Here is a 113,943-nt window from a genome sequence, read left to right as displayed (position 1 = left end):
TCTCATTTCCACCTGTTTGGCTCCCACCGAGGATCACCGGGAACAATGATGGCAAAACCGGGACCTGGCATTTTACCGTAGGCTGCAGCTACCCAGCAGCTTAGCCCAGAGAGCTGTCCTCGGCTAAGGGCTGGGTGGATCACTGGTTTGCCTGCAGGCCTGTTACTGGCACCAGTAGGTTCCACCATCACCATTAGCCCAAGTCAGGGCCCCGAGGGGGTGCAGATGGGGAGGGAGGCTTCATGATGGGAGTCTAGGCTCAGAAGCCCCCTGCTTGTGAACCGTATCCCCCGCCCCACCCCGCGGCTTGCCGAACTCAGAGCATCACCCTCAGGGCCTCTGGCTGGGTGACCCCAGGCCCTGTGTTCGGGCACTTCTGCCCCTGACCCCACCCCCCATCACAGGCTCTGAGTGCAGAAGTGGAAACGTAGGGGGGGTCACCCCAGAGAGTGGCCATGGGGCGTCCTGCCCGGGCCGAGCTACGCTCCCCTGACAGTGGAAAGTTTTCACCGGGAGGAATGTGTGCAGAGTGTGGTGGGGAAGGCACATTCCTAGGGAGACCATGCGCTCACACACATTAGCCTTTCAGATGGGAATGTGCTCATGCAAGACCTAGCTGGCACAGAACGGCCTCTGGGGGACGCGGTGTCCTGGGGCACAGAGTCAAGGTCCCAGCACACACCCCCGGCTCCCTCCTGCTCCCAGAGAAGCTGACCCCCCTTCATCAGAAGGGCAGAGGAGCACCAGCTGGCTCCCACCCTTGAGGACGGTGGGGGCCTGCCCACATGCACCTGTCCACCTCCGCCTGACCCTCCTCTGGGCTTTGAGGCAAGAGGGACTGGCTCTTGCTCTTCCGCTCAGCTCAGCGCAGGAGCCCTGCACCCCCTGCACATGTGACCTGTGACCTGACGTCGTCTTGGCTGGCCCACAGGCGGGCTGGCTCAGCAGGGGGACTCCCACAGCGGGGAGGTGGCCTCCAGCCCCAGGTGCACCTCTGTCCCACCTGATCAGTGCCACTGCTACTCACTGGGACGCCCAGGCCCTGAGACCCTTTAGAGCCTGCGGCCCCTGGCAGACCTGAGACGGCTGTGGGAGGGAGGGCATTGTCTGGAGGCTGCAGGGATGAGCGTTTCAGCCCATCCCAGGGGCGGTGGGGGGACTCAGTCCTGCTGACACATGCTGCACAGTCACCAAGGAGGCCACCCCGTCTGCTCCAGGCTTGCCCGGGGTGTACCTGCTCTTTCAGACACTCGTGAGACACGCCTCCAAAACAAATAAGCACCCTCCAGGAGCCCATCCCCACCGGGAGAAGATGGCCCTGAAGACACAGGCATTTTACCGTAGGCTGCAGGCCCAGGAGAGCTTGGGGAGCAGGCACTGGCCGACTGGCCTCCTCGGGGAGGGTCAGAGGTCAGGGCAGAGCAGGGGCAAGGTGGGGCAGTCCTTAGTTGTCCAAGTGCTCACCTTCAAGCCCCTAGACACCCCCAGCATCGCACTCTTGGGATATGTGCTGGATTCTGGAGGATGTGGGTGGGAGGGAGATGGGCCCCTGTGGGCGGCTCCGAGTTGAGGTCGCTGGGAGCACAGTGGCACAGATGGGCCTGCATCCAGAGGGCAGCAGCCCTGGGCTTGTCCCCAGAGGCAGCACGAGTGTGTATACACCATTTGCAGGGCCCTCCTCAGAGTTCTGGAAGCACAGTTGCTCTGTCCCTGGCACCGAGGACTGCTGGGATCCCACTGCACCAAGCTCACCCCAGCATAGCTTTCGGGGGGTCATGGACAGTGCTCAGGCAGGGGCTGTTCCCCGCCTTACCTTTCCTGTCTGTGAGATGCAGGAGAGGGCGGGACAGAGGGAAGCTGAAACCAGGACCGCAGAAGCGGGAACAGAGGCACAGGGAGACATTAGGTGTTGCCCCAGCTTGGTGGCTGGTGGCCACATAGACCCTCGCTGTCCTTCCTCGCCCTGCCCTGTGGGGGGGTGGAGGGGGCTGTGACGTCCCGGGTTCTAGGAGCCAACACCAACTGGGACGGGACTCTCACACGCAAGGCCAACTGGGAGAGGCAGGGAGAGGCATGTGGAGTCCATCCCCCTGAGGGCCGCTGGGTACTGGGCTGTGGGGCCGTGGCCACCACCAGTTTCAGGAAGGAGGCTCAGACTGGACCCCAGGGGCCCCTCCTGGACTCTATTCCCCCTCTCAGCCTCCATTCCCCCCACTGCTAGAGACAACTTCTGACATCCTGGATTCGCCCCCGGAGCCCCAGGTTACAGGCTTTTCCTGAGGCCTTGTAGGGCAGAACCCACAGCCTGGCCTCAAGTACTCACCCAGCACCCGGCAGCAAGGGCACCTGTGGCTACGGGCTGTCCTGGGCCGAGGTCACTTACACTGTAAAGGAGACATAGAGCCACACTGGCCATAAACCAGGACTTCTTCCCAGACACAGGAGCTGCCAGGTTTATGGGGTGTAATCCTAAGGAAGAATGGGGAATGCAGCACCAGCTGAGTTACGCTTTAGTGGCCCTGGAGAGGGCGTGGAAGGTGTGCGAGCCACGGGAGCCCCTGCCCTGCCTCTGCCCCTGCCCCTGGCAGCCCTCTGGGGCAGGCCAGGACCAGCATAAAGACCACCCAGCTGGCTTTTGAGATTTGGGGTAGAGGACAATATGTAAATTCAGGTTTTTCCTCCCGGTTCAAATGTGCTTCCTTGACTGGCTTCGGCCAAACCCCAGGGTGGACGCCGGTGTCCTGACTCTAAGCTGCCAGCAAACGCCAGCTGCAAGTTTAGGTTTCAGAAATAATATTTTCAAAAATCAATCTGTGCCACTCTTGCCGTGTCTGCCTGTTAAAACAAAGGTGTTTTCCTTGGGTATGTGCACAGACACTCCTGAAGAGGGCCGGGTCATCGGCACCGTGGGCTTGCTTGGCAGAGGCTCGCCTGGCCACAGCTGCACATGTAATGAGCCCATAAAATGAGAGGAGAGGAGGCTTGCTTATCACTTCCCTGGCATAAAAATGCCTGTGAGTTTTATTTCAGTAATTCTGGGTTCTGATGCCAAATCAAATGCATAATACCCTGCTCATGGCCGCCACCAGCTCCCCTGCCCTAACTATCCCCGCGGGGGTGTTAGAGCCTCTACGGAGGTGTCCGCTCGGGTCTGGACCTTTATTAACTCAGCCTTTGCATGAATGCAAACCTGTATACAGTACGCTCCACTCTCACATGTGCGTGATTCCACGGTGGGCCACCCCGGGCATGGGCACAGACACGGCGCTTCCTATTTCCAGGCAGCGCAGGGGGTCATTGGGCTCCAGACTTAGGACTTGGCCAGCTCTGTCTGCAAGTGAATATGCCCATTGTTCTCCTCCTCACTTCCCTATTTGGAGATCGGGTATTAAATACACAGAAAAATAACAATAGGTCTACCTGCTGCCCACCCCCTGCCTACTCCCCACCCTGCTTTCATCTGATACCCATGGGAACCCCATGTGGCAGGTTGGCCTCACATCCACTGCCTACACCTCCTAATTCCATTTCAAAGCAAGGAAGCTGAAGGCTTCCGTGATTCCCCACCGATCACACACTCACACACTCGCAGAGCCAGGCAGGCCCCCTCCGAGGCAGCTCCTGTGGATAGAGCCCGGGGGAGTCCTGCCCCGACCCCTGGCCGGCTGCATTGCCTTCAGGGAGTTACTGAACCTCTCTGTGCCCCATCCGTCAGAGTGATGGCAATGGCACTCAGCCTGCCGGCATCACGTTGATTGTCCAGATTCCAGGATTGGTGAGGGCAGAGGCGGGCGACTGGCCGCCCACACAGAAGGGGGACTGTCTGCCTGTACAGGAGGCCCCTGTGATGGTCTCTATGAAGCCACTGCCCAGGTGTGAGGGGAGAACAGAGCTTGGCCAGAATGAATATCCCCATCACCTAGAGCTAGGCCAGTGGGCAGCCAAGGAGCTGCTTTGTTTCAAGGAGCGTCTTGGAGCTAACAGCACACTGGCCTGCTCGTTTGTCCAGACGGCCCCGGGTAGCAGGCAGCAGGCCACCAGCCTCAACTGTCACCCCTCCCCGGGCACCCACGCCAGCAGGCCAGCAAAGGCCTCAGAGGGCTTGGGGCAGCAGCAGACGGGGGCCGGTAACCTGGAAGAGTCCTTGACCAGCTGCTAGAGCCTAATGCTTGGCAGGTTTCCGGAGACAGAATGAGCGCTGGGATGTTGCTCAGCCTCACCCACACCTCTGCGTCTGTGGATGCAGTTTCCTCCAGATGCCCTGGACTCCCATGGGACTGAGTGCCCCAAGCCCCTCCTACCTAGAAGTGTGTGCGCAGGAGAGTGGCTTCCCCGGGGAGAGGGCTTCCTGGCTTGGTACCAGCAGGGGGGCTGGCCATGGGATTATTCACAAATCTGTTGGAGTCAACTGTTGCTGTTCTGTGAGTGCCACAGTGCCCCTGAGACCAAGCTGATGTGTGACAGCTCTGCTTGGCTGGAAAATGTGCACACCTGCAGGTTTTCTCCTGGGGTATTTTTGCAGGGTTTGCCTCCTGCCCAGCCCCCACTGCACACACACTGCCCTCACGGCGGACCCCAAATACGCCTCCAGAGTTAACATGATCCACCTGCCAGAGCTCCGAACACAGGGCAGGCAGGGTCGGGGCTCACCAAGCACATTTGTCTGGAAAGCTGTCCTCGCAACTGTGACTGGATATTGGGAACAAAGCTGGTGCGTGTGTGCTCCAAAACCAGGAACGACAAACTCTGTGTATCTGCATCTTGGAGCGCAGCCCTTGGCTGATTCACCTGTGGACTAGTCTACTCGAACTGTCCTCTTAAGGACATGTGCCTTTATGGGTCTCTTCCCCCTTTCCTTCCTGTACTCGCTCATCTGAGGGGGACTGTGCCTACAGGCTGTGCCCACAGGCTTGGGGGGGGGGGCCCTGCTTTCCTCCTGGAGGGATGAGGGTGGAGCTGTGGCCTTGACATAGAGTCGCTGTCTGGATGGAGTAGCCAGAGGTGGAGGGCGGGGCTGGGGAGAGGGGCCCCTGAATTATTCCTCTTCCACTTACTTGGAAGGCTGGGGCCTCACCCACCATGCCCTACCCCACCCTGGCAGAATTATTCTGGGGAAGAGCAGGAGTCAGCACTGAGTCACCGAGCTGCTCGCTGCTGATGGCCAGGCCCATAAACGGGCAGTGTGCTCCATCCCCCTAACTTGGGACAGGCTGGGAAGCGAGCCCAGTTTACGATAAACCCTATATTCTCCTCAAACTCCAAATGCTTGTGCCACATTAACCCGTTTGCATTTGCTCCCCGACTTTGTCCCCCAAAATTGCTGTCTGCAAGCCACCAGGGAAAAGCATGCGGGGAGGGAACAGACACAGAGGGAGGACTCAGAGGCCAGATGTGAGCTGGAGGGGAGTGGGACCTTTGGGGCAGCACGTATAAACAGGCCCAGACCTCCTCACCAAAACTGCTCCTGCTGCTTTCAGAAGGGAGGCCCAAGAGTTGTGTGGAACAGCTGTGAGTTGAGGTAGGGGCTCAGATGGGCAGGGGAGGGGAGGGCCCGGTCAGCCTGGGGGCCTCGGCTTGTAGCTGCGCTGGCAGGTCCTGCCCTGGGGCCTGAGTCTGGTGAGCCCTGTGGCTACCTTTGCACAGAAGCTGCCACAGTGGCTGTCAAAGGTGGTCCACGATACCCTCTGCCCTAAAGTGCTGCATAAACATTAATTCACACAGGTTAATATATAATTCTGCACCCCATGGGGATCTCACCAGAGCCAGTGCTATTGTTTGATAAGGATTTAATGAGATTCTTCTGGAAACACCCGATAAGGGCCTTCTCTCATTGTGAGCAGCATCAAAGTCAGGGAGGGAGTGGCGGGTGGGCCCATACCTCCACTCTGCCAGCCCCATGAGCCCCCCAGTGCTGCCCAGGCCCTGGGGTTCCGCTCACATTGGCCCCACCTTTGTCGGTGCCTCTGGGGCAATGTCTAAGCACACGGCTTTATTGACAGTTTCAGGGGTGATCTTATTCTTGCTCTTTTGTATTTGCGTCTCACACAGACTACAGCAATGATGAGGGGCTTGTTTGCACAGGACCCCCCCCCCCCCCAGGACCCAGGGCTTCCCTTCCCACGTGCTTTTTCCTGGTGGCTCACAGTGATCTTCGGAGACAAGGTCAGGGAGCGAATGCAAATGAGTTAATGTGGCACAAGCATTTGGGGTTTGAGAAGAATATAGGGTTTATCAAAAACTGGGCTCTCTTCCCAGCCTGTTCCAAGTTAGGGGGACAGAGCACACGGACTCCTACATTGACCTGCTGCCCTTGAACCAGCTCTCCCAGAGGCACATCCCCCTCCCTGCTTGCCCCATTATTCTGAAGCCACCCCAGACGCACGATCATTTCATGCACAATAATAACAGGGTAGCAACAACAGTAACCAGAAGGGTGGTGAGCAGTGGGCCGAGGCGTCCCAAGAGCTTCTCCTCCTGGGAAGAGTTGACCCTCGGCCCCTGCAGGGGTGCAGCCTAGCCATGGGGGGTTCTGGTCGGGAGCGCTGTGTTCCTGGTCAAGAGCACCCCCAGCTCTGGAGGAGCCCCAGCACTGGCTCTGCCAGGAGCCTGGGAGAGGCCAAGGAGGAAGGGACACTCTGAGGAAGAAAAGCAGGGCAAAGGCACCCAGTGGTGACCCAAAGCCTGGCTGACCTCTTGTGTCAGCAGAAACACCATGTGGTGGGGCCTGTGGGGTCAGGTAGGAGGCTCACTGGGCGGAGGGTCCTGCAGGGAGGGGCGGGTGGGGTGGCCCAGGCAGGGATGGCCGGGCTATAGGGGTGGGACTGGGCCAAATGGGGACCTGGAGGCTGGGAGTAGGCCTAGTTGGGGGGTGCCCCTTAGATGGGAGAAAGAGCTTGCTGTGGCACCTGGAGCACCCCATCACTACTAGGTGTCCAGGGGACTTCGGGGTCGGCGCAGGACGGGTACACACCCTCCAACCATGCCAGGCACAGGCATTGGCTGGCATGCCCCATCCAGTGTCTGACCCTAGCAGGACGCTTCACTGCCTCATGGCCATTTGTCCTGCATCTTCTGTAGCCTCTCCGGGTCTCAGGGTCTCAGCTCCCTCTCCCCCTGGGACTGCTCCTCTGCTTTAGAGCCTACAGGGGGCAGGGCCTGGGGGCGGGCCCTGGGGCCCTGAGGGCGGGGTGGTGTGGTTTTGGGGTAGGGGTCTGGGCTGAGGACCTGGTGTCTCCCTCAGGGCGCCCTTGGGGTAAATCGCACTCAGTCATGATGTACATGCACTGGTGGAGTCCGTGCAGCCACGTTTTCTTTGGGGTTCATAGTGAAGGGGATGGCAGGGCTTCGAGTGCGGGTCTGGGACACTAGCCTTGCTGTCCCTCGGGGAGCAGGAGGGGCGGCTGGCTGAGACCTACCCCAAGATCCCAGGAGGAGGCGGGTGCCAGCACACATCACCCTTGGGGAGCCCTAAATCTGTCCTTAGCTCCCCAGGCTGGATGCCCCAAGCCAGGTCCCAGCAGGTGCAGTGCAGCCCAGGTAGATGGTGTCCTTGAAATGTCCCATATAAGCCTCACCTTGGACAGGCCTCTTGGGACCCCCACCCCAATGCTCACCTCCCACCAGCAGGCCTGCACACCTGCCTCAGCCCAGGTTCTCCTGGGAGGGGGGCCAGGCAGTGTGGCTCCAGCCAGGGTTCTGCTGAGGTTTGCTGTGGCTGGTGGACCCAAAACCTGGGGACAGTAACTGGCTTTCAGTGGGGAGGTTGGCCACCTGGCCGAGTCAGAGGCTCCAGAGCCCCCAGGGCACTTGCAGCTCCTCAGGACGCTGGGGCTGGGGTAGGCCAAGAGGAGGCTTTTGTAGTGTAGGCTGGCCTTCCTCCAGCCACAGGCCCCACTCTGCCACAGAGCCGTCCTCCTCCACAGTCATGTTCATGCCCTCACCCCACTCGGGGCAAGAGGATTCACGTCACGTTTGGCTTCAAAGTAAAGTTTATATTCATTCCTGGAGAAATGCCTGCTAGTCACTGGTTTGTCCAAGAGAATGTTCAGATGCATTCAATTTCCTGAGTCCATGCTGTGAAGGGGAGAGGGGAGTGGCAAGAGTGCCACAGCCCCAGGCTGGGGAGGTGGCAACCGGGGAAGAGGGTCACGTAGGTATTAACAGCCAAGTCTGCAATCTATTGCAATCTATTGATGGATTGGGACAAACTAAGTCTAATGCTTTCATGGAGACACAGGAGGCCCAGGACGGCTGGCCCAGCATCGGTGAGAACAACAAAGTGCAGGACCGACACCCCGGCTTCCAGATCCTACAGAAGCATGGGGACAGGGCAGCCCGGTGCTCCTGAAGGCACAGACCTACAGACAGACCCACGGACACACAGTCCCTGACCTTCAACATGGGGCAGAGGCAGCACAGCCGAGCCAAGACCACGTCTTCAACGAGGGGCGTCCACGTGCAGAGAAGTGAATCTGGACGCAGGCCCTACAGCCTCACGGTAACGACTCACAACGGGCCACACACCTCGCCATGAAATGCAAACCCATCGGTCTCCTGGAGGGTAGTATAAGAGGACACCTAGAAGACTCTGGGGTCGGGGAGGACTTTTAGATGCGCCACCATGGGCGGGTCCCTGAAGGAAGGAACTGGGAAGCTGGACCTCCCTGAACGTAAACACCTCTGCTCTCGGAACGACAGTGACAGCTCCCAAGCCACAGATGGGGAGGAAATATCTGCTAAAGGACTATTACCAAAATGTGTAAAGAAGTCTTAAGACTCAACAGTAAAAAGGCAAACAACACTATGAAGAAATGGGCCGAACACCTTCACAGGCACTTCAGCAAGAACACGTGCAGGTGGCCGACCAGCGCGTGAGAAAACACAGGAGCCATGTCCCTCGTACCCACGGAGTCCACACAGAAACTCACACGCAGACTTCTCAGCAGCTTTATTTACAGTTATGCAAACTTGGAAGCAACCAAGAGGCCCTTTGATTGGTGAAAGTTCAAGAAAACTGGGGTCCATCCGGACGATGCACTAAAGTGAAGCGAGCCATCACCCTGTGAAGACATGCAGGACTTAGAGGCACATGACCGACAGAAGCCCGTCGGAAAAGGCTTCCCACAGACGGTTCCAACCCTACGACATTCTGGAAACAGCAAAACTACAGATGACCAGTGGTGGCCAGGTTATGGCAGGTTTGGGGCAGATGAACAGGAACAGCACGATGGCTTTTAGGGCAGTGAGAGTCCTGATATTCTAAGGCACACACATCAGTGTATGTTCATGCAAACAGGACGCTCATCAGCGGGAGAGAGCCCACGGGGAGCCACGGACTGTGGTGATTCTGACATGTTCGTGCACCTTCATCAAGGACGACATGGCACCACTCTGGCAGGGGATGCTCATAATGGAGATGGCTGTGCATTTTAGGGGGATGGGAGGCACGTGGGAAATCCTTGTACCCTCCTTGCAATTTTTTGATGAACCAGAAACTGCACTAGGAAAATAAAATCTTGAAAAAAAAATAGGAAAAGACAACAAAAAGCATGTCTGGATGGGATAATGGAGTTTAGTTAATCCCCAAGGAGGAGCAGAACTTGGCTATGAGTGGTAGGTTGTCGAGAGCACGGCCATGAGAGGAAGGCAGGCAGGACACTCCGTTGCCACCTCCCTGGTCTGGTCCAGGCTCCTGTTGCTGCCCCCTGGGGACCTGCCCCTGCACCAGCCACCTCTTCTCTGCCCACAGTCTGCCCTCTGAGGGAGCCACCCTCCCTCACAGTTTGTGCCCGCTGCTTCCCCCCGCCCCCCATGGCGCCTGCCACACCCACCCCACAGGACATGGCATCTGTCTCCCCGCCCACTCTGGGGGCTGTGTCTGATTCGGAGCTGATCCCCTGGCACCACAGGACAAACCAGCAATAAGGAAAGAATGGTGCAGGGGGTCCCCGGCAGACCTGGGTCAGCGTGCCAGGAAGGCCCAGCTCCAGGCCACACACCACTAACATGTCTGCACTGGGAAAGCTCCTCTGTGTGGTTCTCATCTACCGTGAGGTCACAGAAGTAATCTTTAGGGATGCTTCACTTTTGTTTATTAGGAAGACACAGCACTAGCTGCTCAGATCACCCCAGCTGGATGAGGTGTTTGTGGTTTCTGGAGGCTCGGCCTCGACAGGGTGCTAGAGGCAGGCTGAGGCAGGGGCCCTGGGTCCGGCGGAGAAGCCAGGCGGGCACCTCAGCGGGAACAGAGACTGCAGAACACCCTCTGAGGCCGCCCGGGCTGCATACGGAGGTCATTAGCTGCCAACCCAGATCCTCCACCCCTGTTCCGGGGGCCCCACAAGCCCCACACATATGGCCCTGCTCAGGTCCTCAGGTCCTCACCACCCCTCGGGCCAGTGACCATGTTCGCCTGATGTCTGGTGGTGGCAAGGACCCAGTACACGGCCACAGGGAAGGGAGCTAGGCCCCGGGCAGCAAAGCCTCCCACCCAGGCCCCAGGGCTGGTCCAGTAGCTGGCTTCCTGCGGCTTACCCCGTCTTCTCAGCAAAGGAATGATCACCTGTCGAAAACAACTAGATGTTGTGATGTTTGAACAAAGAGAGAAAACAGGTCCGTGGCAGGACCTCATGGGAGAGCAGGACTGTCTCACTGTCGGAGCTCCTGTCTCGGACCCGAGGACCCCAACATCACTTTCTGGCTCCTGAGGAGGTGAAGGGCTGGCTGGAGTGGGGGCGTCCACACCAGCACCCCTCAGGGCCTGTCCCCTGCGACTCCTGCTTCCCCTCCTGTGCACTGTTTGTGTGGCCTGCAGGCGTGTGAGTAGCACAAGTGGGCAGGTGGGGCAGCCATCAGATGCTGGGGTTCCAGCACATGGAGCCTGGCATCCCACCCCCTGAGAGTGAGTGCACAGCCACAGGGCACAACTTTTTCCCTGGGGACAGGAGCCGTCGGGTGCAGGGCCTGCTTCCTTGGCCCAGCTGGTGAGGGGCTGGCGTGGGGCCTCTGCCCAGCACCAGCGCCGCTGCTCAGTGAGACTCGAGGAGGCTGTGGCCACCCAAGGGTGCCTCCCGCTGCCGGTGGGGCCTGTCCAGCCTACCGTGAGCCTGGGGAGCATAGCGGGCCTGATCGGGCTGGCTGGGCAGCCCCAGTCATGTCCCTCAGGGGCCTGAGACCAGAGAGTGGAGCAGAGCGCAGATAGCAGTGCCCCTGCTTGCTGCCCTTGGCCCCTGGCCCCTTCTCCCAGCCCTGCTTCCCAGCACAGAGAGTCCCTACACATCTCCTGGATGTGCTCCAAACCCGCTAAAGAGGAGCACCTGGGGCACGTGTGAGAGCAACCCCGAACACTGGTCATGTGTGCCTATTGTTGGTCACAACCGAAGCAGGAAGTTCTGAGGGTGAGCAGGTGATGTGTGGGGGCTAACACTCGGATGTCCCCCCCTCGAACTTCGCTGTTAGAAACTCCTTCCCGCTGGGTGCTGCTGTGCCAACGTGCAGCTGGATGGAGCCCGGAGGTGGGGTCAGATGCTGGGGGCGACCCTGCAGGCTGTGGGCTTCCTCGGGGGGCTGTGGGTCCTGTAGGCCCCAGTGACAGCCTCCCTGGCCCCAGCCCAGGACTCACTGGGTGTGGGTGGCAGGCACCTCGCGGCTGCTGAGGGCCACAGACGCAGCTCTGTGCACTGTGGCCGGGCAGGGGCGGAGGTTAGCTTTCTGCTGACACAGCTCTCCCCGAGGGCCTCGTCCTTGTGTCTCTGAGTGGGGAGGGGCTCCCAGGGACCAGGCATCCGGACCTGGCTCAAGCGGGCCACAGTCCTTACAGAGGGCTCTGGTCTGCTCCCTGGGTTCTCTCTTCCCAGCACGGTTCCTCCTCTACAGGGCTTTGTACAGCCCATCCCTCCCACCCTTCCTCTTATCTTGGTCCTTCTTCCACAGCCCTGCAGTTCATTCCTCTGGTTCCCAACAGGCTCAGCCTCCACCACCTTTGGCGGCTTCGGGAAGGTGCCTGTAAGGAGGTGGAGGGAAGTGACTTTGTGTGTCCTGGCCAAGGCCTAGAGCAGCTGCCAGGGGCTTATCATGAGGAAATTATGCCTCTTAGTTGAGCCCTGACATTGTGTGACCTCAAAACCCTGGCACTGGGGCTTTGTGGGGCCGTGGGAGGCTAGGCGTCTCAGCCCCACAGCCGCAGCCCTGCCCCCAGGGCTGCCCTCCGCCCTCTGCTGCCCTCTCGGCTGAGCTCTGATGACTCCTGCCCTGAGCTGCCTGGTTCTGGGCTGAGACACCACCAATGTGGTGCCAAGACCACTTTTAGAAGAGGGGTGAGCGGATGAGGAGATGGCTCCTCCTGCCAATAAAGTTCACAGAGTTACAGGCTTGGACTTTGTGACATCTGATTATTTCTGCCGCTCAGCCTGCGGGGCTGACTTCCTGCTTCCTGATTGATAACCAAGGCAAAAGAGGTGTCTTCAGAGCTCAGCGCTGGCCTTGGAATCTCCCTGTGGTCAGGACATAGTTCCCACCTACTGCTGCCCTCTGCTCACTCAGATTGACGACTTGTGGGCCCATCCTGGGGGAGCACAGGGCCCCTGAGGGCCTAAGACCCCCAACCCCTGCCTGCCAGGCAGAGGGAGAATTAAAGGTGGGGCCTCACAGGAGCCAGGAGGACACAATCAGGGTGGGGGCCTGGAAGCATGAGCAGCCCCGAGACACAGTGGAGTCAGTGTCCTGGCCCGCTGCTCCCTTTGGTCCATCCCAGGCCCCTAGGACCTGCCAAGCCAGGAAGGAGTTGGAATGTGTCACGGGCCAGACATTAGAACCACCAGACAGGCCCCTCTTTCTCATCAGTACTGTCTGTGGCATGGGGGCTATGGGGTGCTAAGCAGACCACAAGTCCAGCAGCTCACACGGCTCTGGGTCTGGGAAGGGGTCAGCCTCTTACCCTGGGCTCAGTCAGGGGCTCAAGGTCAAGGCTGCTCCAAACTGCCATCACCAGCAAAGGCAGCAAGTGTGGGCTGTGGCTGCTGGACGTCTAGCCGAGTGGTCCTGGGGGTCAGACCTACCTCGAGGCAGCCCACAGGGTCTGAACCCAGAACCACTGGTGGTCGATGGCTAGTAGGAGGGACCTGGCCAGGCAGGAAGGGCAGCCCTGGACTGGCTCTCTCCTGGACCTTCATGGGGCCCAGCAGGGTGCAGGCTATCCCAGGATGGCCCAGGGGTCCCTGTACTGTGAGGGGGGACCAGCAGTATCCCTATCACCCCTCCCACAGGCAGCTTGGCCTAGCAGCTGTTGGAGTGGTCAGAGGGGTCAGCACTTGCCCGGCGGCCTGCCTCTGCCCTGAGCACCACCTGCCTGCACAGTGTTTGTTTTATATGCTCCCTATAGGAAACCCACTTTATTTATTTTTTTATAAATATTTTATTTATTTATTTGACAGAGAGAGGAAGAGTGAGAGCGAGCAAGCGCAAGCACGGGGAGCTGCAGGCAGAGGGTCAGGGAGTAGCCTAACACTGGACTCTGGGATCGGGACCCAAGCCCAAGGCAGGTACTTCACCAACTCGGCCACCAGGCGCCCCAGGAAACCCTCTTTAAATATAAAGACATAAATATGCTGAAACTTAAAGACTGGAAAGGTTCCAGGATGCTGACTGTCACCAAATGAAGCTGGCAGGACTAAATTAATATCAAAGTAGGAAGAGCTCAGATGTGCTGGATGTTAGTGGGTACGGCTCTGTGGTCAGTCCCTGTGGAGCGTACCCAGCTGCACAGAAGCACAGGTGAATCTCAACATAACTACTTGGAATGAAATAACCAGACCAAAAAAAGTAAATACTGTATTATTACATTTCTATAAAAGTTGTAGAAAATGCCTCCAAATCTGTGGTAATAGAAGCAGGTCTGAGGCTGCTGGGAGCCTGTAGGGAGGTGGACAGGGCAGGGCGGGAGGGATGGGTCATGGGGGGCATGAGGAACCTTTGAGGTGACGGAGATGTTCCTTATCTTGTTTGTGGTGGTGGTTTCACGAGTGTAGACACATGTCCAGTGCATCAAGCAGACTTAGGCATCAAGTTGTACCTCAATAAAGCTGCTAAATAAAAAGTGGATGGGTGAGAAATTCTACATTAGTTCTTGTAAAAAATCAGCTCTAAAAGCAGGTGCTATTCAGTACTGGGTGGTCTGCACCTGGTGCCTCAGCACCATCCACGACTGCTCCTGGTCTGGAGTCAAGTGCAGACATCTTCAAGTCTTCATCATGACAAGTGGGATGGGTCCTGGGTGTGAGCAGGGGTGAGGGCCTGCCTGGGTGGGGCGTGGGGAGGGCGCCGGCGCTGGATTCCAGCAGAGAGCAGCGCAGGGGCCCCACCTTCGGAGGCAGAAACGCGTGGAGGGTGTGAGAAATGCTCCCCAGAGGTTCCTGAGAACAGCGGAAGCCCTGTGTGCAGCCCCGTCTTCTCCAACAGGTGTCTTCCTCGTGAGGGGCAGCTGGACGGCCTTCACCGGGCAGTGTTTACAGGCGGAGCTACCGGTACGGGCCACAAATGCCCAAAGGCAACATCAGGAATCAGCTAATGGGGGGCGGGGGGTGCTGCTAGTTCTGTTATTTCTAGCTGTGCCTTCCCTAGTTTGGAGTCTCCCATGCAAGTCACCCGACAGTTCTTTGCAGGAAAGCTCTGAAGGCAGGGAGAGACCGGCGGCAAGGTGCCTCGGTACGCAAAGCTGCTGCTGGCCGAGTTTTCATTCAGCATTATCACGGTGTGTTTACGACGAGGGACATAAACCAGCCGTTACCTTTCACCAAACCACTCCGTTTTATTTATTTAGGTATACACCCCTATCTGCTTCCCAAAGGAATTTCGGGCGGCTTATAAGATTATGCTGAACACGGAAAAAGACTACCATAAATAGAAAACAAACACAGAGCGGCGAGGCTGAGGTTGCCAGGCGCCCAGGACGGCCCTGCAGATAAGCCCGGAGCTGAGCTCAGAGGTTACACAGCTTCCCACCCGTGTGGCCGTGCAGGGGTTGCTGGACTTTGATGAAGTTCACCTGTCTCACCCACAGCTGGGGAGCGCTGCCTTCCACACTTGCGAATAATTTGTGCGAGCAACGAGGGTGGGTTGGTTGGTTCCACATGGAGGGGTGGCTGCCTGTGTGCCCTCCCCGGAGCCTCGGTCCTGCTCCCCAGCTGACCCTTCTCAGATGAGGCCCCTGCCTGGAGGGGGACAGCCGGGGGGGTGGGCAGCAGTGGGAGTCTCTGCTGAGCTACGTGGCAGGGATGTTCGGGGCTCCCTCTCCGGTGGCCTCGCTGGCTCCCAGGAGCCACTCTCTCTAGAGGGTTCCCTGAGCTCTGCTCATAGGATCAGACGGCCTCACCTTCTGATTAAGTGGAACAAAAGATGCCTTGAAATAAACAATGAGTGTATCCATTCCCAAGATCAACAAAAGTGGTCAGGTCAGCAAAGTCCTTTCCATGCTGTGGAGCTGAAAAGGGGCAGAGAAGGAATGAGCAAAGGAGGGGCCTCTGTGCCTGGTGGCCCCGCGAAGAAGCAACTGTCCTGCCACCTGCTGGAGAACCGCTGCTTCCCTGGGCCTCAGCTGGCCCCAGTCAGGGTGGGAGGAGTGCCCAGTGGTCACGTCCTGGCTGAGATGCAAGGGTGTTGAAGCCATGAACCCACAGTGCGGGCAGAGGAAGGGACACTGATGCCTCTATGGTCAGCTTCCCCTCTGCCCCAGACCCCACACTTCCAGCCCATCCATCACCTGTGCAGACCACCCTCACTGCACAGACCACCCTCACTGCACAGACCACCCTCACTGCACAGACCACCCTCACGCACAGACCACCCACACAGCACAGACCACCCTCACTGCACAGACCACCCACACTGCACAGACCACCCTCACTGCACAGACTGCCCACACAGCACAGATGCCCTCACTGCACAGACCACCTACACTATACAGACCGCCCACACTGCACAGACCACCTACACTGCACAGATGCCTTCACTGCACAGACCACCTACACTATACAGACCGCCCACACTGCACAGACCACCCACACTGCACAGATGCCCTCACTGCACAGACCACCTACACTGCACAGACCACCCACACAGCACAGACCTCCCTCACTGCACAGACCACTCACACTGCACAGACTGCCCACACAGCACAGATGCCCTCACTGCACAGACCACCTACACTATACAGACCGTCCACACTGCACAGACCACCTACACTGCACAGATGCCCTCACTGCACAGACCACCCTCACTGCACAGACCAACCACACTGCAGAGACCACATACACTGCACAGATGCCCTCACTGCACAGACCACCCTCACTGCACAGACCACCCACACAGCACAGAACACCCTCACTGCACAGACCACCCACACTGCACAGACCGCCCACAAAGCACAGACCACCCTCACTGCACAGACCACCTACACTATACAGACCGTCCACACTGCACAGACCACCCTCACTGCACAGACCACCCACACAGCACAGAACACCCTCACTGCACAGACCACCCACACTGCACAGACCGCCCACAAAGCACAGACCACCCTCACTGCACAGACCACCCTCACTGCACAGACCACCCACACTGCACAGACCACCCACACAGCACAGACCTCCCTCACTGCACAGACCACTCACACTGCACAGACTGCCCACACAGCACAGATGCCCTCACTGCACAGACCACCTACACTATACAGACCACCCACACTGCACAGACCACCTACACTGCACAGATGCCCTCACTGCACAGACCACCTACACTATAGAGACCGCCCACACTGCACAGACTGCCCACACAGCACAGATACCCTAACTGCACAGACCACCTACACTGCACAGACCGCCCACACAGCACAGACCACCCTCACTGCACAGACCACCCTCACTGCACAGACCACCCACACAGCACAGAACACCCTCACTGCACAGACCACCCACACTGCACAGACCGCCCACAAAGCACAGACCACCCTCACTGCACAGACCACCCTCACTGCACAGACCACCCACACAGCACAGACCTCCCTCACTGCACAGACCACTCACACTGCACAGATTGCCCACACAGCACAGATGCCCTCACTGCACAGACCACCTACACTATACAGACCACCCACACTGCACAGACCACCTACACTGGACAGATGCCCTCACTGCACAGACCACCTACACTATAGAGACCGCCCACACTGCACAGACTGCCCACACAGCACAGATGCCCTAACTGCACAGACCACCTACACTGCACAGACCACCCACACAGCACAGACCACCCTCACTGCACAGACCACCCTCACTGCACAGACTGCCCACACAGCACAGATGCCCTCACTGCACAGACCACCCTCACTGCACAGACCACCCACACAGCACAGAACACCCTCACTGCACAGACCACCCACACTGCACAGACCACCCTCACTGCACAGACCACCCTCACTGCACAGAACACCCTCACTGCACAGACCACCCACACTGCACAGACCACCCACACAGCACAGACCACCCTCACTGCACAGACCACCATCACTGCACAGACCACCCACACTGCACAGACCACCCTCACTGCACAGACCACCCACACTGCACAGACTGCCCACACAGCACAGATGCCCTCACAGCACAGATGCCCTCACTGCACAGAACACCCTCACTGCACAGACCACCCACACTGCACAGACCACCTACACTGCACAGATGCCCTCACTGCACAGACCACCCACACTGCACAGACCACCCACACTGCACAGACCACCCTCACTGCACAGACCGCCCACACAGCACAGTCCGCCTTCACTGTACAGACTGCCCTCACTGCACAGACCACCCTTACTGCACAGATCTCCTCCTGCATGGACCCCCCACATGCTCAGAGTATCTGCACATCTCCTCCTTAGGGAAATAATGACAGCCGACACTGTGGTGGGTATCATGTTCTAGGCATGGTTCCTAACACCGGGCATCAGCTCATCCTCATCCCACCCAATGAGGTAGGTGATACCAACTTACTGTTTTATAAGCAGGGAATCACAGCACTGTGCCACCGAGAGTTTTTCCTAAAGGGGTGGACATGGTGTGATACTGGGAGCGTCTTCTCTGTCCCTGACAATTAAGGAGAGAGAAAGCAGGAAGCTCCTGTGGTGTAGACGCCGCCTAGTCTGGGGCAGAGCTGGACCAGGGACTTCTTAAGTGACAAGATGACCCTTACTCAAGATGAGAGCATGTTTCCCACACTTATGAGGGTTGCACATGAAAGCACTGAGCTAGCATCAGCTGGGCTCAGCCTTGGGGCTCCCAAGGTGCAGGGCTTGTGAAGAAGGCTGATGGCCCCACCAGCAGGGGTCGGGGGGGGGAGTTCCCGATGCCCACATGGGTCCCCGGAGGACCACACATGCTCAGCTTGCACAAGGTGGGGGGCCATGGGGACGCAGGATGCCCTAATGCCTGGAGCACCGGGGCCTGCGGCTCGAGCCCTCTGTTAGTGCAGTGCATGCCACCAGCCTGCCTGCCCCCCAGGCCCACACGCACGCAACAGGTGGCAGCCCCAAAAGGCAGGAAGCCCTCGCAGCAATTCCTGGGGGCTACCTGGCAGTGAGCCCTGTCCGTGGTGTGACAGGCACGTGCCTTCCTCGCCCCCCCTTCGCGGTCTCCCCTCCTCCGCACCTGGACCTCGGGGACCAGCCCTGGCTGTGTACAAGCTCCACCGGTGCCGGCTGCCCGCTCCACGCTCTGCGCCCCTGCTCAGCGGGCCTACCCGCACCAGACCTTTTGCTCCGCAGCTCCTGGACCCTCCCCCCGGCCATCACACAGCCACCCCCTTCCTGGTCTCAGTCTCCCTCAGACCACCCCCCATAGAACTTTGTTGGCTCCTTTCTGAGCTCCTCCCCACAGGGGTCCTGTCCTCCGCCCACCACAGGCTCCTCACTCCCATGCTGACCCAGCCCCAGCCCTGCCCAAGCCCCACTGCCAGCCTCCTCCTCCCTGACCTCCCCGAGCAGGGCCTCCAGGCCTCTGACCGTTGGCCCTTCACGGTCCCCTGATGCCTCATCCCTCTGCACCAGGCATCTTCCCATCTATCTGCACCTTCAGCGTGGTCCCCCTGTGTCTACATAGGAACCCTGTGCCCCATCGCTGCCAACTTCCTCCTTCCTGCCACGGGGCCTGCCCACACAGCATCACCCAACTTGGGCCCCCTGCCACTGCCTGTCCTCCCTCTGTGCCTGATGCTTGCTCTCAGCACACAGACGGGCTGTGCATCCCTAACCCAGGAGGGAGCCTTCCTTTTGGCCAGACCCACCCTCGGGCACGCCCCATAGCACCCTGTAAGTCCCGGCTTCTGGCTCCCCAACAGCATGCAGGGGAGGGTGGTCAGTGCCTTGGATGGCCTTATGTCACCGAGTCAGGGCAGCTCCCCGGGCCTGTCCCCCTCGGCCTCGACCTGTGCAGATGGTCACCGCTGCTGGCGTGGAGTCCACTCCCACCAGCGGCAGGCAGTTTCCACCAGGGCCTCGGGCTGGTGGTAATGCCTCTCTGTCTGGTCCACTCCTGTGTGTAGGTCCATATCGGCGGCCACACATGAACACCTGTCACCCCAGGCTGAACCATGGGCAGTGCTTCCCACCATGGAAGGCCACCGGCTGAGCCCAAGGCAGCCGGGCCGAGAGCCCCAATCCCATGGCGCCCACAGCAGCAGTGGAGAACTTGGTTGTGCAGACTCCCAAGGCCCCTGCCTCTGCTGACCTCCCCCTCCCCTTCAGTTTCTTCAGCCTGAAGCCCCTTTCGTGGGCTTTTCTGGGCTCCTGAGACTTTGCCGGTTCCCACTGCCAGAGGAAGACAAATCTTCCAACCCCAGATATATCCTCAAATGTCAAAACATGAGTTTTGCTACGTTAGGGAGTTGGGAGCGGCCACCCACGGTTTGTACACAGAGCCTCCAGGAGTGCCCCGGGGCTCAGGCACAGCCTCCTCTTCTCTAAAGCTCCATAGCCACAGTGAAGCGGGTTTGCATTTCAGCATTTAAGTCCCTTGACTCCAAGGGGCAGGTCCCTGTGCTGCTCATGTATGTATCTTTCTGAAAGATGCTGAAAAAGCCCATTACCTCAGAGTTCACTGCTTTGGAACATGAAGCCACACGCAGTCCTTGTGTGACACCCTTAGAGCAGGTGGTTGCAGAGTGTACACCTCTGCAGGTGCCCATACTGTCCCCTCTGGTGGCTGATGCCGCAGTGGGCTCTTGACAGCACCCCAAATCAGGCACACTAGTAGATGCTCCCAGTAGGTGAGGAATGAAGACTAGTACAGTGCAGGCCAGACTTTGCACCAAACTTAAGGAAAAACTTTTTCGGCACTGTCTGGATTTCAGAAAGGTCATTACAGGGTTTTGGATGAATTGAGCCCAGGCCCTCGAGCACACGGCTAGGGTTGGACGGGAGGAGAGTTGGGTGCTCTGGGGTGCTCCCCCCACTGTGAGCCTGCGTTCAGCTCGTACATCTAGGCTCCCCTCAGTCCCCAGCCCCACAATTCCTGGTCTTTCCAGGCTCTCACTGAAATCCTAGTGTTCCTTTTGCCGAAGCAGAGGGATGCTGCTCACATGTGTGCTTACATGGGGAGTTTGTTGCCAGGGAACGCGGCTGTACCCCGAGCTGGGTGGGGATGACCTGTTGTCTGCTGACATGCCCCATGTCTCTGGTACAGGCTTCTTTATAGGTGTCTCTGCGATAGCAAAGCCGGCCTGTGTGCTCGGTAGGACACTAGCCAAGAATCAGCCATTTAGGAGGGACACTCAGCTGGCAGCGGCCAGGCAGGCTGGGACCAGGTCCTCACGCACAGCACACACTGTGGCCAGCCAGTCCTAAGTGCACACAGAGGAGCCACCGGAGCTCTCCGGCCAAATCAATACTCTTTATAAAGAGGTCGTTGGAATCAGGCAAACTTGATAACACTCTACATCTTTCTTATCTTAATCTCATCGAGGCTGGATGGTCAGTTTCTAATTTAATATGATACCATATTCCCCAGATTATTTACCCTTAGGGCTGAATTACTTGCTCTGCAGTTTTACCAAGAGGTACATACTTTACAAGGAATAAACACAAATTCAGACTCTGCTTATTTGAAATTTGTGGAAACATGCGGCGTTTGACGTTAATCATACTCAATATAAAACAGGCTAAATGAATGCACCAAGAGGTTGCAGGGGAGGTGCAAGGGACACAACCCTCCTTGTGCACTTGTGCACAGACACAGGGGCCAGGCACGTGGGCCCCTCACCAGGGGCTGCATCAGGTGGACACCTTGGCTAGTGTAGTGGAAATTTTAGTTAACAGCTAAATACTCTAACAACTGTTCTCTGTGCTCACATGGGCCATCTCACCCCAGAGGGGTCTTTGATGGATGGGCTGGAAGTGCGAGGCCTTGGCCTGCCTCCTCTTGCCCCACTGGGTGTCAGAGTCCCAGAGTACATGGAGGGGACACTGAGTGACCAGGGCTCATCGCCTGCTCCCCGGGGGTCTTAGAGGCTGTTTGCCCTTCTGGAAAAACAGTACCCTCCCAAGAATATTTCCAAGGCTCAAGGAATTGTGAAACAAAACCAAAAAAACTCTGTTGATGGAACCAGAGCACACACTGTGGCGACTTGTTTACGAACAAGAGTGGGAACCCTTGACCGACACGACATGCTTACCCAGGAGGGATGAGAGGGCCACCAGGGTCCACAGGGCGACGAGGAAGGGGCCCCACACAGAGGGCCGCGGACGACTGGCCACTGGGGTCCCGGTGCCATTTCGGATGAGTGTAGGCCCAATCCCCTGGCCCTGGCTGATGAGCCTCTGGGAGTGGATGGTGCCCGTGAGCCAGGCCACCAGCACAAAGACACACGGGCCCTGTGCCCACATGCTGTGTGTGGGGTGCCAGGCTCCCAACAGGGTCTGGATATCCACTGTGGGCTTCACCACTTGTGGTGGTGACCTTGTCTGCGCAGCCTCATCCCAAAGCTGAGCCTGCTCTGCCCACAACCTCCACCTGCCTTCCCTCGGCTAACTGTAAGCCCAGCCTTGTCTTGGGCAGCCTGTGAGCCCCCAGGCCACCCCCAGATAAGCTCCTGCTTCCTTCCTTCCTTGACTCTGCAGCGGACTTCCTTGGGGCTGCACCGCAGGAGTTCAAAGTCTTTGCTGGGAAGGGGTTGTCCATGTCCCTCTGCTGGGAAGATAAGGGGCCCGCCCGTCCCTCCACAAGATTAGGTGTTGCCTGTCACATAAAATAAAAGCAGATGAAGGAAAGGGGTTTAATTGCTTCTTTATCAGGTGTTTCAGTCTTTGGAAAACGGCGTGGGATGGGGAAAGCACACCCAGTAATACCTGCAAACCCAGAGTGGCAGCCAAGTTACCCTGTGGGGTCTGCAGCAGGATGTCCCTCCCAGACCCCCTCACCTCCCTGGGTGTCAGAGTGGCCCCTGGGCCTCTGTCTTTGCTGGGTCCCCTTTCTTCCCACTTACCTGTGCCCAGGTGACCTTGCCCCTTGCGGGTAAAGACACTCAGAACTGCAAGGGTGGGGCACCCCCTGGGGTCAGCCCCAAGCACAGCCGGCTGATGGTGGGGAGGGAAGGCCTGGCCTGTGGGGCTGGAAGCCAAGCAGGGTGACCCCACATGGGCGGCCAGAGCCCAAGCAAGATGAAGAGGGGCGAGAGGGAGGGGTGGCGGTAACAGGAGGCCCGTTACCCAAGAGGGGACGGAGCCAATATGTAAGCTGAGTTTCCTAATGTCAAAAAAAGGGAGTTATACATTTGGGAAAAAGAGAAAAGCAAATTCAAGTCAGGATTGGAACTGATAGTATCTGTGTGAATGGATCATTTTCAAAATACACAGGTGGGCTCGGGCACCTGGGGGCTCCGGTCCTGGAATCGAGTCCCCCGTAGGGCTCTCCGCTCAGTGGGGCATCTGCCTCTCCTTCTGCTCGTGCCCTCTCTCTGTCGAGCAAATGAATAAAATCCTTCACAAGTAAACACAAGCAGATACAGACGTAACCGTAGATGTGAGTGAGCGTGCGTGCCCCCACCTCGGCATCGCCCCCTCAGCCACGAGCACATCCAGTGCCGGGCCTGGCTTTCCAAGTCCCACTTTCCCCCAGAAGAAGCCCTGCACCCCTGGGAAGATAAATCAGGAACCCATGTCAGAAAGTGAAGAATTATCTTAACAACGATGAGGCTGTGCGAAGCCAGCACATGCCAGCTGAAGTGGGACAATTCGATCATGGAAACAAATAATAATAGTAATGAATTATAAGCTATCGAATAAAACTGGAGCCCATGAGTCCATTCTTACTCAAGTCCATGTGTGGAAAATTTGAGGAGGAACATGATGTTTTCATTCTCGAAAGCCTGCCCACACAACGCTTATTAATGACATAGTGGAGAAAGTCAGTTCACAGTGAAGATGCCTGAAAACACTACGTCTGTGTAAGGTCAGAGCGAGCACGTGGGCACACGCATCCTGACTCGTGGGTGGGGGTGATCACACGGGAAGCTTATTCTTACACCGTCGCATGAGAGAAAGTTTCTTGGACTGTTCTTGCAGTATTTCTGTCAAGAGTAAACATTTTAAAATAGATGACAGGAAAAAAAATCTACAAATAAAGCAGTTTATATATTAAAAAAACACACACACTTTTGCCTTCTGCTCCATCACAGTGTAGGCAGCCATGAGAGATGGTTTTCACCCGGCGGGTTGGTTGGGGCTGATGTGGCCCAGCACGGCAGGCACGTCAGAGTGCCCGGGGTAGAGGAGAGGAGAATTGTCACATGATTGAAGCTCTTGTACCCAGGAGGGCCCCAGCCCAGGAGACCACAAGGAATGTCTCAGGAGTGAGACTTGAGAAACTGAGGCCCAAGAACCTCCAAAAACCAACAGATGATGTCAATCAAGTGATGTGAAACACAGGGAAACCCCCCCTCCCAATATATTCATGAGGCCCCATGCAGGGAGCTCACCACCAAGCCCCACAACCAATGTCAGGAAGAAGCCAAAAGCAGCCAAAGAAAAACAGATGCGCTATCCTGGGGATTGACATTTGGACTGTTAGCCACCTTTGCAACAGGAGCAGTGCCTTCCACCGAGTGGGCCACACAACCCGGGAAAACAACAAATTCCACAAACCTGGAACTTGATACGTAGCAACAATATCCCTCAAACATGGACGGTGTATAAAATTGGCAACAGGGTGAGCCTAACCCCACCGTGTGGAGACAGGTGGACAGACAGTAAAGCTTAGACACCAAACAAATAACAGGAGCATGAACAGGCCGCCCCGTGGGGAAGCAAGAGCAGCAGGTGGCACCCTGGGCGAGGGATCGGGTCACAGCAATGGCGTCTTTCATGCCACTGGAGAAGGTGTGTGTGTGTCCTGGGGGGAGACAAACATGGAAAGCTCTAGAGCACAGCTACCAACTGGAGCCACTGCTTCCAGAGCAGGCAGGCTGGGGGCTCCTCTTCACACAAACACATTCTGTCCAGTTTGAATTTTCTATATGTGTGTTTTCTGTTAAAAAAAAAAAAATATATATATATATATATGTATATATATATAGCTTCAAAACGTGCTGGGGTGCCAGTTCCCTCTCCCAGGACAGGATGGGGGAAGAGTCGGCCCCAGACTGTGGTGATGCCCCTGGCAGAGGAGCCCAACCCTGGGGTCCCCGTCCCTGGGAGAGGCCACCCTGCCTAGCCTCACCGGTCTCCGTGTCAGATGCTGTCAGGTCAGTGGTCGTCTCTGTCGTGTGGATTTTCCAGAAGAAGTTGTTCTGTGAGGGAAGCTGCCCTTGATCCTGGTGGCGATGGTGGTGGGGGCCCCGCCAGCAGAATGACCATCAGAGCCTCCGAGAATGAGGGCTCTGCTTCCCCCGACCTGCAGTGTCCTCTGCACTGAGCGCGGCCGGCATATGGTTCAGTCCAGGGCTCCGCAAAGTGGAGTAGTGGTCCTTCCTTACACACTTCCTTGCTTTTTTTGTGTTTTGTTTTGTTAAAAACAGCTTCATTGCAATATAATTCCCATACCGTACAATCTGCCTATGAAAGTGTGTCCTTCGACGGCTTTCAGTACCTCCCAGAGCTACGCGTCCCTCAGCACTACCGACTGGCGTCGTGCTCCCTGCACAGAAACCCTTTGGTGCCCCCGGGGCACCTGGGGGCCAATCCACTCTGTCTCCGGGGACCTGCCCACCCTGATGCTTCAAGGAAGGGAAGCCATGTGTGTGAGGTCCCCCATGGCTGGCTGTTCTCGTAGAATCTGTGTGTCCCAGGCTCCTCCACTCTCCGCAGTTCTTACTGCCAAACTGTGCTCTTCTGTGCAGACACTTGCTGTCCTGCATCCATCAGTCTGTCTCTGGTTGTTGGGCTGTTCCTACATTTCAGCTACTAAGATCCTGTTGGGGTGAACATGGACGTACAAGTTCTTGTATGGATATGCACTTCTCAAGGGCATGTACTTGGCCGTGGATGGTACACGTCTGTTGGTTACTTTATTCCTCCAAACCGCATGCATTCTCCTCAACCACTCTTTTTTTTTTTTTTTTTTTTTTTTTTTTTACAATTTCCTCTTGGGCTAAAATGCATAACATAAAATTTTCCACCTTACCCATCTTTAGGCATGTGGTTGGGTGTATGAAGCATGTTCACATGTTGGTGCAGCCACCACCACCATCATCCCCACGCTGAACCTCCATCCCAAGAGACCCCAACCCCATTCCCGCCCCAGCCCCCGGCCCTGCCGTCCGGCTTCACACTTCTGTTATTTGATGAGGGTAATTACCCCACATAAGTGGGATCATGTTTGTCTTTATGTGATGGCTTATTTCACTAATGTTCTCCAGGTGCATTCATGCTGTAGCATGTTCCAGAATTCCTTTCCTTTTTACTATTTAAGATTTTATTTTTTTATTTGACAGAGAGAGAGCACAAGCAGGGGGAGGGGCGGAGGAAGAGGGAGACACAGGTTCCCTGCTCAGCAGGGAGCCTGACATGGGGCTCCATCCTAGGATGCTGGGGTCATGACCTGAGCTGAAGGCAGACACTTAACCTGGGTGAGACACCCAAGCACCCCATCCTTTCATTTTTAAAGCTGAATGACTTTCCACCACATGGGGTTTTGGGTGGTCTCGGCCTATGGCTAGTGGTACTATAGAGTAAAATACCAGAGGCACTCACCTGGGGCCTCCTACCTGTGGTGAGCTGCCACAGACGTTTCCCTGACCAGAGCTGGCACTGCGGCTGGACCTGCCCTGGTGGTTCTTACCGTGACTGCAAGACAGCCATCAAGGAACCATGAAGAAACCAGGCTTATTACCCACGGCACACGTGGGGCCGCACAGTGAGGCTACAGCGGGGCAGAGAGAAAGAGAGTGAGCACAGGCCTGCACTTCTGCCCTTACGGGGGTGCAGGGTGGGCTGCGTGGGGTTTGTGGGTTCACTCTTTGTCGGCGAATTTAAAACATAGGAGTGGGAACTAGGGTGAGGTCACTCAGACCGTCTCTACCTAGGTCCTGGAGAGCTTCCTGGAGCAGCCGGGCTCTTTATCTAGTTGTGAAGCCGGCACTGTTTATTGGAACGGATGTCTTTGAAGTGAACGCTTTGGCAGCCAACAGTTTAATAATGCCAGCCACCTCGGTTATGATGCTTAGAGCACATTTGCTCATCTGTTTTCTGTCCGTGGGCACTTGATCACGGTGTGTGATCCTTTAATAATTCAGTAGCTGAATTACCTTTGCTACTCTTTTGAGGGACTTTGCATTGTGTTCATAAGGGAGATGAGTGTTATGGCTCTGATCTGAAATGCTGGCCTCACAATGAGTTAGGAATATTCCCAGCTTTTCAATTTTGGGGAAAGTTAGAGAGAGATTGGTATTAGTTCTTCTTTAAATGTTTGGTAAAATTCGCCAGAGAAGTATCAGGTTCTGGGCTTTGCTTTGTCAGACTTTTGATCACCGATTCTATCTTCTCACTAATTATGGGTCTATTCAGATTGTCTGCTTTCCATAACTTAGTCTTGGCAGGTTTTGCGTTTTTAGAACTTTGCTACTTCATCTGGGTCATCCAATGTGTTGGTGTACAGTTCTTCATAGTACTCTCATGATCCATTTTATTTCTGTAGAATCAACAGTAATGTCACCACTTTCATTTCTGATTTTTGTATTTGAGTTTTCCCTTTCTCTCTGTTCATTTAGCTAAAATGTTGTCAATTTTGTCGACCCTTTTGAAGAACCAACTTTTTGTTTCATTGGTTCTATTGGTTTTCTTTTCTGTTTTCTGTCTCTCTGCTCTGATCTTTATTTTCTCCTCTCTTCTCCCGACTTTAGGTTTCATTTGTTCTTCTCCCGGTTCCTTAAGTTGTAAAGTTAGCTTGTTGATGTGAGATCTTTCATATTTTTTTAATGTAAACATTTATAGTTATGAATTTTCCCCTTAGCACCGCCTTCCCTGTGTCCCATAAATTTTGGTACACTGTGTTTTTGTTTTCACTTGTCTTCAAGCATTTCCTCCATTGATTTCTTCTTTGATCTATTGGTTGTTTAGACATGTGTTCTTTAATTTCCACAATTTTGAAAATTTTCCATTTCTTTTGTTATCAATTTCTTTTTTTAAAAAAACATTTTATTTATTTATGAGAGAGAGAGAGAGGCAGAGACACAGGCAGAGGGAGAAGCAGTCTCCATGCAGGGTGCCCGACAAGGGCCTTGATCCCGGGACTCCAGGATTATACCCTGGGCTGAAGGCAGTGCTAAACCACCAAACCATCCAGGCTGCCCTTGTTATAAATTTCTAACTTCATCCCAATGTGGTTGGAGAAGATACTTTGGAGAATATCTATCTTTCAAAATATATTGAGATTTAATTTGCAGTCTAACATAAGGTCTGTCCTGGAAAATGTTCTCTTGGGAAGAGCATGTCTGTGGCTGCTGGTTGGAGTGTTCTTTTTTTAGGCTTTATTTATTTTAAAGAGAGAGCATGTGAGAGAGTGGGGGTGGGAGGCAGTGGGAGGGAGAGAATCTCAAGCAGACTCCCCACTGAGTGTGTAGCTTGACACAGGGCTCAATCTCACGACCCTGAGATCATGACCTGAGCAGAAACCAAGAGTCAGATGCTTAACTGTCTGAGCCACCCTGGCGCCCCTGGGTGAAGTACTCTTGATGTGTCTGTTAGGTGTAGGTTGATTGTGTTGCTCAGGTCCTTACGTCCTTACTTTCCTCCTGACTGGTTGTCCTGTCCACTACTGTAAGTGACATCGTCAGGTCTCCCAAATATTATTAGAGAGCTGTCCATATTCCAGTTTTGTGAATTTCTGCTTTGTATATTTTGATGGTCTCTCTATAGGTGTGAAACTGTTTATAATTGTATCTTCTTGCTGCAAAGAGCCCTTGATGAACATATCATGCCTTCTTCCTCTCTTGTAAATGTGTTGATTTCAAGATGACTTTGTCTGGTATTAGAGCCTCCTGCTCTATTTTGGTCACTGTTTGCCTGGAATATCTTCTCCCACCCTTTCATTCAATCTGTTTGGATCACCAGTGAGTCTCTTGTGGATAGCATATGGTCAGATCTTGTGTTTTTATCCATTCTGCCAGTCTCTGTCCTTTGATTAAAGAGTCTAATCTGGGGATCCCTGGGTGGCTCAGCAGTTTAGCACCTGCCTTTGGCCCAGGGCGCCATCCTGGAGTCTCGGGATCAAATTCCGCATTGGGCTCCCGGCATGGAGCCTGCTTCTCTCTCTGTGTCTCTGCCTCTCTCTCTCTCTCTCTCTCTCTCTCTCTATCATGAATGAACGAATAAATAAATAAATAAATAAATAAATAAATAAATAAATAAATATTTTAAAAAAGAGTCTAATCCATTTACATTTAAGGCAATTACTAAAAATGGATGCCTTGATTCTGTCATTTTGCTATTTGATTTTTATATGCCTTCTAGTTTTTTGTCCCTCATTTCCTGCATTCCTGTCTTCTTTTGTGTTTAGGTAATTTTTTGCAGTGAAATGTTTAAATTCCTTTCTCATTTCTTTTTGTGTGTATTCCATAGCTATGAAAGGAAGGAAGGGCCCTGGCCCTTCAAATCTCCTGGAGGTCCCTTCAGCTGCAGAGGAAGGAGCTTGCTACAACGAGATGGGGGTGTGGGGAGGCACAACAACAATCACTCTCACCTCTGTGTCTACAGTGCTGTGCTCAGAACCTGCAATTAGCGATCAAAGCACCTATCTCCAATGTTTGGAGGACGTGCTCCTTTTTGCTCTCTCTGGTTCCCTCAAGGTGTGTGCACGCTGCTTCGGGAATGCGTGGCGGGCTGGGGCTGAGAAGCTCCTGTGTTAAGAGCTGAAAGTGACCAAAAGTCAGCCAGCTTATGGCCAAGCCTTCTCCTGGAAGTGGCCTGCCTTCTGCAGACCACACAGTTCCAGAATAGTTACTGAGGTTCTGCCTGGGGAGACAGGTTCTTGGTGCTCCCTGCTCTGCCATCTTCCTAGGGTCCTTTCACAACCTTAAAAAGAAATGTTCCCTCTTGTCATAACATTTTCTTCATTCTAAAGGGTGGTAGTACTAACTCAGCCTTAACTTTCCTTTGCTTCCCCTTTAAGATGAGCAGTTGTTCCATTTCAGTTGGAAAATGGTGACCAGAAATATTAGACTGTATTTTACATCTGATACTTTTGGCCTTATGAAGAGGTAGGGGATGTCCCTAAGCGACCTGATTCATTTGCTTATGGCACTGGAAAAGGTGACCAAACCCTGACGTCTGCTGGGTTTACATGGCCTAGATTTGAGAGAATCTGCATGACTTAGCTTCATGAGCCCAGAAGGGCACCTCTTTCCTTGGCTATCCAACAGCACCTATCTTTCCAAGGAAAACAAGAAGAAACCAGCTCTTGAGTGTCCCACGTGAAGAAAGAAAGCTATGCCTGGATATCCCAAAGTCCCTAAAGGAAGATAGTGAGAGTGGCCAGGACACTTTTCCTTTCCAGGACTGACACCCAGCTGTTCCCCCAGGGCTTGACTCCAGGCCATGGGAATCTCCTCTGTGCCTATCCACCACCGCCTGGCAGGCCAGCTCACTCAGGACCAGAACTGCTTAGTCCCTTAAGATATTACCCTTGATAGAAGGTAGGAAGATGGCTGGGAGCTCATGAACATTGCTCAGCATTGTCTTGGACAGACTTATAGGGACAATGAGCCTTTGTTGTCTCTCAGTGCCTGACACTTCTATCACATTATACCCAAAGGACTCTAAAATAGATCTAATGGAGGTTGAAATGAGATCCTTAATTGTGCCATGTCCTAAAACACTACAATCTGTTTTTCTTTAATTTTTTGTTATAACTTAGAAAGTATAATCTTCTTCACTGACAGGAGTATATATTTGAGTAATTCTTTCCAGAATGTGTGATATGGATGCATCTCAGATACTTAGGTACCTAAGAATGGCAAAGGCTGAGGTAGTTTGGGTCCGGAAGGCAAGAGGGGCTCAGAGAATCTGTGAAGGTATGTAGGATGTGTCCAAAATACCCATAAAGGGAACGCAATCAAACTGACCACAGACGTCCCATCCACAGCAATAAATGCCAGGAAACAATGGAACAAAAGCTTTATGGTATGAAGGGTAACCAACTATCAACACTAAATTATCCATTAAACTACCACTCCAGAATGGATAAAATAAGGCTCTTTGAGACATTTAAAGACCAAAAGGAGTGTATCTAACTTACAGGCTCTCCCTGGAGTGGCCACTAAGTATACTTTGTCAGGAAGGTAAAAAGGAGTGGGTTGAAAGAGCAAAAGCAAAAACATTGGTAAATCCTATTAGTAAAGGTAAATAGAGTCAATTATTTTAAAATTAAAACGAGAAAAAATTAAGTTAAAACTTGAGGGAGATATAAAAACTATATGAGAGTTTTGCTTTGTAAACAGCGGAGTAGCTTGTGTCAGAGTAACTTTCCCTCAGATAATAATCACATGTTCTATGAAAAATTAAAGACACTGGAGATATTGGAGAGCAACTGAAGATGATACAGACGGGAATACAGACAGAACAGGCCTGCAGCAGGTGGCCCACAGGGAAAGGGCGTTGGCCTAAGGACACAGCTGCCAGAGGTAGAAGTGGCCGATGAAACCCCCAGGAGGGAGCTACCACAAGGCCCATAAATCTGTATAAACTCCATCCAAATCCTTGTCTGACTCCTGAGCTGCAGATGTAGGGAAGATGCCAAAGGCCTCTGAGAAGAAACGCAACAGCTGGAGGCTGAAAGAACCCAGCAGACTCGGCACTGGCTTCCATCAGGGACGACAGACATGTTTGCAGCCAAGGAGGCAACCTGCTAGGACAGAAACAAACCCTCCTCCAATGAAGATAATACAATCCAGAGTTGCTACAACATGCAGAGGACAATGACTGGTGCACAGTAATTTACAATGAAAAGGTACTAGACATGTAAAGACTCAGGAAAATGTGACCTATCAAGAAAAAGCAGTCAGTAGAAACTTACCTCAAGATAGTGAAAGATGGTGAAATTAAAAGATAAGGACTTTAATACATTCAAGGAATTCAAGGAAAATATGGTCAGAAAGGATAAATGGATGGGGACTCTCAGCAGAGAAATAGAAATTATCTTTTTAGAGTACCAAATGGAAAGTCTGGAACCTAAGATTACTACAGATCATATGCTGGGTCATAAAACAAATCTCGTATTTCCAATAATTGAAATCTTGGAAAGTATATTCTCTGATCACAATGGAGTTAAATTAGAAATTAATCATAATTATCCATCTGGGGAAACACAAATATTTACAAATTAAAGAACACACTTTTACATAATCCATAATCAAAAAAATCACAAGAGGAATTAGAAAATATTTCAAACTGAGTGACCATGAATATATAACAAACAAAATCCATAAGATGAGGTGAAGGTGAGCTTAGAGGGAAAACTATAATTAAAAATTATATAAATGTTCACATTAAAATTTCAAAAGATGATCTAAGATCCCACCATAAGAAGTTTGAAAAATGAGCAAAATAAATCCAAATTAAGTAGCAGGAAGTAGAAAAAAATTATAAAGGTGAGAAATTAATAACAATTATTTGACAGAGAAGTTAATTGATGGAGAAGTCAATAAAGGCAAAGGTTGTTTTGTTGTTTTTGGAAAATATTAATGAAATTGATAAAGCCCTAGCAAGACTGATCAAAGGAAAAAATAATCATAAGCTACCAATATCAGAAATATGAGAGGACATCACTACATATTTTAATAGGATACTATTAGAACACTATGAATAATTTTATACTGATAAGTTTGACAGCTTAAATTTGACATTCTTAAAAACACAACTTATCGAAATTGACACAAGGTAAAATAGAAAATTTGGATAGCCCTATTTTTTTAGGTGAGAACTTTAATGGACTGAGCACTATTATTGACAGTCCTATGTCTAGTAAAGAAATTGAATTTGTGATCAAATGCCTCCCTAAAGACAACACCTGAGTTAGGACACTTCAAAGATAAATTCTATCAAATAGCTTGTGAAGATATGATGCCAATATTTCACAAAATATCTCAAAAACTAGGGAGAAGAAAACCCTTCCCAACTTGTTTTGTGAGGCCAGCTTAGTTTTCATGTCAAAACCTGGCAAAGACATAATGAAGTATGAAAAGTTACAGAGGAACATCTTTCATGAAGAGAGATGTAAAAATGTGAACAAAATACTAGCAGGTTGAACCTGGTAACATATAAAAAAGGGAGTCATACACCATGACAACGTAGAGGTCTTCCAGGAATGCAGGGTTAGGTTAGCAAGTGACAGTCAGATCCATGGAATTCACCATATTGTGACAAAAGAAAGGAGGAGCCTACGTGAATATTGCAATGGGAACAGGAAGAGCATTCAGCCGCGTTCAAACTCCACGCGAGAGAAAGGCTCTCAGCAACTAAGATCGACTGGAAAAACCCCACACCGACTCGGGTGGGCAGGACTAACTGAGCGTCTGAGCCAGCACCGTGTCCTCCCACCTTAGCCCTCAGGTGGGCGGGCAGTTTCTTCCTTTCATAGAGTCCTTCCTTTTCATAGAGTTTCATTCATGTTTGGAATGTCAGCCAGTCTCGTTACATGTTTAAAAATTTCTTTACATTCGCTCTGCCTCGTTAGGGCGTTCGTGTGACACCGCACGTATGGCGTTCCCTTCTCTGCTCTTAATTCTTTCGTTTCTGCTGATACTTAATATTTCCAACTCCTGAACCTTCACACGGGTATTATGCTCTTGTTTGCTACAGAATTAAAAAGCAGGAAGAGAAAAAATACCGTGATGTCTTTCATGCAGTCAGCGCTAGTGATGCTGGCCCTGGGCGTTCCGGCTCGGGGAGCTGCCAGCTGGGCAGGTGCAGAAGCTGTGAAACTCTGGGCATTTTGAAAACCCGCTGGAGGAGCCGAGTGGACGGGGCAATGGGTGGGACTTGAGGAAAGTTGAATATGCCTGCCACTTATAATTGCACTTTTTTTTTTTTTAGCAGATTTACCACCCCAAAATCACTGCGCAACTTAGTAACACTGTGTGTCACCTCTTGGAATGATGTGTTTGGTTTTTTTTATTTTTAAAAAATATTTATTTGAGAAGGAGAGAGAGCAAGCTTAGGCGGTGGAGTGGGCAGAAGGACAGGGAGAGGGACTTTCAGGCAGACTCCCCATGAGCACGGCCGGCGCGGGGCTCGATCTCACCACCCGGGATCATGACCTAAGCTGAAACCAAGAGTTGAGGCCTCATCTACCAAGCCGCTCAGGTGCCCTGATGTGTTTGACTTTAAGGTGAATTTTCAAGTTGCTGATACAACCTACTTTGATGCTTTGTTGTGGAAGCCACTTTGGATGTGCGGGGAGAACCAGCGGTGGGATGCATGAGCTTTGCACGTGTGCATCCTGGAGGGCGGGTGACAGGACCTGCCTGCGGGGCTGGGCAGCGCCAGAGAGCTTCACATCACTGCTCCATGGCTCGATCTCATCTAATCACTTTTATTACTTTCCAGAAATATAAATAGGAGTTTCTGGATGGGGAGACCATGGTCTGCTCTTGTTTTCTCCTTGTGCTTCTCTGGATACAAGTAACCAAACCACCATGTCCACAAATGGCAAATGCACTGCACATGGTGATTGGATAGCAGGGGTCACAGCACGTGATATGGTTCTCAGGACAATGGGCAGGTGTGGACATGGACGGACACTGGATGACCTGAGGGATCATATTTATTTGGTTGAGTATGGCTGCATCGCCAGGTCCCATGGGGAACTGTGGTCAGGGGTGACCGTGGCACCGGGTCCCACAGGCAACTGTCTTGATTCTTCAAGAAATGCCTGTTGGAGTGGTGAGGGGTAAAATGCTATGATCTCTGTCACTTGACCAAAATCCTTGGCCAAAACGGTAAATGAAGTAAATATAAAAATATGTGAAGCTGTTAAATGATGGTGTGAAGTGTCTGGGTGTCTGCGATATTCTTCTCTCTGCCTTCATGGATATCAGGCACTTTCTTTTTTTAAGATTTTATTTATTTATTCTTGAAAGACACACACACAGAGAGAGAGAGAGAGAGACAGAGACAGAGACAGAGACAGAGACACAGGCAGAGGGAGAAGCAGGCTCCATGCAGGGAGCCCGACGTGGGACTCGATCCCAGGTCTCCAGGATCACGCCCTGGGCTGAAGGCAGCGCTAAACCGCTGAGCCACCCAGGCTGCCCTGTCAGACACTTTCATAATGAAACTTGTTTATTTTATAAACTGTTCCAGGCACACTACCCCTTCCAGGGGCAGGGAGGTCACTCTCTATTCAGTGGTGGCCAGGCCCTGATGGGATTGTGTGGAACTCTGTACACTTCCTCACTCACCTTGGAAGAGCTTCATTCTGGAGAGTGACATCTGTCTAAACCAGTGGACTCAATCTCACCATTCCCAGTTTCACCTCCTGGGGGTGAAGGAGCGGGGAGACCCCTGGGAAAGAGCCAGTCACTCCCCACTTCCTGACCACCGCCAGCCCCCTACCCCGCAGCCACTTGTCACCCACATACTTATCCCCTGGTTCTTTCTAGCATTTTCCTGTCACCTTCATCTCCTCTTAGATTTCTCTCCCAATCTCACAGTTCTCTGTTGACTGAGGTGCTGGACACACCTTGTTTTCCCGGGTCTGTGCAGTGACCCCGCGGAGCTTCCTCCACTGCTCCATGGGGAGCGTTTGCGGCCCAGTAATGGCAGGGGCTCTGTTTCTGTAGAGACCTGGGCCCGTGGAGGGCATCTGGGCATCACCCAGACGAGGCCATGACAGGTGGGCTCCACCTGCCGTTCTGAGGGGGAGCAGCAGCTCAGAGATGCCGAGGGTCCCACCACCCACCGTCCCCACCTGCCCTAGAATGCACAACCAGGGAAGGGAGGAAGCCTTGTCTTACTACAGCTGACAGGCCAGCGATGACCTCATTACCTGCAGGTCTTCAGAGAGTGGGATTAACCTGAGTGTGGACATGATGTGTTTGGATCACCTGCCCAAGACCAGCATTGGGGTGCAGCCAGGCTCAAGTCCCCGAGTTAGGGCGCCCCCACTGCCTTCTAGAAAATGCCTCCCGTGGACTCACTGTTTGGTCAGTGTCCTGAAAACACTACCTTTCCGTGGGAGCAGTGACTCACACGTGTCTTCAGGCACTGTCATGCAGAGAGCCTGCTAGGGACACTGCACTGCATTATGCAAGGTGTCAATGTGCCCTGTGACAGGGAGCCCTATGCCCCCCAGGTGTAGAGCACATTTCAGCCCCACACGTGCCCGCAGACACAGGGCGCTCACACCTGTCCAGGGCTCCTGAATACAGGTTCTCAGGGGCTCTGGCCACGATAGAAGGTATGGGACATGGGGGACGTGTTTGCTTCAGGAATCAAGGAACTGTTGACAGCACGCTGCGGCTAGCATTGCACGGGTGAGCAGCACCTGCACGGGCATTTTATATCTTACATCTGGGTGTTCCATGTTGAATATCAGACACGTTCTATTTTCAAAGCACAATTGCACAAGCAGACGTAGACATGTGTGTGGGGCGCTCTTGTCCTGGCTACAAGTCTGTTCCCACCTGGGACACACCTGCTCAGATACTTTACCATTTCATTGTTTAACTTGCTTTCTGGAGCTGGTCCCCAGGTGCACTGGAGCTGTTGTTTGGAGTGCGGTGACCACCCGTTGCTTGGGTCAGCTGCACAGTGAAGAGGTGGAGAGGGAAGGTGTGATTTCTGAGGTGACCCGAGGGCACGCAGCTATACACCACCCCCCAGGCATGAATGTGGGACCTGCGCGGCCTCGCCTGCCTCCCCAGCATGAGGCTTTGCTAACCTGTGTCTCAATTCTACTGCATGTGCTTAATTATCATTTTTAGAGGAAAGTTTAAAGAAACATGTGTGACAGCTAACATAGTGCTAGGCACTATTTCAAGGGCCAGACACGCATTAACTCATTCACCCCATACTAAACTCCACAAAGAACAAAAGGTCACAGGAATCAGGCTACTGAGAGGCAGACAGCCCAGCTGTGCTGCGGGGCACCGACGCCATCCTCCCTGCTGGCACCACCAGAGCTGACCAGCAGGCCCCCTGCCCCAAAGCCTTGGAACCTGGGACTCACCCTGGATGGTGCCTGGGAGCTGAACCTTCTGGTTTATGTGGGGTCCCAACAACAAGCCTTGGTATCCTCTGCTCTCCAAGAGCAAAAGTTGAACCAATGCTCTTTGGCTGCCCCAAACCCAGACTCCCTTCTTCCTGTCGGGGAAAAAGATTTTCCCAGCTCTGCTTTTATTTTCTCTCCACCCAGGGAACTACTTCAAGCTCCTTTCTCTACCTTAGTTAATAAACTAGACATCAGGGGGAAATGGGCACATAATCATTTCCATGGCAACCACTCCACATAGTAATTATTCTCAATTGTTCCTTCTCTGGAATTTGTGGTCTTGGGCATTCATGGTGAGAAGCCACACCAGCTATGTGTGTGTTGGGTAGAGTTAAGCAAGTCTGTGCTGTAGAGCTGCTGCCTGGGTATGTGTGGCGCATCTCTCCAGAAGGAGGCTGACTCCGCTGACCGCAGAATCCTCCCCACCTGACTCTTGATGGGCCCCCCACTTGCATCCTTAGCCTTGTACTGCTGTTCTGGGACCTGTTTACTGTCAAAGTGCTGCAAAATGTTTGTAGAGAGTAGATTTTAAAATATTGATGATGTTTTCAGCCGTACCCTGAAGTAAGAGTGAGACACATAGCCATCCCACCCCCGGCCCACAGGAGAACCTGGGCTGGGCTGCCCGTGACTCAGCCTGCAGCCAACACCCACGGGAACAATGGGGACCCACATCCCTCGGGGCCGCGACACCAAGGGAATGCGCCAATCTTGGCACCCACCTCCCCACAGCAGTTAGCGTGCTGGGGGTTATCTTGTGGCTCACCAGTTTGGAAGGTTTCCACCTTCGGGAACAGAGGGTGTGATCCCCTGGCGTCCGGTCCAAGCCGTCGGGAAGCACCTCCAGAAATGTCAGGCTCAGCAGGATGTTCGTCTGTGAGATGCTGGGTGTGCATCTTCATCTTGCTCTCATGCCATTACACTATCATAGAAAACGCCGTGAGGAACACACTGTTTGGGCTCTGCAGTCATCACTCCCACCCGAGAGAGGACAACAGCTAGTGCTCCCAGAACTCGACCCACCGCCCTGGCTCCACCCGCACCACCCTGCCCAGAAGAGTAGTGCTCCTCTGTTGCTGCGTAACTAGCCCGCCTAAATCCCAGTAGCCCGTAAACACCTCGCAGTGCCTGGCTGAGGTTGGTGCCAGTCTGGCTGGGTGGCCCAGATTCTCAGGGCTCCCGTGTGGTGGCCTCATCTCAGTCGGGGGCCAAAGGGTCCACTTCCTAGCTCACTGGCATGAGGTTCACGGGAGACACTAGCTCCTTTCCGGGTGCCACTGGAGTGTCTCCCAGAGCCGGTAGTTGGAGAGAGGGCCCCAGGAGTGGAAACATGGTCCCATCAGCCTCGCTCGGAGGTGACATCCCTTCACAGCTGCCACCTCCTGCTGGCTACACAGTCCGACCCCTGTGATGGGAGCTGCGTGGGCAGGAAGCCAGGAGTGGGACCACGGGGGCTATGGAGAGGTTGCCGTCAGCAGAGCAGGTGCAGGATGTGCATTTATCAGCTGCTTAATGTGCTCCTAATGTAGCAAGAAGTCGTAGGTTTGGCAAGTCATCTATCTAAGCAAGACCCTAATAATTACCCTGTTTTATTTTCATATTTAGCCACACAAGGAACTGCTTTCCAGAGAAGGGCAGATGCTTGCCCAGATAGGAAGATATAATGACAGGTGAAAGGGCTGTGATGAGAATGTGCGTCTCTAATTCACATCTATTTCATTCCATGCAGTTTCCAAGAAAAAAGGCACAACCTTTGCCTTTCAGGAGAAACTGAAAATTTTCTTGGGAAGATGAATGCTGTCTCAATGAATGAACAAAGAATCATGGTCTTAGTATTTTCCATAAACTACAGAGGAGGTTTTGGTTTTATGTGAGGGTAAGAGAAGGGCAGTCGGGATCTCAGCATGTGAGCAAAACGTTTTCCATCATCAGTAAAGGAGACTATTCAGAAGCAGGAGAGATTTCCAAGCGTCTGTTACATGTTTGCCTCACCCTGGAGGGAGCCCCACTTCCCACTGTGTCCAGGAGTGACGGGTGGCAGGAGCACAATAGGTTTGTGGAAGGGATGCCTGGGTGGCTCAGCCATTGAGCATCTACCTTCAGCCCAGCGCATGATCCTGGAGTCTCAGGATTGAGTCCCACATCAGGCTCCCTACATGGAGCCTGCTTCTCTCTCTGCCTGTGTCTCTGCCCCTCTCTCTCCTTCTGTGTGTCTCTCATGAATAAATAAATAATCTTTAAAAAGAAAAGTTTTGTGGAAAACGACTGTTTATTTAAATTAATCAATTTAATTAAATGACACATCCCCATGGGAAAGAATAATTCAAACAGGGTGGATTTCTCATAAGACAGCATGGAGACTGGAAAAACGTGTGGAAGGACATGTTTAAAATATGAAACCAAAAGAGCTACTAAGTGAGAGTTTTACATCCAGCAAGAGCACCCTCCAGAAATTAGGGAAATACACTCTCAGGAAGAGAAACACTCTTAGCACTTCCTACAGCATGCATTTTGAAAGATGTGCCAGGGGTCTCTCAGGCAGAAAGAGACGATACCAGATGGAAACACAAACTTCCAGAAGGAAGGGCAAGAGGAGCAGCAGATCCCGAGTGAATGCAGTTGGTGATCTCTCCTTCTCACTCCTGGCTCTGACATCCATTCCGTCTAACATTAGTAGGGCTGTCTGAGGATGTTCAATGCATGTGGATATGATACCCTTGGTGACCACACATAAAGGGTAAAGTTAGAGGGATCCATATGGTGACGAGACTTCATACCATCTACAAATAGTGACAGTTTTACTTCTTCCTCACCAATTTGGATGTCTTTTATTTCTTTTTGTTGTCTGACTGCCATGGCTAGAATGTGCAGTACTAGGTTGAATAAAAGTGGTGAGAGTGGGCATCCCTATCATGTTCCTGACCTTAGGGGAAAAGCTCTCAATTTGCTACCATTGATGTAAGCTGTGGGGTTTTCATATATGGCCTTTATTATGTTGAAGGATGTTCTCTCTACACCTACTTTGTTGAGGCTTTTTATCATGAATGGATGCTGTACTTTGTCAAATGCTTTTTCTGCATCTACTGAAATGATCATATGATTTTATTGATTGATTCGTGAGCATTGAACCATCCTTGCATTCCACAAATAAATCCCACTTGATCATGGTCAGTTATTTTTTTTTTTTGATATATTGTTGGATTTGGTTTCTTCGTATTTTGTTGAGAATTTTTACATCCATGTTCATCAGGGATATTGGCCTGTAGTTCTCTTTTTTAGTGGTATCTTTATCTGGTTTGGGTATCAGGGTAATGCTGGCCTCACAATGAATTTGGAAGCTTTCCTTCCTCTTCTTGGGAATAGTTTGAGAAAAAATGGGTATTGACTCTTCTTTAAATGTTTGGTAGAATTTGCCTTTGAGGCCATTTGGTCCTGGAATTTTGTTTGTTGGGAGATTCTTGTTACTGATTCAATGTCTTTGCTGGATCAGTGTGTCCAATTTTTCTGTTTCTTCCTATGGTGATGAGGTCTAACATCCCACTTGAGATGGTAAAATATTAATTCTAAGTAGATTGAAAAGTGAAGCGAGAAGTTAATATCTATATTGTAATTTCTAGAGAAACCACTAAAATATTATGTAGAAAAGATAAAGTAAAACAAAAAAATAGGTAAATCAAAACAAAAAAACTAAAAAATATTCTAATAATCCAAAAGAAAACATGAAAGGGAAGAAAAAGGGAAAAACGAAGGATGTAAATATAGAACATATAATGGAACACATAAGTGGTAGATCTAAATTCAAATGTATCAATAATTAAGAAAAGTGTAAATCATCTAAGCATACCAATTAAGACAAAAATTGTTAGACCAGGGATGCCTGGGTGCCTCAGTCATTGAGCATCTGCCTTCAGCTCAGCTCGTGATCCCAGGGTCCTGGGATCAAGTCCCACATCGGGCTCCCCTCAGAGAGCCTGCTTCTTCCTCTGTTTATGTCTCTGCCTCTCCCTGTGTCTCTCATGAATAAATAAATAAAATCTTTTAAAAAAAAAAGTTGTTAGACCAGACGGAAGCAACACGACCTACCTATGTGCATCTATAACCAATATAAGTAGATTGAAAATAAAAAGGTGGGGCAGCCGAGGTGACTCAGTGGTTTAGCACTGTCTTCAGCCCAGGGCGTGATCCTGGAGACCCGGGATCGAGTCCCAGGTCAGGCTCCTCCCATGGAGCCTGCTTCTCCCTCTGCCTGTGTCTCTGCCTCTCTCTCTCTCTCTCTCTCTCTCTCTCTCAGATAAGTAAATAAAATCTTAAAAAAATAAAAAGGTAGAAAAAATATGCAAAGCAAGCAGCATTCTAAAAAACTGAAGTTACAGAGTGAGCTTCAGAGCAGTAAGGATGAATGCCACATAATGATAATGCAGTCAGTTCACCAAGAAGACACAGAGGCCCTCGGCTGGTGTGCCCCTGCTAGCAGGGCAGCAAAATACATGAAGCAAAGGCTGATAGCCTGGAAAGGGGAAGCAGACCAGCCCTGCCCTGTCTTGCCCACTCAGGCAGCTGTACCAGAGCCCCATAGGCCAGGCAGCTCACAGGATGATTTCCCTCTCAAGAGCCTAGAGGCTGGAAGTCTGAGGTCAAGGCAAGAGTGCTGTCCTTGGCTTGTAGTCAACCACCTTCTCACTACATTCTTAAGGGGCCTTTCCTCTGTGCTTGCACGAAGAGACAGGGATGCAGAAAGGTAGCTGGTGTCTATTCCTTCAATTATAAGAACAGTCTGTCAAGTTAGGGCCCTACCTCCTGTTTTAACCTTAATTACCTCCTTACAGCCCCATCTCTCAATACAGCTGCTGGAGCCTCTGATCTCAACATACAAACTGGAGGGTGGGGGTGAGGTGGAGGACATATAATTCAGTCCTTTTTTTTTTTTTTTGGTAATGATTTTATTTATTCATGAGAGATACAGAGAGACAGAGACATAAGCAAAGGAAGAAGCAGGCTCCCTGAGGGGAGCCCAATGTGGGACTCAATCCCAGAACCCTGGGATCACACCCTGAGCTGAAGGCAGATGCTCAACCATTGAGCCACCCAGGCGTCCCTACAATTCAGTCCTAACAAGACTCTCTCAGTAACTGATAGAAAAGTTGACAGAAAATGAGCGAGGGAATGGAAGGACTGGCATTCATAGAATACTCTGCTGAATAACATCAAAGCACACATCCTTCTTGAGTGTTAATGGACATTCCCTGAGACAGACCCAACCTCGGGTCATAAAACACATCTTAACAAATTTGAAACAAAAACAAAAAAATTCACAATGGAATTAAACTAGAAAACAATAATGAAAATACCTGGAAATTTCCTTAATTATGTGGAAATTAAGCAGCACACAGCTAGATAATTCATGCATCCTGGATGATATTTTGGAAAAATTATAAACTAAACAATGAAAATAGAAATACAAAATATCAAAATTTAGTAGTGTTCAGAGGTACATTTATATTAGCATTTAATTAGAAAGAAGAAATAAATGCTTATATCTGAAACAGAAAAGTTAGAAATCCACAATCTAAGCTTCCACCTTAAGAAATTAGAAAAAGAAGAGCATGTAAACTGAGGGCCAGCAGAAGGAAAGAAATAACAAACATAAGAGAAATCAATGGAGTTAAAACTGGAAAGACCATAAAGAAAAAAATCGGTGAAACTAAAAGCCAGTTATTTTAAAAGACCAATAAAATTGATAGACCTTTAACCAGACCAGTGAGAGAGAGAGAGAAGGTTAGGTGACCAGTTCTGGTAATGGAGGATGAGACATCACGACTGTCCCCCGAGACAGTGAGAAGACAGTAGAGGACATTACTCACTGCTTTGTGTGCATACATTCAACAATTTTGATGAAACAGACCAATTATTTGAAAGTCACAAGCTACTAAAATTCATCCAAGAAGAAATAGAGAACCTGAATAATCCTTATTGTCTTAAAGTAATCAGCTTCATGGTGAAAAACCTGAGAATGAGAATTCCAGATAAGACAATTCTCTTAGTGAGTTTGTGAATATTTAAAGAAGAAATACTACCAATTCTACACAATCTTTTTCAGAAAATAGAGGAGGAGAAACACTTCCCAACTGATGTCATGACGTCAGGTTTACCTGACAGCAAAACCAGGTACATGACAAGAAAAAAAAAGCCAGCATACAAATATCCCTCATAAACAGATGGAAAAATACTTAACAATATATTTGCAAATCAAATTAACAATGTATACAAGCAACAATGCATAGTGACAAAGTGGGCTAAACATTTGAAGTTCAGTAGGCACAATTCACCATATTAACATAGGAAAGAGGAAAAACTCAATGATCATTTCAAATAACACACAAAAAATGACAAAATTCAAGATTCATTCATGATTCAAGAGCTCTCAGCAAACTAGAAGAAGGGAACTTCCTTAGTCCGATAAAGGATGTCTATTAAAAGATCTACAGCTAATATACTAAATGGCAAAGAACTGAACTTTCTCCCCAAGATCTGGAATAAGAAAAGGACTCCTGATTTTCCCACTCCTTTCTAACATCCTCACTCGTGGGAAGGGAAGGTAGGACAAAAAGCATACAGATGGGGAAGGAAGGAATAAGAACAGCTCCATTTGCAGGTGTTATAATTGTTTGGGTAGAAAATTCAAGGAATTTACAAACAAAACAAGATACCCAGAGCTAATAAGTGCAGCGAGGTCACAGAATACAAGATCGACACTCAGAAATCACACTTTTTATACACTAACAGTGGGCTTGTGGAGACCAAGATGTGCAACTTAGGGCCACTCACAACTAGTCCACAGAAAGTGAAATACGTATACACTAAACAAAACATGAACAGGATCTTTATGCTGAAAATACAATATGCTGATGAAAGCAACCAACATAGACTCAAATAAATGATTAGAAGACTTAACACACTAAAAAGGTTAGTTAGCCCCCAAAGTGATCTACAGGTATAATGCAATTGCAGTAAAAATCCCAGCAAGGTTTTTTTTCCAGATAAAAAGAAGCATGTCCTAAAATTTGTATGGAAAGACAAAGGACTAGATTAGCTAAATCAATTTTGAAAAAGAAGAGTAAGCTTGAAGGACTCATACTCCCTGATTTTAAGACCTACTGTGAAGGTAATAAAGACAGTGTGGTTCTAGCAAATAGACACATAAATCAACGGGAAGAAGTAGAGGTTCTAGAAATAGACCCACACGAATATGGCCCATTGATTTTTACAGTGGATGCAAAGGGAATTCAATGGAGGAAAGACCATCTTTTCAACAAATAGTGTTGAAACAACTGGACATCCATATGCAAAAAGATAAACATTGATGTACACATCTGCACTGATTTAGAAAAATTAACTCAAAATGGAGCATAAATCTTAATGCAAAATGTAAAATCATCAAAGTTTTAGAACCAAAGGAGAAAACATTTTTTTACTTTGGGTTAGAAATTGAATTCTTAGACATGACACAAAAAATGCATGCCGTCAAAGAGAAAATGGATAGATTGGACTTCCTGAGAATTAAAACTTTGGCTTTGCAAAATATACTGTTAAGAGGGTGAAAAGACAAGGTATGGGCTAAAGAGAAATATCTGTGAGCCATGCATCCAACAAAGGATTTGTATCTAGAATGTATAAAGAACTCCCAAACACCCACTAAACAAAGGCAAAAGATTTGAACAGATACTTCACCAGAGAATTTTGGACAGCAAGTAGGTACATGTGGAGCTATTCCACAGTGTTGGTCAAGGGGAATGCAAATGTGGTGCTGCTCTCTGTCCATCAGAATAGCACAACAGGAAGAAGGAGAGAAAAGGAAGATAAAGAAAACACTTGACCATATCAAGCACCAGTGAGAGTGCAGAGCACTCTTCCATTGTGGTGGGCACGGGAAGATGGTGCAGCTACTCTGGAAAAGTGGCCGTTTCGTTGAAAGTTAAACACACTCTTACTGTATGATTCCTCAATCCCATCCCTAGACATTTACCCTACAGAAATGAGAATTTATCTCACAGAAGAATCTATACACAACCATTTATAACAGCTTTATTTATCATCATTCAAAACTGGAAACTGAATATCTCTCAACGGATGAACAAAGTTGCACATGCACACAATGGGATACTCCTCAGTAACAAAGGAACTAACAGTGCCTACAGGTAAAAACTTGGATGATGTCAAAGACACCCACTGAGCGAAAGGGGTCAGCACAGAAAGGTGCGTTGTATGTGATATTTCACAAAAGGCAGACCTTTAGAGACGGAGAAACAGATGAGAGTTCCCAGGAGTTTGGGGTCGTCGAGGGCTTCGATCCCCGAAGGGCAGCCTAAAGAAAGTTTCTGGAGTGTTGAAACTGTTTTGTGTCCTGATGGTTTCATTTTTGTTAGAACAGAGTAAACCTTATAGTATATATGTAAATTGGCTAAGTGAGTTAAGATGAAAAGGAAAGAGAATAAATTCTACAAGTTCCAGAAATGTTGCCGATACCGGCAGCGAACTGCTCAGCCATTACTTTCAATTCTCATTCTGGATCCTGTTTCTCAGAGGTCAGTTAAGGTTCTGGGTTCAGATTCTGAATTCCAAGTTCTGCATTTAGAATCTTGAATCCAAAACCAGATTCCAAATTCTGAAGTGGATACCTCCCCAGCCATTTGGATTGTCTGAGGCTCGCTCAAGCCCCCGCCTCTCTATGTGTCCCAAAGAACAGTTTTTATGTTTTAAATGGTTAATTAAGGAAGCATCTTTATAATATCTTCAGTGAGCCTCTTGACCCCTAGAGCTTGCTTACCATCCAGCCCGTAAGGCAGCATTGGCTGACACACGCAGGGCCCCGGTGTGTGCCTGTGGTCCTCTGCTAACACCCTCCATCAGTTTAGCAAGATGTAACGTCCCTGGCCTATGTGCTTGTTCCTTAACTATGTCACTCCATTATCTCAGGCAAAAAAAGAGGATACGCGGACTTCCTTTCCTTTAAAAGTGATCTGGTTTTGTTGTCTTATGACCAAATTATTTCTCTTTTTTTTTAAAAGGTTCACCAATTTTGCTGAACGCCTCACTGCTGGTCATTCTGGGTGTGTTTCCAGTGCTCAGTGTCCTCTTTCAGTGCTTGCCCTCACTTGCTGTGCCTCCTTCAGGAGAATTTTCTTCAGTGGCACGTTGTGCTAGGGCTTGCTGGGCAAGCTGCAGAGGCCCCTGGTGACAGGTGAGAGGAGTCCTGCTTGCCAAGTGGACAGCCCCACCACCTCCTCTTCCCGGAAGGCAGTGTCCACTGTGACTTCTAGTTTGCTTCTCTCATGTCAGCTTCTCTAAAGTTGAAGAGTCTTTTAAACTCTTCCCTGAGTCCAGTCATCTCACTTCCCAAATATTCGCTTTCTGCATGCCTTCCCTTCTCAATTGTTCTGATTCTAAATTGTGTTGTTCTTTCGTAGCTCCTACCATTTTGTTTCCTTTTGGCTCCCTTTGAAATCTTAGACTGTGGTTTTCATCTGTTTCTAGCATGCTCTTCTGAGGTGCTAACTGAATTCAATGACACACACCCTTCAGCGTGGGTTAGAAATTATTCCATGAGCCAGCTCCAAAGTTTATTTCAAGAATTAGAAAATGAACAAGTCCAATCCAATCTATATTAACAAAGATAAGAGATCAACTTATGAATGTGCAAACAACTAAATTGAGAGCAACTGAGAACTGAGAGTTACCTGCTTCCACATTTCAATGTTTGTCTATACTGCCTCTTTGGAGTTTAACCCAAGTCTTTACTTACTCTTCCAATACCTACAGTTACTTCCACGCAAGAGTAATAAACTTACCAGTTGGGACGCCTGGGTGGCTCAGCAGTTGAGCGCCTGCCTTTGGCTTAGGGCGTGATCCCAGATTCCCAGGTTTGAGTCCCACAAAGGGGTCCTTGCATGGAGCCTGCCTCTCCCTCTCCCTGGGTCTCTGCCTCTTTCTCTGTCTGTGTCTCTCATGAATAAATAAATAAAATCTTAAAAAAATAAAATAAACTTACCAGTTGACTATTTAAATAAGTGATGTGATATTTATTTAAGAAAACAAAATTAAATATATTTTTGTGTAAAACCCACCATTGGTTTGGTATTCTGTGGGTCCGCACAAAAATGAAGAAAGACCAAATGTAGCAGAACATTAAGTGGGAAGTGGATTTAATGGAGGTCAGCAGGGGATCCCTGGGTGGCTCAGCATTTTGGCACCTGCCTTTGGCCCAGGGAGCGATCCTGGAGTCCTGGGATCGAGTCCCACATCGGGCTCCTGGCATGGAGCCTGCTTCTCCCTCCTCCTGTGTGTCTCTGCCTCTCTCTCTCTCTCTCTATGGCTATCATAAAATAAATAAATAAATCTTTAAAAAAAAATGGAGGTCAGCAGAAGAGTGATTCCAGGTAAGAAGTCAGTGGGAGAAAGGATAAGGACACATTCTCATCTAGCACTTGGATTTCAGGAGGTGCCAATGTGGTCAGAGGGGGCCCGGTCAGTGAGGGAAAGGCTGCATGCACCACCCCACCTCCTCCCCAAGCTGGCCAGGCTGCGCCCCACCTGACCCCAGAGCCCCTGAGTCAAGACCTCACCTGGCTCTTCCCTGTGCTTGGACCCTGTCCTGCGGAGCCTCGGTGTGCACAGCTAAACCTGATGTGGACAGGTCTTTGCAAAAACACCACCTCTGGATCAGGTCTATCCTGGGTGTATTGAAAACCTCAATGTGCCCGGACCCCATGTTCTCGTCCTGTTCCCCTCTTTGTTTCCAGAGCATGTTTCACCTGTGGGCATACCAAAGCATTTCCTGGTGCCCATTTCCCACTCTGCCCACTGGAAACAAAGTCTACTGCATGCCTAGCACCTAGAACAGGACCTGGAATAAGTAGGTCCTCAATAAACATCATCGAGTTCCACAGGAGGAAGTCTTCCTGACTTCCATGGGTACAAGCAGCCATAGAACAGAGAGTGGTGTCAGGAAGCAAGGTGAGTCAGGGCTGGCTGGCTGGGGCAGGCTGGAGTTGCAGGAGGAGTGGCCAGGGCAGCTCCTCATTTCACCTTCTGGGCACTTTCCTTGTGTGTTTGCTTGGCAGGCCAAGAAGAGGGATGTGCTCACAGATTCAAAACCAATTTCCATACCCCCTAGAAATGGGTGAGAACTTCAGTGTGCATTTGTGGGACCAGTCCTACATCCCCCCACAGGCCAGGTGTCACAGACTTGCAGAGACTTCAAAGTTCCAGGGACGAAAGAGGCTCCAGAGCTGCAAAGGGGTGACTCAGCCTCATTGTTCTGTGTGTCTGAAAAATCAATTGGGTTCAAAGTAAAAATATTTATTTAATGAGCAAAAATGTGTGGCTAATTGTTTTTTAAAAGCACATCACTTCCCGCTCCGTGAGATTGAAAAGGGTCCTTTGAAGAAATATTTACAGGGATTGCGTCCTGAACCTGAGTATTAGAAGTTACAGGAGCACACAGCCCATAAGCCACAGGAGGTTGCACGGTCTTTGCCCTGGGGCTGCCCTTAGAGTCCAGAGGGGGCCCAACAAGACCCTGGAGGTCTCTCTGCAGGGGCACACAGGCGTGTTTAGGGGCTGGCAGTGGCCGAGTTTCACAGTTCTTCTGAGACTTGGTTCCCTCTCCTGTAAAATGGGTGTGGGAGACTGGGATCTTCTGTCCGTGGGATCCTCTTGGCTACTGACCAAGACAATGCATGCCACCGCCCACCAGGCCTGCATGGTGGACTCTGCCCCGGCAGGGCCTGCGTGTCTGCAGGACTGCTGTGGCCCTCGGAGATGTGGGAGGACGCGGGCACCCTGTGGACGTGTCCTAGCACTCGCCATACGACAGGCAACCTAGGCCAGGCCCCACCGCACAGCATCCTCAAAGATAAAGACAGCTGGCCATCTTGGGAACGTGGGTCAGACCCTCCGTGTCTGTGAACATCCGTTTTCTGCACGTGAGGGGACCAATTAAGGAGACTTCTGAGATCCTTTTTTGTTTCAACTTGCTACTGAATTTGGAACGTGTGCCTATGGGTTTCCTGTGGCTGCTGTAAGTCTGAGGTCGAGTCACTGGGGGTTGAGCTCTCTCTGGAGGCTCCGCGGGGGTCCTTCCAGCTGCCAGTGCTCCAGACACTGTGTGTGTGTGTGTGTGTGTGTGTGTGTGTGTAGGGGGGGCTCCCAGCCACCGGCCCTGCCACCTCTTCGTGCATGTGTGTCTGTGTGTCTCCTTTTCTGCCTGTCGTGGGATTGCCTTCACAGCCCTCTGGATAATCCAGGATAAATCCCTCTCAAGAGCTTTAAATTAATCTCATCATTTGCCATAGAAGGCATAGAGGTTCCAGGGATTTTACGTGGATTTTGTTGGAGTGGGGAGGGAGAGGGAGGCGGGAGGAGTACTTCTGGTTCTGTGAAAGTTTCCCCAAAATAGCCTTTTCTGGTGCAGACCATGAGGTCAACTGTGAGCTTTCTGAAGGCAAGACCCTGAATTCCTGCTGTATCTTCTGCACGTATCTGTCATGATGGGTGTGGCTGGGCCTTCCACTGTTTATCTTTACTTTCGTAATCACCTCGAGAGAGGCAGGCGTGCAGGTGTCCGGCTGCAGGAATTCTCACTCCCTGTGCAGTAGGGAAACCAGTCCACCGAGTTTCCAGTTTGTTTGTACCCAGCCCTCATCGGCTCCACCATCTGCACAAACCACCTGCACTTGGCCAGGCTGCACCCACACTGGACCTGTGCTCCACCCAAGGGCAGAGGCAGGGATTGCCCACCCCACCAGGCCCTTCCTCTGGTACTGGGCCTTGGGGTCTGGGAGGTCCTCTCACCCCTACTCCTCTGCTGGCAATGCCCACCTGCTCGTCCCCCCACCCCTCCCTAGGCAGAAAGGGAGCCCCTGTGCCCTGCCCACTGTGGCTCAGTCTCACATCACACATGGCCTGTGCACACACGGTGCTCCCTGACACCAGGTGGGAGTGCAGCAGGCAGCAGCAAGTCACCAGTGGCCAAGAGGCTAGAGCCCAGTTCAGGCACCTCTGCAATGCTGATTTTACCCTCACTGTCCCCAAGTTAAGTGCTGCTGACTGCAGGCATCACACCTGTGTTCAAGGGCATGGTGCATACTGCCTACATTGACTCTTTTTTCCAGAAAATCAAAACCTTGCTCCCAAATGCCACTCCTTGTGCTCACTTCTCAGCAGCCAGCAGTGTCGCCCCATAGAGATGCAGAGAGCTTCTGTATTCTCTGTGATGGAAACAGGCAAAATTGAAGAGGCGGGGAGCCACTGGTTCCTTCGAAACCCTGCTGATTATTTTTAGAGATGGGGAAATCGGGGTCCAGAGAGCAGCTTGCCCTGGCCACACAAGCTCACGGGCCTGCCCGAGGCACTGGCTGCTTCACAGGCTGGCTGTCCTGCCGCCATTGTCCCTGCCTCCAGCTGCACTGGTCAACCAGAAGAGCTGCGCCTCACCCGCGTTCCTGCTCTCCATGCTGCCCCGTACAGTGGATGTGAGCCACAAGCCACACAGGGGGCGGCATCTGACCTCTCTCCCAGCGTTCGCCAAGCTCTGCCAGGTGGTGGCTCTGAATCCAGCAAGGAACAGCGTCCTGCTGGGGGCAAGGTGAGGCCACGGTCTGCGGGGATCAGTGTTGGCTGGGGCGGGGGGCACGCTCTCTGGAGTGGTTAGGGTGGATGACCCAGGCTCCTGAGCAGAGGACCAGGATGGGGAGTTCTGTGTGGCCACACTCTGCCTGGTCCAAAGGCCCTGTACTCACTAGAGCCTCAGAGGTGGGGAGCAGGCTGCAGACCCCAGATCTGACAGAGGTAGGCTTACTCTCTCAGCCCTGTAGCTCTTCTTGGCAGCTAAGCAGGTGAGTAGGTCGTGGGAGGGGAGGCAGGGGGGGAGGGTACAGGGGCAGTTCCCACTTGGAAGATGCTAGGTGCACGGTGGTTATGGGGTCCAGTGTGCCAGAGTAGACCTGTGTCCCAGATGGTGGGCAGGGCCCCTGATCTCCAGGTGAGGGTCATGGCTCAGAGGCCCGAGGGGCTCACAGGCCTTCCCTGTAGGGAGACTGTGCCAGTTGTCCGTGTCCCCACTTCCAGAAGGAATTGGAAGTCACCCTCTTCTTGAGAAATCTTGGTTTTCAGCTCTGATGGGTGCAGGGGTGGCTCAGGGACACCAGGCACCCACCCTATGGATGGAGGTTCCTGGGCTAGGGGACACTCCTGGGCTCTGTGGGTGGGGTGTGCAAGCAGGGGTGTCTGGCTGAACAGGGAGGGACAAATCATGCCCAGGCCCTGGGAGCTGCGCTGTCGCCGAGCTTTAGGACAGAGGTTCGGGCACTGGTGGTGAAGCTGACTTGCCCTGCCGCAGCCATCCTGCCTATTTCCTTGAGGCCTAGCATCTTATCTGACACCTGAACCAAACGGAATGTTTACCATCTCTCACAGGCCCTGCCTATGCTCCTGAGGCTGGGCCCACTGGCCCCTTCTATATAGACACTGGCGTCTCGGCCCCAGGGCCTAGAGACACCCACTGTGCCGATAACCCATGAGGGGCTGTCTCCAGGCTGAGTACCACAGGGGCCAGGGCCCCACTCACCCAGGAGAGCTCCCCTGGAGCTGCAGGTTCTGCCAGTAGAGGCCTGGCACCACCCTTCCCAGAGTCACGTGCGGTGGGTGCTTGCTGAAAAAATCATGTGGAGTCCACACAGCTGGACTTGCTCCGGGGCTGGGGCTGTGGCTGCCACAGCGGGTCACACCAGCCTGCCTGCAGAACCCCCACCTTGTCCCCGTTGCTGACTCCCCTGCACTGCACAGATGAGAGACAGCACCACCCCATTGTCTGGGTTAGGGTTAGTCAGGTATGAGGTTAGGATTCTCACATGAGCCCCCAAACCACCCTTGACAGTGTTACCTTAAACCAGTGCAGACAGGGCCCAGGCCCCACCTCAACTCACACTGAGGAGATGGTGGCTGGCTGAGGGACATGCAGACAGTTGGCAGGTAGCAATGCTACTCCTGGGGTTGGAAGCTGCCCAGGGGCTAGGCTCCTGGGTTCACATGTAAGGATGCAGCAGCAGCTACCCTCCCTCAGAGGTTCCTCCAGGAGGAAGAGCTGGTGGGATGGGGAACAGGGTGCTGCCCTGCCCGCCTTCCCCCAATGTGGCCCTAAAGAGGCACCTGTAGCAGGATCAGACTGCAGCCCTACCCCACAGAGTCTCTGAATGAATGTATTTGTGGGGTGTTCACATCATCCCGGGTGGGAGGCGTGTTCCACCACCAGGCTGGGGAGGGCTGTGTGTGGGAGGATTTGTGACTGTGAGCATTACATGTGCACATGTGTGAGGACTTGGGAGAGACCACTGGGGGCTCATCTGTGTCCTATGAGAGCCCCTGCATGCAGGGGGCTTGGTGCAGAGGCACGGGTGCTGAGCTGTGCTCCAGGCTGACTTCAATTTCAGTCTATCTCCTGCCAGGGAAGAACGTGGTGCTGGCTTATATCACAGGATGAGGGGGTGCCTCACGGCAGCTGACAGGACTCCCTAGGAGCATACAGTGGGCACCCCTCAGCCACACTGGCTCCCAGGGCTGGGCCCAGCTCCCCTTTCTTGGGGAGAAGGAGAAACTGCCCCACTTCCCTTGTAAGCACACGGCAGGTCTCCACCCACCTGCACCCCTTCCCTGACAGGGACTGTTATCGTTTAGTAAATGTCCAAAGGTCTCAGGCCACTTGCACCCTAGAGGACCCCTCAAGCTGCTCAGACCCCCGGGCATAGGTCCATCCTCAGGTCACTCCACAGCTCTTCAGAAGGAACTTCAAGATCATACCCCACTAGATTTATCACCACAAACAAACAGAGAGGTGGAATGTCCAGAACAGAAGACGGGTTGTCTAAACCTGGGTTTAATTCATGACCTAATGTGATCACTAAAAATGACATTTAATAGATGATATTGAAGAATATTTAGTGACATAAAGAGTTCATACAGAGTAAAAATATATGTGTGTCCACATATGAGAATGGTCAGCATGGTCTCAATGTCATAAAACATACACAGACTTGGAAAACACACTAGAAAGATCCAGGTGAAAATGTTAACATGGTCATCTCAGTGTGGCCGAGTATTTAGCCTTTGTTTTCTGGCATTTTGCGTCTTTTCCTCAATGAACATATAGTACCTCAGGAAGCAGAGGACAGGATTGTTGAGGTTTGTTGGCACTTCCATTGTGATAGAAACACTGACTCTGTGTGGTGCTGTTCCACTATCTTCACTCCCCCCTAAGTGACTGCTGCTGCAGGAGGGAGGGGTCTGTGCCCTGACTCCCCTGGGGGGCGGGTGTTTCCGAGGCCAGTCTTTGTCCAGTTTCTAACTCTGTCCTGCCTGCACAGAGTTCCACTCAGCTGACCTGCTGTGGTGACCGCTTGCTGGGCCTGGGACATGCCCAGATCCCTGGGAAAGGAAACACAGGCTACCTGGAATGGAGTCTCTGTCAGTTACACGACAACCTCATGGCACCTTGGCCATGTCAACACAATCCCACAGCACCCCAGCCAGGTCAACACAATCTTACAGCACACTTGCCAGTTCAAAAGATGTTGCACCAGTGCAAGGGCTGTGGGAGGCCAGGTCCGAAACTCTGCGTGGCTCAGCAACCCCACCATGCTGTGCACCCCCATACTCCTCCCCAACACGCCCTGCTCAACAGCCCCCTATGCTACTACCCAGGCAGTGAGATGCCAGCTGACTTTGCCAACAGGCTGTTCATATCTTGGGTAGCAGATGGGTCCCTAGACACCAGGACAGGGGGTAGGGAGGGGGTGACCCCATGGACCTGGCTGGTTGGGGCACATTGGGACCTAGAACGGGGTCTTCCCTAAACCCTGATGATCTCAAGTGCTTCTCACGATGCTCCGTAAAGATCCTAGAGGGATGGTCAGCGGAGGAGCCACGGGCTGGGACCCCAGACGTCACTGCCCACGTGCGGGGCCCCCAGGTGGCGCAGGGACCCCACGGGCTGGCGGGCTTTCCCCGGGAGGGCCCCGCGCCCCCTGAGGGCAGGGCTGCCTGCGAGCCTGGTAGGCCCGCGGGCGACGGCTCGCCCCGCCCCCGCCCCCGCCCGGCCCCGCCCCCGCCCCCGCCCGGCCCCGCCCACTCCCGACCCGGCCCCGCCCCTCGCGGATCCCCCGCGGCCCCACTGCGCAGGCGCGGGCGCAGGTGCGTGCCGTTTGAAAGTATGGCGCCTGCGGGCCCGTGGCTGGTTCTGTGTGAGGAGAAGATCCGGGAGAAGAGCGGCCTGGCGCCTCACCACGACCTGGGTGCGCGGCGGGGGCGGCGGCCGGCTGAGGGAGCGAGCTTCCCCCCCCCCGGCGTCCGCCGACGGGGTCGGGCCAGAGGCGCGGCGTCCTGACGCGCTCTTCTTAACCGTCGAAGGAGCCGTGAGGGCCCTAGTGGTGGGGGAGGGCGCGGGGGGAGGGAGGCCCTGTGGTGGGGAGGGCGCGGGGGGAGGGGCCCTGTGGTGGGGGAGGGAGGCGCTGTGGTGGGGGAGGGCGCGGGGGGGAGGGGCCCTGTGGGTGGGGGAGGGAGGCGCTGTGGTGGGGGAGGGCGCGGGGGGGAGGGGCCCTGTGGTGGGGGAGGGAGGCGCTGTGGTGGGGGAGGGCGCGGGGGGAGGGGCCCTGTGGTGGGGAGGGCGCGGGGGGAGGGGCCCTGTGGTGGGGGAGGGAGGCCCTGTGGTGGGGGAGGGCGCGGGGGGAGGGGCCCTGTGGTGGGGGAGGGCGCGGGGGGGGGGAGGGGCCCTGTGGTGGGGGAGGGAGGCCCTGTGGTGGGGGAGGGCGCGGGGGGAGGGAGGCCCTGTGGTGGGGGAGGGCGCGGGGGGGGAGGGGCCCTGTGGTGGGGAGGGCGCAGGGGGAGGGGCCCTGTTGGTGGGGGAGGGAGGCCCTGTGGGGGGGAGGGCGCGGGGGGAGGGGCCCTGTGGTGGGGGAGGAGGCCCTGTGGTGGGGAGGGCGCGGGGGGAGGGGCCCTGTGGTGGGGGAGGGAGGCCCTGTGGTGGGGAGGGTGCGGTGGGAGGGGCCTGTGGTGGGGGAGGGAGGCCCTGTGGTGGGGGAGGGAGGCCCTGTGGTGGGGAGGGCGTGGGGGGAGGGACCCTGTGGTGGGGGAGGGAGGCCCTGTGGTGGGGAGGGTGCGGGGGGAGGGGCCCTGTGGTGGGGAGGGTGCGGGCGGAGGGGCCCTGTGGTGGGGGAGGGAGGCCCTGTGGTGGGGAGGGCGCGGGGGAGGGGCCCTGTGGTGGGGAGGGCGCGCGGGAGGGGCCCTGTGGTGGGGGAGGGAGGCCCTGTGGTGGGGAGAGCGCGGGGGGAGGGAGGCCCTGTGGTGGGGGGAGGGCGCGGGGGGAGGGGCCCTGTGGTGGGGAGGGCGCGGGGGGAGGGGCCCTGTGGTGGGGGAGGGCGCGGGGGGAGGGGCCCTGTGGTGGGGAGGGCGCGGGGGGAGGGGCCCTGTGGTGGGGGAGGGAGGCCCTGTGGTGGGGGAGGGAGGCCCTGTGGTGGAGGAGGGAGGCCCTGTGGTGGGGAGGGAGGCGCTGTGGTGGGGGAGGGCGCGGGGGGAGGGGCCCTGTGGTGGGGGAGGGAGGCGCTGTGGTGGGGGAGGGCGCGGGGGGAGGGACCCTGTAGTGGGGGAGGGAGGCCCTGTGGTGGGGAGGGTGCGGGGGGAGGGGCCCTGTGGTGGGGGAGGGAGGCCCTGTGGTGGGGAGGGCGCGGGGGGAGGGACCCTGTCGTGGGGGAGGGAGGCCCTGTTGTGGGGAGGGTGCGGGGGGAGGGGCCCTGTGGTGGGGGAGGGAGGCCCTGTGGTGGGGAGGGCGCGGGGGTGGGGCAGGGGGAGAGGAGCCGACTCCTCTGAGACTCCTCTGAGCGGTTCGGGGCAGCCCTACTGGGTCCCTGGACCCAGAGGTCGTAACCTGAGCAGAAACGAAGAAGAGCACTGACGACCCTTATGGGTTTGTTTTATTTTTTATTTTTTTACCCCTAAATAAGGCGGTTTGGGTTGGCTTTTAGAACAGCCTTGAACCAGCAGCCTTCGTTCGTTCGTGGAAGAGCTGGCCCTGCGGTTCCTCTCCGCAGGAGCATCCTCTGTCACGGAGGATGCTGGTTGGCAGTTTTCTTTCTGTCCTGTTTTTCTCTGGTTTTGGCAGCAGGGTAAAGCTGAGTGCTTCCTCTTCGGTGTTCTCGGACAGGTCGGGTGGAATTGATGCTCATTCTTCCTTGATGGAGTTTTCCCGTGGAAACTCTGTGGCCTTGGAACGTTCTGTGTTTGAGGCTTTTAAATTACAAATTTAATTTATCTGTTATACAACTCTTCTTACCAGTTTCTTCTTGGGTGAGGGAATTATGGCTGGGATCTGTAAAATTGATTTTTCTCATAGAAGTTGTTGAATTTATTCGTATAGAGTTGTTTGTCATGCTCCTGTGTTAGCCTGTTAAGGTCTTGGGTTCCGTCCTGAAACCCTAAACCCTTCTTCCATACTGCATGTTAGTCATTTCTGTCTTTTTTAGAGTTGGTAGGAGTTTGTGAACTGTGTGTATTAATCTTTTCATTGAGTCACTTTTCAGTGTGTTGAGGTTTTCTCCGTTGTATTCATAGATTCAAATTTCATTGATTCTGTTCTTTATTATTTTCTTCTTCTCACTTCACATTTATTTTTTATTCTTTTGTAGATTTTTTAAGGGGGTAGGGGGAAGAGGAGGAGAGAGAGAGAGAGGCGGTGTGGGGGGCTTGTAGAGAGAGAATCGTAGCAGGCACCAGGACTAGCACAGAGCCTGAGTAGGGGCTCAATCCCACAACCCTGAGATCATGACCTGAGCCAAAGCCAAGAGTTGGGACGTTCAACCAACTGAGCCACCCAGGTGCCCCGCCCCTTCTTTTGTAGATTCTTGAGGTGAGAGTTTAGATTATTGATTTGAGGCCTTTTAATTTTCTAGTATAAATATTTAGTGCTGTAAATTTTTCTCTAAGCACAGCTCTAGCTGCATTCACAAATTTTGTTATATTTTCATTTTCAATATATATTTTTTAAAAAACTATTTATTCATGGGAGACACAGAGCAGCAGAGACACAGGCAGAGGGAAAAGCAGGCTCCCTGTGGGGAGCCGGATGTGGGACTCAGGCCCAGGACCTCAGGATCACTCCCCTAGCCAATGGCGGATGCTCAACTAGTGAGCCACCCAGGTGCCCCAGTTCAGTGTATTTTTAGACTTTTTAGACTTACTCTTTGACCTGTGGATTATCTGGGAGTGTTTTCTCATTGTGTGTTTGGAGATTTTCTTTTTTTCATTCTGTTACTGATTCTAGTGTGATTCCATTATGGTCACAGTACATATGCTGTATGATTTTAATTCTTTTAAATTTGTTGAGGTTTGTTTTTGCTCCAAGATCTGGTCTGAATTGGTGAAATGTTCCAAGTGCACTTGAATAGAATGTACTCTGTTGTTGGGTGGAGTATTATGTAAGTGTAAGTTACATCCTATTGGCTGATGATGATCATTTCTTTATCCTTGTTGATTTTCTGCCGAGCAATTGTGTTAATTACTGGGAGGGGAGTGTTGAAACCCCTAATCCTAATCATGGATTCATCTGTTTCTCTTTTCACCTCATATGTTTGAAGCTGTGCATTAGTATTTAGGATTTGGAGTGACCCTTGTAACTACGCAGTGTACCTGTTTGTCCTTGAGACATCTACTAGTGTAGCCATGCCAGCTTCCTTTGGATTCGTTTTACGGGGCACATCTTTCCCCATTATTTGTAATTTAATCTTTAAACTTAACCTACATCATTACATTTGAAATAAGGTTCTTGTAGATTAGTGTGTAGTTAGTTCATTTTTATTTACTCTGCCAACCTCTGTTTTTTAGAGCGTATTTAGACCGTTTACATTAAATGCAATTGTTAATATGTGAGGGCTGAAGCATGCCACTTTATTATTTTCTTCTTTTGTTTCCCTTTTCCTGCCTTTCTATGGTTTGAGGATTTTTTTTAGTGTTTCATTTGAGTTATCTATTATATTTCTGAGCATATCTCTTTGTATAGTGTTTTTAGCGGTTGCTTTATAAATTGCAGTGGATTTGTATAATTTAATACACTCTACTTGTATGGCCATTTTACCCCTTCATGCAAAATGTCAAAACCTTACACCCATTGTTTTCTTTGGTTTTCTTCTCCTTTATAATTTAGTTGTCTTAAATATTTTCTCTGTATTCCTTGAGAACCACATTAATCTTTTTTTTTTCTTTTATGGTCGTCCACAATTTTAAATTAGAAGGAAACATTTTTAGCTAGATGTTTACCTGTTTCATTATTTTTTTCATTTCTGATGCTCCAGGTTTTCTTCTGTTGTCCTTCCTTTATGTTTGAAGTTTTCTGTAGCAATTGCCTTAGGGCAGGTGTACTGGTGACATATTGTCTTGTTTCTTCATCTGAAAATATCTTTGTTTCACCTCAGTACCTAAGACTCTTTCTTTCAGCACTTGACACTCCAGAAATGTGGTGCTCCTTCCTTCAGGCCACCTCCGTTCTGAAGGGTAATCCCCTCCCTGCCCTGGGAGTTGTTTTATCTCTGTGGGTCACACCGTTTCTCTCTGGTTGCTTTCGAGATTCTTTCACTGTTTTTAGTTTTTAGAAGTTTATTTCTGATGTATCTGGGGGTGGCTTTTTTTTTTTTTTTTGTCTTTATTCTGTTTGGGGTTTTCTCAACTTCTTGAATATGTAGCTTTATGTCTTTTGCCAAATTTGATAAGCTTTCAGCCATTATTTCTTTAATTGCTAGAATTTTTTCTTAGTTGTAATGTCTTTTCTTTCTCTTCTTGGAACTCTAATTGGAACTGCATTGGAACTTTGACAGAAATGTTAGATCTTTTTCCATGGACACTTGAGGCTCTGCTCTTTATTTTTGTCTGTTTTCTCTCTGCTGGAAAAATAGTACAATTTTGATCAATATCTTTGCATTTACTTTGAATTTTTTTCTTCTGTCATCTCCATTCTGTTACGGAGCTGCTTCTGTAGGGTATTTTTTATTTAGTTATTGTATTTTACATTTCTAAAATTTCTTTTTGTTTCTTTATGTCTTCTGTTTTTTGACTAAGGTCCCGTTTTATCATTTGTTTTAGGAGTGTTGATAATTGTTCATTGAACTACTGCTTTAAAACTCTTGTTAAATAATTCTGACTTCTGTCATCTCCATGTTGGTGTCTGTTGATTGTTTTTTCTCATTCAAATTGAGATTTTTTTTTTCCAGCTTTTGGTCATTTTTTTATTATGTCATGGACATTTTGGGTATTAGGAGGCTGTTCCTGATTTAAATCTCATTACACAGTATTGGCACTGAGTGGGCACTGCCTTGTTTCTGAGGTGGTGACAGGCTCCTGTTGCTCACATAGCCTCCATAGATGCTTGTGGGCCACCTCCTGGCAGCCCAGCTGGAGTTGTAGTCAGGGTCCCTTCGCATAGTCCCATCGCTGGCCACTGTGCGTGGCAGGTGTATGGAGCTAGTGTGGGGCTGGTGTCAGGAGCATGTGCTGCAAGCCCCCCATCCTGGTCCTTCTACCCTGGACCACAGGCTTACCCTTACATGTTAGAGTCCATTGATGGTTCTGGGTTGCTAGCTTCTTTGGCACTTGGATTGGGATGTATAGAAGACCAAACAGACAGCCCTGAGACCAATGCAGGGCCCTCACTGCGTGACATTTCTTGAGGTCCCTAGATGTGGACCCGTTCCACACACTTCAGAGTTGTCTGGTGCTTGGTTTATACATTGTTGTCCAGGGAGTTAGTCATAATATGTGAGTAGGAATAGGGTGAAATGGTTTTATTCTGTCTTTTCTGGAAATGGAGGCCCACAGACCAGTTTTAAATTAAATTGAGATGTGTTTTAAAACATTGGTGTGCCCAGACCCAAACTGTCTTTTTGATTACAGAAACTTAACTTTGTAGCAACATTGACTTCATGGTCATTTACTGAGTGTGCCATGCAGAGGCATGTGGTGCATAGAGCATGCACTGTGCCCTCGCCTGTGACTGGCATGAAGCAGTCGGGTTAGCTAACCAGTGGGTTTCAGATTGTGATCTCTAAGTGAAGGCTGCATGGGCAATGGAGTTGAACAGCCAGCTGTCAAAGTACGAGCCCACTTAGGAGGGTGGTGGGAGAGGGTTTGAGGGGAGAAGCAGAGGGGATGGGCAGCAGGGCAAGGGCTCAGAGACATTTTGAAGGTAAACAAGCTAAAACCTTAGCAATTCGTCTTTACCGGTATTCAAACTTTGAACGAGTTACATTATTTTCATGATTTTTTCAGATTCTGAGGTTGCTATAGCTCACTTTTATTACAGTAATTTATTTCCACTAAAAAGTAAGGTTAAAAAAAATAAAAAAAAGTAAGGTTAAAGTCTCATCATTTTCTGTTCTTAGCTGAACTTCGGTCATTATCTATTCCTGGAACTTACCAAGAAAAGATTACTCACCTAGGAAATTCCTTGATGCATTTAACGGGTCTAAAATCATTAGACCTCTCACGCAACTCCTTGGTGAGCCTAGAGGTAAGTTTTAGGTTTGTTTCCTAAAAGAATATTAATTGCTATCAGCAGTGGAAAGTACATTTATGGTAAAAAAAAAAAAAAAATGCAGTCTGTTTTATACCTGTGCTTACGTGTAGGCCGTATGCTTAACCACAGTTATAGGCGTTGGGTTTTTCTCATGCATCTCATTACGTCTTTAAATGACTTTAACAACCAGAAGTCCTGTCTCTGATGAAAATAGTTGTATCTTTAAAGGAACTGAAATAAGGCCTGAAGGACTAGTGTGTGTGTCAGTCATTACCATCCCTGTCTCAGCTGTGCTTTTCTTCATCCACATTCTGCACTTCACATCTGTTCATAGTCTGACTCTTGGTGGCCTCAGACCCTTGCGTGGCGGTGCCATGAGTGAGAGGCTTCCTGCAGTGTTGCTGATGTGGGTGCTTGGTCCTCGTAAGCAAGGAAGAAATCACCCAGGTGATGGCAAGTGGGAAAGTTGTGCAAACTTTCTGCTCATGACTTCCTGCCCCCTTCACAGAGTGTGCCCCTGACATGGGGTGGGGGCCCTGCTCAGAGTCACCTGTGAGTCTCAGCCCAGTTTCCCCCTGTGCTGGGTCATCTCTCAGTCTGTGCAGCTGGTTTCTCATCTGTATGGTGGGAACAGTAATAGCTCTTACTCTGTGGTGTGAGGTTGTGTGTCACACCTGGATTGTGTGCAGACTGAATGAAATAGTGAGAACTCAGTAGATACAGGCCATCCTCAGTGCCATTAGGACTGTTGTGAACGTGACATGTCATGCCGAATGGCCATTTCCAGTGTGAGACACGGAGCCTCCTACCTAGAACACTTCTGTCTTTGTGCTCTTCCTGGTAGTGGCATATGGCCATTGCAGGTGCATTTGTTAAGTTGGTGTTGATTCATATTGATGGTCCGTTTCAATGTTTGTAGAAGTGTGAACTGATTCTGCATTTTGTCCTGTTGACAGGGCATTCAGTACCTGACTGCGTTGGAAAGTCTCAATCTCTACTACAACAGTATCTCCTCATTAGCAGAAGTGCTTTGGCTCCACTCCTTGACGGAACTCACAGATGTGGACTTCCGGCTGAACCCCGTCGTAAAGAATGAATCTGATTACCGCCTTTTTGTTGTGTACATGCTCCCGAAGCTCCGGCAGCTAGGTAGGTGACATGGCTATGCTCACATCTTTGCTCACAGGAGCACTAATAGGTGTTCTCTATGCTAGAAGTTGATTTTCTACTCCTCTGGTTGAGTCCCTGTGTCTCAGGTTGAGTCTTGTTGGAATGATGCCTGGCAGGAGGGCAGGGAGCTCTGGCCACACAGACCTGCTGAGGAAGGCCATGAGCACAGGTAGGGGCCAGGCTGCACGATCATTTCTGGCCCTCCACTTTCTAGCTGATTGGCTTGGATATATTCTCTGAACGTCTGGTGCCCTTTCCTTGCCTGGCTCCCTGGGCTTCATCTCAGGCTCACTAGGCAGTTGGATTCTACCTGGTTTCACATCCACCTGGAAGGTTAGATACAGGAAGAGAAGTGTATGTGCCATACCCTCTCCCAGAGGATAGGTATAGGAGAGTATGAGGTTCTTTTGGCAGGTGTAGACACCTACTGGCTTAGTAACCCATGTCCCTGAAGAAACAGATCTTTGTGTCAGGCTCACAGGCCAAGTTTCTGGAGTGCCCACCAGCCATGCCCAGTTGGGAGGGTCTGCTTGGGGAAAACCATAGTGGCACCTTCCCACCCACCTCCCCGGCTACCAAGAGTTGTTTTATCCATGAGCATGTGGCTGGTGGCCCTGCCAGTGCCTACCCTGTGTCACACGTCCAGTGCTAGAGCATGGAGGAGAGGGCCTGGAGCCTCATGCCCACAGTCCCATGTGAAGAGGGTGTAAGTGCTGAGTAGTGGCGGTGTGAGCATGTCTGCTGGAAGGGCAGTGTTCTGTGTTCTCAGTGATCAGTGTGTCCTCAGTCCTGAGGGCCAGTTCACTGCTTGGTGAGGTTGGGGGGCATTCAGGTTCACTGCTTGGTGAGGTTGGGGGGCATCTTCTGGGTGCTGACCTAATGAAACCAAAGTAAAACCCAAATCACAGCAGCACTTGTCAGGGAAGATACTCCACTGTTCTTGTGTGTGGTAGGTACTGAACTGTGGGCATACTGTGGCTCCTGTCCTGGCAGTGTCCATCCAGTGTCCTGGAGACTCCATGTTTTACATCTCTTGGCTGTGAGTAGATAGATTCTCTCATGAACACCTTGCTGTACGAGTCTGTGCTGGCTTCTCTCCCAGGGCCTCTCCCCCACTCTGCACTGGTGAACTGTAGGCTCTAGGGAGCCTGGCCACTCTGCTAGGCCACACCTGCCTGGGCCTGGGCATAGGGATGGGCTGTGGGTATCAGTGACCAACTTCCCTATTGGCACACTGGTTATTTTCAAGCCTACTTAGAATTTCAGTGTTTAGTTTTAATTTTTAGGCATTTAGGAGGAGTAAAGGCTGATGTTCTTAACTTCTTTGACTGTTTAAGTTATGAATAGTTGAATCTGGTTCTTTTTCAGAAGCATTATTAGTCCATATTATGGGAAAATCTTGCCATTTCCAATCCTAAATCATTATTTTACCTTTGTTTTAAAAGTTTTAGATTCAGAATCTTACAGTGTTTGTGTGGAGAAGGGACATAAGAAGGATACCTTTAGGTGTGCAAAAGGAACACAATTGAAGGTCAGAGTCCTGTGGGAGTCCCAGAACCCTTAGAAGGCTCACTCTACCCAACAGGGTACCCAGTGCTCCTTTTGGAAGCATATACACTAACAGGGTCCCCAGTAAGATCAGAGCCATCACGGGTTCCAGGTGAGAAGTTGAGAGCCCCTGGAGGAGTGTGGACAGAAGAACAGCGAGGGGAGCATATGGGGACTCAGTGCTGGGGGCTGTGGGGTCTGGGAGAGGAGAGTATTGCAAAGTCAGAAGGGGGTATAGATTTGGGGAGAAATGCGTTTGCATTGGTTTTAACTGTGTTGAGTCTGAGTGTATAGTGGGACAGTCCAGAGAAGTGTACTTAGAGTAGGGGATTTGGAACTCACTCAGAAGTGAAGCAAAGGCTAAGTGAGTAGAGCTGTGTGTTAGCCATCAGGCAAGTGTCCAAGCCATGAGAGATTGCATCTCTCAGGCAGTTGTGTCTTGAGGAGGGGAGCTCCTGGGGTGTCCCACGTGCAGCAGGGCATAGCCCCCAGAGGCACTTGTGTATGATTTGCACAACTCCTTTGTTTTCCACTTTGACAGTGGTTATTGATTTGTTATTCATTTGCTTTTTGTAATGGTATACTTTTTGGAGTGTGCCATAGATTAAATGCTCTTTGGGAAGCAGGTTTGGAATTTAACCATTGTAATATTAATTCTGTGGTGGGATGTGTTAATGGTCCAAAGCATTGACTTTCTTTTTTTTTTTTTTTCTTTAAGATTTTATTTATTTGAGAGACAGAAAGCGAGCACAAGTAGGGCAGGGGGGCGGCAAGGATCAGAGGCAGAGGGAAAAGCAGACTCTCCACTCAGCGAGGATCCCGTTGTGGGGCTTGATCCCAGGACCCCAGGATCATGACCTGAGGTGATGGCAGACACTTCACCAACTGAGCCGTCCAGGTGTCCCCAAAGCATTGACTTTTGATGTTGGGAACCATCTTAAACCTCAGATATTCTAAGGGAAGACCGAGGAGTAAGAACTAAGTAGAGGCCTTCTGGGGCACACATGTGGGAACAGTTGAAACGTTGGAACTGAGGATGTAAACCCTAGGCCCAAACACGTGGCCACGACATCCTCTCTTTAACATGTTCGGGACTCTTATCTACAGAGACAACTCACATGTGCTCAGTGTGGTTCAAGAACCTCATTGGGTACCCAGAATGTGTATTAAAAGAAGGTGAACGTGCTGCCAAGGAAGTGCCTGTTTGTGAATTGCATGTGGATTTCTTTTCCTATGGGCTGCAGGCTGCCTCCAAAGTGTAGTGTCTGAGGAGTAGCTTTATGTGAGTAGGCCAGCCCTCTCGGAATCAGTCCTCGGCATCTCTGGGAAACCAAGTGTAGCCACACAGCCCAGCATTCCTTCACTGGGTCGACCCAGTGCCTATGGGGATACTTCTGGCAGGGCCGGCCGGCCCCAGGGGATGGAAGGTCTGTGAGCAAGTGGTGGCAGTCCCAGCCAGGTGCAGTGTGCTGCAGGGTGTGCGATAGAAGCATCCTTATTCCCAAGGGGAAGGTCAGGTGCTTCAAGGGTTCTGGGAGGGACTCTTGTGGGGCTTGGGTCATTGGAGCCTGTCACCTGCTTCATGGTGGTGGCTGCTGATTTCTCTGGCATTTTATCCCTAGATGACCGTCCTGTGAGAGACAGTGAGCGGAAAGCATCCCGGCTACAGTTTGCATCAGAGGAGTCACTCAACTCGAAGCAGAGCTTCCCAGCCGTTTTCACAGCCGGAAGGTATGAACAGAAGTGGTTATTTGAACATTGAGAGGAGCTGTTCAGACTCTCCTGTTAGTAGACTGTTTACCTAAAAGATATAGACTTCTGTGTGCTGATTGCCACTTCAAGGGGAGCTGTCCAAAAGAGGAAAGGGAGCACTCAGATGCCAGTGGGGCTCAAGGAGATGGTGGGACAGTGTCTCTCGCCCTCTCTTGTCCGTGTTTTCCATAGTTCTTTTTTAATATTGAAAAGTTTATTAAAGTAATACATGTAAAATCAAATAGTGTGAGAGGCGTGTGATGAGAAATGACAGCCCCTTACCGCTGCCTCAGCCCCGTCCTCAGAGACAATCATTGGTTGCTTCTGCAGTTGTTTCTGCTTGCAGGTTTTGTTTGAGTTACTCGCTCATCTCCAAACATGCAAACACATCACCTTTTATGGGTGTGAGCACCTTAAGCAGTCACTGACCCCTGCCACAGGCCCTTCCTCTCTGACCCCAGCGGTACAGTCCATGGAATATGATCCTTTTTGTGTTCTCTGCTCAGTGTCTTGTGGCCGTGCTGGCTCTGCCAGATGTAGTTGAGCTGTGGGAGTGGGATCTTTTGTCTGCCTATGCCCACTTCCGTGCCCCCTCCCAGCTCCTGTCAGCTCCATTGTTAGGTTTAACTGTACACTGTGAAGGTTAATAGTATTTAAATGTGTTCTGAAATCATAAAGTGTCTTTGTGGTTTGCAGGTTGATTTTTTTTTTTTTTTTTTAAAGTTTTTTTTTTTTTTTTTTTTTTTAATTTATTTATGATAGTCACACAGAGAGAGAGAGGCGGAGACACAGGCAGAGGGAGAAGCAGGCTCCATGCACCGGGAGCCCGATGTGGGATTCGATCCCGGGTCTCCAGGATCGCGCCCTGGGCCAAAGGCAGGCGCCAAACCGCTGCGCCACCCAGGGATCCCTGCAGGTTGATTTTTAAGGCAGTATTTATATTGCTTGTAATGTGCTACGATTATATGCGCTTATACACCATTTTGTTTGTCTGGAGCTTTTAATGGTTTTCTTCTTGCATTAAGTGCTTTAGCTCATCCTTAAATTCCTCTGATGGTGTGGTTGACCAATTCTTTTTTGAAAAGGACTGGAGAGTGAATGATTTTGGTTTTGTGGACCACATGATCTCGTTCTCAACATTTGAATTCTACCTTTGTAGCATGAAAGCAGCCATAGGTAATACTTGAACAAATGACTGTGTTCCAATTAAACTTTATTACAGAAATAGGTAGTGGGCAGGATTGGACCTGTGGCTATACATTGCCAGTTTCTGTTCCAATGTCTCAGGATCAATTTTAAATCCTTGGGGTCTCCTGTTCCTCAGATCCCCTTTAGCCCCCACTCTCCTTACGTCCCCATTCCAAACTAGGTTAATTACTGTGTAGACAGCTATTCCTGTTACCCTGTGTGATGGTCTGGATGTTCGTGGCCCCTTAAATTCATATATTGAAATTCTAACCCTCCTAGGTGATGGTGTTAGGAGGTGGGCGTCTGGGAGGTGATTAAGTCATAAAGGTGGAGCCTCATGAATGGGCTTGGTGGCTCCTAGAGAGACAAACCCTACAAAGTTTCCTAGCCTCTTTGATTATGAGTCAGGTAGTATCAGACCTCTGACTGTTGTTCAGTATTTTGGTGGCTGTTCTGAGTCTTTTGCCTCCCTATATAAATTATCAGTTTGTCAATATCCATGAAATAACCTTGCTGGGATTTTGACAGGGATTGCAATAATTCTTACGGATCAAGTTGGGAAGAACTGACACCTTGACAATATTGAGTCTTCGTCTCTGTGAGCATAGAATATCTGTCCGTTTATTTATTTCTTCTTTGATTCATGTGTCAGAGGTTTGTAGTTCTCAAACAGATCTTGTATGTGTTTTGTTAAATGATACATAAGCTGTTATTTTTTGGGTGCTAATGTAAATAATAACTACCCTATTTCATTTGAAATGCCATTTGTTCATTACTGGTATGTTGGAAGAGGTTGACTTCTGCATATTAACCCTGTGTATTAGTTTTCCTATTGATGTGACAAAGTTCCACAGACTGGGTGACTTAAAGTAACAGAAATTTGCTGTCTCACAGTTGTTAAGGGTAGAAGTCTGAAATCCGGGTGTTGGAGGAATTGATTCTGTGTGAGAGAATCTACTTCATGACTCTCCTGGTAGTCTGCTGGAAATCTTTGGTGTTCCTTGGCTTGCAGATACATCTCTCCAGTCCTCTGTTTTCACATGGCTGTCTTTTTTCTCCTCCTGTCTTTTCACAGAATCTCTCCTTTTGCATGTTTGCTTCTGTATCCCAGTTTCCCCAAAAGATACCAGTCAGGTTGGGTTAGGGGCCCAGCCTAACCTCCTATTAACTTGATTACCTCTGTAAAGACCCCATTTCCAAATAAGGTCACATTCTGAGGTACAGGGTTTTGAGACTTCATATCTTGGTTGTGGAGGACACAATGCGACTCATAACTCTTTGTATTTGATAGCCTTGCTATCATTGCTTATTAGTTCCAGGAGATTTTTTTTTCCTTGTTTTTGGTTGATTCTTGGGGGTTTTCTACATAGGCAATCATGTATCTGTGACAAAGTCAGTTTTATTTCTTCCTTCCCAATCTGTATACCTTTTATTTCCTTTTCTTGTCTTACTGCATTAGCTGGGACTTCTGGTATGATGTTTAAAAGAAGGAATGAGAGGGGCCACCCTTCACCTGGGTGGCTCAGATGGTTAAGTGTCTGCCTTCGGCTCAGGTCATGATCTCTGGGTCCTGGGATCGAGCCCCGTGTTGGGCTCCCTGCTCAGCACAGAGCCTGCTTCTCCCTCTGCCTGACTGTCTGCCTGCTTGTGCTCTCACTCTCTTGTTCTCTGTCAAATAAATAAAATCTTTTTAAAAAGGGGGGGAGGCCATCCTTGCCTTGTCCTGGTCTTAGCAAGGAAGCAGCTAGTTTCTCACCACTGAGTGTCATGTCATGTTAGCTGCAGGTTTTCTTAGATGTTCTTTATCCAGTTGAGGAGTTCCCCTCTATTCCTAGTTTGCTGATCACTGTTATCATGAATGGATGTTGGATTTTGTTAAATGTTTTTTCTGTATCCGTTGATATGAGCATATGAGTTTTCTTCTTTATAATCCGTTGATGTGATGATTACATTGATTTCAAAATGTTGAACCAGGGAAGCTTCAGTGGCCCAGCAGTTTAGTGCCACCTTCAGCCTGGGGTAGTGATCCTGGAGACCCGGGATCGAGTCCCTGCATGGAGTCTGCTTCTCCCTCTGCCTGTGTCTCTGCCTCTCTCTCTGTGTGTCTGTCATGAGTCTTAAAAAAAAAAAAAAAAAAAAGTTGAACCAGCCTTACATTCCTTGAATAAATACCACTTGGTTGTGGCATATAATTCTTTTGTACGTGGTTGGATACAATATACTAATACTTTGTTGAGGATTTTTGCATCTGTATTCATGAAAGCTATTGGCCTGTAGTTTTCTACATGTTAAAATAAGGATGGCCAAATTGAAGGACTTAGGAAGTATTCTCTCTGTTTCTATCTTCTGGAGAGGTTATAGAGAATTCATTTAATTTAATTTTTTTAATTTTTTTCTTTCAGGGACGCCTGGGTGGCTCAGTGGTTGAGCATCTGCCTTGGCTCAGGACATGATCCTAGTTTGGGGGCGTCTGCCTTTGGCTCAGGACATGATCCTAGTTTGGGGATCAAGTCCCACATCAGGCTCCCTGTGGAGCCTGCTTCTCCACTGCCTGTGTCTCTGCCTCTCTCTTTCTCCCTGTCTCTCATGAATAAATAAAGTCTTAAAAAAAAAAAAAGAACTTTTAAAAGACTAAGTTTAAAAAAAAAATTTTTTTTCTTTCAGTGTTTGTTGGAATTTACCGATGAACCCATCTAGACCTTGTGTTTTAAAGGGTTATTAATTATTGATTCAATGTCTTTGATATATACACATCTATTCAGATTATCCATTTCTCCTTTTGTGAATTTTGATAGAATGTGTGTTTCCAGAAACTGGTCCGTTTCATTAGATTATCAGATTTGTAGGCATAGAGTTGTTCACGGTATTTCTTCATTATCCTTTTAATGTTCATGGTATCTGTCATCACAATCCCCCTTTCACTTCTGATATTAGTAATTTGTATCTTTTTTTTTTTTTTCTTATAACCTGGCATACAGATTTTTCAATTTTATTTGTAAAGAACGAGCTTCTGGTTTTGTTGATTTTTCTTTGTAGATTTCCTGTTTTCAATTTCATTGATTGCTGCTCTAATCTTTATTATTTCTTTTCTTCTGCTTACTTTGGATTTGATTTGCTCTGTTTTTCTAATTTCCTAAGGTGGAAGCTTGGATTATTGATTGTAGATTTTATTATTTTCCTTACATATGCATTCAGTGCTATGAATTATATTCCAAGTAGTGTTTTCACTGCATCCTACAAATCTTGATATATTTGTTTTAATTTAATTCAAGATATTTTTAAATTTCTCTAGAAATTTCTTGACTCATGCCATATGTTGTTATCTAGCCATTTGCTTTTTAATTTCCCAAATATATGGGATTTTCTAGTTCTTTTTCTGTTACTGATTACTAGTTTAATTCCATTGTGGTCTCAGAGCAGATATTCTATGAATTCTTCTAAGTTTGTTAAGATGTGTTTTATGGCTCCCAGTGTGACTTATCTAGCTGAATGTTCCATGTAAGCTTGAGAAAAATGTGTAGTCTATTGTTAGATGAAGTGGCCGGTGGATGTTGGTATGTCTAGTTGATTGGTGGTGCTCTTGAATTCAACTGTGTCCTTTACTGATTTTCTGCCGGCCAGGTCTGCCCATTTCTGGTATAGAGGTGCTGAAGTCTCCAGTCTCCAGTGGACTCGTCTGTTTCTCCTTGTAGTTCTGTTAGTTTTTGCCACGTATATTTTGGTGCTCTGTTGTTAGGTGCATACAGGTTAAGGATGTTAATGTCTTCTTGGAGAATTGATCTTCTCTTTTTGTAATGCCCCTCTTATTCCTGATAATTTTCCTTTCTTTGAAGTCTATTCCATTTGAAATTAATGTAGTTATTTTCTGCTTTCTTTTGAATACTGTCAGCATGATATACTTGTTTTTAACCATTTACTTTTTATCCGTATATGTCTTTATATTTGAAATGGGTTTCTTGGGCAGCCCGGGTGGCTCAGTGGTTTAGCGCCACCTTCAGCCTAGGGCTGGATCCTGGAGACCCGGAATTGAGTCCCACGTCGGGCTCCCTGAATGGAGCCTGCTTCTCCCTCTGCCTGTGTCTCTGCCTCTGTGTCTCTCATGAATATAATAAATAAAATCTTAAAATAATAAATAAATAAATAAATAAATAAATAAATAAATAAATAAATAAATAAATAAATGGGTTTCTTGTAGGCAACGTGTAGTTGGTTCTTGAATCTCTTAATTGGAATGTTTAGACTATTGATGTTTAAAGTGGTATTGATAGAGTTGGATTTATATCTATCTACTATGTTCATTCTTGTTTTCTTTGTTCCTTTTCTTGTCTTCTCTGTTTCTTCCTTTTGTGGTTGTAAATGAGTGTATTATACCATTCCATTTTCTCTCCTTGGTTAGCACATCAGATATACTTACATTTTTACTTTTTTTAGTGGTTGCCCTAGAGTATGAAGGAGACCTTCACAACTACTACATGCCCACTTTCAAATACTATTGCAGTACTTCACAAGTAGTGGTAATACCTCCTACTAACAAAACGTTCCAAATTCTACTCTCTTGTCCCTTGTATTACAGATGCTGTCATTCATTTCACGATGCATAAGCTATAATCATGCATCTAATATGTGGGCACCCATAATCAAATATATTGTTGTTGTTATCTGTTAGATCAATTAAGAATAAGATAAAATAAAAATTTTTATTTTATTCCGGCTCTAATGCTCTTCCTTTCCATATAGGTTTGAATTTCTGACCTGTATCATTCTTCCCTCTAAAGACTTAACATTTCTTTTTTTTTTTTTTTAATTTTTATTTATTTATGATAGTCACAGAGAGAGAGGCAGAGACACAGGCAGAGGGAGAAGCAGGCTCCATGCACCTGGAGCCCGATGTGGGATTCGATCCTGGGTCTCCAGGATTCTGCCCTGGGCCAAAGGCAGGCGCCAAACCGCTGCGCCACCCAGGGATCCCAGACTTAACATTTCTTATAAGGCATGTCTGTTGGCAACATATTCCAATTTCTGTTATTCTGAGAAATCCTTTATTTCTCCTTTACTTTTAAAGGATAATCTTGCAGGATACCAAATTCTAGGGTGGTAGTTTTTTCTTTCAGTAATCTAAATACTTCACTCTTGTGTTGCTTACATGGTTTCTGAGGGGGAGTCAGATGTAATTCTTGTATTTATTCCTCTACACAGAAAATGTTTTTTTCCCTTTGGCTTATTTTAGCATTTTTTTTCTTTTCCTTTGATTTTCTACAGTTTGAAAATGATATTCCTTGATGTAAATTTTGGGTGTTTATTTTGCCAGTATTCTCTGAGCTTCCTGGATCTGTGGTTTGGTGTCAGACATTAATTTGAGGAAATTTTCAGACTTTAAATATTTTTTATGTTCCTTTTTCTCTTTTCTTTCTGATGTTCTTCTTAAGCATGTGTTACATCTTATGGTTGTCCCTCAATTCTTGGGTATTTTACTGTGGGGTTTTTCAGTCTTTTTCTTTCTTTGTTTTTCAGCTTTGGAGGATTGTATTGAGCTATCCTCAGGCTCAGAGATTGTGCCCTTGGCTGTGTCCAGGCTACTGATGAGCCCATCAGAGACTTTCTTCATTTCCCTTACAGTATTTGATCCCTAGCATTTCTTTTTGATTTTTTCTTAGAATTTCCAATTGTCTGCTTAAATTTCCCATGTGTTCTTGTATGTTGTCTGCTTTTTCTATTAGACCTCTTAGCATTATTACTTAGAGTTGTTTTAAATCCTAGTCTAATAATGCCAGCATTACTGCCATATCTGAGCTCTAATGCTTCCTCTTCTTTTTCAAGATTGTTTGGCCATTTGGAGTCCCTTGAGATTCCAGATGCATTTTAAGATGTGTTTTTCTGTCTCTGCAAAAGATGTCATTCAGATTTTAATAGGTATTGTACTGATTCTTGTAGGTTGCTTTGGGGCGTATTGACATTTTAACAATGTTAAGTCTTCCAGTCCATGAAGATGGGATGTGTTTCTATTTATTCATGTCTTCTTTAATTTCTTCCAACAATATTTTGTGGTTTACTTGTCCTTGACAATCTCAAGGCTGAACTATCACGGAGTTTAGAGCTCAGAGTGCCTAATAGATGACAGGGTGCAGCCTCATGATCTAGAGGTGACATGGAGACCCACAAGATAGAAATGTGTCATGTGTCAGGTTTCTGTGGGCAGACCTAGAAAGAGAACCCAAGTCCCTTCCCTCTGCAGTGGGCAAGAAAACTCTTAGGAGTAGAAAATAGTGTTGATTTCTGAAAGTATAATCAGATATCGTAAAACCAACATTCATAGTATATGATTGAATGTTATCTTGAAGAGATTTTGTAAGCTGCCTGTGTTGGAAGTGAACTCCCTTTGTGTGTGTTCGCATTCATTTGGAGGGTCACCATTGGTAGGGATGTTGTATTATAGAACACTTTATATTCAGTCAGTGTGGAGAGATTTCACTTAATATAAAGATAGAAATTTGGAACACCAAATTTAAAGGAACACCATAGCCTTTAAGTTTCTTGATCACGTGTGTCTTAAAGGAACACCATATCCTTTAAGTTTCTTGATCACATGTGTCAAGTTGCAGATATGCTAGGAAGAGAACACACTAGGGGATATCAGAATAGGAGCTTTCTGGAACTTTCATTCTTGAGCAGACCCTACTGGGGTTCCATACCATGTTCAGATGGCATGGCGACATTACAGGGCCTTCTTTTCATCAGTGCCTGTCCTGGGGAAGTCCTGCATTGACTTCTTTAGTAGAGGCACCCAGAGCTATTTTCTGCTGTGCACCAGCTCCTCCTCCCTGGAGACCTTGTGGCCGTGCTGGCAGGGCACTTGTCTTCCTTTACAGGGTCCATGTGCACTGGTGCGGGATGCAGGCTTGAGCGACAGCACTGAGTTTGCTTTTCCTTGCAGACTGTGTCACTCTAGGGCCATGTGTGCTGACCCCTCGGCCAAGAAATGCTTGGTCATGGATGCAGATGACGAGGCAGTCCTGAATCTCATCGCTGAGTGTGAGTGGGACTTGAGCAACCCTCCTGGGAGCACAAGTTCCAGCCTGAGGGAGCAAGAGACTGACCTCCATAGTTCCCAAGGTAGGCTTCTACTCCACCACAAGGGCCCAGGGGGCCCAGCTTGTGCTGGGGGGCTGGTGATCTCTGGCTCCCCAGCACAAAGCTGTGCTTCCAGAAAACTCACCTTTATGTACAGAATCCTTGTGAAGTCTCTGAACTTGTAACTACCGGTAGTTTGGATTAGAGAATTGTGATACCTGTCAGTATATTAAGTATATTGTTCTGTGTGGTTGTTCAAACTGTCCTTTCTCAGATTGACTACAGCTGTACTGACAGGGGGACCTAAAAGGGCAGAGTAGATGAGGACATAAAGTATCCTGTGGCTGGTAACACTAGTGTCCATCCCCTCCCCACCCACCCCCCCTGGGGTTATCCACTTAGCTTAGGAGACGCTGAACGCTCAACCTGCTGGGTTCAGAACTTTAGACTGGACGCAGATGTTACTGAGTGTTGGCAGCACGTGGCTTTCTTCATGGTATTTGCTCAGGGCCTCTTCCCCACCAGGACTTGTATATATGCTACTACTCCATTTCTTCTGTTTTGAGTTTCTAAGAAATTTTCCTGAAGACAGCCATAGGTTGAGGCACAAATTTGGGCTGAAATCCCAGGATTCAGTGGCTGGCATGAGGACCTCTGCACTCTGGGTGTCCCCGCCAGCTTGGTCTTGGTTCCCTCAGGTCTGGCTCCTCTGAGGGCATGGTTCCTCAAGGTTCTGACACACACTTCCCTGAAGACTGTGATGGGACACGGCTGTTTGGGTCTGTTCCCCTCCTGTTCCCCTCTCCTTGGTATTGGTCATAAGAGTGCCTGCTCTTTGGTTGTCTTCACATGAGCCCTTTCTCAGATGGAAGTGCTGCAGACGCTCCCAATCTGTGGCTTGCTTTGTTTGCCAACAGTGCTTCTCAGAGCAGAGGCTGTCGATGAAATCCAGGTGGTCAGTTCTGCTCTTCATATGGTTTGTGCTTTTGGGTGTCCTTTTGTCGACAAGAAATCTTTGTCTGCCTTGTGCTCATGAAGAGACTGTCTTCTCTTCCGGTGACTGGCATGTGTGTGAGTTCAGTTGCCTTGAGTCTCTCTCTCTATTCCGGGTGGTGTTTTGTTTCTTGTTGTGTCTTGGTGCCAGCACCATGCTGCCCTTTTTCCTCAGCTGGGTGGTCCACCTATGAATCCACCTGCTCAGTCACCATTTTCTTATTTCATTGTGTCCTTGATAGCTGCCATACATGATCGGAAGGTTAAGAGGGAATTTCTGATGAAATAAAACTTGTAAAATGTTTTCTGATACGATAGACTCTGGACATCTGTTGAGTCCCCACTCAATGCAGCACCAGTGTGGGGACTCCATAAAGAAGGGCCACGAGAGGAAGAAAGGCAGCTCTCGAGGGTGTGGTCCAGAGAAGAGGCTCCAGCACCAGTACTGTGGGGAGCTCCCGCCACAGTGTGGGCCGCATGCACACTTTACCCCACACCCAGGTAAGCCGGCTCACGTGGCCTTGGCCAGTTCCCTGGCAGGTCGGTGTTGTCACTGTGCCTGCCGTCAGCCCCCTACACTGTCTTAGGAAGGAGTCTCCTACACTGAAATGTCTAGTAGATCCATATCGTAGAGTCCTCGTCTGTAAGTTCCGCGGTGCTTTTCTCTACACACACAGCTACATACAGGTTATGACAGTAACTACATTTTAAAATTTAATGACAAGAAGTAAATCTGTTAAATGGGAGTGTCATATGCGTGCCTCTGGCAAAAGTGTCAGAAAACCTCCCAGTGTGAATTCACCTGGCCTGTCCCTGAAGCAAGTTCAGGTGAGGTCACGGGGGCCTGGGGAAGTGGCCAGGTTGTGCTGGTGACCCCACTCAGGTTGCCTGTGGCCACTGCGGAGTGGGGTGGAGGGGACAGCTGTGACTGTCCCCGTATCCTGAGGCTCAGCAGTGGTGCCATGTCTGTGAGTGGCACAGGGTTCCTACTCATTCACAGAGCAACGAAGTTTCATATCTGCCTTATCCAGATGCCCCCAGAGTTGGCATTTACCGCATTTGCTCTGGTGTGCCCCTCCTCTCCCCACCATGTATGTGTGTGCATTTTTGTGTGGGCATACGCATGTATATGTACGTCTGCACGGGTGTGCGTTCATATGTATGCACATGTGTGCGCACATACTGTCATTGGTCTTTTCTGGAACTTTCTGTCATTGGTCTTTCTGGAACTTTCAGGTCGTGGGGGAGGTCTGTCCCAGTGGGTACAGCAGACCCGTCCCTGGAAGAGGCAGTGGTCGGGTGGACTTGGAACAGGAGCAGGAGGTCCTGTCTCTTCTAAACATTTCAGCATAGTTTCCTGAAAGCAAGGACACTTTCTTGAATAAGGAGCATTTAACTCTCCAGAAAGGGACATGAACTTTGCCACAAACCTACCTGCCACTTAACCCACGGACCCTGTTCCTGTTTTGCCAGGCATTCCATTGACATTGTCCAGGAATTGATCCAGGTGCACGCAGCATATCTAATTGTTGCTTCTCCTCAGACACCTGTGACCCAGCACAGTTTTTCAGTCTTTCTATCTTCTGCATCCAGAAGGGGGTGTTAAGGCTTTCAGACTTTACTTTTACCCTCACCGTGGCTTGCTGCTCTGCTTCATGGTGGCCAGACTCAGATGTGCATTTTGGGAGAGTGGGCTCAAGCAGTGGCCATGGGCTGGAGGGGGAGAAGGAAGAACACAGGTCACAGGGCGAGGTAAGGCAGGATGTGGGCAGTGTCTGTCCCTGGGGCAGGGCTGGGATGGCACGGAGTGACTGCTGTGTGTTTGCTTTTAGAGGACAGGTCGTGGGGGAGGTCTGTCCCAGTGGGTACAGCAGACCCGTCCCTGGAAGAGGCAGTGGTCGGGTGGACTTGGTGAAGTTCAGCAGTGAACATGGGGCTGGGGGAGCAAGGGACGTCCAGGTGACTTCTGACCCAGCAGGTGGAGGACTACAGTCTACTCAAGGCACGAGTGCTTGAGACACGGGTTTGCTGGGGGGGAAGTCCTGGGTTTGGCTGCGGATGGCAGATCTGAGGAACTGTGGAGACATTGAAGCCATGCTGGGATGCAGCAGCAAGAGCCGGGAAGAGCGGCCTGGACTGGAGGGGTGGTCTGGCGAGGAGGGTGTGGACCTGGGGCCCAGGCAGAGCCCAGAGCTGTGCTGCCTCAAGACCACAGCAGGGAGGGATACAGTGCACAGGGGCCTGAGGTACGCAGGGGCAAATTGGTTAAAACCCTTTGTAATTTCCAAAATCTAGGTGTTTTTTTAAGATTCTTTTTTTTTTTTTTTTTAATTCATTCATGAGAGACACAGAGAGAGAGAGAGTCAGGCAGGGGGAGAAGCAAGCTCCATGTAGGGAGCCCCACGTGGGACTCGATCTGGGGACTCCAGGATCACACCCTGGGCTGAAGGCGGTGCTAAACTGCTGAGCCACCTGGGCTGCCCCCTAATTCTAGGTTTTTACTCCCTTCTCTTTGTTGTACGTGTCTTTGTCAAGAACACGGTAATTGGTTAATTGATTTTTTTAAAGCTCTTAGCTCAGTTTTATCACTTTTGGGTGGATTTTCTACATGTGTATGCACACGCACACACACAGGCATGCACACCTTTTTAAACTATTGTAGTGATGACTGTGCCAGGGAAGTTGGTCTGCTGAGGGCTGTATCCCACCCTCCTTACAGATTCCGCAGACATTGAGGACCCAGCCGTGTCTCAGAAGTCAAGTTTGTCCACACAAAAGGTGGTAAATCCATTGCCTGTTCCTGAAAAGTACAGGAAGCGAAGAATGCCTGGTGGGAGATTCCAGGCACCCGCCAACCAGGAGTTTCTGAGCCACCTGGAGAAGCCTGCCATGCCCTCGAGCCCTGAGGAGACTCTGAGCAGGCACAGTGCCTCCGAGGGCAGGAGTGAAAGGACCTTTTCTCACTCAGAGGTCTCAGAGCCAGAAGAGGAGAGGCCCCACAGCAGGAGTGGCAGCGGAGAGGTGAGCAGGACAGGATGGTGAGGCAGGGGGCTGCTGAGCCCTGCTGTGCCCTGCTCCCATGCTGTGCTCACCAGACTCCCTGGAGAAGCTTCCATACCTGCTTCTCCCCGGCATTTGCTATGTCTTGGTCTGTTGGAAGGGTATTACTGGGCTCCACACCACTTCACGCCACGCTCAGTGCTTTGAAGGAGAGAGGGTAGGCACAGGCCGGGGCAGTTGTGCTGTGCTTGTCTCAGCAGTGAGGTCCATCATCTTGACCAGAGAACCATGGCGGGGGGGGTCCTACTGTGAGGGTGTCCTGGACAGGCATCCTGTGGTTTAACACAGGATTCATCCTGGGTAGGAACTGGGAGTCCTCCCACCCTCTGAGTGACCCAGAGCCACATATGGGTAATGACTCTGTTGCCTTTGTCACTGGCTTGGTTGGAGATGAAGGCACAGAGTTGTGGGAATTAGGGCTGACCTCAGGCAGGCATAGGCAGGGCACACTGTGGCAAGAAGTCTGCCCTATGGCTGGTTTGGCAGACACACCCAGTGCTGGCAGGGGAGTGGGAGAGGGGAGTGAGAGGAGCATGGGGGAGGGGGAATGAGGCCTGACCTCCCATGTGGTTGGTTAGTGGAGTGATTTGACTTCCTGTGGTCAGTCCTGAGTTGTAAACAGGGAGAAAAATTAGGGAACTTACCACTTAACTGGTCAAGTTCTGGCCTTTGGACCAATCATTACAGGGGTCATGGTTTGGCCTCCTGGCTGGTTGCTGTAGGTGATTGGCTGGCTTCCGGGCGTGGTTGCTGTAGGTTGTACATCAGAGGGCTGCCCTTATAGAGGGTATGGTCATTGTATGGTTAGGCTCTCATGGTCTGGATTGAGGGAAGGAAGACGAATGAGGAATATGCTTGAGATAGGAACGTGCCCAGCCTTTCCCTGTGCCCTAGAGGCCTGGCTTCACTCACCAAAGATGGACCTCTCCAGGTGCAGAGCCTTGCCTGGAGAACTCCTACAGTCACTGTAGGGCTGTGACTACAGGAGGAGTTGCAGCCTTGGCTTGGGGCTGCAGCCTCATGGTGATCATCCTCTCGCAGAGGGCACTACCCTATGTTCCTCAGGTGGGAGACAGAAGGTTGAGTGAGCGCACTGAGGACCCTGGCTCTGTCATTTGTGCCTAAGGACAAATGTGCAGATACAGCTTCTGATGGAGGTGTTGGTGCCAGATGTTCACCTAGATGCTCTCAGCCTTAGCTTGTTAGAGCAAGCAGCCAGGCCTTAGTGTTTTCATGCCACCCTACCCCCAGTGTGACCTTGGGCAAAGCAGTGGTCACTTGCTGGGCTTGCTCCTGATAGGCAGTGGTGGCAGTGGTGGCAGGAGGTGAGGAGCTGTCCCCCCTGAAGTGGCTTTACCTGCCTCCCCTCATTTCAGAGTCTCTGGGTCTTCAGAAGTTCATTGTAGAAAAGCCTTCTGGATATTAGCTAACTGGAGAGCACTAGGCGGGGCTCTCCCTAGCCTTCTGCTTGGAGCTGCTGCCTGGGCACCTGGGACTAGCCTGTGTCCCAGGTCTGGTCATTGGCCTGGAGATGGATGTGAGCTTCTACTCCCCTCCACCCCCAAATCCCAGGATACTTGGAAAGTGGTCAGGAGAGCAGAGGCCATCCTCTCTTCCTTGATAATTTTTAAAGATTGGTAAAGTAATTTCTAAAAGCAGGGAGGAGAGAGACTTTGATGTACATGCTGATATAGCACTGTTGTGGCCAGGCACTGGGTAGAGCCTTGATAGTTTCTCCTGGCAGCCCTTTTTGCCACATCATCCTGGCCTGACCACCCATGTGGTCCAGTGTGTGACTTGATTACATTCAGGGCTTTTCTGGTGCCAGTGGTCTGATGAGCATTTAGGTGGAGACTAGCTTTAAGGGTCTCCTCCAGGAGTCCCTGTGGACTGGTTCAGGAGGGCCCAGAACAGGCCATTGTGGGACTGGAGTTCCCACAGCCTTAGGGCTTAAACCATGATGTGGGTTTCATGACTGTCACACTTGGTGTCACCTTGTAGTGTGTCCTTTACCTGTCCTCCTAGTGTGGGATATCACCAGGGTCACATGTCTGAGGGTAGGGAAGCGCTTCCATGTGCCTCCCCTACAGCCTTGTGAAGTTTGGATGGCCCCATTGTGCACATCTCTGGACAAGGGTATCCGCATGATGCATGGGCGGTGCCATGCATCCCTGTGTCAGAGGCTTCACATCATGCAGTAACTCTTGGTCTCAGCATCATAGTTCTGTTTCCATTGCAGGTGGCTCCCAGACTGTATTCAGCTGTGCCTCCTGGGAAGAAGGCTGCCCTGGAGGTGATGCTTCTTGAGGCACTCCTCGACCTGGTGGACAGGTACTGGAGTGGCTGCAAGTCCCTGCATGGCAATGAGGTGTTCCAAGGTGAGCCAGGAAGGAAGGTCCGCTTAGACCTGCACTTGGGCCCTCCCTCCAGGCAGCATTCTGTTTGCAGATGCTGTTCTGCTGAGGTCTGGGCCCCGCACCTTGCTGCATCCTTTCCGCTTGCCGTCACTGCTCCCACCACACTGCACAGAGCATCTTGACAGCCTTCCTCAAAGCAGCTGGGGCTTCCATGGGGTGTGAGATATGAGGGGCGCCCTGCAGGCCTGTGGCTATTGGTTTTCCTACCTGTTGGCACTTGGGTTTATGGAGATGCCTTGTCACTTTGGTTTTGTTGGAGATGCTGTTCACAGATGATGTTTGATTCTTGTTGCTCTGTATTGTGTGAAGGTTTTAAAACCTCAAAAAGCTGCCACTGTCTCCTTTGAACCCTCTGAACATATGATCATCTCCTGCAGGGCCTTGGATTTGCTGATCTTTCAGTGGGAACGAGGCCTAGGAAGGTGGTCCCTTCCCAGGGAGGACTTGGCTTTGCTTCTGCCTGTGCCTGGGTGCCAGAGCACACCCCTTACCCTTCTTCCAGAGTGAGAGATGCTGCCTCCTAGGTGGCAGCTGTCTCTTTCTCCTGCAGCCTAGGTGCAGCCAGTGGGAGCAGGAGCTTGCCCGCCCCTTCTGTCTGTAGACTGAGGGCCCTGCACAGAGCTGAGCTCTATGCTCAGTGTTGTGGCCCCAGGGCTTCTCCTTTTGGAAGCAGGACTCCCCAAGAAGCTGGATCCTCTGGATCCTGATCCCATAAATCTTGCCCTCATGCTCCCAGTTGCGGAGTTGCCAGACTGTGTTTGCATGCAGGTCCCAGGCCAGGAGCAGCAGCAGCCAGTGCTGTGGAAGGAGCATGGCAGGCTAACTGGGGCATCCAGCGTAACTATCCGGGCTCTCTTCATAGGCACCTTTGATCTGGAATAAAACTGTTTTCCTGTCTCTCTACCTCCCATCCGCAATTGGATGTGTGTACAGAAATCCGAGTAAGGGGATTTCTGTGGTATCCATGTCCCTTTGCCATTCTCCATGCTGGTCAGTGTTTTTAGGCATGTAGTTTGTGTTACTCAAGATGTATGAATGTACTTTGTTTCTACTTCATCCTTTTAACATAAATGCCATAATAATACCTGATTTTTACTCTTAGCTCAGGCAAGACATATTTTGTCATCTGTGCAAGAATTTACAACAACTCAGGATAGTTCAACACTTGTGAGTGAAGAAATTAGCTACCTTACTCTGGAAAATAAATCTCTACAGAAGCACCTTGCTGAGCAGCAGCAGCAGTACCGTGTAAAGATTAATGAGGTGGCATCAGAACTAAGCAACACACAGAAGGAGATGGTGAGCGTGCTTTTGCATTATTTCTATTCATGCACACAAGGGGTTTCAACCTCAGAGATCAGGGGAGTGCTTCCCCTTAGCTGCCGTCAGGCCGCAGCAGCAGGCTCCCCCCACCACTGAGGGCACTGCCTGTCTGCATGGCTCCCAAACCCTACATAACAGGCGTTTGAAGAGAGCAGTGTCCTTGCTTGTCCTAGCCTTGCCACTCCTGTGTGACTGCTCTCTTCTGTAAGAGGCTGAGTGAGGGAGAAAGCATGGATGAACTTGGGCTTGAGGTAGAGCTTACGTGGCTGCAGTGCTCCTGGGTCCAGGCAGAGGCTCCAATTAGCTGCTGTCCTGCCAGCACCATCCAGCACAAGCCCATGATGTGCTGCTGTTGGACTAGAGGGATTTCCTCCAGCAGGTGGTGCCCAAGGTCAGCCAGAGCCAGCTTGAACCCAGCCTCTGAGCCCAAGGCTCCTGGCTGGGCGGGGCTGTCCTTGTCCTTCCTAACTTCATAATAAGACCGTAACATGTAAATGGCTATGTTAAAAAAGCAGAAAGATATCAAACAACCTAATTTTATACCTCAAGGAACTAGAAAAAGAAGAGCAAACTAAACCCAAAGTTAACAGGAGGTATGAAGGAAATTGTAAACATCAGAGCAGAAATAAATCAAATAGAGAATTAGAAAAATAATGGGAAAGAAAACCAAAACTGAGTTGGATTTTTGAAAAAAATGTAAAATCCACCAACCTTTAGCTAGACTGAGAAGACTCAAAAACACAAATGAAAGAGGAGGTATCACAGTGGATGCCTCAGAAATAAAAAAGGGTCATAAGGGACTCTTACGAGTACTTATAAGTGAGCACACTGGACAACCTAAAAGAAATGGGTAAGCTCCTAGAAACCTACATCCTGCCAAGACTGTACCAAGAAGAAATAAAGTACGTGCCTGAGTGGCTCATTTGGTTAGGTGTCCAACTCTTGATTTCAGCTCAGGTCAAGATCTCAGGGTCATGAGATCAAGCCCCATGTTGGGCTCTGTGCTGGGCATGGACCCTGCTTGGGATTCTCTCTCTCTCTGTCTCTCTAAAAAAGAAGAAGAAATAAAGCCTGAACAGACCAATAATAAATAAGGAAATTGAATGATAATCAAAAACCTCCCAACAAAGAAAAGCCCAGAACCAGATGGCTTCATGGCTTAATGTTACTGCACATTCAAGTAAGAATTAATACTCCTTAAACTCTTCGAGAAAATAGAAGTAGAGGGAACACTTCTTTCTGTACCCATTTTTGAAGCCAACCTCATCCTGATAGCAAAAACACCAGAAGAAAAGAAAACTAGATGTTAATATCTCTGATGAACATAATTTTAAAATCTGTAGTAAAATACCAGGAAATCATATTCAAGAACACATCAAAAAAATATACGCTATGACCAAGTGGGACTTCCCCCTGGAATGCAAGGTTGGTTCAACAAATGCTAATTAATACACACAGATTGAAAGATCAAAACCACACAGTCATCTCAATAGATGGGGAAAAGCATTTGACAAACTTAGCCATCCATCCATCATAAAAAGTCTCAACAAAATAGAAAGTTTCCTCAACACAGTAAAGGTCACTTATGACAAGGCCACAGGCAACGCGTGATTGGTGGGAAAACACCAAACCTTGCTTTCTCACCTGAGACCCGCTACCAGACACAGACATATGCTCTCATGAGGTCTGCTTAGCACAACACTGGAAATGGTAACAAGAGCACGTGGGAAAAGGAGACATCCAGATTGGAAAGGAAGAAGTAAGATCGTCTCTGTTTACAGAGGACAGGATTGTATGTGTAAAAAGTCCTAGACTCACAACAACAACAAAAACGACAAAACGTGTTAGAACTAATCAGTTCTGGGACACCTGAGTGGCTTAGCATTTGAGCATCTGCTCTCAGCGCAGGGTGTGATCCCGGGGTCCTGGGATCAAGTTCTGCTTTGGGATCTCTGTGGGGAGTCTGCTTCTCTCTCTGCCTGTATCTCTGCCTTTCTCTCTGTCTCTAATGAGTAAATGGATAAAATTAAAAAAAAAAAAACTAATCAATTTAATAAAGTTGCAGGACACAAAATCAGTATAATAGAAATCAGTTGTGTTTCTTTATACCAATAGTTTATCTAAAGAGATGAGGAAACAATCCCATTTAGGATAGCATCAAAAAGAATAAAATACTTAGGAATAGTATTTTGTATTGTAAAAATAGTATTTTGAACCAAGGAAGTTAAAGATTTGAACACTGAAAACTGTAAGACATGGATGGAAGAAATCCGAGCCATGAATGGGAAGATATCCCATGTGCACGGATTGGAAAAGTAATAGTGTTAAAACAGTCCACCCTGCTGAAAGTCATCTGCAGGTTCAGTGCAATCCCTGTAAGGATTCCAATGGCATTTTTTTACAGAAATTTTAAAAATCTTAAAATTTGTGTAATTATTTTTCTTAAAATTTGTATTTTCCATTTTCTTTTTTTTTTTTTAAGATTTTTATTTATTTATTCATGATAGTCACACAGAGAGAGACAGGCAGAGACACAGGCAGAGGGAGAAGCAGGCTCCATGCTGGGAGCCCGATGTGGGATTCGATTCCGGGTCTCCAGGATCGCACCCCGGGCCAAAGGCAGGCACCAAACCGCTGCACTACCCAGGGATCCCTGTATTTTCCATTTTCTAGTTTCACGGGAGACCCCTAAAATTTTGCCAGAACTGCCTTGAGAAAAAACAGTTGGAGGTATTACACTCTGATTTCAAATTCTTATTGTGAAGGAAGCTGTAGTAATGGAAAGAGTATGGTATTAACACATAAACAGACACATGGATGGATGGAACAGAATAGAGATCCCAGGAACATTACGCCACATACAAATGGCATCATGTACCAAGAATACACAACAGGGAAAGGACAGTCTATTCAGTATTGGTGCTGGGAAGACTGGACCCCTGATACCGTATGTGGAAGTCAACTCAAATTGGATTAAAGATTTAAATATAAGACTTGAAACTGTAGAACTTTTAAAAAACACAAGAGAAAAGACTCCTTGATAGGGTCTATTCAATTTTTTTTTTTAATCTGATAGCAAAAATGCAAAAACAAAACTAAAGTGGGACTCTAGTGAACTCAGAAGTCCCTGCATAACAGAGGAAGCCATCTGCTAATGAGAAAGAGGTTACCAGGGGCAGGAGTGTTGGTAAGGGGCCCATGCTGTGGCCGCGGAGGAAGATGAAGACCAGGACCGGAGCTGCTTGTGCGGTGCTGGGTCTGCACATTGGCTGTCAGTGTAGCTCCCAGGTCCTCTCCTCCCCAACAGATGTTAGCTCTGTGAGAGCAGGGACATCCGTGCACTCGACCCAGCAGGGCACACACCTCAAATCTTTGTGGTGCATCCAGCCAAGTGTAGTGTTTTTCATCTTGCTGATCATCACAGTTGAGTTTTATTATGTGGAATCTGCAAGAGCTCCTCTTTTAAAAAGTCAGTACTGAGAGGTTGTGACATGTGGTTGAGACGGTGGACTGGGACATAGTGGCCAGCTCCATCTGAGCAAGTCACTTAAGCCTCTGAGTGTGTGTGAGAGAGAGAGAGAGATCGCTGCCCAGAGTGCAGCCCCTTCACCAGCAGCACGTATTACCGGCAGCCCGTGTGGTCAGGAGTCCTAGTGCAACTGAGCTGTGCATCTGACTCAGGGTCTTGCTGTCATATTGCCGAGTGGGGTCATGGTCCCCTTTGAAGGCTTGATGGAAGTAGGCATCCACTTGCAGGCTCGCACACAGGCAGCCTTGGCTCTGTACATGACACCTGAGGCCCTCCTGGCATGGCAGCTGCTGATCAGAGCCAGAGAGCACCTGCGTAGGAGGCCGTCCTTTGTTACCTGCTCTTGAGAGGGAAGTGTTGTTGCTTGCATGTGGTGGGTTAGGATCCAGTCAGCAGGTCCACCCATGTGAGGGGAGGACACACAGGATGGTGGGAACACTCTTGGGCCATCTCAGCAGCTGCCTCCCCCAGCTTCTGAATTGGCCATTATCATTCGAAAGGTGGGAATGAGAATAGCCACGGGGCTGCTTTGAGATGAGTCTCTGGAACATCTGCCAGTGTCTGTATTTTATGAGAACCTGCCGCCTCAGAGATCCCCCACAAAGCTTTACTTTTCCCCATTGTGAAGACGCTGGTTCTGCCATCAGGTCTCCTCAGGTCCTGATGCCCAGAAAACTGGCCTTAGCCAAGGTCTTGTTCCTGAGCCTTTCCAGCATGCTCCCAGCAGGGCTGTGTACAACTGAACATGATGGGTCACTGCCCCTCCTCTGGCCTTGGCTGAGACCTTGTTCAGGACCAGGGCCCAGCCCCTGCCCTTTCAGGACTCCTCACATTTTTGGGAGACAAACCATTGGCCATAACTGGCCACATGGCCGTTTCTGTACTGCCCGGAGTGTGCGTGCACACACAGGGTCGGTATGCTGGGTGGGCCATCAGGGTGAAGAATGAGGGTAGCTGTTTCCTGAAAGCAGGGGCCCTTGTCACCTTGAGACAGATCCACTCGCTCCCCTGGTGGGGTTATGTCTGCGGGTGTCTGTGCAAGCGGGGCAGCCTCCTGCTCTGGGCAGCAGGTGGCTGTGATGGCCCCTGTGCCACCAGCTCTCACAGTGTGTCAGTGCTCTGCTCTCCCCTTTAATGTCCATGGTGTGCTGGGCATTGCTACTGGCTCAGAGGATGGGAAAGGAGCCCACTGTGTCTGCAGCTCCCACCTGTGGTGGGGATGGCAGGTAGGATCCATGTGCTTAAAGAATGGGGCTCTTGCAGGGCAGTGCCTGCCTCAGGGAATGTGAAGCCCTGGGATCTGCCCATGCTTTTGCCCAAGAAGTGAACCTAAAGGGACCACACAGGGCTGGTGTGCTGCCCAGCTCTTGTTCTGCTCCTTGAGAAGGGATGGGGAGCTGGGCTGTGGTGACCATGGGGCCTTCCTGGAGGAGGCAGGGCTCCAGCAGAGATGCCAGGCACACAGCGTGCCCCCCTTCTCTGTCCCTTATGAAGGACACTGCTGCTCACCTGGAGATAGCTGTGATTTCTGTTGTTCACGTCCTGATTTATCACTTATGATAGGTAAAGTAAAACTGATGCCTGCTGGTCTCAAATTTGCCTTGATTTCATACATACGTTTTACTGAGTTTGATTTATCTGTTTTAAATGTGTGGTTCTATGTCCTTAGGATGACTTGAGGCAACATTTAGACAAATCTTTGGAAGAGAATAGTAGCTTAAAGGCTCTTTTGTTCAGCATGAAAAAAGAAGCAAAAAATGCAGACACTGCGGCTACATTAAATGTGCAGATCACTGGTGAGTATGTAGTTTATTTGGTAAGTTATTTAATGAAATGTGAGTGTTCAAATCCTCTATTGTAGACTTCATTTTAAGTTACTCATAGGAGGGTAGCTCGGGTGGCTCAGCGGTTTAGCATCCCCTTCAGCCCAGGGCCTGATCCTGGGGACCTGGGATCGATTCCCACGTCAGGCTCCCTGCATGGAGCCTGCTTCTCCCTCTGCCTGTGTCTCTGCCTCTTCTCCCCTGCCCCCACCTCTCTCTCCTGAATAAATAAAATCTTTAAAAAAAAAAAAAAATTACTCATAGGATTCAGAATTCAGGTCCAGTACATGCTGTAAAGTGTGGTGAGGGTCATCTTGGCTCATGAGAGCTGTTCCTGCACGTTCCACAGCCTCAGGTTGGACATGGTTGTAGCCGTGGCAGTACCAACTGTGGGGAGCCTCCACCCCCACACTGCCTCTCAGCATGCAGATGGCTGTGCCTCTGCTGCCCCCACTCCTGGAGCAGAGCAGTGCTTTTTCTCTGTGGTCACCATTTCTTTCAGGTCACTCTTATCTCCATCTCTCCCATCTTTACTTCTGTTTTGAAATTTTCATCAAGATGCCCTTGGTATTTCAGATTCCCGGGTTTTGAGTGAAGAGGTGGTGTGTGTTCTGTGAGCCTTGTCTGGCTGTGAACCACAGGGTCCCCTGGAAATTTTAACTTCACTGAGGACTGGCCCACTGAGTGTCATGCAGTTCTTACCTCCCAGGGGTCCAAAAACCATTCGTAGAGGGCCTCAGAGCAGGTCTATCTGCATGTTCCCAACGGGCTGGGTCGCAGGAGCCCAGCCACAGATGAGATCATGGCCCTGGCCCACAGGCTGCTCAGGTCTCTTCTGTTGTGTCTCTTGGGCTGCTTGGTTGAAGGCTGAGCTCTTTATAATCTTTTCTTGAAACTTTCTTTTCTTTAAAGATTATTTATTTATTTATTTATTTATTTATTTATTTATTTATTTATTTGAGAGAGAGAGAGCAGCGGGAGTGGCAGGCAGAGGAGATGAAGAAACAGACTCCCCACTGAGCAGGGAGCCCAACATGGGGCTTGATTCCAGGACCTAAGGTCACAACCTGAGCCAGCGCCCCTTTTCATTAACTTCCATGTAAAAAATTTCCCCTTTTCATGTGTGTCTTGAGATGTCATCATCCTGTTCGCTTGCTCTCAGACTCCTCCTTGCTCAGCCTTCATTTCCCATGAAGCTTTCTCTGCCATGACCATGGGCCTGAGTTCAGCTACCTCCTCTGACATCCTCAGTTCTGACTTGTTCCTCCATTTATTGTATCACTTCTTAGTCAATACTCAGTCCTGGGTTTGCTGGGTTCTGGGTGTGGCCGCTGTTGTCAAGGGCAGCAGCTTTGTGTGGGGTCTGCCCTCAGTGCTCCAAACTTCTAGAGAAATATGGTGGCCCCTTTGGGCACCCCCAGGGCCCTGTTCATTTCCTCACTTCTCTCTGGAGCACTGTCCTGCCCCCCTGGGCCCCTCACCAACAATTCCTCTGTAGTACAACCCTCTTCTGGAAGGGACTGGACAGGTCAGCCTCATGGGGTCAGGGTTGCTGCAGTCCTTTTAGACCACACAGGGACCCCCTGGTCTGACCTCATGGGGGAGGCCGAGCCCCTCTCGTGTCAGCCATGGGTCCTCAGTGGTCCAGCAGAGGTTTTCTGTGAAAATGGGGGACACTTAGTGGCTGCCCCACTGCTAAGCACCACTTCCCTTTCACAGATGTGGCTGCCATGCATGGCTTGTGGCTCTTGTGTCTGGGCCTTAAGGCTGCCTCATCATAGGGGCTGTAATGTCGTTTGTGGGGCTCTTGTTTTGTCATCTAGTCAGTCTTGGTGTTGGACAAATGTGGGGATTCTGGGAGATGCCGAAACCACGCCCTCACTGCCCTCTTTCCAGGATCCATTTCGCCAGCCCTGCAGCAGCAACATAGGCAGGTGCAGTTGCTGAGTAGTGTGGCCCCATTGTAACACTTTTAGGGGCCCTGTCTGCACCTTCCTGCTCTGGCTCTCTCATTGCCTCTTGTGTAGTTTCACAGTTGTGTGACTAGGTGTGGATTTATTTGGATCTTGGATTTGGGTTTTGGAGCCAATAAATGATATTTCTTTTCCTCTCGAGTTGGAAACCCAGAGACAGGAGTCACATGGGTGGAACCCAAACACTCTGTGTCACTGATGGACCTGAGACCAGAGGACATATCGGAGATGTGTGGCCCCCGTGGGCCTCTTGTCACTTGTCCCCAGAACCCATTGCCTGGGGGAGGAGAAGCACTGCAACTTTGCAGCAGGTCCAGCAGCAGGTCCAGTGCAGGGGCCCCAGCTGGCAACTGGCTTGCCTCTGTCTGCACTGTCTGCCCTCTGTGTGCAGACTTAGTTCTTGAGAGTCTGAAGGGCAGAAGCCAAGGGTGTCTGAGTTGTGCACAGAAGGACTTTTCCAGGCTACATTGTTTTCTTGTGTCTCTGGTCTAACTTAAATGTTTGAACTGCTTAGTGTGAATTTCACTAACTAATGTTACTGTTTTTCTCTTTCAGGACTTCAAACAAGTGTGAAGAGGCTCTCTGATGAGATTGTGGAATTAAAGCAGCATCTGACACACTATGACAAGATCCAGGAGCTCACCCAGATGCTTCAGGAGAGCCACAGGTGCCTCTGGGAGGCGTGGGTGGAGGCGCTGAGTGGGCCCTGTGGCTCAGGGAGGCAGGGCTGGCCCTGGTCACGTCATGGGGCACAGAGGAACACCTGAGGGTGTCCCTTCCTGCTATAGTATTCTGTGAGGTGGGGCCTGAGAGTGTGACCAGAAGTGTGGCCAGGGGAAGTGAGGGGCACGTGAGAGATGGTGGGAGATGCTCAGGTGTCCTGGTCTACCTGGAGCAGCTCCCATCACTTCTCCCGGAACACGGGGACCCCACCTTTACTCCTGGCTGTGTGCTGGGTGGTGAGAAGGGAGCAGGAGCTGTGGGGATTGCCAAGTGTTTATTCCCAGTGTTTATTCTGAGAATCATGTGGTGGGAAGGGGGCGCTGGCTGGCGCAGGCTGGGCACAAGGAAACAGTGTGCTGCTGGGTGGGCCGAGGTGAGGACAGGCCATCTGCACGTGATAAAGGTGCAGAGCCTGAGCCAAACTCACCTCTTTTCTCCTGCCTCAGGTTGAGGCCACCACTCCTGCCCCTGGGCTTGAGTGCCGTGTGGCCTTAGGTGGAGCTGGGCTGTGACCTCCCAGGGAGTCAGCGGGCCCATCCCACGCACAGGTTACAGAGGGGAAGGGGCTCCTGAGAGATGAGCTGGAGCAGAGAGAGGGAGGCAACAGAAGAACAGGGAAGGTGGACGTCGTGGTACAGGGAGGGGCAGTCGAGGCAGGATGGCTCCCAGAACCCGGCAGCCCCCCATCTGCAGTGTGGTGGGCTCCATGTGGACGAGGCCCTGCAGCGGGGGTTCACGTTCAGTTTGCTCTGGGCCTCCACCTGGCCAGTGGCTATTCCGTGGGTCTGTCCGTGGGGGCAAGTATCTGGGAAAATGGCCCCCACATCCATCCATCCCTTATCACTGCTCACTGGAGGCAAGAGCATTTTGCAGATGGCTGAGTGGGCAGGTACAGTACCGCTCTCCTCCTAAAGTCCTCATAGCAGTAGAAGTGGCTGACAACACTGTGAGACCCGGACTCTGAGGTGCTCTTACGTCAGAATTTGTAAGGGGCTTTTCACAGCTGACCAGGGCTTAGAAATATGCCAGACTGGGCATCTTCTCTGGAGCTAGAACATGGTCCCGCTGGCTTTACAGACTGTTTTCTCACCCCCGGGTGTGGCTGGAGCGATGGGGCAGTAGCCCTCCATCATGGGCTCCGCTCCTTCATCCTGCCTATATGCAGCGGGGCAGCAGAGGGCTCGGGTCAGGTTTTGCGCCAACCGGTCTGGAGGGGAGAGTCAGGCGGCAGGAGCCAATGGCAGGCAGAAGGGTGTTGGCAGTGGAGCGGGGGCAGGAGGCGGCAGGCTGGCCTTTAGGAGGGGCTCAGGTGTCGATTCCCTGTGCTCTCCTGCAGCTCCCTGGTCAGCACCAATGAGCATCTCCTGCAGGAGCTGAGCCAGGTGCGGGCACAGCACCAGGCCGAGGTGGAGCAGCTGCATTGGAGCTACAAGGAGCTCAAGAAGACTCTAGCCCTCTTCCCACATGGTAGCGCCAGCCTTGGAGGCTGCTAGCCCCACCCCCACCCCTGGGCACCCATGCCTCGCCTCTGGGTTTTGTGGCCAGCGCATCTGTATTCGCTCTGACACAGCTAGTAAAATGTGGAAATTCCTTTCTACCTAGTGTTTGTGTTGGTGAGAGCTGGGTCTTCTGTTCGTAATTATCTTAAATGTTTTGAAAAGTATTTGGGGCCTGTAGCTCGATTTTCTAGAACATCCTGAGAAAGGATTGATCTGTCTATATGTGAGTCTGTAAGGGTGTATATGGTGCAGGATTTGCAAAGAGCTGGCAACTGGGATCATTATTCCCTCGGACTCCAGCACGCTGTTCTGTGTCCTGAAATACAACCGAGATCTTACCAAGAAAAAAAAAAAAAAAAAAGCCTTTCATGTGTTTTGAAACAACATACTGATATATTTTGAGGGCCAACATTATTAATTTTTCATAAAATATCTTGATATAAAAAAGTGCAGTATTTTTCACCCTGATGTGAAAGAGAATGGGGTCTGATGGCTAAGTGATTTTGTGTGACACTCAATCCTTGTTCAATAAACTAATAGATTGTTTTAAAAAGTGGCTTTTTATGAATTATAACTGAGTTTTTCTCCCTGAATTCTTTCATAAAACAAGCTATGCACCATGGTTAGCTCCAGGACTTAATAAAGTAACACGTGGAGTTGGGGAAACATTAACAATATTGACCTCCCACAGTGAAAGTATCTACCCCTGTGCTCTCTTGCTTGCAGTGCATTTCTGAAAATTAGAGCAGAACAGGGCAAAATACTAGATTTTTAGTTTAAAAGCTTTGTATCTTGTGTAAATGCTTGCTTTTTTTGGTAAAACAAAGTAATTTTGTAAAACAGTACTTAGCTGATGGAGGAAGAAGAGCAGAAGTACCTAGAAGTACCTGTTGGGGGGTGGGGGAGGTCCCTTGTGTTGCTCGGGAGATGGTCTCCTCAGCCCCCTCCCTGTCTGGTTGTGGTTGTGTCCTTCAGCATTGATTTCTGTAACTTAGCAGGAAAACATGACACAGCAAATGTGGTTTTGTGTGTGTATGGGGGGGAGGTTTCTTTCATCATTGGATCATTTATTTATTTTAAGGATTTTAGCATTAATCCATTTTGAGCTTGTTGAAAGTGATCACCATGCTATTACTTGGTTTCTGTAGCTTACATTTCAATGAGCTTCTTAGACCTCTGAGTTTATAATTTTCATCAAATTTGGAAAAGTTTTCCTCACTATTTCTCCAAAATTGTTGTTTGACCCAGCCCCCTCCACCCCCGTCCCCGACTCCCTCCTGTGACTCCAGTGACACACCACGCAAGTCCCTACGCATCCCGACACTCCGATCTTCTTTCCCATCTTTTGTTCCCAGCTCCGTTAGGGTCATTTCTACTGCCCTGATCTGAGATTAGGCCTGTTATATGTATAGTGAATTTTTAATTTCAGAAATTATGTTTTTAGTTCTAAAATTCCCTTTGGTTCTTTCTTACTGACCTCTGTGCACCATTATGCTCCTGTTTTCCTACTCCTGAGCCCTGTTCTTGCTGCCTTTGCTGCAGGTGATTGCATATCACCCGCAGTGGTCATGTTGACACTCTGCTCGGATGGAAGCCTGTCTGGTCCGTGTTTTCAGCACTTTCTGTCAGAGCTTTCAGTGTCCTCGTTCTAGGGGGTGTGTGATCAGTGGCACTTTTGTAGACAGCTTTTCCAGGTTGAAGCAGCTCCTCCTGTTGTTAATTTGCTATGTTCGTATCATGAATGAATGAGTTTTATCAGACACTTTATTCTGTAGCCATGGAGCTGACTGGTGATTTTTCTCCCATATCCATTAGTATGGTTAATTACAGTGATTCCCTCTGTTAAAACAACCTAAACTTCTGAGTTAAGCACAGCGTAGTAATGGTGAACTTTCCTTTGCAAATGTGCCATTGGATTCAGTTAATATTTTGTGTAGGGTTTTATGTGGTGGGTATAGCACCGAGTGTCTAATTTTGAATTATTCAAACTCTATGGGTGTCTGCTTCCTCTCTGTAGAGCATGAGGATGATGTCACCTGCCCCAGGGTGTGGTGACGAGTCTGTGACAGGCACAGTTGGGCCCGAGGACCCCTCTGACGCAGCACGTGCAGGTGCGAGTGGCGGCAACTAGTCTGTCCTCCTCAGGGTTTGCGCCACCCCTGTCCCTAGGAGAAGAGTGCGCTTGGGCAAGCTCTCTGCTCCCTGGAGACCCGAGGATGTCAGCGGTGCCTGGGATTTTCTCTGTGGGAGATGTTGGGCTAATGGTTCTGCTTGATCCATGGCTAAAGGGTATGGCAGGGCCTGTCCTCACAGAGCACCCGTGTGCTCCCTCCAGTGACCACCCCCCCCACAGCCAGTTTGGGGCCGTAAGACCCGGTGTGAGTACGACAAACTGCTGCCAGGCCCCTGGGGTGGCCTCCCTCCCCTTGGTGGCCTTGCCGGCGTTGTCCCAGACCAGCAGGCCTGTTTCTCTCCTGTTGGACAGATCCCTCCTGGGCCCTGGCCGGACTCTGTGTAAGAAAGATCTCATTGTGTCACCCCACCGAGGCCTGGGGGAGTTTCTGCTTAGTTACTTTGAAGTCAGAGGACAGGGCAGGCTTTCTGTTTCTTCCTGAGGAATCATAAGATCTATCTCTAGGATTTTGTTCAGATTGCCTAATTTTCCAATTTCTTGGTATTACAGTCTTTTAATGGCATTGTGATGGCTTCAGCATTTGGAGTTGTGTCCCTGTGGCAGAGGGGGGGCAATTGTCCCTTAACAAGACTTTACCATTGAGAAAAGTGGATGCAGGTGAGAGAGGGTGGCCAGCTGCTGCCCACATCAGGCTCTGCCTTAGCTCTTGAGCCCAGGACATGGCGGGGGGGGGGGGGGGGGGGGGGGGGGGAACTGTGTGATGGAGCAGCCCTGTGTGACAGGGCGGGTGGGACACTGGGGCCAGCTGCAGGCTCCTGTGGGGCTGGCGAGGCTTGGTCTGCGTCCCACTCTGGAGGTCCCGTTCCAGCATCCTCCCCTGCTCCCTGGGGGGCTGCCCTGCCCCCCTGGCCAGTGTCTGCTGCTCGGTCACATGTTTTCGCTCACTTCCTCTGTCCCATCTTCAGCTGAGATTACAGACATATTTGGCTTTTAAACATCCCTCGATCGTTTTTGCCCTTCTCTTGCCGGATCAGCAGCCATGATCCGTAGATCTGCGTCATTCTATTTCGTCTGTGACTGGTGCCCTTTGGGTCAGGACCTCTGCTCTTCCCTCGTGTCCAGGAGCCACGAGCCTGCACTTCCCTGTGTACCCCTTCCACTTCCACTGTTCAATGAAATCTTTTTTATTGCCAGAGAAAGCTCTTATCTACACTGTTTATCTGTATTTACTGTTTACTCTTTACACGACTTCCCTCCAAATGTTCCATCTGTGGTCATGTTCCTTCTGCACTGAGAATTTCTTTTAATGTCTGCTGGTGGAAATTCCCCGTGGGGTCTTAAAATGCCTTTATATTCATTTTTGAGAACTATTTTGCTTGTGTGGGAGGTCAGATTGGAGCTCATGTGAGGACCTCATTCCTGCCTTTGGGGCCGCTATGTTTATGCGTAATTCTAGGTCCAGCCTCCTGGGTCTGACCTGCCCTGGGGCTGCACTGGCTAGATTACATCTCACCTGGTTGCCCGGGCTGTGGCTCTAGTCCCTCTCTCAGCCCCTCCCAGGGCCTGTGTGTGTGATTGATGCTAAAAATCGCACACCTTGAGGGTAACCGATCCACATTTCAACACCTTTATTTATCACTTTACCAATTTGACACACAATGTTAACAACAGCAAACACAGGAGGAGAAATATGCAGACAGACATGAGCTGTTTCACTAAAGGTTTGCAAGCCAGGCCTTGATAGCAGGTCTGACAGGTGACACCGTGCCTCACGCTCTGGGGATGGAGAGGAGGGCCACCCTGTACCCATAGACGTTCCTGGTGAGCACGGCTCTTAGATGCCCACAGATGTGCCTTTCTGAGTCAGAACACCCAAGACGTCGACGCTACGTCACCATCACACTGATAAAGTGATACACTCAGAACTCCCTAATGGTAACAAAACAGTGTAAAAATATATTGCATATATATATAAATTTATTTCCCTTTCCTGAAAAAAACTTAGTACAAACTAGTAGTATACGATCCCTTTCAAGTTTTCTTTTAAGTTGTGCGGGTTTCCTTTGTTGTTTGGCTTGGTTTGGTTTTTCAAGAGTCAAAAGGGAGAGCGAAAGCATCTCAAAGGTCAGGGTGACCACTGGCCGGCCCTGCCTGGGGCCGTGCCCTCCGCATGCCCTTGGACAAGGGCCACACCCTGACCCGCCCAGTTCCACCAAGTGTTCAGTAGTAAATCAGTGGTGGGGAGCTACTGAGGGTAGGTGTTTTAAGGACATTCTAGCCTATTGGTAACTTCACAGTACAGCTGAATTGTCAACCTGGCCTGCACGGAACAGGTGACGACAGGGTGCCCCATGTGGTGCAGGCTGCAGGAGAGGGGAACTGGGCTGGGCCCCCAGGGCAGGCCCGCACACGCTCCCCATAAAGGGGCAGATGGTGAACATTTTAGGTTTCTTCCCCACCACTTGATGCGGCGCTGAAGCAGCCACAGACAGTGCCTGAGCACAGAAGCAGCCTGGGGTGGGGGCAGGAGACTCTGCCCACTGCCACGGTCCCGGTCCACCAGCGGCCAGAGGGACACCCATGGCCTGGGCTGAGCTGTGACCACAGGGATGTGGAGACAGAGTGGCACAGACAGGAAGTGGTGCCAGCAAGCCGTCTCCATGTCCCCACCCCCTGGCTTCTCACATCTGATCCGATTTCCATCGGTCTCAAACTTAGGACTGAGAATGTGAGAGGTGAAAAAATACTCCAGTATAAATACGTATCTTTTGCTACAGCATTCTAAACTTAAAGTGATTTGAACTTCATTTTGGTAAAGCTAACTGTGTTACTGACCACTGCCTAGTTGCCTATCCTGTCATTTAAGTAGAAATAAATAAGTATTCTGGTGTGATCCTGTGGAGCGCGCTCCTCCAGTTCCCTCCTGACGCTCAGACACCGTCAGCCCTGCCCTCCCTGACAATGTGTCCTGTCTCCTCCATGCTGTGCAGTCTCGTTTATTCACAGATAGACGTTGGGTTTCTAGTTAACCACGGTTAGTAGAAGCTAATTGGCATTGCATAAAAACATGCGGCACAGACACACACCCGGCCTGTGTGTTCTCACTTATGCAGACCCTGACGGAGGAACATGCGTGCGTGTCTCCGTGCAGTGCAGCCCAAGCACCTGTTTTGTTTGCAAGGGCTGCACACGGGTGCATGGACAGATGGAGCAGATGATTTTAAACTGACAGAATGGTGACCACAGAAGCCTCATGACCAAGTCTTTGCTACCTCTCCCTCCTTCCTGACAGAGGGGAGGTGCGTCTCCCAGGCTTTGGGGAAGAGGATGCCATCTGAGGAGGCCTCGGGTTGGGACAGGAGGGGAAGCGGTGGGGACCACAGTGCCTCTGTGGCCAAGCGGACCTTGTGCTGTGGGGCAGGGCGGGCCACCAAGGGGGACCAGCTGTGTTCACTTGGTTCTTATTTGAGCCCAAAGGGAAGGTGCTGTTAGAAGAGTCAGGAACGCATTTGGAAACATTCATCAGAAGTCCGCTGATGGTCTGCTGTCGAGCAGCTGGGCTCCCCTGGCTCTGCTGGGCTGCTGCACTGGTGCCTTGTGGTGGAACAGGGGCTCCTCTCCTCCTCCTCCTCTGGGGAGGGTGCTGTGGCAGAGTCTCCAGGGGCAGGCAGCTGTTTAGATCCCAGTCTCCCAGGGTGGTCCCGGGGAGGCTGTTTTCCTGGAGACCCCCTCTGGGACAGGGAACAGACTTCCTGGGGGTCGAGGCGGACTCTGGGCCAGGGGGCATCCATTCCCTCTACAGGCAGTGGCACAGGGACCCCCACCCTCTGCTCACCAGGCACGCACTGTGGGGTCGGGGTGTTGCTGGATCCTGGCATCTGTGCTGCAAGGACACCGCTGTTGATGGGCAGGAGCAGCAGCCCCACTGCCTCTGGTGGTTGGCGCTCCCCAGCAGGGTGCCTCACCCGGGTCTGGAGGGGAGGCCCATTCCATGACCATGAGGAGAAGCTTTTGGGTTCTGGAAACAGCTTTCTGCCTTGTGATCCGCTTGTTGTCGAGAAACACATGTTGAATTCAGACACATTTCCACACTCTCCTCTCGCCGCTGGGTCTTCACAGGGGTCAAGCCTGGGAAAGGGTGGAGGGGCACAGGGCGGGGGTCCTCCCTGTGTCCTGCCTGCTTCTCCCCCCCCCAGCACTAGGTCCTCTATTTTCCTGCCTTCCCTGCCATGGAATGGAGGGTAGGCAGCTCAGAAATTGTGTCTTAGAAGTAACTCAAAGCCTGTGACCCATCATTTCTTCTGTTTTAATGCACTTCGAAGTTCTAGATCCTTAGAAGGAAGCTGCTGGCGAAGCCACTGCCAACCGCCCATGGGTCGAGGCCCTGCTGGGGGTGAGAGGAAGCCTGTGAGTGAGGAGCTTGGTGGAGATGCTGTCCTTTCACAGGGACCATGCTGGATGGGAGTGCAGGTCCTGAGCCCCTCTGCGCAGACCAGGGACTGTCCCCAGCTCCAGCAACAGCCAGAGTGCCCTTTGGGCTCAGGGACGCAGGTGCACGTGCCACTGTGGTACTAGTCTTTATTTCTGCCGCCTGTGCTGCAGGCCAGGCCATACCCAGGAAGGGGGTGCCCCCAATCAGCTGCTGCCTGGACACCTAACAGTGGCAGTGTGGATGGGCTCCAGGAAGCATTTCCCTGAGGCTGCTGAGGGCTTTTCCCAGGATCAGTGCCAGGACCACACAGCCCCACCAGTCACTCTCCAGGATTGGCTGCACTTAAGCAAAGGGACGTGTTCCTGTGGGGCCACTGTGACAGGGGCCCCAATGCTCTGTCCCCTGACCAGCCTCACGGAGAAACCAAATGCTAGCCAATGCTGCAGGCCTCAGAGCCCCTCCCAGGCCTGGTTGGTGTGTGGTTCTCTGCCCGCGTAGGGCTTGGGAGAGGTCAGGGACACCTCACCGCAGAGAGCGAACCACTAAGGTTTGTGCCATGTGCTAGCACAGAGGGATCCGCCACGTGGGCGTACAGCCCTAAGGCCCCAGGGGCAGGACAGGGCCTGGGGCAGAGGACGCCTGGTCATGCCAGCCAAGTGACTGTGTCCTGACCTGGGACATAGACAGCAGGAAAGGAAGGGGCAGAAATGGAATTCCCAATGTTCCCAGACCCATTCTCAGAATAAACACATTTCTTATTTCTTCTTAGAAAAGCACAATGAAGTGAACTGTCCTCAGGTTCCATTTGGAAATCTTCAGGCTTCGCACTTCAAACCGTGTTCCTTTAGCCACTGAAGACCTTTCACTGGCTCATCTTCCTCCCCTGCTCACCAGCCTCTGGTTACATGACGTATGTGCAGGTGTGTGTGTGTGTGAGCAAGCACGTGCGTGAGCATGTGTGCGCATGCGGGCACATACGAATCCCACCTCCTCACACCTGCACAGTGTCCTGTTTGGCTCTCGCTTGGTTTTCTTGGTGCTGCTGGTTAGTGCGTTAGCTCATGTTGCCCTCGAGGCTCCTAGGATGGGCCTAGAGGTCAGGAGGTTGGCACCACCTCTGACAGGGTCTGTCCCACTCACCCCTGTGGCCCACCAGCTCCTTTACGGTGGCCCTCTGGCCTATAAGCTAGGTGGCTAGTGTGGTCTGGTCCTGGGAGACACTTTGGAAAAGGCCATATGTTGGTGGCCGGCACTGGACGAGGCAGGTGTGTTATAAAAGGTCAGTGAGTTCAGGAGCCCTACCTGGGGGTCAGAGAGAAGCACGCCGGCCCCCGGGCAGGAGGAGGCCCGGGTGCTGCCCCCACAGCCACCCGGACCCTGGAGTCTTGAGTTGTGACCAAGGAGCACAGGAATGTAATGAAGTGTGAGGTGGTGCGGGCCTTGGCAAGAGGGGCCACCAGGCTGCCTACTTGCCCCCCTGCACCTTCTGGTCATAGGTGCCTGCGTGCTTGTAGCCCGGCACGTAGCCTGACTCATCCACCAGGTCCACGCGGCCTGCCTTGCCCTTGCCCTTGCCCGATGGGTCGAAGCGTTCCTTGTGGGAGCCCGTGAACTTGGTCGTGTCTGTGAGTCGAGATACAGTGGGCGACGAGATGGCTTTCTGCAAGAGGAGAGAGTGGGGTGCCCCCATGAGCCTCAGGGGCCTCCTGCTGACTGACCCCAGGCCCCAGGAGCCACACTTCCCTGGGGAGTCCCTGCCAGCCATGCTCACCGTCACCCCTGAGATGATGGGGGCCTTGCCCTCGATGAGCTTGTGCACCTCGCGGACGGCTTCCTCGCTGCTCTTATCTTTGAATCGCTTCTTGGAGAGCTCTTCAAGCGCCTCCTTGAACTGCTCGAACGTGATGGTCCGGCAGGACTTCCCTCTGAGGGAGAGAGCACTCAGGGCTGGCCGGGGCCACTCCCCCCAGGGTGCCCTTTGAACCTGCTGACCTCAGGGGACCCTGCTCCCACCCTGGGGCCCACTGACATCGGGGAACCCTTGCCTCGCTCCCACAGCAGAAATCGGGTGTAACATTAAAATACAGACTATGCCCCTCCCCCGCCCTGCTGTGCACTGTTTATGCCCAACAGTCGGTCGCTATGGGCGACGGCAGCAAATATAAATTGTCTTGGAAAAAAAGCTTAAAGGAACCACATCCTTTATGAACAACTGGACATTAAAACAAAGCTGTTGTCTGCTTCTAAAATGGGGCGTATATGGCGTCCACTCCAAGCAGGAGGGAAAGTCAGGGCAAGAAGCACAGAGGCTGGGTCTGGCCTGGGGTCACCGCAGCCCAACATCCCTCTTATCACCAGGGGCGGCTGCCTCCTCAGTACACCCAGTAAAATGAGCCCAGGGCCTGCATCCCCCCACCTCCTGGACCCCCCACCACCCCCAGCTGGACACTGCCCCCCCTTGAAGGACACCATGAGAGCTGTGTGCTGCCTACCACAGGCCGTTCATGAGATTCCAGAAGGTTCTGAACTGGCTGCATCTTTTATCATTTTAGCTCAACACCATTTTTGCCATTCCGCCTGGCTCACCCCCTGCTAATCCATTTGGCAAACCGTCAGTGTTCTAGAACCAGGTCCTGTGGAGGCATTCGCCGCTGCACAAGGACAGCTATGGGAGCAGGATCCTGAGTGGGACACCCCGCAGCACTCTGCAGCACCCCGCAGGCAGCTGTCCATGCCCGTAAGCAGAGGGCCTACGAAGCCAAGAACAGGCTGAGGATCTGATAACCTCACAGCCATGGGGACAAACCCGCACAAGGCTTTGCGCAAAGGCGGTCCAGCAGAGAGAGACGTCTTCTCAACAGATGGTGTGGGGACAGCCGGCGACCCAGCTCTGAGCTACGCCTTGCAGTGCATACAGAAATTAAACCCCAGCCCTAGATTAATCATAAATCCTAAAACTATAAACTTCGGGAAGAGTTCTAACAAAATCTTTGTGACCTCGGGTGAGGCAATGATTTCTTAGAAATGGCACCAAAATAGTCCATAAGAGAAAAGAAAAGAAATTGGAATTCACCAAAATTTTAAAAACCACGCCCTTCAAAAGACGCGGTTATGAGGGTCCCACAACCAGCTGCAGGCGGGGAGGGAACACGTACAGACAGCTGAAATGGACAACCCTTCAAACTCAACCATAGGAACAACCGAACGTCAAACACTTGAGTAGAAACCCTGAACCAAACGGCGTCTCCAGAAGACTCGACAGCAAACCCTGAGCCCACCTGGCCCATGGTGAGGGCCCAGTGCACACCCACGGGACACCTGGTGGGACTAAAGTGCTCACACGAGCACTTGAGAGGGCGTGGGCAGCAGGGCGCTCAGACCCGGTGTCCACTCAGGCAGGTGGCAGTTAGGGCTCCCGCTCCCCGCACCTGGGCTCTATGGGAGAAACAGACTGGAGCCCCACGTGAACTACGAGCCAAGTGTCCTTCAGCAGCGAAGGGACGGACAGAACACACGGGGGCTCCAGGGCGCCTTATGTGTGTGTCTGAAGCCAGCCTGGATGCTGAGCACAGCCCCCTCTCCCCCCAGTCCATCCTGTGGCACTGGTCCCAACCACACCGCAGGGGCTGGTGACCTGGTGGACACAGGGCTTCCCCAAATCCAGTGGTGGGCAGTGGGTCCTGCTCCCGAAGCAATCAGCTTTGACCCCCGTGCAGCCTCCGAGCAGAACCCCTGGAGCAGCACAGTCCCCACAACAGCGGCCCCACACGGAGAACCCTGCGTGCCTTGCCACCCAGCGAGGCCCTGTTTGTTTGTCTCCAGCCATCAAAGGCACTCCTGTCTCCTCTTCACGCCCTGCCCAGGCAGCGTGTGGATGCCAGGCCTGACGGCCAGCCCAGTGACTGGCTGCCGGAGCACGCAGCCCTCTCTGGGCACCGCGGCACCAGGCGCCACCAGTGTGAGTCACTTGGGCTGGGGGTGGGGGGATGGCTGATGGGGACTCCTGCCAGAGGCCACATTCAGATCTGGTGGACACACAGGCCTCAGGCTGACTTGCCCGCTCCACCTGGCTGGGCTGGGTGTCCCCAAGTGTCCCCACCGTGACTGCCCAGCAAGGAGTTCGCCCCAGGGGACCCGGCGCCCTGCTGCAGAGAGTTGTCCCCAGCAAGTTCTAGAATGACAATGCCTGTCTCTTCCCCAGAGACACTGATCACATTACACCGCTCTCTGGACACAGAGTGAGCCTGTTCTCCAGAGTTCACAGAACTGGAGGGTGTCCCCACAATGAATCCCCTCTCTCCCCAGCTCCAGGCTGGGCCGGCCCTGCAGTGAGGGGGTCACTGGTCACACAAGGCCCTGTGAGCTGGGGTTTCACTTTGCTTCCCAAGCCCTGTGTCCCCCAGGCCTCTAACCTAACTGTGGGCGGGCAGGGGGCTGGACCCTGCCAGTGCCAGAGGTCACCCAGGGACATCAAGGAGCCAGGCAAGGACCAGCACAGCCCTCCAGAGACAGATTTATGTGTGAGAACCGCACACTCCTCACCAGCACCTCCGAGCATCGGGTTCGATGGCACTCCCGGGAGCCCCTCTCTCAGAGGTGGTGCCGGCGTCCTGGCTCATCAGATAACTTGCCACCCCCGGCTGGAAGTTGCTGGCTTTCCCTGGCTCCCCTGACCCTCCAAGCCAGGGCCCTGGATGACCTGTCCAGACAGCCATCTGGCCAGCCAGGACACCAGTGCAGGCAGGAAGTGGGGCGTTGAGGGGCCACTTAGGGCCCTGGTGAGGCTCCGTGGGAAGAAGGGGCCCCTGGGAACCTCGCTGTGGACGTGACCTGGAGCGGCTCCGACTGCATGCTGTGCCCCAGGAGGACCACCTACTGCGGTCACACCTGCCCCGGCTCCCGCCCACGGCTCCCCTCTGCCACTGACGGCTGCGATGCTGCCCCTGACCTGGGCGCCCCCCGCCACCCCTAACTGCCATCCTGGCTATGTCATGGGGTGGGCTGTGGGGACGGATAACGTGGAGGTCACCGAAACCATTTCTGGGTGTTTGGCAAAGGTCATCCTCTTAAAAGGCCATCGTGCATGGGACCCCGCGCCCACATCAACCTGGCGAGGAGCCAGCAGGCCAGGAACAACCTGGTTCCTGTGCTGTGCGGCCTTGACCCTGGCCGCAGAGGCTCTGTGCTGCCTGTCACCTGCCCACCACTGCTGACCCTGAATCCCACGCAGCCTGGAGCGAGGAGCCCCCAGGCCCATCAGGGCTCCACCCGCCCCTCCTGCGGGCGCCAACCCCCATGGTGTCCTGGGGGATCCCCCGCCCCAGGCACTGGACATGGTGGCGAGTGTTTGCCATTCCAGCTCCCTGCCTGAGACCGTTCCCGCCATGCCCTGGCCGGGGCCACAGGGCATGTGGCAAGAACGGAGCAGGTTGGTGGCCCACAGGCCGCAGGGAGCCCCGCCAGCCCGCTGCTTCCTAACCTGCTCAGTCGGCGGCACCCGCCCAGGTGGGAAACAGCCCCTCACTGCGAACACAGGGCACCCAGGAAACACGCGAGGCTGATGGAGACGCCCGCCGCCCTCTGCACCCTCGGGCCTGGCCTCTACGCCTGTGCCTGACCTGAGCACAAGCACGCAGGCAGGACGGGCCGTCATCCTGGGCTCCCCAAATAGGGCTTTCAGGGTGACATTCCTACTGTGCACCCAAGTCTGGACTAATTAATATTTCAGACTGCCCCGTCGGCTCCTCGGGTTGGGAGGGTGCAGGAGCCTTTGTCTCCGTAACAATAGTGTTCAATCAAGACCTGGTGTGGAGCTGCAAGAAATTTGTTTAAAATTTAACACATAGTAACATCAAAACAAACAAGCGCTGCCGTGGCAACAGGACCTAAACAAAGCCCGCAGATACCCGGGCTGGCGCCACCGCCCGCGGAGCCATGGCAACCGCCCGCAAACAGAGAGCGGGTGCCTCTCCACCAGTCAGCGCCTCGGAGCTTCCACGCCTTCCACGCCGTGGCTCCCACGAGGCACGGGCGCTCCTGCCGTGACCGCCGCTTGGAGGAACTGCCCAAGACCCCTTGGCGCATGTGCCTGCCACCACCCCCCTGACAAGGCCAAATGAAAACAACTTTTAACAGGCTCCTTGGGGTCTCCGGACGGGGGACCCCATGACCCTTCCAGGGACAAGGGCAGGGGCCCCCACCACACCCTCCAAGGTGCCCCGCAAGCCTACCCAGGCAAGGGCCCTGTGCCTGCTCCCTGGTAGGTGCCCTTGGGGCCAGCGCAGCTTAGTGTGACTGTTGTGACCATGACCCCATGCCGGGCTGAGGGCACCACTGCCCCCTCACCAGACAGTCCCTGCCTCAGCCTATAAGTGAGCACTGTCCGCCCCGCTCCCAGGACAGGGACTGCAACCAGATGGGGCTCCCCTCCTGGGGCCCACATGAGTGACGCCAGTGCACCACAGGTGGGCAGAAGGACCCCCATTCCTCCCTGGCTGGTGGGCTGCCCGTGCCTCCTGCACACAGGGTCTCCGGGCCTGTCTGGGGCACCTGCCCTTGGAATGAGCCACCTCCCCACCACCTAGGGTGTGGAGAGCCTGAGTTCGACCTGCGAGTGCACCTGCATGCAACGGTGCACGTGTGTGCATATGTGTGCAAAAGCCCACATGCAGCAGCTCGGAGGCAGTTTAAGTGGCAGGAACAGACGGCCACAGAAGAGCCCCAGTCTCCTGTCCCCGGCGGTTCAACGTGTGTGCTGGCGCCGGGGGTATGGGAGCCAGTGGCGCCTCCTGCCTCCTTCCCCAGTGGCCATGGCAGTCAGCATGGTTCTCCCGCTCCCGGTCTGTCCATGTCTCCTGGGTGCACATGGTGTCCCAAGGCCCAATGCTCAGGACCTGGAGGACACCCCAGGAAAGGGCGTGGGGAGACCCTGTGGGGCCTCCTCGGGGCTCCTGTTGGCGTGTGGGAGCTCGCGCTCCGTGAAAGCTCTGTGCCGCAGACACGTCCTGACGTCTGGGGGTCGGCCAGCACAGCTGCACCTGTCTGAGACCACCCTGGACCGTCCCCGGGAGCCACACCGCAGACCGCCTGGCATTTCTGAGCAGGGAGAGCAGGTCAGACCACCCGGCGGAGGCTGCGGCGCCAGAGAGCCTCTGAAGCCCTTCCGCTGAGGACCCCACGCCGGAGCCCAGTCCCTGCTGCTGAGAGCATCTCCACAGTCCAGGGCCAGAGGGACAGCAAGTGGAGGGACCCCTGCAGGCTGCCAGGCGGGCGTCCCGGGGCGGTGGGGGAGGCGGGCTCCGCGGGCCTCACGGACACACGGGAGAGGACAAGATGCAGCCCCCACCCGGCCCCCTCCCCTATGGGCACCACCTCCCTGGCTCGCCCCTCCTGGGAATGTCCTTGGTCATGAGGCCACGCCCCCCAGACTCCCCAACCCATGGTCCCTGCTCTGTGGGAGTGACCCTGGGGACAGGCGGACTTGACCCTGGGGACAGGCGGACTTGGCTGAGCAGCGCACAGCTCTTTCTCTCCAGGGTCAGCCTGTGGCCCAGGAGGAACTAGAGGAAACCCCAAGGCGTGGCAAAAGGTTAGGAACCCACGTCCCAGGTGCGTGGGGGTCCAGCTGGCTGGGCCTCTGTGGGGCGGTGGGATGGGCGGGGCTCACCCACACGCGAAGCTCCACACAGCTGGACCCCACATGGAAACAGGCCCACGATGCATGGAGGGCCCTGAGTGCCCAGCCGGGGACGGGGTGGGGGGCTGATTCATCCACAGGCTGTGTCCTCAGCCTCCACAGTGGGGGGCATAAGGAGACACACCCGACTGGACACCCGGGCCCCAATGCCACCACAGAATGCCTAGTCAGAGGGGTGGTCAGTCTGCTGGGCAGTCCCCGGATTTGGGGACTGGTGCCCGGGCACAGTGGGGGCTGATGAGGTACCCCGGGGTCAGCCTACCTGCCCTCTGCAGGGCCCTGCCCCACAGACAATACAGGGGTCAGAGGGAGCAGCAGGCACAGCCAGGCCTGATGGCGGGCCTCGAGGTTCTGGGTGTCCCCCGGGAGAACCCCTTCCCTGGGCTCCCGGGGGGGGGGGGGGCAGCCAGGTCCTGGTGAGGAAGTCACTGCCTGGGGCCTCGTACCAACCACGGAGCTTCACCTCCTCCCTAGCTGCACCCTCCTTTTTTACCTTCTCCCTACCTGTACCCCCTTCACCTCCTCCTCCCCCCTTCACCTCCTCCTCCCCACCTGTACCCCCTTCACCTCCCCACCTTCACCCCCTTCACCTTCTCCTCCCTACCTGCACCCATCTTCTCCTCCTCCCCACCTGCACCCACCTTCACCTCCTCCTCCCCACCTGCACCGCCTTCTCCTCCTCCTCCCCACCTGCACCCCCTTCACCGCCTCCTCCCCACCTGTACCCCCTCTTCACCTCCTCCCCCACCCACACTCCGGCCCTTTCCCTTTCCCTTTCCCTCTGACCCTGGACCTTGGGAATCCCCAACCCCAGGGCTCTGGTGCCTCAGGGACCCTGGACTGTAAATTCTGACTGGTTCCCCTGGGACCAGAAAGGCCATGTCCCCTCTGCCTGGTGAGTGCTCTGTGCTGGCTCCTAACAGTTGGCTTCCTGGGGCTGCCTGTGGGCGCCCCACCCCCCGCCCCGCCCCGAACAGCCTCCTGTCCCTGGAGAGGGTTGCCGTGTTGCCCCACAGGGCCTGATGGTGACAGCTGCCCTTGAGGCCTCAGGTCGTGGGCACGGGTGCCAGTGGTCAGCCCGGGAAGTCAGGGAGACCTCCCTGGGATGGACACACACATCGGTGTCTGGTGACAGGGAGGCCCAGTCGCTGCAGATGCAGACGGAAGACACTGTTCATGGCCAAATGCATGGGGGGCCCAGTCATGAGCAGGGAGGACACATAGTCCTCACATGGAAGATGCCCAGGTGACGGCACACTGTGACCCAGACGAACACGTGTCGCTAATAAGCTGAAAGCTACTTTCCAACAACAGCCAACAAGCAGTGGACACCAGGTAGCCTCGGGGGCACCGCTGCTTTTCGCAGGCCTGGTCATGGCATTTGCAAGGCAGGAGGAGGCCCTTGGGCCGGAGGGCCCCCAGCGGAATGGGGGGGCGGGTAACGATGCCTGACACCCCTGCGTCCAGGAGGAAGCTGTCACCGAGTCCAGGCTGGATGCACCGATGCCAGCGGTTCTGTCGTCAACGTTCACCGCGCTCACCCAGGGCCGCGCTGCCCGCCTGCCCACCCACCCGAGGGACCTGCTCTCGCCCCACGGCCAGTGCAGCGGCCCACGGGCCGGGCCCCCACCCAAGGCACCCCGACATCCCATCCCGAGCAGGGAGGGGCCCCAGAGGTGAGGCCTGGCCGGGACTTACTTGATTTTGCTGAAGACGATGTCCACGTCGGTGACAGTCACGTTCTTCCCGTCGATGACCTGGCAGTCCTTACACAGTTTCGACCAGTTCTTGCCGTGCATCTCCTTCCCGGTGGCCCTGGTGTCCCCGTGCACAGCAAACCGCCGGAAGGCCTCCTCCAGGGCGCTGAGCTCCGGGGCCGTGGCCGCCGCCCCCTCGGGGGCACCTTCCGTCTCCAGCGACAGCCTCTTGGCTGCCCTGTCCTTTGCAGGGTCTCCTGGGGACTTGGGGGGCGTCTTGTTGGCGGCCTTGGCGGACTTGGCCTTACTGTCAGCCATGTTGCTGGGGGGGGGAGCGGAGAAGGGTCACCGGGCCCCCGAGGGGCCACACACATCAGAATGGGCGCCACCCTCCTGCCCGCCACCGTGCCACCGTGTCCTCCCCAGAACGACAGCCTTCCCGCGATGGGAGGGGGACTCACAGCTGAGCCTGGCGACCTAGCACCCAGGGGCCCGGGGTGGGGGGGACGACCCGTGCCAGGGAGGCCACCATAGGGTCCCTGCTGTCAGGAGCTCGGCAGAGCCGGCTGCCACCTGTCCGTGGGTCTCTGCCTTTGTGGGGCACCTGGTCCCCAAGCTGGTGGGTCCCTGCGGACCACAGGGGCTTGCCCGCCCCGTCGCTGTGTCACAGCTGCTGGCCCAGGCAGGAGCTGGGGATGCCTGAGCCCCTCAGGGGTGTGCGGCCGTCCCAGAGGAGCTGTGGGTGGCCGTCCAGGCCTCGGGGGCTCAGCAGGAGGGGAATGCAGCTTGGACAGCAGAGCCCACAGGTGGTGGCGCCCCCCGCTCCCCTCACCGCTGCCCACCTGAGTTCCCCGCACCAGCTTGCCCAGAGGAGGCCAGGGCACAGCACCCGGGCTGGGGGCGGCCGTACGGACGGAGACGGTCAGCAGAGCCAGGTCAGCTCAACGCCACCTGATGTCCTCAAAGGCAACAGCCCCCAGCCGTCCCTGCATCCCCAGGGGGCCGCAGAAGTATAGCCGCAGGACCAGGACCCGTGTCCACGGAGCTCCAGCAGCAGGACGATGGTGGAGACATGGGTCGGACCCTCAGGGCTCCCACCCACCTGGGACAGGGAGCGCCCGCCCTCACGGGGACTCAGAACACAGGCCAGGTGACACCGTCGCTTCCAGTATTATCAGTGACACCATTTCTTTGTCTGAAACAGGAGCTTGCTGGGCTGAGGTGGGAGGGCTCACATCCCGGGCACTCCTTCCTGTCCTTTGATAAATCCCTGTGCTGTTTCTAAGATGAGGTAATAATGGTAAAATTCATTTTAAAAAGCCTGAGGTCTCCAGCAGAGGCTGACTGGGCCATGGTGCTGCCCAGAGATGACGCCCCCACGTAAGAAGGCCTTCCTGGGAGGCGCGGGACTCCCTGCCACCCCCCCCCCGCGCCCCCCCCCACTCTCCCCTGCCCTGCATCCCCAGGAGAGCCCAGCCTGCATGGGGGGGGGTGGGGGGGGTGGGGGGGGTGGAGGCCCATCAGGTGTGCCCAGGTGTGTTCAGGGCTCTCTGGCTGGCCAGACTGGGTGGTCCCAATGCCCTGTGCGCCCCCTCAGCATGAGGAGTTCCCCGGGCCCAACCCCCCACTCCCTGTGAATCCCTAGAGTCTCTCTCCTTGGCCTCACTCATCTGCTTTCCCAAAAAGACCCCAGACTGTTTAGACATGTATCAATTGCGGGGACTGAGAGGGAGGAGGAGGTGAGCCAGAGCTGGGATCCTGGGTGTGTAGAGGCTGCCAGAGGCCAAGGGATGCCCCTGCCAAGTGCACCGAGCATTGCGGCATCAGGCCCACACGGGCCAGCTGAGCTCCCTTGGGCCCCCTCCACTGCTGGCCTCAGGGGTCCCGGGGGGAGAGCAGAGGGAGGGACCCGTGGGGCCAGCCGCAGGGGACTGATAAAGCACTGTGTGGTGCAGACTGTGTTACTGGATTTGCATTTTCAAAGAAGGGCTTGGAGAGGCCCTGCCAAGGTGGAATTACAGACCAGAGTGGGAGGAGCCCGAGGGCAGCCCCTGCCTGCAGGCCTGACCCCAAGGGTCCACCAGACTTAGGGACTATCCCACCACCAGAAGGCTGTTTCTCAGATCCCGCAGGAGCACCAATGCTCCAAACAACCACCACGCCAAAGGGCCCAATATCCAAAATGAACTGGCTTCCGTTTCAGAATAACTCTGGCAACCTCCTTGAGCCTTGACTTCGTGAAGCAAAACTTAGAGAAAAGGTGACACAGGACAGACCCTGACAAGCCACTGTCAGTTTCCATATGGGCATCGGCACACAGAGCTCTGGCCAGGAGCACAGGAAATCCCTGTTAGTGATGTGCCTGCAACAGGCCCGGGTGTGCGCAGTGAGTGGGGTCTGGTGTGTGCGGTGAGCAAGGGCCAGGTGTGCGCAGTGAGCAGGGGCAGGTGTGCGCGGTCAGTGGGGCCAGGTATTCGGTGACAAGCTGTACTCCCACTGGATGGGGGCCCAGGGATGACAAGCAGAGTGGGGCAAGGTGGGGGCTGGCAGGATGCACATGTCTGGGAGCCTGGACCGGCCATAGGGACACAGAGGTCACCCCAGGCCCCAGCACGCCACATGCCGCTGGCTCCATCGCCCCCTGGGCCCTCCTGGGCCCCTCTTCGCTGGGAACCTCTGGCCCCTCCTCCCTGCCCACCTGCCCCTGGCCCCACTCTGAGGCCCCCAGGGCTCCGGCCTGAGCCTGCAGCTGCAGACCTCCTGACACTGGAAGCCGTATCCCCGAGGGGGGCCAGGCCCGCCCCATCACACCCCAGCAGCCTGGGACGTCTGCTCACAGGGCGGTGTAAGTCCACACCTCGGAGACAACAGGCGAATGCGGAGAACCAGTCTCCCCAGAAAACATCCTGCAACTGCAGCACCTGGATCCCAGGGTTCACTGCGAACCCAAAGAGACAAAACGTTCTCAGCTAACCGGGTGGGCAGTGGTGTCCTTGGCACCCATGCAGCCTCCCACCTGAATGGGGGGACAGTGACCCCGAAGCCCACGGGCCTGCTCCCCTCCAAGCTCCTGGAGACACTGCCACCGCTCGGCGCCCCCGGCAGCGCCCACCTCCCCCCAGGCGAGATCTCATCTTGGCTTCTTGTGTTAACCTCTTCCACTAAAGGCAAAGTGCCAACCCCTCTGGGTACCCTGGGGTCTGGGGGTGGGACACACGGTGTTGCCAGCTGGATTGAGAAACAGGCTCTGGGGCAGCCCTGGTTGCAGTGGTTTAGTGCCACCTGCAGCCCAGGGCGTGATCCTGGGGACCCTGGATCAAGTCCCATGCCAGGCTCCCTGCATGGAGCCTGCTTCTCCCTCTGCCTGTGTCTCTGCCTCTCATTCTCTCTGTGTCTCTGTGAATAAATAAATAAAAATCTTAAAAAAAATTTTTTTTGAGAAACAGGCTCTGGGTCCCTGCAGACACCACAGGCCCTGCAGGGGGAAAGGGCTTCTGGGGGCAGGAGCATCAGAGGGAAGCTTCCGGAAGCCACCCGGCCCTCCCTGTGTTCCTGCTCAGCGTCCCTGATCTTCACTCCCATGGGAACCACCCGCCCCACGTCCTCTGAGTCCTCACACCTGGGCCTGGTCCAGGGGAAGCCGTGGGTGCTGCAGCCCCTAGACGTTTCCCAGGCCCCAGGTCCTGACAGATCCTGTTTCTGGGCAAGAAACCCTGAGGGCCCCAGAAACGCAAGCATTCCCGTGGATGCATCCAGCTGGCTCCAGCTCCAGCTTGCGGGCAGCCGGGAGCACACCTGCCCACGGAGCGAGCGGAGGGTGCCCACAAGGAGGCCCGGCCTGCCGCCAGCCAGGGACAACGAGCCACATGTGCACACGGAGGGGAAAGGACCAGAGGGGACTGTGCCTCCCCGCCTCTCGAGGCCCCATGGCCGCAGTATGGGATGCAGGTGGGTGCGGGCAGCAAGCCTCCCGGGATGGCGCGCTCCAGAACGTTCCATGTGGCTTACCTCCCTGCTCCACTGCCTTCCGCCAGGGCCCAGGGGCCCTCTGGAAGCTCAGGCCCCAGCCTCAGGGTCGAGAGCTGTGTCACCCTCGGTGCTTCCCCTAATGGGAGCAAAGGCCACCCTGAGTCCCCAGTAGGACCCCCCACGCCCGCGTCCTCGATTCACCTGTCCGCAGACCCTGTGGGGACCCCGGGATGACCCCCGGGCCCACGTCCTCGGCTCTATGTCTGAGTGCACTTGAACACAACACGGCCCTTTGGCAATTGTTCACACTTTTTATCAACGTGGTCCCCACTCCGTGGCTGCCTTGGACACTCGATGTGAATGACCACTCGTCCCAGCTGAGGGCCGTTCCAGGCGGTGAGAGCCTTCCAGGGGCAGACAAAGCGGCCTTTCTGAGCCGCGCACTCCCGAGACACCAGGACAGTCCGGAATCCCACTGTCCGCAGAACGCGGCCCCGAGATCCCTGCCCCCATGTCGAAGTCCCAGTACAAGTGCTGGCGTGACCTGAGCTGAGTGAGCAGGACCCCGCTCGGGTCCTAGGGCCCATCGCCTGAGGCCACTGGCCAGACAGGTCCCCGGAGCCGTGATGTCCAGGCCCTGAAGCCAGGCAGCCCTGAGGGCCCCGGGCTGTGGCTGCCCAAGGAGCTGCCTGAGGAGTAAAACCAAACCCCCCAAACTCCCCTTGTTTGGGGAGAGCAAACAGGAGTTCTCTCCGGACAGCAGGGCAGCAAGCGGGCGTCCTGTCTGCACCCCAAGTGTCCCGGGGCCTCGAGCCTGTCCTGTGCTGTCCTGCAGTGAGGTCACTGTGGGGGTCCCCCCTTGGACCCGAGGAGCCGCTGCCCGGCTGGGGGATACTTGGGGTGACCAGCACAAGGGCGACCAGCACAAGGGGTCAGGACTGGCCGAGGGCAGTTTGTGCGCTTCCCAAGACAGCCCCATGGGGCAGGAGCCTTTCCAGTAAGGGAAACTGAGGAAGGCCTAGGCCATGGTGGGCTGGGGGCATCTTTAACCCCCACCCGCCCACCCACAAGGGCCCCTAGGTTGCCCTCCCCTTGGTCTTGAAAGGAGGTAATTCTCTGGTCACCGTGAGGTCAGGGATTTGGGGGCACCTTCTCAGGTAGGGCCCCAGTCTCACAGGGGGTCTGAGAACTCTGCCAGCCAGGAGTGTGGGGCTGAACACGTCTGCAGGTGGATCAAAGGAAATGAAGGGTGTGGGGTGCACGGCTTGAGGGGCACCATGGCAAGCCCCCTGCTCCCAGGAGAGGGCCTTGGAGCCAAGGACAGCACAGCGGGCCCGGGGCACCAGCAAGGACAGAGGAGCAGGGGGCTCGGTGCACTGCTCCTGGTTCCCAGGCCACCAGGCCCCCAGACCAGCCCCCAGACCAGCCCAGGGCAGCCCCTACGAGAACCTACTGGAATCCCCATGGCTCACGGTCTGGGCCGCGCTTTCCCTGAGAGCTCTCCTTCAAAGCTCCAATGACTTGCAGCTCACGTCTGCGGCATGAAGATGGACACAGGTGCCACATTACCCACGCTCTACACCTGGTCTCAACGACCACACAGGTGACCACGTGCAGGAGGTGAGGACATGGGGAGAAGCTTCTGAGCCCTCCCTCAGGCACCCTTGCACACCGCCCCGTCCCACCGGACCCGGCCAGGTGTCTCCCCCAGCGCCTGCGCAACCCAGGCGCCCAGGTGCTTCTCGTGCAGGCGGCAAGTGTAACGGGCCGAGTGGTAGCCCCGAAAAAGGCAAGTCCACATTCTAGCCCCCAGGACCTGCGATGTGACCTTGTTTAGAGAAAGCGTCTTTGCAGATACCAGGGAGGTAAAGCTCTCCAGGTGGGGTCTCGATGAGCTGGGGCCCTGAATCCAATGACAAGTGTTCCTGGAAGAGCAGAGACACACACGAGGCCACATGATGGCAGAGCCACAGGCCCAGGAGCCCCTGGGGCCCCAGGAGCTGGAAGAAGAGGGAAGGAACCACTCCTGGACCCTTGGGAGGGAGCATGACCCCCCCCCCCACAACCTGGATCTCCGACTTCTGGCCCCAGGACTGAGAAGATAAATTTCTAGGTGCTTGTGGCTCCCGAGCACTTGTGTGGCCAGCAAGACGCAAGGAGGAGCGTCCCTCACCGATGACAGGCGTGGAGGAGAGGAGCCGGCGGTGGGGACACCAAGAGCCCAGGGGCCAGGGGGGCCAATTCCTGAGGACGGGCTCCCAGGGAGAATGTCCACATGACACCTGCCCACTCAGGTGGCCGCTCTGCACACGGGCCTCTGGTTTAGGGGAGGCTCCCAGTGCACGTGGAGTGCCCGCTGCTGGGCTGAGCCTACGCACCCCGCATAGGGGTGGGGAGCTGCACCACAGGGGACCCCAGTCCACTCACCTGCAGGCAGAGCATCTGATGGATTCAGCATCTAGTCATCGTACAAATTGTTAGCAAATCAGGACAAGGGGGGAAAACCCTTAATTTGACAAAGAGGATCACCCACAAAAAACTAAAACATCATCACACTTAAGATGAACAAAATACTGAATCTTTCTTTTCAAGCTGGAGTGAGTATGCATAATGAGACAAGAAAAGGAAAGAAAGATAGGAAACTGGTCAGAGAAGAAAAACCTCGTGAGCTGCAATTTCTAGGGTCATGCACCCCACACTGCAAGGAAGCCCTTGGGTTGTTAGGTCAGCCAGTGGGTTTAGTGATGTTCGGACACACAGTCAGCACATGGGGTCAGCCTCACGCCCACGGAGCAGCAAAGACAGACGATACGAAGTATTTAGAAAATAACTATTTAAAATATCATGAAGACACATAAATCCCATAAAAGATGCACAAGACCATCAACATAGGAAACTATTATTGAAAGAAACAGAAGATCTAAGTGATGACCTTACAAACACGGGTTGGAATCTAAATCTAGAAAGGTGGCCACTTGTCCCTAAAGTCAACTGCAGGTTTAACTGAACCCAGATATGCACTCTGACAATGTTCACGCCTGGGTACCTAGGTGAAGCGCTGTGGACACACGGTGACCTTGACACAAGAACAAGGTCGGTCCACAGGCACTGAGACTGGCCGGGAACCTTCGGGAACAAGGGTGGCATCCCCTGGCGCAGGGACGGGACGGGAAGCCTGCATGGGCACAGGCGTGACCAGGTGGCCCTGCAGGAAAATGGGACGAGCGTGTTTTCAATAAACGGTGAAGAGCTGAAGGCCATGGAAGTGCGGGGACATGGGCGTCACAGACTGAAGCAGGAAAGGCCACGGAGCCACTCCTCGGAACACACAAGACTCAGAAATCCCTGTCCTCAAAGGAGATAGTTCTGGAGATCAAGAACTCCTGCTCATGGAAGGGGAGACAGTCAGTGAGCCGCGGGGGGGGGGGGGGGGGGTGGTCGAGACCTGTCCTGCCTGGTGGACATCGGCTTGTCTCCAGAATGTGGGGAGGACCCTCCAGGTCAGTAAGGAAGAGACAGTGACTCTAGAGAGACAGGCGGGACCCTGGATGGCACTTCCTGCAGGGATGCCTCCGGGAGGCGGCGGGAGAGGCCCCGGGGCAGGCACCTG

At 52.2% G+C, this 113,943-nt stretch overlaps 2 protein-coding genes and 2 long non-coding RNA genes across 7 annotated transcripts; 1 reads left to right on the top strand and 3 right to left on the bottom strand.

The window, feature by feature from the left end:
- Positions 1-40,085: 40,085 nt before the first annotated feature.
- LOC111093962 lies at positions 40,086-45,302 on the bottom strand. The gene is made up of 3 exons (XR_005383529.1): positions 45,025-45,302; positions 42,086-42,173; positions 40,086-40,300 (listed from the first exon to the last, which is right to left on the bottom strand). It is a non-coding gene; the product is annotated as an uncharacterized LOC111093962 (long non-coding RNA).
- Positions 45,303-53,952: 8,650 nt separating this feature from the next.
- CEP72 (centrosomal protein 72) lies at positions 53,953-107,649 on the top strand. 4 transcript variants are annotated; one of them, XR_005383721.1, is made up of 13 exons: positions 53,953-54,079; positions 60,206-60,333; positions 61,296-61,488; positions 64,680-64,788; positions 72,929-73,107; positions 74,377-74,559; positions 76,778-77,079; positions 79,358-79,496; positions 80,638-80,834; positions 86,057-86,183; positions 88,739-88,850; positions 99,524-104,559; positions 105,803-107,649. XR_005383721.1 is itself a non-coding variant. In XM_038583377.1 (12 exons), the coding sequence occupies exons 1-12, from the start codon at positions 53,998-54,000 to the stop codon at positions 90,397-90,399; spliced, it is 1,908 nt and encodes a 635-aa protein (XP_038439305.1). In that variant the 5' UTR covers positions 53,953-53,997; the 3' UTR covers positions 90,400-90,799. The 4 variants fall into 4 exon arrangements, 3 of the variants coding, with proteins under 3 accessions (XP_038439305.1, XP_038439307.1, XP_038439306.1); XM_038583377.1 differs by lacking the exons at positions 99,524-104,559; positions 105,803-107,649 and adding an exon at positions 90,243-90,799; XM_038583378.1 differs by lacking the exons at positions 53,953-54,079; positions 99,524-104,559; positions 105,803-107,649 and adding exons at positions 55,609-55,746; positions 90,243-90,799.
- On the bottom strand, positions 74,381-78,133 carry LOC119867477. The gene is made up of 3 exons (XR_005383722.1): positions 77,763-78,133; positions 75,493-75,771; positions 74,381-75,415 (listed from the first exon to the last, which is right to left on the bottom strand). It is a non-coding gene; the product is annotated as an uncharacterized LOC119867477 (long non-coding RNA).
- TPPP (tubulin polymerization promoting protein) lies at positions 94,151-110,396 on the bottom strand. Its single transcript, XM_038583380.1, has 4 exons — positions 110,373-110,396; positions 106,366-106,686; positions 98,743-98,896; positions 94,151-98,631 (listed from the first exon to the last, which is right to left on the bottom strand). The coding sequence occupies exons 2-4, from the start codon at positions 106,680-106,682 to the stop codon at positions 98,437-98,439; spliced, it is 666 nt and encodes a 221-aa protein (XP_038439308.1). The 5' UTR covers positions 106,683-106,686; positions 110,373-110,396; the 3' UTR covers positions 94,151-98,436.
- Positions 110,397-113,943: the final 3,547 nt, after the last annotated feature.

This window comes from Canis lupus, chromosome 34 (assembly GCF_011100685.1).
Source record: "Canis lupus familiaris isolate Mischka breed German Shepherd chromosome 34, alternate assembly UU_Cfam_GSD_1.0, whole genome shotgun sequence".
NCBI classification, from domain to species: Eukaryota; Metazoa; Chordata; class Mammalia; order Carnivora; family Canidae; genus Canis; species Canis lupus.
This window is presented reverse-complemented; position numbering and strand designations above follow the sequence as displayed.

Excerpts from the sequence above, each read along its gene's own strand:
- CEP72 (XM_038583377.1), top strand. The coding sequence starts at position 53,998 with ATGGCGCCTGCGGGCCCGTGGCTGGTTCTGTGTGAGGAGAAGATCCGG. Across the intron at positions 73,108-74,376 it reads TGACCTCCATAGTTCCCAAG|ACTCTGGACATCTGTTGAGT; the intron begins GTAGGCTTCTAC and ends CTGATACGATAG. Across the intron at positions 80,835-86,056 it reads GCAACACACAGAAGGAGATG|GATGACTTGAGGCAACATTT; the intron begins GTGAGCGTGCTT and ends CTATGTCCTTAG.
- TPPP (XM_038583380.1), bottom strand. The coding sequence starts at position 106,682 with ATGGCTGACAGTAAGGCCAAGTCCGCCAAGGCCGCCAACAAGACGCCC. Across the intron at positions 98,897-106,365 it reads ATCGTCTTCAGCAAAATCAA|AGGGAAGTCCTGCCGGACCA; the intron begins GTAAGTCCCGGC and ends TCTCTCCCTCAG. Across the intron at positions 98,632-98,742 it reads CCATCATCTCAGGGGTGACG|AAAGCCATCTCGTCGCCCAC; the intron begins GTGAGCATGGCT and ends CTCCTCTTGCAG.